General features: G+C 59.0%; 5 protein-coding genes and 3 long non-coding RNA genes across 12 annotated transcripts in view; 5 read left to right on the top strand and 3 right to left on the bottom strand.

The window, feature by feature from the left end:
* The first annotated feature begins 4,060 nt into the window (after window positions 1-4,060).
* Window positions 4,061-67,296, top strand: ADAMTS10 (ADAM metallopeptidase with thrombospondin type 1 motif 10). The gene is given in 29 exon segments (XM_048287841.1): window positions 4,061-4,099; window positions 16,450-16,761; window positions 22,514-22,869; window positions 27,596-27,755; window positions 30,618-30,835; window positions 32,215-32,298; window positions 32,658-32,803; window positions 36,742-36,785; window positions 37,928-38,033; window positions 39,707-39,853; window positions 41,910-42,051; window positions 46,094-46,201; window positions 50,051-50,065; window positions 50,067-50,102; window positions 50,104-50,115; window positions 50,117-50,158; window positions 50,160-50,200; window positions 50,974-51,037; window positions 52,572-52,674; window positions 57,306-57,439; window positions 58,554-58,677; window positions 59,136-59,216; window positions 60,503-60,666; window positions 61,246-61,372; window positions 62,686-62,815; window positions 63,164-63,368; window positions 63,992-64,168; window positions 64,830-64,986; window positions 65,627-67,296. Coding segments are annotated over 28 exon segments (3,321 nt in total). The 5' UTR covers window positions 4,061-4,099; window positions 16,450-16,673; the 3' UTR covers window positions 65,737-67,296.
* A 1,186-nt stretch (window positions 67,297-68,482) lies between these two features.
* MYO1F (myosin IF) lies at window positions 68,483-83,719 on the top strand. 2 transcript variants are annotated; one of them, XM_048287963.1, is made up of 28 exons: window positions 68,483-68,589; window positions 71,971-72,108; window positions 73,861-73,950; window positions 74,427-74,521; window positions 75,052-75,139; window positions 75,332-75,421; window positions 75,934-76,065; window positions 76,145-76,279; window positions 76,357-76,489; window positions 77,013-77,209; window positions 77,303-77,383; window positions 77,579-77,665; window positions 77,825-77,911; window positions 78,252-78,419; window positions 78,501-78,586; window positions 78,941-79,022; window positions 79,125-79,231; window positions 79,451-79,549; window positions 80,080-80,224; window positions 80,322-80,436; window positions 81,017-81,186; window positions 81,320-81,465; window positions 81,750-81,896; window positions 81,976-82,124; window positions 82,355-82,438; window positions 82,527-82,728; window positions 83,118-83,284; window positions 83,361-83,719. In XM_048287963.1, the coding sequence occupies exons 1-28, from the start codon at window positions 68,587-68,589 to the stop codon at window positions 83,435-83,437; spliced, it is 3,300 nt and encodes a 1,099-aa protein (XP_048143920.1). In that variant the 5' UTR covers window positions 68,483-68,586; the 3' UTR covers window positions 83,438-83,719. The 2 variants fall into 2 exon arrangements, with proteins under 2 accessions (XP_048143920.1, XP_048143922.1); XM_048287965.1 differs by lacking the exon at window positions 83,361-83,719 and having other exon boundaries at window positions 81,976-82,090; window positions 83,118-83,209.
* A 15-nt stretch (window positions 83,720-83,734) lies between these two features.
* LOC125317843 lies at window positions 83,735-86,059 on the bottom strand. The gene is made up of 2 exons (XR_007200197.1): window positions 84,888-86,059; window positions 83,735-84,358 (listed from the first exon to the last, which is right to left on the bottom strand). It is a non-coding gene; the product is annotated as an uncharacterized LOC125317843 (long non-coding RNA).
* Window positions 86,060-86,169: 110 nt separating this feature from the next.
* ZNF414 (zinc finger protein 414) lies at window positions 86,170-94,407 on the top strand. 2 transcript variants are annotated; one of them, XM_048288050.1, is made up of 9 exons: window positions 86,170-86,291; window positions 90,699-90,823; window positions 91,177-91,272; window positions 91,351-91,458; window positions 91,652-91,757; window positions 91,904-92,436; window positions 92,792-92,842; window positions 93,348-93,503; window positions 93,982-94,407. In XM_048288050.1, the coding sequence occupies exons 2-9, from the start codon at window positions 90,754-90,756 to the stop codon at window positions 94,056-94,058; spliced, it is 1,197 nt and encodes a 398-aa protein (XP_048144007.1). In that variant the 5' UTR covers window positions 86,170-86,291; window positions 90,699-90,753; the 3' UTR covers window positions 94,059-94,407. The 2 variants fall into 2 exon arrangements, with proteins under 2 accessions (XP_048144007.1, XP_048144008.1); XM_048288051.1 differs by lacking the exon at window positions 92,792-92,842.
* Window positions 94,408-95,726: 1,319 nt separating this feature from the next.
* On the bottom strand, window positions 95,727-104,019 carry LOC125317818 (acidic leucine-rich nuclear phosphoprotein 32 family member B). 2 transcript variants are annotated; one of them, XM_048287923.1, is made up of 7 exons: window positions 103,891-104,019; window positions 101,237-101,386; window positions 100,664-100,786; window positions 99,507-99,705; window positions 99,098-99,216; window positions 98,795-98,849; window positions 95,727-97,580 (listed from the first exon to the last, which is right to left on the bottom strand). In XM_048287923.1, the coding sequence occupies exons 1-7, from the start codon at window positions 103,942-103,944 to the stop codon at window positions 97,492-97,494; spliced, it is 789 nt and encodes a 262-aa protein (XP_048143880.1). In that variant the 5' UTR covers window positions 103,945-104,019; the 3' UTR covers window positions 95,727-97,491. The 2 variants fall into 2 exon arrangements, with proteins under 2 accessions (XP_048143880.1, XP_048143879.1); XM_048287922.1 differs by having other exon boundaries at window positions 99,098-99,219.
* A 2,869-nt stretch (window positions 104,020-106,888) lies between these two features.
* On the top strand, window positions 106,889-111,408 carry LOC125317845. Its single transcript, XR_007200198.1, has 3 exons — window positions 106,889-107,045; window positions 110,840-111,059; window positions 111,167-111,408. It is a non-coding gene; the product is annotated as an uncharacterized LOC125317845 (long non-coding RNA).
* Window positions 111,409-118,299: 6,891 nt separating this feature from the next.
* ACER1 (alkaline ceramidase 1) lies at window positions 118,300-130,291 on the top strand. 2 transcript variants are annotated; one of them, XM_048287992.1, is made up of 7 exons: window positions 118,300-118,380; window positions 120,221-120,323; window positions 126,424-126,538; window positions 126,915-127,053; window positions 128,064-128,201; window positions 128,878-129,015; window positions 129,678-130,291. In XM_048287992.1, exons 2-7 carry the CDS (start codon window positions 120,231-120,233, stop codon window positions 129,844-129,846), a joined length of 792 nt encoding a protein of 263 aa, XP_048143949.1. In that variant the 5' UTR covers window positions 118,300-118,380; window positions 120,221-120,230; the 3' UTR covers window positions 129,847-130,291. The 2 variants fall into 2 exon arrangements, with proteins under 2 accessions (XP_048143949.1, XP_048143950.1); XM_048287993.1 differs by lacking the exon at window positions 118,300-118,380 and adding an exon at window positions 119,315-120,100.
* The window catches only part of LOC125317861, a 17,664-nt gene continuing 5,779 nt past the window's right edge, over window positions 123,482-135,366 (bottom strand). Inside the window, exons 3-6 of the long non-coding RNA XR_007200207.1 lie at window positions 133,340-133,428; window positions 125,176-125,249; window positions 123,906-124,022; window positions 123,482-123,642 (exon numbers count right to left, since the gene is read on the bottom strand). This is a non-coding gene — a long non-coding RNA (uncharacterized LOC125317861). The remainder of the gene's footprint in view (window positions 123,643-123,905; window positions 124,023-125,175; window positions 125,250-133,339; window positions 133,429-135,366) is intronic.

A 135,366-nucleotide genomic window follows, 5' to 3' on the forward strand; every position in this document is an offset into this window, starting at 1 on the left:
CTGGCCTCGGTGCCGTGCGGGGTGGATGCGCTGGGCGTCATCCAGCACCACCGGGAAGCGCCAAATCAGCCTGGAAGTGTCGGTCTTTGTGCTTCCCTGGGGTTCAGGCCATCATCCCAGGGGATTTCCATCATCCCAGGGTGTTTCCATCATCTCAGCAGGGTTTCCATCATCCTGGTGAGGTTTCCATCATCCCCCCGGGGTTTCCAGCATCCCAGTGGGGTTTCCATCATCCCGGAAGGTTCCCATCATCCTGGCAGGGTTTCCATCATCCCCCTGAGGCTTCCATCATCCCAGTGGGGTTTCCATCATCCCAGTGGGGTTTCCATCATCCTGGCAGGGTTTTGATCATCCCAGTGGGGTTTCCATCATCCCAGTGGGGTTTCCATCATCCTGGCAGGGTTTTGATCATCCCAGTGGGGTTTCCATCATCCCCCCGGTGTTTCCATCATCCTGGCAGGGTTCCCATCATCCCAGCAGGGATTCCATCATCCCAGTGAGGTTTCTGTCATCCCAGTGGGGTTTCCATCATCCCAGGGTGTTTCCATCATCCCCCTGGGGTTTCCAGCATCTCAGTGGGGTTTCCATCATCCCGGAAGGTTCCCATCATCCTGGCAGGGTTTCCATCATCCCCCTGAGGTTTCCATCATCCCAATGGGGTTTCCATCATCCTGGCAGGGTTCCCAGCATCCCAGCAGGGTTTCCATCATCTCAGCGGGGTCTCCATCATCTCAGCAGGGTTTCCATCATCCCAGTGGGGGTTCCATCATCCCAATGGGGTTTCCATCATCCTGGCAGGGTTTTGATCATCCCAGTGGGGTTTCCATCATCCCCCCGGCATTTCCGTCATCCTGGCAGAGTTTCCATCATCCTAGCAGGGATTCCAGCATCCCGGAGGGTTTCCATCATCCCAGTGGGGTTTCCATCACCCCAGGGCGTTTCCAGCATCCCGGAGGGATCCCAGCATCCCGGCCGGACCCGGCACGCTCCGTGCAGCCACAGGAGGGTGCAGTGTCCCCGGGCTGCTCCCGGAGCCAGGCACTCTCCTCTCCATCCCCCCGCCCCAGACAGCGAGGATTTCAAATATCTGCTGGAAATTCAGCCTTGTCTCCTCATCCTAGGGGGAGGAAGGAGCTGGGTGATTTTGGAGATGAAATTTGGGGGTTGTTTCTTGCCTGCAAAACCATTTTTTCAGGCAGATTTTCAGGCGGTTTCTAATACCAAACTCATCTGGAAAATAAACTTTCTAGCGACCTTAGGGACTGAAAATTCCTATTCTTTATGCTATTTATCACCTCCTCCTCTTTGCTGTGAGCCTCTGGTCTTTTTACCATTCCCTGTTTTCCAGGATTTGTGCAGGTGATGGAGGTCTTGGCTTGTGAGGGTTGTGCAGCTCCATCCCCTCCTCAGAGACAGGTCAAGACTGGAGTAAAGCCCGGTTTTGGAGCTGGTCTGGTGCAAATCTGAGGGTTCTCGGAGCAGTGCTGGGTTGGGGGAATTTGCCTTTTAAGTCAGGAGTCTCTAACTCTGTATTTACCACCCAGGAGGGACTGGAAATTCTGCAAATCAACGGAAAAGAAGTTTTCCAAAGGGTCTGGCAGAACAGAGCCACTCTCCGGGGAAGGAAAACTGGGAATCTGCCCCTCAGTCCCTGTTCATTCCACGCTGAGTGTGTTTGAGACCAGCTCCAGCAGACAGAACACCCCTGGAATGGCACCGGGCCACGCTCGCAGCAATTAGTTTTCCCTTGGCCAGCAGCAGCACCATTCAATTAAACCCCAAATATTTTGTTCAGTTGCTCTTTTCTGGGTGTGCTCTGGGGGCTCAGACAATGGCCAGCGTGGCCTGGGGAGGAAGGAAACCACTCTGTCCACCCAGCCAGGGAACTGGCCCAAAATCCAGCCCAGCAATCAATCCCAGTCCCTTTGAACTCAGTTTTCCAGTGCAGAGCCAGCCCTTTCCAGTCTGGACAGAGAGAGTGGCTGGAGTGGAGCTGGGGGCTGTGATCTCCCACCCTCAGCCAGCTCCTCCTGGGAGCAAAGGATGTTTTCCTTGTTTTTTCAGGGCTATTCGGATCAGCAAACCTTCCAGGCAGCACAAAATGCTGGGGGACTCAGGAGGTCCCTCCTGGGCACCTCCTGCTGCTGCTCCATCCCAGGAGGGGCATTCAGAGGGCTCCAGAAAAGGCTTTAAACAAACTCATGTCAGAACATGAATTACGGCTGGCACAACTCCTGCTCAGGTTCATCCTGCTTTGCTGACAGCAGAGGATCCAGGAGGATCCGCCACAAAAATACCACAGCTTCTTGCTTTTTCCTTCATCCCTTTGGTTTGTTTTTTTCAGGCCAGCATCCCATCAGGACATGGAGCTGGCCAGGCCTTTGAGGCTTTTTTCTTTCTCCATCCCCATCTCACGGTCTGGTGGCTGCAGGCTGGTGCAGGGGCAGCCTGGGTGGCACCAGGGACCGTGGCCAGGAGCTCCCGTGGCTTTGGCGCTGGCTGTGCCTGGAAGGGTCACGGCAGGACACGAGGCTGCAGGGGCTGTCCTGGCATCCACGCCAAGTGCCCAGGGCTGCAAATCCCCTCTCACTGCCCCGGAGCCCCCCCTGCAATCCCCTGCTGGGGTCTCAGGTTCAGGGAGTTTGCTTTAATACATATATATAATATATTTATATATGTTACATCTCCCCCTGGCAACTTCGCACCCCTTAACTCTTCATTCAAATCCTCCTGGAAGAAAAGGCACCTCCGGGGTGGTTTTGGGGTTGCTCTGTCCCCAGAGAGGGCTCAGGCTGGAGGTCCATCCACACCCTGGCGCTTCCATCCTTTCCCCAGGGCCCCTCTCTCTTCCCAGGGAAAAGCAGGGCAGCTCGGAAAGGCTCCTTTTTCCAACATTTGCGGCACTGCCAGGTAATTCTCTCTCCACCGAGGCTCCCAAACTCAGCTTTGGAATCCCAGAGCCGCCTTCAGAAGGGAGGAGGAAATGAGCTCCTGCCTTTCATTGTTGCTGATCTCTGAGGTGTCCTGCGCGGGGGTTGTTTGGAAAGAAGCAGCATTTGGTTACTTCCAGTGCTTATTCTCCACTTTGGAGGTGGGTTGTCCTCGGTGGGACACTCCACGGTGGCAGCAGGACAGGAGAATGCCGGGATCAGCGGAGCCAGCGGGGCCCGAATGATGTAACTGCAGAGGGAAGGGACTTCTGAAAACATCGGCGAGTTCTTGAGGGCTTTTTTTCGATTCAAAGCCAATCCCTGCCATTGCTGTGAGCACGGCTGCCTTTCAGGCCATTTCCTCACACACTCCCTGGGTTTTTAAAAGCGTTTGGAAAGCTCCGGTTAAAATGAAGGATGGGGGTGCTGTTTGTTGTTGGGGGGGTGGGGGGGGAACCAAACCAAAACCAATCCTGGCTTGCTTTATCTGCTTTGTCCGCACTATCAGCACGGGCTCTCTGCTTTATGGCTTTTCCTGGGATGTTTTATCCACCGGGGAGCCGCCGGCATCGCCTCCAGGGCTGCCCCGAGCTCCCTCCCTGCTCCTCCACAGAAAGGCTGATTAGTTTTATACTCTTTCAGCCAAGACCTGCCTTCTGCACTGATGTCAGCAGTCAGGGCGGGACTTTTCCAGCCTTGTGGGTTTGGGGATTTTTTTTTCTTTTTTCCTTTTTTTTTTTCTCTTTTGGATAATCCTGGCAAAATTCCTGAGCAAAGTTGTTGGTTTGTTGTTTTTTTTTTTTTCTCCCTCTTTCTTTCTTTTTTTTTGGTTTTTTTTTTTTTTTTTTCTCGAGCAGCCCCTATCCATGTGCTGCCTCCGAGCCGCTCTCTTATTACTGCTCACTTCCTGAAAGGAGACTTTTTAGCAAAGGCTCCAGCTCCAGCTCTGCCTGGGTCTGACAGAAGAAGGTTCTTGAGGAAGGCGACACAAACCCTCCTCAGCCTGGAAACTTTCTGACACGCGCAGGGCTGAGGGGGAGAGAGGAGCTTTTGGCTGCTGCTGGGAAAAAGAAGAGAAAAAAAAAAAGAGAGAGAGAGAGAGAAGCTGAAGGAATTAAAAGGGGAAAAAAAAAAAAAAAAAGAAGAAAGAAGGGAAAGCACTCGAAAAGGTAAAACGCTCTTTAAAATAATTTTTCCAGAGGAGACTCTTTGAGGTTGGAGTGGGGTGGTCTGGGGTGGAGGGAACGCGAATGTTCTTTGAAATCAGAACCGTCTCCCTGGAGAAAGAATGAGCCCGGAGAGCCTTGCACGCTGGAAAAACATTTATGAGAATGAAAACCATGTTCACCCTTCCCCAACATTCAGAGTTTCCATAAAAACGCAGGCTTGTGTTTCAAAGTGGCTGCAGGCAGCAGGAGCCGGGATCTCGTGCGCTGCTCCCCCGCCTCCCCCAGCCCCTCTCGGCTGCACTTTTTAAATTGCATTAACCCAGGGATCGAATGTTTGCTGCTCTAAACCCCAAATCTCCTCTGCTGGGCTGCCCGGGGCGAAGCTCTCAGTTACAGAGAGCAGCAGCTCCGAGCCCCGCTGCAGAATGAAGCGTTCCTCGCTGCCTTCATTCCTGAGAATAAACACAGCCCGCGCTCTCTCTCCCTCTTTCCCTGTCTCTCTCTCCATCTTCAGGAGCTGCCAATGCCTCTCTCCCTCCTGATGTGCTCAGAGGATTTATAAAGAGTCTGCCCTGAAAAAGTTGCAGTGTCACCGACTCCTTGTGCATCCCCAGGCGCTCGGCCCCACTGCTCCGCTCATTTCTTTCTTTGCTTTGATTATGTTTTAAAGGTGTTTTTTTAATTATTTTTTTATAAAAAGATAAATCAATCCCTCAGAAGATGTTATTTTAAACATCAAAGTAAATATTAGTGATGGTGAGATGCCAGAAGATTATCTCATTAGAGCTGAAGGAGCTGGGCTATAAATAGAGAGGAGTTTATAAAATAACCTTGGCAAATATCTGCCAGAGGGGAAGAATCAACCAAGAGGGAAGTGCGGAGCTGCGCCGGGGGCAGGTACCCTCTGCAGCAAAATGTAACACTGCACACCGAGGCCCATTTTTGGGGACTTTGTTTTGTGGTCAAGATGCAAACCTCAGGGGGCGTTTGTGTTCCTGCCCCAGTCCCTGCCGATATCTCCGGTGCTGGACACGGCTCGGCCCCACCAGAGCTCTGGTTCTGGTCGTGCTCGGTCTTACTCTCCTTAGCAGCGCCCAGCGGTGCCAGGGTGGGATGCAGGGCACGGCTGGGCATGGCAGGAGGGGGTTGGGAAGTCTTTGTTCCCCTCCGGTCTCCCAAAATGCTCTGTGGGACGCCCAGGTGATTCCCAGCGCCGGGATGTTCCCTGTGTTGGGAACAGCCTTGCCTGGACTGTTCCGAGATGCCTCCATCGGTGAGGCTTCCTCCAGTTCTTGGGAGGTTGTTCCCAAAGTTTCTCCATATATGGAACGTGCTGAGTGCTCCAGTTGCTCCATCCTCAGCCTCCCGCTGTTCCTGCTTCGCCCCAGGGCAGCACCCTCTGCTCCCCTCCTCCTCCTGCCATCCCAAAAACCTCCCGGCGCCTCTTGGGGCGGCTCCAGCTGCATTCCCCAAGCGGCTGCTCCTGGGGTGGAATGGGAAAGGTGCTGTCATCTCCTGCAAATCAGCTCTGCCCGGATAAGGCTGGGGGGGCCGAGCTGTTTCCTTTGGCACAGGGAGGCCCCGATAAGCCGGGCCTGAGCAGCCGCGGAGGGGATGAAGAGGAGCCCCGAGGGGAGGAAGGTGCTGCTGCTCAACATAAACAGTGTCTGCTCCTCAAACCTGAAACATGAGAGGCTCTCTTATCACCCATGGCTTCAGGCCACCCAGGGACTGCTGGGGAGGAGCTGCTGTTCTCACCATTCCATGAAATCCTGGTCCAGGGACAGCCTGGGCTCCGCTTCCCAAAGGAGCAGCTGCATGAAAGGCCCTCAGCGCAGGATGCACCCAGGGATGATCCCATGCAAACCCTTATCTCCAGCTTATCTGAAACCCCCAGCTCCAAACCCCACTTTTCTGGCCAAGTTTCCAGCAATTAATTCCTTCTGAGCCAGGAGCACCGCAGGATGTGTTTGTCACGTCCTGTCCTGCCTCGGTCTTGAGTTAACACAAAATGAGCTTGAAACAAACAGAATTGGGACCAAACTCGTCACGTTTTCAGAAACAATCGCTGGGTGATGGCAGCTCAGATGTGCTGAAGACACACAAGGCACAGAGGTCTTCGCTTGACCCCACCACTGCAGGAAATGTTTGCAGGGCGAGGAGTTACAAACATTTCCCGGGAATCTGTGAGCAGGTCGGCTCTCATGCGGCGACTGGGGAGTGAGACACGTGGACAAGCACCAGCCTGGATACAGCCTTGTTTTCCAGCACTGAGGGAGGTTTAAAGGGACACCATCCAAGCCAGTTTTCCCACCTTGGTTGCTGTGAGGGCCTTCAGTGAAGTCTGCAGCTGACTGAAGGATTGGGGGAGTCTCCACTGGGAAACTGCCGGAATATTTTAGTTCCGTCCGACTTCAGCGGAGCAACATCAGCGCACGTGTGAAGTGCAGGGTCTCCATCCAGCAGCACCATTGCTGCTCCTCTCTCACCTTCTGCATCCTCCCAGGCTGGGAAATGCTTGGGATATTCCATGTCTGACTGCTCAGTGTCTCTCATGGAATCATGGAATGGTTTGGGTTGGAAGGGACCTTACAGCTCATCCAGTTTCCCCCTCTCCCATGGGCAGGGACACCTTCCACTATCCCAGATTGCTCCAAGCCCTGTCCAGCTGGGCCTTGGACACTTCCAAGGGTGGGATATGCACAGCTTTACACTTCTGTTTATCACCCATTACCAATATTGGGTTTCCTACTCTTCCATGGTAGCTTAATTTAAAAGGAAAAATGAGTTAAAATGAATCTATTCCTGTGCAGTCCTGCAAATCTTCTTGAACTCAATCACTCCTAAATGTTGGTCCCAACTGAGCTAAACTGGCAGGTGAACTCTTCGCCTCCTCCTGTGGGATTTGTGACCTCGGTGGGAAGTGGTTTTTGACCAAAATGAAAGTGCAAAGGATGAGTTCAGTCCTGTCAGGGTTAGGGACTCTTCATTCCCTGGCCATAGAGGAAGGAGCTGCATCTGGGCCACACCATCTGTGTTTCCCTGAGTAAAGAACCTACAGGGAGGGGAAAAGGGCCCAAAAACTCTGCCCAGCAGAGTCCCAGAGCTCCCAAGGAGCCAGAGCCTGGACATGATCTGCAGGTCTGTCAGGGCTGGAGGGATTCCACAGCCGAAGCGTTCTGCAAGGCTTCATCCCACAGGAGGCATCCCTGTCCCTGCAGGGCTCCCCTGGCTTGGGGTGACCTGTCCTGGGGCTGTGGGTGCCTCTGTCAGAGTCACTGCCCTGCACCAAGGGGACCCCCGGGGTCACTGCCTGGGGGTGACCCCATGGTCCTGCACCGGTTGTTCCTTTGGCTGTCACCAAATCACTCTTGGTTTGTCCTGCTGTGGAAGGAACATTCTCTGCGTCACCACGATGTCACTTCTCTGACTGGTTCTGGTTTCCTGGAGGACAGGGAGGTCCAAATTTGCTTTGCTGCTTTAGGGTCCCTCTCCACAGCTCCCTGCATTTCCTCCAAGCCATGCCTGTGACCCCGTGGCACAGCCTGGGCTGGGTGGTCCTGATCCAGCATCAAAGGTAACCCAGTTCTGAGAGTGGGATGGGACCAGAGACCCCCTCATGTCCCTTCCAACCTCACTTATTCCTTGATTCAGCCTGGCAGGACCAGCTCAGCCCAAGGAGCTGGAGCTGGGCCATGCTGTGGATCCGTCCCCCTGGCCAGGACTGGGCCACTGCTGGATGAGTCTGTGCTGGGACAGTGACAGAAGGAGCTGCTGAGCCCTGGGCTCACTGCAGATCCAGCAGTGCTTCTCACAGCTCTGCTGGAGTCACCTCAGAGGCTTTTCTGGGGAAATTCAATGGAGTTCTCCAACTCCAGCCTGAGACTGTGGGGGCACAAGGTGCGGCACCTGGTGACAGCGGCTGTGGGGGACTTTACCCTCCAGCCTGATAACCAGACACATCTTTGTCGACTGTGAGGGTGGGCAGGCCCTGGCACAGGGTGCCCAGAGCAGCTGGGGCTGCCCCTGGATCCCTGGCAGTGCCCAAGGCCAGGCTGGATGGGGCTGGGAGCACTCTGGGACAGTGGGAGGTGTCCCTGCCATGGCAGGGGGTGGCACTGGATGAGCTTTAAGATCCCTTCTCACCCAAACCATTCTGTGATTGGGGTATGGCCCTGTCCTACAGCCTGGCTGACGAAGAGCCAAACTGCAGGTGCGATGCTTGGCGTGGGAGAGCTGTGACAGCTGCACAAACCACATAAACCACGCTCCTGCCTCAGCTGGGACTCCCAGCACGGAGCAGCTCCCGCCTGGAGAGGGCCGGGGGGGTTCTGCAGGTGAGCAGAGCTCGGTGTTGGCACACGAGGGTGTTTGTGCAATCCCGGGGCTCGGCGCCGGGCGGGGGTGGGTTGTGTAAGCACCGGGACTGCTGGAGGGCAGCTGCGGGAGCCAGCGCTGCCGGGATGGAGAGGAGAGCCAGCCGTGCCGGGATGGAGAGGAGAGCCAGCCGTGCCGGGATGGAGAGGAGAGCCAGCCGTGCCAGGGTGCAGGTGGCTGGGTCAGTGTCTGCTTCCCTGCCCGCTCCGAGGTGTGAGCGCTCCCGGCCTTTCCCAGAGCCTGGGGCGCTTTCCTGGCAGAGCCCTGGTGCCGCTCCGTGCGGGGAGGAGCAGCAGGTGCACAGGGAGAGCTGCCCATGCACAGGCCCGGGAGCTCTGGACGGAGCTCTGGATGGAGTTCTGGACAGAGCTCCAGACTGAGTTCCGGACTGAGTTCCGGTCTGAGTTCTGGATTGAGTTCTGGATTGAGCTCTGGATGGAGCTCTGGACTGAGCTCTGGATTCTCTTCTGGCTGTGCTGAACCCCACAGAGAGGGAGCATTTCATGGAGGCAGAGGTGGCCATGGAGATGCCGCGTACAAAAATGGCATTTGGGCATGGAATATCCGCAGGAACGGGATGGCAGCACAAGGCAGGTGTGGGCATCAGACCTGTCTGCAGGTGGGGTGTGTGTGTCCACATGCAGATAACATGTTATCAACGTGCAGGTAACGTTATCCATGTGCAGATAACGTCTATCCACATGCAGATAACATGTATCCCCATGCTGATAAGGTGTTATCACACGCAGATAACGTGTATCCATTTTTAATCCACATACAAACCCCACATATCCCTATCCCCACGCAGACAGGCAGCTGCAGCAGTGCCCTGGCTGCATGTGGGTGACACGTGTGTCCCTACACTCCTGGGACATGTGTGTGTCACTGGCAGGGCCCTATGTGACGGGGCGATGCACTCGGTTAATGGCTGGCACTCCGTTAATGACTTGCACCCTCAGTTAATGACTGGCACTCCCTGGTGTAAGTTAATGACTTGCACCCTCAGTTAATGGCTGGCACTCCGTTAATGACTGGCACCCAGTTAATGACTGCCCGGGCTCTTTCTAATCCCGCCGCTCTGTGCCTGGCTGGAGCCAGCGAGGAGAGCGGTGGCAGAGCGCCAGCAAGTCTGGGTCACATGGAGCGGCTCCAAACTCTTGCATAAGTCCCGTCTGAGAGTGGACCTGCTTGGTGGAGTCCTCTCCCTAGAGCAGAGGGAGTCCCAGGATGGGAGCACTGGGAATCTCAGTGCCCACCTTCCACCCGGCTGGAATTTGGCAGCTCCAGCAGGGCTGAGCCCTGCCCCGGGCCCAGCTCCCCATCCCGAGGAGGATCGGAGCTGGCATTTCCCTGCTGCTTTCCTGCTGAGGACCTCCGAGCATTTTACCACACTTGGAGAATTGCAATGACCCCGGCGTTCAGATAGGGCCAGATCCTTATGTAACACAGGGATAGGATTTCCAGAAAGCCAAGCAGGCGGTGTCAGAGCAAGGTCGCTGCTCCCAGCTCTCCTCTCACTGCCCTGCCTCTGGCATGGGCTTCTTTTGCCCCTTTGCTGGCAAAATTAAAGATTTTGGAGAGAAGCGAGGGGGAATTCAGCCCTTTCCTCACCACGATTGCACTGCATAGATTTGACTGTGAAACAATTCTCGTGTTTTTGAAAGAAACCCTCCTCCCACACAGTGCTGGAGCGAACCCAAAGCCCCGTGAAGTCGCTGTACAAAGGGATGCAGGGTGTGCCCGGCCAGAGCACAGCAGGGCCGGGTGTGGAGCACCACGGAGAGCCTGCAAGAGGGAGCTGGTGGTTCAAAGGCAGGGAGGGAATGCCCCTGGCACCCAGGCTGGCACCGGGGTGCTGGCAGGGGGACAGAGACCCCGGGTCAGACCCCTCAGCTTGCAGGGTCACACTGGCAGTGTCAGTCTGGATTTCCCGCGTTGCTGGGGAGCGCCTTTGGATGGGGTCGGATGTGATTTGAACGGTGTGAGAATGGCATCTCCCCTCCTGGGGAGCTGAAATCGGACCCGCAGTCACTGGGGAGTGCAAAGAACGGCTCTTGGGGCGAGGTGAATCAACCCGAGCGAGCCAAGGGGGCTGCACTGAGCGCCCTGGGCCCCCTCCCAGCCCCGAGGGTGCCGGCAGGGAATGGACAGGCGGAGCCCTTGGCACTGCACAGGGGGGGATTGGTGTCAGGGGCGAGCAGAGGGGTGGCAGGGCAGCCAGAGGGTGGCTGGGCAGGCAGGAACCATCCCAGGGCTGGAGGCTGCAGCGTTCTGGGAACAGGGATAACTCCGCGTTTCTAATTCTTCACTCGCCGTGGCCCCAGAGAGGCCACGCTTGGAGCAGCAAAGCAGATTATGGCTCAAGTTCTTGTTTTGTGTTCTGCAGACCTGTGACTTTAACCCCTTGCTCGCAGCTTGCAGATGCTCCTGGCAGCAAAAATGCTGATTTCTGTGGGTTTAACCCCTACAGCTGAGAAATGACTTCCCAGTGGAAGTCCTGTCGTGCTGGCAAGATGACTGCGGGAAGACTTCTGCCATCTGCAGCTCAGCATGTTTTCCACTTGGCAGCCCAGCCAAATGTTTTGTCGGGAATATCAGGACGTTCTCCTCCTGCTGGAAGCCGGGGAGGTCTCTCGGACAGCTTTGCATCCCCCACGTGCTCACCCCGTGCCGCGGGAGGAGCAGCCTGGTGGGGGGAGCGGGGCTGTTTATTCCGTCCTCAGGAGCGTGCAGGAACCTGCCAGGAGCCGGGAGCAGGGAGCTGGGAGGTGGCTGAGCACGCACGGAACACCCACAGCCCCGGGGAGTGCAGCGGGCGAGACCCCCCCAGCCAGCAGCAAACACAGAAATGCATCACAAACTCTGAGGGACCTGCCCCTGCCGGGCCCTGGGGTGTGCAGAGAGGGGGGAGGACGAGCAGAGATGCGGAGAGAATGAGAAGGGTTCAAACATGGCCCGGGCCAGGGAGGGATTGTCCCGCTCTGCTCTGCACTGGGGCAGCCTCACCTCCAGTGCTGGGGGCACTCTGGGCACCACAAGATCAGAAGGGTCCAAAGCTGTTGGAGAGTGTCCAAAGGAGGGACACGGAGCTGGGGAAGGGTCTGAGGAGCGGCTGAGGGCACTTGGCTCGTTCAGCTGCAGCAGAGGAGACTGAGGGGAGGCTCCTGGGGGCTGCAGCTCCTCCCGAGGGGAGGCGGAGGGGCAGGGGCTGAGCTCTGCTCTGGGACAGGGACAGGAGCCCAGGGAACGGCTGGAGCTGGGTCAGGGCTGGGCATGGAGCTCAGGGAAAGGTTCTTCCCCCCGAGGCTGCTGGGCACTGCCCAGGCTCCCCAGGGAATGGGCCCGGCCCCGAGGCTGCCAGAGCTGCAGGAGTGTTTGGACAGCGCTCTCAGGGATGCCCAGGCTGGGGTTGTTGGGGTGTCCGGGCAGGGCCAGGGGCTGGACCGGATGATCCCTGAGGGTCCCTTCCAGCTCAGGATATTCCATGGTTCTATGCACAAATCTTTGATTCTGTGATTCTGGAGCCCCAGGAGCGGCTGAGGGAGCTGGGAAAGGGGCTCAGCCTGGAGCAAAGGAGGCTCAGGGGGGACCTTGTGGCTCTGCACAACTCCCTGACAGGAGGGGGCAGCGGGGGGGGGGGGGGGGGGGGTCGGGCTCTGCTCCCAGGGAACAGGGACAGGAGGAGAGGACACAGCTTCAAGTTGCCCCAGGAGATGTTCAGCTTGGATATGAGGAAAAATTCCTTCACTGGAAGGATGAAGGTCGATTCCAGCTGAGCGTTTACAGCCAAAACCTGAGGCCCTCCATGAAACAGTGACCGCAGGTGACAAGGGGGCTGTTGTGTCAGGTGACTTTGGGATCAGCATCCAGGAGCTACCTGCACTAAGGGGCTGTTCTGTGCCCTGGGGGGCAGCTGGGACCCCAGCAGCAGGAAAGAGCCCCCTGTGTGTGGCAGGGGACCTGTGTGGGTGGTAGGAAAGCCTGAAAACCCTGGTGCTGCTGCTGCCAAGTGCCCTCGCTGCACTGGCACAGCCCCTGGGCCACAGATCCCTGCAGTCCCTGCTGTGTTTAACTTGGATTCCATAGAAAATGAGGCCTGTGGAGCCAGCCCGGTGCTCACAGCTCTTCCCCCCAGAGATAAACTCTGACCTGGTGGAACAACTCCCAGCCTGGAGTGGCCGGAGGAGCAGAAATCCCTGTGGTGCTGTTTGTAGGGGCTGCCAGGGCTGCTGTGGGGCTGAGGTGCTGCTCAGCCCCTTGGGAGGCTCAGGGGGCACCCAGGGCCGAAAAGGGAGCAATCTGTGGGATGTGGCACCACGATAAGCCCGATAGCCCCAGTGTGGTTATGGGGTGGTGACAATTCCCTGTTTTACAGAAGGATAAAATAACCTCGAGGCTTTCATTCCTTAAAATAACACAGCCCAGAAATGCCTTTGAGCTGGTGCAGCTGTGGGGTCCTGCTCCCACTGCTTTCCCACTGTTCCCAGCGCTCCCACTGGGGTGCTGCTCTCACTTCTCCACTGCTCCCAGTTCTCCCAGTGCTCCCATGCCTGGAAGCTGTCAGTGGAAGGCCTGGCAGGGGGTGCACTGCAAGTATTCCCTCCCCCCCGCGCAAGCTGGAAGCAGAAATCTGTGTTTGTATTTATTTCTCCCTCAAAAAAAAAAAAAAAAATTTAAAAAAGGGAAAAGGACACCTGAGCTCATAATTTGCAAAAGTTGGATGAGAAACCTGGAAGCCGCCGGGCCCTGCATCTTTAAAAGCAGTTAAATTCCTCTTCTCTGCACTAGGAGGCACCTTGAACCTTCCTCTTGGCCCCGAGCAGCGCCCATCTGCTTCCTATTACCTTCCCCTGGCGCTGCCTCTGGAGCCGGCCAGGCAGCCGAGCTTCCAGGGAATTCTGTCTGCAGCGCCGCGGCTGAAATGAGGAACAGTTGCCATCCGCCTCGCTCTTTCTTCTCTTCTCTTTGCGCTTCATTCCAGCTGGGATTTTACAGCCCCCCTCCTTCCCCAGCCCCTTCCCTCCCGCGGGCTTTTGGGGTGGCCGAGGTGACCCGGCCGCTGCGGTGGCACCGTCGCCTGCGTCCCTCGGGTTCACGCGGCCAAAGCCACCTTGGCACCGGGAGCCGGCAGCGTCAGCCCGAGCCGAGCCTGCCAAGGACAACGAATTCCTTGGGAAGGAGCAAATCGGAAGCGGCCCAAGCGAGGGAGGCACGAGACCGGAGAGGTCACCCCGTGTCCCCGAGCTGTCCCCGAGCTGTCCCCGAGCTCGCCCAGCCCGGCCCGTGGGACCCCCCTCCCGTGTCCCGCCGGGGCTCCGCGATCCTCGGGGTTGTCCGGCCGCGGAGCGAAGCTGCGGAGTGAGGTTATGGAAAAGTTGATAGGGATGGAAGCACCAGCGCTCCTCCGGCTCTCTGCTCCTTCCTCCGGCTGCTTCTCCTGCTGCTCGGGGTTTGGGAATGAAGCACCGCCGGGAAGGGGCCGTGTTTTCCCCGCTGCCTGCAGGGAGGGATCGCGGCCGGGCCCTTCCCCCGGCCCGGCCCGCAGGAATTTTGCAGCTGTAATTCCCGACTTGTGCTGCTCCGAACGCGCCTCCTTCCCCCAAGGTCAAGGCTGCGGGCTCCTGGCGCCGGCGGCTCCCGCTGTTCCGGGGGATGCTGAGCAGCCGGGAAGGGCACAGGGGCCACGGGGGCACCGCCGAGGGTCATGGAGAGGCGGGGGGAGCACGGGAAGCAACGAGAGCCTGGAGGGAAAGGGTTCGACAGCTGGAAAACAAGGGAAATCAGCGCTGTGAAGCCCAGGAGAAAATACACTTGAACTGAGCTCCGTGGGCTTTGGAGCCGTGACAGGATTTAAGAGCTGGAATCTCGAGCTTTAGGGAGATGCCGAAAAATGCTGACCTAGGAGAGGGCTTTGCTTTCAACTTCTGCCTTTTCCAGCCCAATTCCTGCAGCTGGGAGCGGGCACAGAGCAGCCCCCACCTACCACGACCCAGGGGTGGCACCACAGGTGGCACCACAGGTGACGCTGTCACCAGATCTCGGCATCCTCGTGTGGGGGTGCAACGGGGCAGAATTCCTGCCCCAAGCCTCTTCCCCCCACTCCCTGCTTCCCGTTACCTGTCCCAGGGAAAAGGAGCAGCTCAAGGTGGGAGTTTTCCCCCCCTCGGGCAGTTTATTCTCAGGGCCACTCGCAGGATGCACAGTTTTGGAGGCCACCGTCATGCTGTGTCCGGGCTTTGCAGAGGAAAACCTGGCAAGTGGCCCCAGATGGGACCGGGGAGTCCAGGCTGAGGCCTCACCGAGGATCTTTGGCCATTATTAACTGTAAATGAGCAGTGAAAAATCCTAATCTTTAAGTTATGCAACTCCAAGTTGTGTTTAAAGCTGCATGTTTCGTCTGCCACCATTTCTGCCTAGTAGGGAAAAAAATCATTGATTTAGGTTAATGGCTTTAAACTGAAGGAGGGGAGATTTAGATGAGATTTTAAGAAGAAATCCTTCCCTGTGAGGTTGCCCAGAGCAGCTGTGGCTGCCCCTGGATCCCTGGAAGTGTCCGAGGCCCGGCTGGACAGGGCTTGGAGCAGCCTGGGATGGTGGAAGGTGTCCCTGCCCTTGTGGAATGAGATGAGCTTTAAGGTCCCTCCCAACCCAACCCATTCTGTGATTTCCATGATAAATTTGGGGCAGGAATGATCTCCTGGATTTGTCCCTCCCCTGTGCCACCTCTGGCCTGTGCTGGGTGTCACTCCGAGCCCCTGCAGCACAAATGGCACAGAAACGATGGGAAAACAGGAGCAGGAATTCACTTTCAGGGATTCAGATTCCCATAAGGACACGAAGGGGAGCACAGCAGATCCCAGGAGGACCCGGATCCTCTGCCCTGAGCTCTGCCCAGCCCAGCCTTGGCTGTTTAAACCACCCCAGAGCAGAGCAAGGCAGGGGTTAAGGATGTTATTCCAAGCGTTTCTTTACTGGGATGAGGACCACACACAGGCCCTGGCTGTTGACACCTTTGCAAAGAGCACCCTCCTCCCATCCCCAGCCTCTTCCCAGGCTTGGGAGCTCATCCTGCTTTTCTCAGGGAGCTCATCCTGCCTTTCTCAGGGAGCTCATCCTGCCTTTCTCAGGGAGCTCATCCTGCCTTTCCCAGCCCTGTTCCAGCACCACTGCTGCAGATCTTTATCTGTCCCCTCTGCGGGGAGGTTTGTGTTTGGCTGCAGGGCTGCACCACTGCTGGGATATTTGGGATTCTCTGGGAGGTGAGGGATGTGCTGCACTCGTCCCATACTCACGGAATGGCTGGACAGGAACAAAACCCCACAGGTTTTGTGCAAGCCCCCAGCACGATGCGAGTTTGGTGTAATGGCCTCAGACTGAGTGGGAATTCTCTGCCAGCCAGGAATCTTTCACCGGAGCAATCAGCAAAGCGTTTTAAAGAACAAATGCCATTGGAATCTTGGGATCCATTTGTGGATGGGGTTGAGAGTGAGTTCCCTGAATGGGTCCTCTGTTTTCCATCACTTTTTTAGGCTCAGCCAGTACACTCAGAGCTCTCCCCTCAGTGCAGTGACAGTCCTTGAAGTGTGTTTGAAATCCAGGGAAACCGCAGAGGGGATTTCTGGGTTGCTGCTCACCACCCCCCTGCCAAGGCTGTTATTTCCTGCTCTCTTTAAGGGATCGAGTAACCCAAGGCACTCTCGGGGCTGCGCTTCCTCGAGGATTCCCACTGATCCCGAGCTCCATTCCACAGGTACCTGATAGATCCCAGCTGGGAGAACCCCTGGGAGTGCAGTGTCTGCAGAGCAGGAGCCGATGGGGTTAATTCATGCTCAAATGTCTCCCATCCTTTCCTTCTCTTCTCCTTTCCTTCCATCCCACTCCTGCCTCCTCCAGGATCCAGCTTTCCTCATTCCCCTGCCCGCCTCGTGTCCTTCTCCTCCATCCCTTCACTCATCCCCACCTTTCACCCGCAGGGGCAATGCCAGTGCCAGGGATGAGCCCGTGCTGACCACTCAGTGCTGGCCTGGCACTGCCCACACCCCGCTAGCCTCGGGAGAGCACGGAGCGGCCGAGGATGCCTGCGGAGGGACCCGGGACTCCTCTCTGGACATAAGGGGTGGCCGAGGGAGAGACATGTGGGGACAGCGCCCTCCCAGCCGGCACAGATCTCCCTGCTCCGACACGAGCGGCGCTGACCATGGCCACAGCTTGGAGGCTCCTCACCTGGACGGTCACCCTCGGCCTGGCTGTGGGCACCTTCCCTGGCTACTCCTTCCAGTCACAAGGTATGGGTGGGATGGGATGGGGTGGGGTGGGGTGGGGTGGGGTGGGGTGGGATGGGATGGGATGGGGAGCTGGATCCATCCATGGACAGGGGAGTTGGATTCACTTCTGGGGAGGGGAGCTGGATCCACTTGTGGGGAGAAGAGCTTGATCCAGCCATGGGGAAAAGGAGCTGGATCCACACATGGGGAGGAGAACTGGATTCCCCTGTGGGGAGAGGAACTGGATCCACCCTTGCTGGATCCACCCATGGGAAAGGGAGCTGGATCCACTGCATCGCTGCTGGCAGAACCCTAATGCTGGCCTGGGAGGGACTTTGGGAGCAGTGGAGACACCTCCAGCGCTAATCCTGCCCAGCTCCTCCCGCCCCCCTGGCCGGGGTTCTCTGCCAGCCCCCAAGGAATGGAGGTGTTTTGCTCTCAGGTGTTGCACTCGGTGGCTTTTGGAGGAATTCAGAGCGGCAGGGTCAGTGCAAGGCCGGAGCTGTGTCGGGCTTGGGAAGGAAGGAGCTGTGGTGGCAGCAGGGGATGGGTCCGTTCTGGGGAGCAGCACATCCCCGGGAGAGCAGAGGCTGTGCTGGGAGGAGCACAGTGTGTGCCTGGTCCTGGGCACGTCCAGGGCTGGAGGACGGTGCTGGAGCACCCAAATCCTCTGCCCAGCTGAGCCCGGACAGGAACGTGCTGCGGGAGGAGCAGGGTTGGTTTGTTGGTTTGTACACGCGTTTTTTCAGTGTGTCTGTGCCCGTCTCGTGTGTCTGTGTCTGAAGGACTCGAGTTTACACAGAGTCGCACTCAGGACTGCGAGGACAGGGGAATGTGGGTCTCTTGTCCAGAGCTTTGTGCTTTTGCACCTGATTTTATTCCAGGTTAGGAGGGAAGGGGCCGCAAAATGGGGGGGAGGGGGGAGCCTTGAGCCCAACCTGGAGTACAAACCACCCTCACAGACAACAAAGGGGAGTTAAACTGATCAATGGCAATATTTGTAGGATTATTCCTTAAGAAGCAGCGTGAACTCTGCCACCAGGCACCAGAGAGAGGTGCGAGGAGCAAGCCCTGGAGCAGGGGATTTATCCATGCAAGCTGTTCAAACCTTGGCAGTGTCACACAGCCATAACCCTGCACCCCTCGCGTGCCCAGATCAGCCCTGGCAGAGCCACAGCCAGTGGCATTCCTGGGCTGGTGAGCGGCCGTGGTGCCCAGGGCCATGAGCTGGCTGCAGAAGCAGAGCTGGGAACAGGGACAAACGCAGCCAGAGCCCCTCAGCATCCCGGGCAGGCAGCACCAGGAGAGCAGCCAGCCCCAGCTGGGAGCTGGGAACGTTCTCCAGGCAGGTCGGGATCTGAAGGACTCCCAGTTCCTGCTGCTGCTCTCCACAGGCTCTGGCAGTGCCTGCAGGGCTGCTCTGGGCCTCCCGTGCCCATCAGTTCATGCTCTGCTCCATGTGCAGCCCCACCGGGACGCGCTGTGAGATCGGCCCCATCCCAGCTCCCAGCACCGGGACCCCCCTCTCCATGGGGTGACACAGCTCCATTAAACCCGGGATTAACAGGGATTAACCTGTGCTCCCCTAGAGCAGGCCCTGAGCAGCTCTGGGGATGGGGCCCAGCCCGTGGAGTTCTTGGGATGTGGTGCCATGGGGTGGATGTGGTGTGCTGGGAGCACCCATCCCATGCCAGGGCTGCAGCCTGTCCCTGCCCAGTGCCTGTCCCTGCCCAATCCCTGTCCCTGCCCAGTCCCTGTCCCCCACCCTGTCCCTGCCCAGTCCCTGTCCCCCCACTCGGTCCCTGTCCCTCCCCAGTCCCTGTCCCTGTCCCTCCCCAGTCCCTGTCCCCCACCCGGTCCCTGTCCCTGTCCCAGTCCCTGCCCAGTCCCTGTCCCCTGCCCAGTCCCTTTTCCCTCCCCAGTCCCTGTCCCCCACCCGGTCCCTGTCCCAGTCCCTGCCCAGTCCCTGTCCCCTGCCCAGTCCCTTTTCCCTCCCCAGTCCCTGTCCCCCACCCGGTCCCTGTCCCTGCCCAGTCCCTGCTGCCCCAGGGGCCCCTCTTGCTGGCAGAGCGCTGGTTTTGGCCTCAGGCTGTTGATGTCACCCAACGCCTCTCCCGGCTGCTGGGACAGTTCCTAATCCCCGCAACGCCCTCTGGAGAGGGTGAGGCGCTGTTATCTCCTGGGAGCAGCTGGAGAGCGAAGGGCAATGTTATCCCCGACTCCAGGGACTGGCCGCAGGCCGCTCTGGAGCAGGATTCCCGTGCCCCACGTGCACCACTCCACATCAGCGTGTTTGGTTTGTGCAGGAGGGAGATTAAGGTGTCAGCCCTGAGCTCTAATTTATCTTCGTGGGGAGCAGCAGCCTGGTGCTGAAGGGCTGTCCAAGGCAGCAGAGAGGTTCAGAGGTAGCCTGGACACTCAGGGTGCAGCTCGTAACAGCTCAGGGAGCAGCTGGAATCGTTGGAACAACTTTCCCAGAGGAGCTGTGGCTGCTCCATCCGTGGCAGTGCCCAAGGCCAGGCTGGACATTGGGGCTTGGAGCAGCCTGGGACAGTGGAAGGTGTCCCTGCCATGGCAGGGGTGGGACTTGATGAGCTTTAAGGTCCCGTCCAACCCAAACCATTGCAGGATTCTGGGAGCTGACCGAGGATTCAGCTCATGCTCACAGTGCTGGGTGGGTTTTAATCCAAAGGGAATTCCTGCAGGACCTTGGTGTAACTGTGGGGACGGATCAGACATTCCCATTTCACAGAGCATCGGGTGGGGCTCATCCCGCTGTTCCCAGCTCACAGGTGAACAAAGGGCCCCTGGAGGATGCAGTGAGGCTGCCACGGTGCCAGGGCAGCCTGGACCAGGGGATCCCAGAGCATCTCCACAGCCATCCCTCGGGAATCCTGTCTGGGCTGCAGCTCGGGCTCTGCCAGCCCCTCACTCCCTTTGGTGCCAGCACCACAGCCTGCTTCTGCTTCCTTCCCATGCTCCAAGCAGCTCATGAGAGAGGAACAAACCCTCCCTCCTCCATTTCCCCTTCTCTCTCCCCTTTTTGCTCAGCTCCCCCTCTGCTCCTTTCCCTCCCTGTGCCATCCCTGCTCCATTGCCACCGGCAGTGGGACCCTGGGGTGCCGCTCTCCCCAGACCACCCCTCCTCCTTCCCAGCTTTCCCCCCTGCTCTCTCCCTGTACTCCCCCGGGGGTACCCAGTGTCCTGCCCAGCCACGAGCGGGCTTCTCTGGAGAAAGGCTTTTTATGGCCTCCCTTCCCAGTGGTCTGACAGGGCTCTGGCAACGCCAGGGCTTATCTGCAGCGCAGACCCTGCTGGGCAGAGCCCGGGCCAGGAGCTGCTCATGGAGTGGGAAGTGCCTGAGGGGCAGAGGGCACAGGAGGGAAGGGCTGGAATAGGGGGAGCATGAGCAAGGCAGGGGTGAGGAAATGTGGGGATTGGGAATATGTGGGATGTTGGGAGGATCATGCGGGGTTAGGGAGGGAGAGATCCAAATCTCTTGGAGCCTGGACTGATCTTTTAGGGCAGAGGAAGGAGGCACCTGTGGCACTGGACAGTCTCCCTTTGTTGTCCACATGACACGAGGCTGTCAGCAGAGCTGTCACACGTGTGACGCTGGATATTGGGAATGTCACATTGAGGTGGGATATTGGGAAAGAATATCCCACCTGGGAGGCTGAGGAGGGGCTGGGATGGAATTCCCAGAGCAGCTGGGGCTGCCCCTGGATCCCTGGCAGTGTCCAAGACTAGGCTGGATGGGGCTTGGAGCAGCCTGGGACAGTGGAAGGTGTCCCTGCCCACAGCTGAGGTGGAATTGGATGAACTCTAAAAGTCCCTTCCCACCCAAACCATTCCATGATTCTATTCCATGATTATTTTTTCCATGTGTGGCATTCCCACTCCACAGCACCACTTCCCAAACCATTTTGGTGATGCAGGGCACTGCTCTTGGGCTCTTCCCGTGCCTCAGTGTCCAGAGGGACATCCCTGAGGAGATGCAGTGCCCACCCTACACCAGCACCAGGTTCTCACACACCACCTCACCCTCAGGCTCTGGACACGTTTTTCCTTCTGGAAGCGCTGTTCAGGTCAGGATAGAGCCTCCAGCCCAGAGTCCCAGGCCCTTTGTAGCCACAGCAAGCACAAACCACCCTCTGATTCACTCTTTTCCAAGCCCACATGGACTGCAGAGAGGCAAAAAGGAAAACAAAACACTTCCGACAGCAAATTTTTCCAAGCCTGAAGTCATTTCTAAGTGCAAAAAGTCGCCCTTGTTTGCCCGGCCCCATCACAGGGAGGTGCTGGGATGCAGGGAAAGCTGGAAGTTAAAAACCTAATCATTAATTCTGGCAAGGCAGAGGAGCCAGGAGTGTTTATGGTCAGCAAAGATGGGAGCTCACCCCTAACCCCAGAGGGTGGAAGGGCTGCCCCGTTCCTGGTGGCCGAGGAAAGCACTCTGTCAGGCTCCCCCACTGGAAAACAGAGGGAAAGGAAACTCGGCAGTGCTGCCCTGTGGTGAGGGTGCAGTTTGGAGCTGGCCGAGTTTCTGATGGCCGGGAAGGCTTTGCAGGTGGGGGCTGTGGAGCCAGGCAAAGTTCCCCGGAACAGCCCAGCCCCTCCTGTTTTCTCGGGAAACAACAGCAAATGGGATGCAAAAAGCACAGGAAGACTTTTCCAGAGGGAACAGAGGGAAAATCCCCTCCCATGAGGGCTCAGGAGGCTCAAACCCTCCAGGCACGAGGGGTTCAGGAGGAGCTCCAGCAGACAGATATTTCCCATCTTCAGCCCCAGCCTCGGGGCTGAGGGCTGTCAGACACAGCCAGAGCTCTGCTCAGATCCAATCTGGCAGCCCCTGGGACATTTTCCTTTGAAAAGGAGGAGTTTTTGCCAAAAGGAGGGTGCCAGTTTGTTGGACAGCCGGTGGAGGGGCTGGGGACAGTGCCCTCGTCACAGCCTGGGTGGCACCGCACACGCTCAGAGCTCAAGGGAGCTCCCCAGAGGAGCTGCTGAGCCAGGCTGAGCTGATAAAAACCCATCCAGGGAGCTGGGAGGGCAGGATGGGGTCACAGACATCTGTGACTGGGGATTTGGGGTGTCTGACTTCCACTCCTGCTCATTTTCAGCACGGCTTGGGGAATTCTGGTTGCCCTCTCTCCTAATTTGGTTGGCATTTCAGTGACTTTGTGCCTCTGTGGCCCCTGCAGCTCTGATGGGGGGGTTGGGGTGGTGCTGGTTTTGTGTTCTCAGAGTCAGCAGCTGCAGATGTCCCAAGGAACCCACAGGAGACTTTTCTCCTGAGCCACTGTCACCCCAAGGCTCCTTCTGCCTCCTGTTGAAGAGCCCTCATTGCTGGGTCTGTTCCTGGAAGGATCCAGGTCCAGATAACCCCCCAAAGCTCAGAGCTGGACTCTGCACAACCTGGATTCCCTCTGCCCAGTGGAGATGGAAGGATTTGGGATAGTCCAGGTCCAGAGCCACAGTCGGGGTGTCCTGAAAGGCCCTTTGGGCCAGGCTGTTCCTCTCCATCACCTGCAGAGGAAAAAGTTGCATTCCAAAAACTGCTATCCCAAGGCTCTGTAGGCTGCAGGGTTGGGGAATATCCCAAGGATCCTTCAGGCTGGGCAGAGCCTTGAGATGCCAATTTTTGGAATGCTGTGGCAGGACCCTGCGCTGGCTGTGGCCGTGCTCAGGCTGGCATTGCTGGGTGTCCAACTCCCTCAGCGGGCTGCCATCCCCACGTGCATCATTCCCATGCATGTCCTTCCCTCCCCAGAGGAATTCCTCTCCAGCCTGGATCACTATGAGATCGCCTTCCCCATCCAAGTGGACCAGAACGGGGACTTCCTCACCTTCGACATGCGCCGGCAGCTGAAGCCGCGGCCCCGGCGCTCCCTGCCCTACGAGCCCTCGGAGCAGCAGGTCTTCTACAAAGTCTCTGCCCACCACACCCAGTTCCTGCTCAACCTGACCCTGCACTCCAACCTGCTGGCCGAGCACTTCACTGTGGAGTACTGGAAGCGGGATGGCATGGACTGGCAGCACGACTTCCACGAGGACTGCCACTACGCTGGCCACCTGCAGGACCAGTACCTCAGCTCCAAGGTGGCCATCAGCAACTGCAACGGGCTGGTGAGTCCGGCTTTGGCCAGCCAGGGGTGATGCCAACAGCTTTGGTCCTCCAGCAGGTGGATCTGTGAGGTGGGAAAAGCTTGGGATTGGTGGCAAGCGGGAATATCCCACACTGGCATCACAATCGGCGGAGGGTGCGGACATCCCCCGTCACATCCATGGGGCTTCCTGATCCCTGGGTCGCTGCTGGTCCAGTTTCTGGGCCTTTTCCCATTGGTTTTGATTGGAATGGGATAATCCTGGCTCTCTGGGGTTACCCAGACCTGGCTCTCACCAAGTTCTTCCAACAGTAACGGCAAAAATTGTTTTGTGTGTGCTGCTGCGGGCGGGGAGGGATTTCCCAGCGCTGCTGGAATGTCAGGAGTGCATCCAGATCCCTCCAACTGCAGATGCATTCCTGGGGTTCCCAGTCGCTTCTGCCCATGTTTTAGGAGCTAAAAAATTGTCGCTTCTGAGGGGAAAAAACTGAAATAATCAGTTTTTCCATATGAAAAAGGGAACGTCAAGACAGGGCAAGGTGGCATTTCCTCAAAACCAGCAAGGCTGTGGGAAGGAGGGTGGGAATGGTTGATTTTCCAAGTCCTGACAGCTCAGACTGAACGTCCTGGTCCTAAATATCAGCAGGGAATCTTAGTGGTGGACATGAGTGTAAGAACAGCTGAGCTCTGGGCCAGGTTGCTTGGAGAGAGTGAGGTCTTGGGAGATCTTTAGGAACAGGCCAGACAAAAGGCTCTCAAAACCCCTCCAGGTATGATTCATTAGCTCTCCCAGCCCTGGGAATAGACTGAGGACTTCCATCCCTATTTTTCTGTGATTTTCTGATATTTCTGGCTCACACAGCACATTTCCTGAGCTGCCAGATGGAGAGATGGAGCAAACAAACCCCGTGAGTGAATCCCAAGGCTCATGGCTCCCTTGGAGGGGTAGAAAAAGTCTCTCTAGGCCAGGTTCACATTTCTGCTGCAGCCCCACCTCCTTGCAGCATTCTGGCAGTGAGGAAGAGCTTCCAAACGGGAATGAATTCCCATTTGATTTATTACTGGGTGACCCTGCCAGAACAGTGCTGTGGGTTATTAACAGAAATGAGAATCTGACTCATTATATCGCAGAGTCTAAAGTTTCCAGCTCACAGCCAACACTCCGAGCCGCACCAACTCCCGCTTCCCGAGCCCTTTGTTTGGACGTGGGAACTCTGCTCCAGTCCCAGGGAATTTCGTGGTGCTCCCAGAGGGTGAGCTGGGTGCTGCTGGCAGTGAGAGGGATCTGGCATCGCCCACCCCACAGGGCAGAAAGGCCGGGGCAAGCACTTGGAACTGGGAGAATTCGGTCCCCAGGCTGTGCTTAGCTCTGGAGAGGCACCAAGAGCTGTCTGGAGGAAAATGCAGCCAGGCACAGAGAGGGACAGGGGGTCATCCAACAACCTCTCCTCTGCCTGAACTCTGTCCTTCTGCCCTCCGGAGTTACGGACACGGCGAGGATGGGGGAGGAGAACTTTGGGCTCAGTCAGGACGAGTGGGGTCAGGAATTTGGGCAAGAGGAGTCTGGAATGTTTTTAGCTGGTAGAGAGAGGGCTGGACTTGCCGTGGGAGATGTTGTGCAGCTCTCTGGGTGACCAGTAACCCTGATCCGCTCGTGCCCACCCTCATCCCCAGCAGGCTCCGCTCCAGGAGGGCAGCACCCACTTTGCAGGGGACAGAAGGGGGTCCCCAGGTGCTGGGTCCTGCTGAGGGGGCACCGCACTGACCCGGCTTTGCACGGGTGATGCTGCCCGGGCACTCGGGCACTGTGGTGGTGACCGGGCACAAACTGGGACCCGGTGCTGGGTACGGGGTGAGCTGAGCACGAGGAGGAGGGAGAGGGGTTGTGTCCAACAGCAGTAGCAGTTCCAGGCCATCCTCCTGTCCTCCAGCTCCCACATCCCTTAGGAATTCCTGTGCCTGCAAGCACAGAATTTGGGTTTGAACCACTTTGGTTTTGAACACTCCCAACACAACCCTCACAGTGCATCAGCTTTGGATACCAATACCTGGACACGCCCCCAGTGACTCCTCTTCCCAATTTCTGGACACTCAACCATTGACTCATCTTCCCAATACCTGGACACTCTCCCAGGGACTCCTCTTCCCAATTTCTTGACACTCAACCATTGACTCATCTTCCCAATACCTGGACACTCTCCCATGGACTCCTCTCCCCAGCCACAGGCACTGTCACCCTGGCCCGAGGGCAGGCAGGGAGCAGGGCTCACCCCACACATCTCCCACACCCTGCTGAGCTTCAGGCTCAGCCAGGAGAAAGTCACCCAGTTCCCAGAGCCACAGAACCACAGAATATCCTGAGCTGGAAAGGACCCATGAGGAAATCAAAGTCCCTCCTGGTCCTGCACGGGACAGCCCCGACCCCACCATGTGGCCTCTGTTGGAAGCAAAGGGTGCCATGGTCCGTTCTCAAAAATATTCCGTGTTTTGAGCTGCCAGAAAGGCCAAGCAGCTAGGAGCCTCCAGGGAGCAGCTTTACCTCAGCTGGAATCCCTGTGTTTCATCCCAAGAGATCCCAAGGATCCAATCACAGCCAGGAGAAAACACTAAGCAGAGAAGGGATGTTCTTTCCCCTTTTGTGGCAGAGGAACAGCTGAAAGGCCAGGTCCTCATCAGAGCATCCCAGAATGGTTTGGGATGGAAGGGACCTTAAATTCCATCTCATTCCACCCCCTGCCATGGGCAGGGACACCTTCCACTGTCCCAGGCTGCTCCAAGTCCCAATGTCCAGCCTGGCCTTGGACACTGCCAGGGATCCAGGGGCAGCTTTCCTGGTTAGTCCCCTGAGCCCAGCATGGACAGGAGTGCCCAGAGGGACCCAGATGAGGAGGAATGGACCCAGGTGGCCCCGCTGCCACACGGCTCTTCCAGGAGCTGGGAGAGCTGGCCCAGGCCGGGCTGTGGTGTGAGCTGACAGTGCAAACCCTCCCCGCTCTGCAGCTGACCTGCGTGAATCACACACAGGACATCCAGCCCAGCTCCCCCACAAACCACAGGGCTCTCTCAGGACCTCTCCCCACCCCCTTCACCAGCCCTGTGTCACATCCAGCGCCCGGCCCTCAGAGCTCAGCCCTTGGGGTCAGCGATGGGACAATGTTCAGGCTCCTGTGACATCCCAGCCTCGCTGCTGGAAGGTGCCAGGCAGGCGTGGAGCCTCTGCAGAGGCTGGGGTGAGCACATCCCTTTTCCAGCGGGATGGGTTTGGGGCAGGACGTGCTCTCCCCTCCGGTGCTCTCCCCCCATCCTTCTCACCTCCTTCCCCCCATCCCACAAAGCCTTTCCAGCTGGCTCTGCCGGCACTCGGCTCCCGCCGGAGCCCGGCCAGGGTAACCTCACAGTACCTCGCTTGTGTTGGAAAAGGTGGAGCCGAGCCAAGAGCAGCAGAGCCCGGGCAGGAGGAAATCCCCCCGGCACTGGGGGCCGGGATTCGCCGCTCACACACTGCCCCGATTGAGCTCCGGCCGGGGAGGGGACGGCGACAGCCCCGGCAGGGAGGGACTGAGCCCCCCGAGAGGCTCCCCCACCCACAGCCGGCGGTGAGGCTGCTCCAGGTGGTGCTTCCATGGAAGGGATTGAATTCCCTACTCCCCATCCTGGCAGAGCAGGGCTCCCATCCGTCGGGCACAGCGGGAGCTGGAAAAGCGCTGTCCCTTCCAAAGGACACCCCTGGAGGCAGGGCAGGGGTGTCTCTGCACCCAGAGCTGCGTTTGCACCCAGGGAGGGGGGTGACAGCCGGGACTTTTGTCTCTTGGACTTTTGGGATCGTGTTTGAGCCATGCCGGGCACATTCCTGTGCCTTGTCACTTGCTGGTGAAGTTCAGCTGAAGGGACACCGCATTCCTTGGAGAATTCAATTCCTCAGTGCCAGGAATTGGGATTGTCTTGGGCTACCAGAAGCTTTTTGGGTTGCTCAGACCTTTCAGGCAGAGGGAATGTTGCTGTGAGGGTGGAGAGGAGGGACCTTGCAAGTCCCTGGTGGGTTTGGTGATCATCTCACCAGGATCTGCTGCTCCTGGCTGTCACTGCCTCGTGTGGGTCCACTCTGAGAGCAAAGCCTGGGCTCGCAGAGATTGAGTCAAAGAATCAAAAACTAAAATAAGGCAGCAAACCCCAGCTCATCTCACTGACGTGGCCAATCCGAGGTGTACGAGGGGCTGGGATGCCCCATCCAGGCTCCAGAGAAGGCGTTTGGCTCTGCTGGTGGCCTCTGCTTAATCAGCCTTCAGATTTTGAACATTTGGGGTGTTTCCCAAAGCCTCTGGGTATCCACCCCTCTCTGCAGCTCCGAGTTCCCAGCTGGTGACGATGGTGCTGAGCTGCTTGGGAGGGTTTTTTGGGGAGGCCGAGCTCAGAGCTGCAGTGTTTGAGCGGGCGGTGTTTGGGATCCCACAGGGATCCCGCTGAGACCAAGTGGGTGGAATAGGAAACAACTCATTCATAACTCAGACTGTGATTTCCAGAGGACTTCAGTGAGCACAGATGTCCCAAGGCATCCACCACCATCTGGCTGGGCTTCCTCTGCTCTGTGGGTTCCTGCAGCTCAGTGTTTGTGCAGGATTCCTCCACAACTTTTGTCAGTCCCCAGAAAGTCGGGGCCAATCAGCAAAAACCTCACTGCGAGCAGCCACCTTTGTCCCACAACTCTCTCCTCACCTCGGTTATTGCCTCCCCTCTGTTCCCTCCTGCAGCACGGGGTGATCGTGGCGGACGAGGAGGAATATTTCATCGAGCCCCTGAGCCCTGGAGCCAACGTCAGCACGGGGGGAGAGGGCAAGGGCAGCCCCCACGTCGTGTACAAGCGCTCGTCCCTGCAGTACCCGCACATGGACGCAGCCTGCGGAGTGCTGGGTAGGTGCTCTGTCGTGATCCGCTCGTTAAAGTCCTGAGAAACGCCTCTGCCCGAATTAAGGTGCAGACGAGACCATCTGCCAGTGGCAGCAGCGTGGGTTTTATTTGATAGTAAATATGAGAGAGAGAGAGAGGAAGAAAGAAATAGAAAATAGACGTGTGGGACAGAAAGAGAGTGACAGGGACAGGATAAGGTAAATATCACCATTCCGTGGATCCCAAGGGTGTTTTGTTGATCCTCTCCAGCTAGTCTTGGTGGTGAAGGTCCCCCCAAAAAGCACAGAATCCCGTGGGTTCATAGAGCTGAGGCCGGGTAGGAAAACCCAGGCACCTCCCTGGGGGGAGTTTGGCATTTTCTCTTACAACAGAGCCCGGGTTTGTTGCATCACGTGCAGCCCTGCGCTGCAAGGCCTCAGGAATGACTCGGGGGGGGAACTTGGGGGGGTCTTTGATGGATTCTGACACCCCCTCAGCTGCCTCTCCCCTGAATGTCCCGTGGGTGTGGTGTGTGGGGTTGGGGGCTCCGCAGCTGGGCCGGTTTGTGTAAGGGAGGACGGGTGCTCAGTGCCTCTGAGCAGAGGTTACACCCCAAACCTCCTCCCCACCCTCATTTCGGGGGTAGGGGGGAGTAAACCTGGCTTCTGCACCCCAAACCCAGCCAGGGAGGATTCTCTGCTGCCTTTGGCTTTCTTGTGGATGCATTCCTCTCCCTCAGCCTCGTTTGTTTTTCCCTAGGCCAGGATGATTGAACAATAGCGTTATCTAGGTGGTTTAACTTACAGTCCAAAGTCCCAGTCAGGCACCTTCAGGGAGGCTTCTTTGGTTGTAGCCTCTTTATATTTTGTGACAATGGCAAAACTCTTTCATATCAATGTTTGAGGCGTGAACTGTTTCAGTCTCTGACACGCTCCCACCACCTCCTCCTCCTCAATCCAGCCCGAAACAGGCTGGGAAAATCCTGCCAGAACAGGTCCACCCTGCTCCACGTGGCACAGAACCAAATTTATCTCCCAAATTCCAGATTTTTCTGTGTTACTTTTACCCATTTCTGGTGGCCTGGGCTCTGGGAAGCTCCCATCCTCTCCTCCCCACAGCAGGGCTTTAAAATTTGTAAATAGAGCATGGAACAGAAGAGGAAAAAAACACCTCTTGTTTTTCTTCAGAAGAATCCTCCCGGATTTGGCCAATTTGCAGAGCGTTGGGAAATCGCAGCTCACGTGTGCTCAGCACAGCCTCGGCTTTGGGGTTTGGTCACTGCAGGTCGTGTCCATGTTGGGGTAACTCTGCTGCTGATGGGGACCAGCTGGAAAAGGGCCTTGGAGGGTGGGATGTGGAGCCTGGTCCGTCACAGGGGGCTCTGGGGGATGTTTAGTGAGGATGGTGACCGCACATCGACCCCATTTCTGCACCTCCAGGGCTTTGACCTCCAAAAGACCCACAAAGGCCTGCCCTGGCCTCTCCCCGTGTGCCCTTCTGGTCCTTGCCTGTCCCACCAGTCTGTCCCAGAGCCTGACTGGAATCCCTGGCCCTTGTGAACAAGCAAAGTTTCGCCATCTGCCCAGAAGGCTGTGGGCCCAGAGGATGCCACTCCCTCGGCCCAGAGAGGCTCCCTGAGGCTGAGGGCAAATGCCAGCCCTGCAGCAGGGCCCAGGGGCTTTTCGTGGGTCAGTTTGTGGGGACAGAGCAGAGCTGGCCCTGCTGCTCCTGCTTGGGTGTCCCTGCAGGATGTCCATCACTGCCCCAGCGGTGACACTTGAGCAGATGAGGTGTCACTGCTGGAAGGGATGGAGCCTCTGGGGACACCAGGGCACTGTCACCTTCTCTGAGTGTCCCCAGACTCACCAGCACCTCTGGAGCCGCCCCATGCTTCCCTGGCCTGCTGCCTGTCCCAGCTCCCAAAGCCATGCTGCATGAAGCTCCAGCAGACTCCCCTCCTGCTGACTCTCTGCCACATTCCCCAGCTTCCAGAAATAATTTAGCCCGCTCCTGATTGCTTCTTGGAAAGCAGAGATGAGCAGTGGGAGCCACGGGCCAAAGGGAGTTTAGAGCAACCACAGTGCAACGGCCCCAGCAAGGCCACCCCATCCCCTTGTCCTGCAGGCTGGACCTGTCCTGTCCTGTCCTGTCCTGCCCAGCACTCCTGGTCCCTGAACACCCCCAGGAGCTCCCCTGGATCAGCTGGAGGAGCTGGAGCTGGGAGGTTGTGGGGCTGCCTGGGGTGTGCCCGTGTTCCCAGCCTCGCTGGGTGTTTGATGATCCAGCCTCAGAGCAGGGGAAAGGATCCAGCTGGATCTGCAGGCAGGGCAGGAGCGGGGCTGGGGCCTCCCAGGCACCTCCCCTACCCTGTGGTGGTCTCCAGGAGGAGAATTTGGAGCCGATGGCCCTGCTGGGGACATCCCCAGGCTCAGGTCAGCGGCGCTGGACGCAAAGTCCTACAGAGCTGCTGCTGCTGCTGTGGAGGCTGCAGCCCTTTCTGTGGTGGAAAGGTCAGGTCCTAAATCCAGGTCCTGGCAGGAAAAGGGAAGAGGAGAGGGTCTGCAAGGGCTTCATTTTCAGGTTATGGCTGTGCAGTCTCTAAACGCAGCCTGGGGCAGAGGTGAGGGCAGGGCTGTGCAGCCCGGAGGGGTTTGGGGCTGTGGTGGGATGGGCACAGAGCTGTTTGGCAGGAGGGGACAGGAGGGCAGGTGAGATACCAGCAGGAGCCTGGGGACAGCCCTGGACTGCCTTTGGGACATTTTCTGTGTCCACACGTGGTGCACAAAGAGCCCTCCGTGGCCTTTCCTCCCCTCGAACCCACCCCTCACCCCTGTGGGCTGGCAGCTCCTGCCCGAGGGCACCAGAACCGTCCCGTTCCCTCCGCAGATGAGAAGCCCTGGAAGGGGAGGCACTGGTGGCTGAGGACGCTGAAACCCTCCCCTCTGAAGCCATCGGGCAACCACAGCCAGCGGGGGCAGCTGCCCCTGAAGAGGTCGGTGAGCACTGAGCGCTACGTGGAGACCCTGGTGGTGGCCGACAAGATGATGGTGGGGTACCACGGCCGCAGGGACATCGAGCAGTACATCCTGGCCATCATGAATATTGTAAGTGTTATACCCACACCAGGAACCTGGCGGGCTGGGCGGGAACTCCTCTTCATCACCCCAAATGTCCCGGCTGGGAAAACTTTTCCTGCGAGGAGTGGGATGGGGACGCAGTGGGGGAATCGGATCTGTTGCAGGCTGGCAGTGGCTTCTCCCCAGGCTCAGAGCAAGGCTTTGGGGTCAAAAATCCTGCCAGGCTGCTGCTGCTGCTGAGCAGTGGGACCCCGGAGGCCGGAGAGGTCAATCTGGCCTGTCTGACCGCGCTACGGCGGATCCGGGCTGCGAGAACAAAAGCCTTTCTTTGAACAGCATCTCCCAGCTCAAATTAGCATTGCAAATGCGGCCAGGCGAGCTGAGAAACACATGGGAAAGCGTAAGGACAGGGAGCTCTCACGCTTGGGGGCTGAGCAGCGAGCGGGGCCGGCAGAAATCCCCCCCCGAGCTGTGGCTCTGCTTTGGGGCACTGCTGGCGGCAGGGTACCAGGCTGGATGCATGAGCAGCCTGAATCGGCCGTGCTGGATCCTCCTGCGAGGTGAGACGGGCTGGGAAGTTATCCATCAATCCCCTGAAAGCCCCTCTGGGAGGGCTCTTTGTCCCGGCCTCCGCGGGATCGCTTTTCACGGTTTGCATTTCTAAAGCCGACGCCAGATTTTCGAACAATCCGGGTTCGAAGCGTTTCATCTGCTCTGCGACACCCCCAGACGGCACATTCCCGGGGGATCTGTGCCCTCCCTCATTCCCGGAGGATCTGTGCCCTCCCTCATTCCCGAGGAATCTGTGCCCTCCCCGATTCCTGAGGGATCTGTGCCCTCCCTCATTCCCGGAGGATCTGTGCCCTCCCTCATTCCCGAGGAATCTGTGCCCTCCCCTATTCCCGGGGGATCTGTGGCCTCCTCCATTATTCCCGAGGGATCTGTGCCCTCCCTCATTCCCGAAGGATCTGTGCCCTCCCCGATTCCCCAGGGATGCTGTGCCCTCCCCGATTATTCCCGAGGGATCTGTGCCCTCCCCTATTCCCGGGGGATCTGTGGCCTCCTCCATTATTCCCGAGGGATCTGTGCCCTCCCCTCGGCAAAGCTCCATCCCCGGGGCTGCACAAAATGCCAGGAGCAGGGGCTTCCCCCAGCTGGGCTCCTGGCAAGGAGCAGCTGCTGCGGGATTTTGGCTTCACTGCTCCGAGACAGCGAGCTCTGAACGTGGTTTAGGGAATTCTGCGATCCAGGTGATGGTGTGGAGTCCCATTCCCACCCCTGCTTCCCAAAAAAAATGTTGTGTTCAGACCCCAGCCCCGACTCCCTGCAGTGCCCAGCCCTCCCCAGCTCATCCGGCCACAGAGCTCATTTTTAAGACTCCTCTTTTCTTGTTTCTTGGAGGTCAGGTTGCCAAACTTTTCCAGGACTCGAGTCTGGGCAATATTGTCAATATCCTGGTGACCCGGCTGATCCTGCTCACCGAGGATCAGGTAAGCTGGGCTTTGCTGAGCCTCTCCTGTCCTGTGTCTGCACTGTGTGTCCCCTCTGGATGCCACTCCCAGGAATTCCCCCCACCGCCCCCCTCGGTGCAGTCTGGCTGCTCCACATCCTCCCAACGTCATCGGGGGACTGGGCTGAAGAGACCTCTGGGAATCTGATTCTTTCCACGATAAGGTGACTTTAGGGAGGTTTAAGCAGCTTTAGTTCTCCTAAAGCCCCACTTTTCTTGCTTTCCCATGAGAAACTGGGGGTGTCTGGAGTGGTGTCAGCGCTCTGCCGGCACGGAATGGGCAGTGCCTTCTCACCAGAGCTTTCCTGGGCTCACACTCTCCCACTGCTTCCGTTCCAGCCCACACTGGAGATCAACCACCACGCCGGGAAATCCCTGGACAGCTTCTGCAAGTGGCAGAAATCCATCGTCAACAGGAACGGCAACGGGAACGCCATCCCCGAGAACGGCATAGCCAACCACGACACCGCCGTGCTGATCACCAGGTGAGCGCTGTCCCCTCGCGGTAGGGTGGCAGCTGTCTCCAGCCTCTGTCCAAGGGGCTCATCCAAGGCTCCCTGGCCCTCAGTTGGATGCAGATTATTGCAGTTCAGATGGTTATCACCTTCCACTCCAGTTCGTTATCGCCCTCCACTCCAGTTCATTATCACCCTCCACTCCAGATGGTTGTCACCCCCCAGTCTTCCCTCAGTCTTTGCTGGGCTCTCAAGGAGCTCAGTGTGCAGCCACGGGGCATTTCTGCCCCAAAAGGCAGCAGGAGCCCAGCCTGGAATCCTGGAGCTTCCTGCTGGGATGGAGACCCCTGTCAGCCCCTGCTCTGAAAGGGGAAGAGGATTCCAGCAGGATCCTGTGACTGGGACCAGCACCAGCAGCCCAGGATGTGGCTCAGCTCATTTTAGATGCCTCTGTGTCAGGATGAGCTCTCTCCTTGGAACAGCCCTGCCCTGCCGGTGTCCCTGTGCTCCTGTCACAGCAGGGGAGGTCAGCTCAGGGACCTGGGTGCTGGGTCAGGCCCTGAGGGCTTCGTGAAGGGCTCTGAGCTGCCACACCCAGGACAAAACACCCATCAGAAATGGTGAGTGCTCGAGCCTGGGGCGGCAGAGGTGTGGGAGGGATGGATGGATGGATGGATGGATGGATGGATGGATGGATGGATGGATGGAGGGACGGATGGATGGAGGGACGGATGGATGGAGGGACGGATGGATGGAGGGATGGAGGGATGGATGGATGGATGGATGGATGGAGGGATGGATGGAGGGACGGATGGATGGAGGGATGGATGGATGGATGGATGGATGGATGGATGGATGGATGGAGGGACGGATGGATGGAGGGATGGATGGATGGATGGATGGATGGATGGATGGATGGAGGGATGGATGGATGGAGGGATGGATGGATGGAGGGATGGATGGAGGGATGGATGGAGGGATGGATGGATGGAGGGACGGATGGATGGAGGGACGGATGGATGGAGGGACGGATGGATGGAGGGACGGATGGATGGATGGATGGATGGATGGATGGATGGATGGATGGATGGATGGAGGACACAGAGAGGATGACAGGCACAGTGGAAGGAATGGCAGGGAGGAAGGGAGGGAGGGGAGAAGAAAAGGAGGGAGGGAGGGAGACACAGAGAGGATGACAGGGACAGTGGAAGGAATGGCAGAGTGTCTGGAAGGCCACAGGACAGTGGAGGGGATGGGGAGTGCTGAGCTCTCCAAGTGCTGCCGGCTGCGTCCACGATTGTCCCTCCAGCGCCCACAAATCCCTGCTTGGACAGAGGCGAAACATCCCGGGAGAGGCCCGAGGCAAACCCAACATTTGTGCCTTTCCCCCCTCTCTTGCGGAGCGGGAGAAAGCCAGGAAAGGAAAGTTCTGGAGAGGGGAGTCTCCAAGTGGGAGCCGCTTCCTTTATCCCTGCGCTGCTCTCCTGCTCCAGTTCCAGTGCGAGCCTGGAACATCCCATGGACAAGACCCCACAGAGGAGCGACAAAAGGGCCCCTCCGACCCAAATTCTCCCCCTCCCGAGGGGACCGCGGCTTTTTCCTGCCCTCCCTCCACACGCGTGGGATGCAAACGCCGGCTCCGAGCTCTCCGTCCTCCCTCCAGATGTCGGAGCCAGCCCGGAGCCGCTCGTTGGGCTCGGACAGCGCCCGGCGCATCCGCCCCAGCCCCAATAAATTCCCGGTGTCCCGATAAGATCTTGCTGAGCTCGGGGCTTTTTTCTCCTGCGGGGACGTGTCCAAGCGGAGCCTCGGAAGGCTTTAAAGGCTCAAAACAAAGCCGCGAATGTTCTGAGCTTGCTCGGTTTCCTGCTGAGAGCAGCGGAGAGGTTTGGGCACTTCCAGGGAGTGCCAGGGGCCGAAGGGACAGGAGCCATCCCGGGGAATGTGTCGCACTTAACCCCTCGTGTGCTGGCACTTCTCACCCAGCACCCTCATCCCCGTGGGGTCACCGGGGTGAGCGATCCTGCCCGGTGTCCCCAGACCCACACTGGGGTCACAATCCCCTGTCCTGCTCACCCCATGGGTGTCCCCAAACCTGCACTGGGGTCACAATCCTCTATCCTCACCCCATGAGTGTCCCCAGACCCACACTGGAGTCACAATCCTCTATCCTCACCCCATGAGTGTCCCCAAACCCACACTGGGGTCACAATCCTCCATCCTCACCCCATGAGTGTCCCCAGACCTGCACTGGGGTCACAATCCTCCATCCTCACCCCATGGGTGTCCCCAAACCCGCACTGGGGTCACAATCCTCCATCCTCACCCCATGGGTGTCCCCAAACCCGCACTGGGGTCACAATCCTCAGTGCAACCCCAACCCGGCTCTGGGGTGGCCCAGCCCAGCTGCCACTGGTCCCCCCACTGGTCCCCCCCACTGGTCCCACCCTACCCAGCTCTCAGCCCGGCCCCTTTCAGCCCAGATTTGCAAACCCCAAATGTTTATCTCTGCAAGGACATGAGAATGTTCCCTCTCTAACCCAAACTCTTTCGGAGCTGCCGGCTCTTCCCATTTTGAGGGTGCTGCGTTTCCATTTGGAGGAGGTTTTTGCTCTCCTTGTTTTGCCTTTCCTTGTTCCCTAATGAAGTGAAAACAGCGGATTCCTGGATGCAAAGGCTGGAAATCGAGGCCAGGAACAGAGGGAAGAGTCACCTCGAATCAACCCAGATTGGATTTGTTTGGGAAATTCTCAGTACAGCACTGAACTGAAAGAAGAAAAAATATAAAAAATCACTTGAGTGTTTTCATGAAACCACAGTGGGGTTAGAAATGGAACGTGTTTTCAAACTGAAATGTTTTCCTTTTTTTTTAAATTTTATTTTATTTTATTTTTAATCAGAATTACCGATTTTTTAATCAGAAGTGCTGATATGCCCCATCCCCGGCAGTGCCCAAGGCCAGGCTGGACAGGGCTTGGCGCACCCTGGGACAGTGGAAGGTGTCCCTGCCATGGCAGGGGGTGGAACTGAATGATTTTTAAAGTCCTTTCCCACCTGAACCATGCTGGGATTCTGGGTTTCTCTATTTGATTGATGCCATTTCCTGCAAGAGACCTGAGCTTACAGAGCAGAGGTCGGCCCTGTCCTCTCCCCCCTGTGCCCGAGGCCTCCCGGGAGTGCTGGGGAGCAGAGCTGGGCCCACCCAAACCCAAAGAGCTCCAGGTCTGGAACAGCCTTGTCCCTGTTGATTTATGGAATCATTGAGGTTGGAAAAGGCCTCCAAGATCATCGAGCCCAGCCTTCGACCGACTCCCCATTGCCACCAAACCACATCCTGAAGTGCCACATCTGCTCATGTTTTTAACACCTCCAGGAGCGGCCACTCCACCACCACTGCCCAGGGCAGTTCCGGTGCCTGATAATCCTTTCCATGAAGAAATTTTCCCCAATATCCAACCTGAGCCTCCCCTGGCCCAGCCTGAGGCCGTTCCCTCTCCTCCTGTCCCCGTTCCCTGCGAGCAGAGCCCGACCCCCCGGCTGCCCCCTCCTGTCAGGGACTTGTGCAGAGCCACAAGGTCCCCCCTGAGCCTCCTTTGCTCCAGGCTGAGCCCCTTTCCCAGCTCCCTCAGCCACTCCTGGGGCTCCAGCCCCTTCCCCAGCTCCGTTCCCTTCCCTGCTCATGCTCTACCACCACATTTCATCAAAACCAAACCTCTGGCCTGGCTCAGCTCTGCCCCAGAGTTGAAGGACAGGAAATGCCATTATTAAAAACCCTCAGTGAATCCCAGTCTGGGCAAAGTGAGCGTTGTGTAACCTGGACCAGGGATGTCCTGTCTGTCACCATTGGTGCTTCCCGTCCCAGGAACGTCCCACAGGCTGGTTTGGAGTGGTTTGGATGTGAACACATCGGCAAAATGACAGCCCCCAAAATCAGACATGTCCTTAACGCTGCCTTCTCTCCTCCGCAGGTACGACATTTGCATCTACAAGAACAAGCCCTGTGGCACCCTGGGTGAGTGGGATCCTGACACCCCCTCAGCAGCTCCCCGCAGCACGCAGAACCTCGGGAATGTGGCGAGGGTGGGCTGTGCCATTCCCTTTCCAGCTGTGCCATCCCCTTTCCCACCTGTCCCATTCCCCTTTCCCAGCTGTTCCATCCCTTCCCAGTGAAGGTGAAGCTTTGCCCCAGCACCAGCAGCAGAGCCAGGACCAGAGCAGTGCTTTCCAGCCTCTCCTTCCTTCTGTAAACACCAAACCAGCAGCCCTGAGGACGGATGGGCTCTGGAACTCTCCTCTGCTCCATCCCTGGCTTGAGCCCAGCCTGATGATTAAGAACCACTCGCATTTAGGGTTTGTCCATGGCCTGGTGGAGCATTCCTGGCTGGGCAGGGAGAAATCCGGCGGTTTTGTGATGCCTGTAAAGGGAGTTCTTTATTGACACAGACAGACCCTGCAGCTCTCCCTGGCTGCAGCTCCTCATTTGTCTTGCCCTGGTCTAGACGGAGCAGGCAGGGAGGGATTTCTGCCCTGGATCGCTGCAAAGGGGAGAGCTGCTGGATCTCTGAGCTGATGCGGCTGCAGAGGAGGAGCCTGGGAGGGAGGCTGAGGCTGGAGGTGCTAGGCTGGCTCAAATCCTTCCCTGGCCTGGGGCAGAGGCACAGTTGGTGCTGCTGGGGTGGGCAGAGGGAATTTGCTGTCAGAGTTCAGGGGGAATTTCAGCATCATCCAGTCCTCCAAACGGAGCCAGGCTGGATTCCTGCTGGGTGCCAGGCAGAACCAAGGTTGGATCCTGGCTTGCTCAGCTCTCCCCGGCCAGGTTTGGGTGCCCCAGAGCTGGTGCAGCCCATCTGAGATTCCCCCACTGGGGTTATGCCAAGGGCTTCTCCCCTCTGCACCATTTGGATATGAAATTCAGAGGATTTTGACCCTTTCTTAGCATTTCTGAGCCTGTCACTGTTAATTGATCATCAGTGCTGAGTGACCACGTCCCGTAATAGCCATGAGTCCATCCCACAGCCCAGTGCGCCGGTGAGAAGGAGCTGGCTGTGCCCAGTGTTACAGAGTGTGAAGCGCATCGGGCAGTCCCCACACCCCTCCATGTGCCCTCAGACGCCCTGTGGTGGCCCTGTGTGACAGCCCTGTCCCCCTCCCCAGGCCTGGCCCCCGTGGGCGGGATGTGTGAGCGGGAGCGGAGCTGCAGCATCAACGAGGACATCGGCCTGGCCACCGCCTTCACCATCGCCCACGAGATCGGCCACACGTGAGTGCGGCACCACGGGCGCCCGGGCAGCTCCTGCTGGTTTGTTCCTGCCAACAGGGGCTGGAAACCCTTCTGTGGATGATCCAGATGTGCTGATGCCTTGTGGGACTGCCTGAAAACAGAGGCTGGACCAAACCAAGAGAATAAAAAGCAATTATATGAATTGAAGGGCCTTTAAGTAGTTTTAGGGCAGACGAAGCCCACCCAGTGGCTACACCCAAAAAATGGACAATGGGTCATGGGTTTTCATGCTTTAATTGATGCCTTGGGGCTTAGCTTTTTTATTTTTGGACCCTGTACTGCTTTAGTGTGTAACTCTAAAACTCCACACAGCCTGTTAGCTACTGTTAGACATAACAAACCCTCTCCAGGCCTGGACTCAAGGACACCTTGCTATCCCAGGCCCCAGAATATGTAAACTGAGCCTCTGGGAAGGGGGAGCAAACTTGGGGTAATGACATCATTCCCTGAAATTGTAATTGGAGAACTAACCTTGATATGCAAATGGACCAAACTTATAAAAGTGTGAAAAACCTGTGACCTGGGGTCCATCTTGGGTGTAGCCCCTCGGGAGCTTTTTGGCTGCCCAAGGTGTTCCTATTGAAAGCCCTCTATAAATACCCACTTGTATTCCCTTCATCTTGTCTAGCCTCTGTTTTCAGGAAGCCACTCCAAGGCATCGTTATAAGTTTGGTCCATTTGCATATTGGGGGTTAATCCTCCAATTACAGCTTCAGGTAATGAAGTCCTTTACTCCAGGTTTGCTCCCCACCAGCTCACTGTTGTTTACATTTCTTGAGGCCTGAGGCAGTCAGGTGTCCTTGATTTTCAGGCCTGGAGAGGAATTGTTTTGTCTGACCCAGATGGGAGAGCAGCAGCTAACAGGCTGTGTGGAGTCTTGACACGTTTTTGTGCCATAAATTGAGTCTCTCCTGATGGGAGAGAATTTGCTGAAAGTCCTTGCAAGGCGTTTAGAAGATAAAGCGAGAAGTCTTCTGTAGTTTCAATGCTTCCAGATAGTTGTTTGTTAAGTCTTATCAGAGGAACTGAGCCACTAGCGTGACCCAGGTACAGCATGGAAGGAGGAAAAATAGGAGTGAGAGCGAGAAAGACTAATTATCAAGATTTACACAGCCTTTTAAAGATATTTTAACCAACAGTTACTAAAAACGTACATTATTTTCACTTTCTTACCAATTATTCAGTAACACGACTAGGAACTGCGGAATTTTCTATCCAATCAATCCAAACTACTTTTACTGCAAAATACGGAGTGGTAGAAGAAGGAGAAGAAGGTTTAGAGAACAACAACAATCCTCCATTTTGATATTTTTTACTCTTATCGATTTACTATAAAGAGAAGCCTAAAACCTCTAAATCTTTCACCATATGACAATCTTACATCGTAGTCTATCACCTAATTCCCACCACTGTATTTTCTAGTTGTTGTCTGACTGTTGGTAATTTTTTCCAAGGTTTAAAGCTATACCAGTGTTGTCCAGGGGGGTAAAAACCCTTAAAAACAGGCAGAGAAACATTCTCGGCACTCTGGGTTCCTACAGAGTCTGGAGTTGCAGAATTACAAATGTGTGAGCAGCACAAGAGCTGAAATCCTGAGGCATCGGTGTCAAACCCGGCTGACCTCCTCCTCTCTGTGCCGCGGCCGTTTCCAGGTTTGGCATGAACCACGACGGCGTCGGCAACAGCTGCGGCTCGCGGGGGCAGGAGACGGCCAAGCTGATGGCTGCTCACATCACCATGAAGACCAACCCGTTCGTGTGGTCCACGTGCAGCAGGGATTACATCACCAGCTTCCTAGAGTAAGGAATCCACCTCTCCCTGCCCTTCCTCCAGCCTCCCCCAGTCTCTTCTGAGAGTGGGGAAAGCCAAACAAAGCCCCCAAATCCCCCAGCGCTTTCTCTCTTGTCTCCCAGAGCCACGTTCTTGCCTTCTTTTAGGCTTTCCTGTGTTTTTCCTGCCTGTTGAACATCTAAACCCATTTGTGTTGCAGCTGGGAGAGCTTTATTTGGGTTCCCCACATCCAGGAACTTCCCAAACAGATCAGTCCCTCCTGGAGGCATTTGGGTGGTTCTGAAGTGAAGGAATTGCAGGGAAGGGTTGGTGTGATGGGGAAGGAGGGTCTGGGGACAGGATTGGGTCTGCGTGGTGCAGGCGCTTTCTCCAGGCAGTGAGGAGGAGTTTTCAGTGTGAACAAGCAAAGCAGGGCAAAGATTTTGGTTTTCTTTTTTTCCAAAGCACCTTTAGGATTCAGGAGAGGGACAGGACAAGGGGGGATGGATTCAAACTGGAAGAGAGCAGTTTAGATTGGGTATTAGGAGGAATTTCTTTGTTGTGAGGGTGGGCAGGCCCTGGCACAGGGTGCCCAGAGCAGCTGGGGCTGCCCCTGGATCCCTGGCAGTGCCCAAGGCCAGGCTGGATGGGGACTGGAGCAGCCTGGGACAGTGGGAGGTGTCCCTGCCCATGGCAGGGGGTGGACTGAGATGAGCTTTAAGGTCCCTCCCAACCCAAAGCATTCCATGATTCCATGATTTAGGCTCCTAAATCCCAGAGTTTCAAGGCTGTCATCACGCCTGAGCCAAACCCTTGTGCAGGGTTCAGGCAGCCCCTGGGTTTCTATCCCAAAACAATCAGTGGGGATCCATTTCAGTGAGGTTCTTTGTAGGACAATGGCACTTCCTGAAGGAAGGACTGGCAGGGCTTGAGGGACGACGGGAAGCAGCACAAGTGTGGGGTCAGTGTGGAGGGAAGCCCCCAGGGAGTCTGAGCAGCAGAGCTCAGCTCCTGGAACGCAGAAAGAGGAGCAGCCACGGCTCCTCCCCGAGGGGCTCCCTCTGTCCTGCAGGGCTCGGCCAAACCTCGTGGCTCAGCAGCAAATCCCACATCTGTCCTGCAGCTCGGCCATGGCCACGCCTGTCCCCCACGCTGGTGACCGAGGCACGTGGCACGGCCAGGCTGCCTCGTCCTCCGCTGACCCCGAGCTCCTGGCAGGGCTGCAGGAGGATGGAGAGTTCATTCCCGCTCCTCATGCTCCGTGCTGGCCACCCCGGGCTCCAGGAGCCTCCACTGGCACATGGGGTGTGCAGGATTTGGGGCTGGGGGTGATGACAGCAGCCTTGATTTAGGGGGAGCTCAGAGAGCAGCGGGGAAAGGGGAGGGAGAGGCGTTTCTGGCCGAGTTTGGATGCTCCTACAGAGCTCTGGCGAGCAGGAGGTCGGGCCTGGAGCTGGGGGCTCCGGTTGCTCACAGCTGGGGCTTCACAGCTGGGTGGGGGAGCAGCCGCTCTACCCACCCGCTGCCCACTGAGGGTGCTGGGCACACCGGCCTGGGCACACCGGCCTGGGCTCTGCCACGGGGACAGCCAGGGGCTGGCAACAGCCAGCGGAACAGCTGGAGCTGGGTCAGGGCTGGGCATGGAGCTCAGGGAAAGGTTCTTCCCCCCGAGGCTGCTGGGCACTGCCCAGGCTCCCCAGGGAATGGGCCCGGCCCCGAGGCTGCCAGAGCTGCAGGAGCGTTTGGACAGCGCTCTCAGGGATGCCCAGGCTGGGGTTGTTGGGGTGTCTGGGCAGGGCCAGGGGCTGCACTGATGATCCCTGAGGGTCCCTTCCAGCTCAGGATATTCCTGGGATTCTATGAACCCTCAGATCAACACCTCCAGAGTTACCTTGGAACCAGGATGTGCTTCCCAGCCTGGGGTGCACAGCTGGAGGGATTTCAGAGCTGCTTCTCTTGCCCAGAGTAGACCCAGATTTGTCCTCTCAGCCCCAGCAGAGCTGGGAGTGGCGGCTGCCGATCCCATCCCGGTGCTCTCTCTCCCCTTGGCCTTCCTGAGCTCTGATTCTCCCTCTCTGGTTGCAGCTCCGGGATGGGATTGTGCCTGAACAATGCTCCTCCCAAGCAGGATTTCATCTACCCCACGGTGGCTCCGGGCCAGGCCTACGATGCCGACGAGCAGTGCCGCTTCCAGTACGGAGTCAAATCCCGCCAGTGTAAATACGGGGTAGAGAGCCTTCCTGCTTTACTATCGGTTCCCAGGGCCGGAGGAGGGGGGACGGGGGGAAGGAAAGGTCCATGAGGCTGTCCCTGCTGCCCACATCCCTGTCCTGCCCCAAACCAGGGGCACTGTGGAGTTCCCAGTGAGCTCCGTGCCGTGCTTCCCTGGGAGAGCACGCAGCAGGGGGTGTCCCATCCGTAAATGTTGGTCCCAGCCCAGTTTGGATCAGGTTAATCCCACGGGAAGGGATTTCTTGCCTCTTCCTTGGCTGCTGGTGGTCCCTAAGGCCCCACCCATGCAGCCTCCCCTCTCTTTGCATGAGGACATATTTTCCATAATCCTCACCAGAAGTCATTGTGCTGCTTACTCAAACCCAGGGCAGTGGTGGAGTCCCCATCCCTGGAAGTGTCCAAAAACGTGTGGCTGTGGCACTTGGGGACATGGTTTAGTGGTGGGCCTGGCAGTACTGGGTTGCTGGTTGGACTTGCTGATCTTAGAGGGCTTTTCCAAGCTGATTGCCATGATTCCATGACAGGAGGAGAAAAGTCTTTGTCCCAGGTGAGGTGAGGGATGTGCTGGAGGTTGCTGCCCACGTGAGCCCCATCCCCACCACCTCACTGCCATCCCCTGGTCTCTGAACGCAGAGAACCACTGAAAGGAAAGGCTGCTCCAGGAGAAAAGAGGGTCTGAGCTGGGCACTTTGCTGTTCTTCATGTCCTGAACGTTGCCAAGGGCCTGAGCAGAGCCCCTCTGCATGGAAGGGCTGCCTGAGCTCCTCAAAGCACCCACGTTCCTTTAGGGAAAACAGAGGAGCCAGCAGTGGGATGCACAGGCAGCAGGGGCACATTTCCTCATGGGAAAGGTGGCCAGGGGTTGGAAGGGGCTGCCCAGGGAGGTTTGGAGTGCCCATCCCTGGGGGTGTCCAAGGAACGCCTGGACGTGGCTCTTAGTGCTCTGGGCTGGCTGAAAATCTGGGGGTCAGTCAAAGGTGGCACTTGATGATCTCAGAGATCTTTTCCAGCCCCAGTCCATGCCCTGGAAAGCTGTGAAGGAGCAAACACAGCAGCTCAGGGTTTAATTTCTCTGTCACTGTGCAAAGCCCAGCCCAGCTCTGCTGAGTGCCCCGGGATGAGCCAGGCTGTCACTGAGGGATGGTCCCACACTGCCCCACCTCCTGGAGGTGTCCCCCGCTCATCCTGGTGAGAAAAGGGCAAAGCTGATGCCTTGAACAGGGCCCAGGGGCCTGGAGCCTGCTGGACATGGGGCAGATGCAGCAGGAGCAGTCTGACCCCAAAGAATGGTGTCCCATGGTCGTGGTGTCCCATGTCAGGTGCCATCCACCAGGGTCTGTGCCCCTGCTCAGCTGAGCCACAGGCAGGAATGGGAACTTCCCCCTGGCTCCCAGTTAATTTTTAGCCCAGGCAGATGCTTCCTGTGTATATCCAAGGATCACAAAAGATTCCCGGGGTGACCCCTCCAGCCCTGTGGTGGTTTGGGATAAACCCAAAGGGCACCAGGGCTCGATTGTGTGCGGGTAAATCCGGGCCAGTGTGTGAGCCCACCCTGTTCCCCTGGACACAAACCCCAGAGGGATGGAGCCAGCAGGGCAGCACCCCTTCCTGCAGGCCAGGAGAGGGGGTGATGGATGGGTGTCACGAGCATGGAGAGGATTCCAGGGCAGGCTGGATGAGGCTTGGAGCAACCTCATCTAGTGCAGGTGTCCGGGGCTGGAACAAGGTGATCTTTAAGGTCACTTCCAACCCGAACCAATCCGAGAGTCGATGGTTGGAGCTGGGAGGTCACCAGGAAGCCCTTGGTGACAGGAAAAGGGGCTCCTGCTTCCCAGTGGTCACTCTGGCTCTGCCAGAGCCTGAAGATGGGAAAGACTCTCTCCTTCCCCTGCTTAAAGCCATCTCCAGCTGGACTTGGGCGAGGGAGGTGGGAGCCAAATTCCCTTTGCAGCTCTGACCCGCAGCCCTGGCACGGACCCCGCCCGGGTTTCCCTCTGCCAGCTCTCCCTGGGGCACTCTGGGGGCTGGAGGGGAGCAGAGCAATCCCAGCTCATCCTTCACAGAGGATTCCCAGTCTCTGACTCAGCCTCTCCTGGGGGAATCGGTGCTGGCTGGCTCACCCGTGGCCAGGGGCAGGAATGCGGGGCTGGAGAGCTGGATCGGCCCCGGGGTGAGGAACGGGCTGTCACCTCCCTGGGACAGGCGGCCAGAGCTGCCTGCTGGGGCACTCCTGCCCCGGGCTGATGGTCACTGTGCCAGGCAGGAGCACGAGCCAGAGTGTGCCCAGCTGGCTGAGAATGCCCTGGGCATCCTGGCTCGTGTCCAAAGTGGTGTGACCAGCAGGACCAGCAGGGCAGGGACTGTCCCCTGTGCTGAGGCATCACAAACCCTGGGGTCAGTTTTGGGCCCCTCACGACAAGAAGGACACTGAGGGGCTGGAGCGTGTCCAGAGAAGGGAACAGAGCTGGGAAGGGGCTGGAGCACCAGGAGCAGCTGAGGGAGCTGGGAAAGGGGCTCAGCCTGGAGCAAAGGAGGCTCAGGGGGGACCTTGTGGCTCTGCACAAGTCCCTGGCAGGAGGGGGCAGCCGGGGGGGCTCAGTGTTGTCCCGGGTGACGAGCGACAGGACAAGAGGAAACGGCCTCACGTTGCTCCAGGGTGGGTTTAGGTTGGATATTGGGAAAATTTTTTTCACTGAAAGGGCGTTCAGGCATCGACTGCCCAGGGCAGTGGTGGAGACCCCATCTCTGGAAGTGTTCAAAAACGTGTGGCTGTGGCACCTGGGGACAGGGCTTAGTGGTGGGCCTGGCAGTGCTGGGTTGATGGTTGGACTTGCTGATCTTAGAGGGCTTTCCCAAGCTGAATTCCATGATTCCGTGACACTGGCAGTGGCAGCAGCCGTGGCAGCTCAGGCTCTGCTCTCCCACCTCAGGACAGTTTCTGTCACTGACACTGAACCTGTTCGACATTTCCTGGATAAGCTCAGTCACCCCAAGCTGCTCCTGAAAAGCAGCAAGTTTTCCATAGGTTGTTTCCGTAGGAATAGGAGCAGGATGGGGACCAGGCAGGAAACGCAGGAAATGAGACTTTAGGGGCTGCTTTGCAGTTTGCAGGCGCTGAAGTCCAGCCTGGGGGGATTGAATGACACATGAGCTGGAAAGGGCCTGAATTTCCTGATTTCACTTTTGGGTGGGTCCTGCGGCAGCCAAGGGAAGATTTTTTTTTTTTGCTGGAGCTCTGAGAGGTCAGGATGGGCTGAAGCTCGGGATCTGTGGCTCAGGAAGCCTCCTGGAAAGAGGTCTGGAGTCCTCAGTGTCACCCTGGGGACACAACTGCACCGAGCAGACCCCGAGAGCAGAGGTGCCCGATTCCGAAGGGCTGGCTCAGGATCTGGCATTATTTTGATTATTCCAAAACCAGCTCTAAAACTTCCAGAGGAACCTTCCCTTCAGGATTCTTGGGCTGGCTGGAGGTGGCCAGCAGCCAGGTGGTCACACTGTGAGCAGGGGCACCTCCAGCTGTGCTGTCGGTGCTCCCAGGGAGCCCCAGATTCCCACAGAGGCAGCTCCGGGATGCTCACGGCAGGAGCCAGGAATGGGCTCAACCTCCACCGCACAGATGCACAACTGGGAACATCCCTCAGCCCTGGGAAGAGGGGTGAGGACAAGGACAGTGAGATCAGCTCCGGTGCCACCGAGGTGCCCAAGGAGAGGTGGCCTCTGTGGCATGGGCTGGCTGTGAGTCGGCTCTCGGAGCTCCCTCCACATCCAGGGAATCCCAGAAGGGCTTAGGCTGGGCCCAGAGAAGGGGGACAGCTGTCGGTGAGCTCGGGGTGACCGTGGCCAGCAGCACCTGGCAGGGTTTGGCCTCGTGTTGCCCCCACCATGCTGAAGACACTCAGTGTCCCCATGTCCCACCCAGCTGGTGCCTCCCGGGCGTGACGCTGCCCCTGGCGCCAGCAAATCCTAATCTGGGTTTTGTTCCTTTGTCTCTGCCCCCCTCCCCGGCCCTGTCTCTCCCCACATCTCCCTCTTTCCAGGAGGTCTGCAGCGAGCTGTGGTGTCTGAGCAAAAGCAACCGCTGCATCACCAACAGCATCCCCGCGGCCGAGGGCACCATCTGCCAAACTAACACCATCGACAAGGGGGTAAGGCAGCCCTGGGCACCGGGAAGAGTTGGCACGGAGGGGTTGGATCCCTTTTCCAGCAAAAACCAGGATTACTGTTCACACTGGGGGCGTGGAGTTGATTTAGGAGCACCCAGCAGCCGGTCCAGCCCTGACTTCCAGAGCCCAGAGCTGCCCGGGATGGGGGCCGGGATGTGCCAAGGAGCCCAGAAATCACCCCAAAGCCCAGCTCAGAGCTCAGCTCAGGCAGTGCTGGGATATGGAATGTGGAATGTGGGATATGGGACACAGAATGTGGGATATGGGATATGGAATGTGGAATGTGGGATATGGGATATGGAATGTGGAATGTGGGATACAGGATATGGGATATGGGATATGGGATATGGAATATGGAATGGGGAATGTGGGATATGGGATATGGGATACGGAATGTGGGATATGGGATGTGGGACATGGGATGTGGAATGTGGGATATGGGATGTGGGATATGGGATATGGGATATGGAATGGGGAATGGGAAATCCCCGCTCCAGTGAGATTCTTGGTGTCACCCCTGAGGCACAGCAAGGTCACCTCAAGCAATGCCATGTCCTTAAATGAACACCGTGTCCCCAAGTCTGCTGGGATCCCCTGGGATCCCCTGGGATCTCCTGACTGGCCTGAGAAAAGGGATTTTTTCCCCTGGTTTTCCCAGATTTCTGCTTTCAGAGGAACTTGGGAAAAACTGGTTATGATGAAACCTTGGGGTTTCACCCTCGGCAGGGAGGGGAGGGCAGGATTTTTCCCGACCATGAATTTTGCCTGGATTGCTTCATTCCCTGCTCCTCCCACACCCGTTTTTCCCAGCATTTGAGTGAATGCACCGCTCGAACAAAGAGCCTCTGCACACTGGGGCAAGGGCGAATCAGGGCTGGGACATTCCCCCTTCCACTCGAAGAAAAGTAATTCCCAAGAAACGTTTCAGATCCTTAGGAAGCGGGAGGAGCTGGGGTGCAGGGGAGACTCTGCCAAATGCAGGATTCTCTGCAAGCACTGCTCTTAGTGCTGCTGGGAACTGGGGCAGAGAGGAGCAGGGGCTGCACATCCCTCCTGCTGCACATCACAGGGACTACAGCATTTTTCACCTCCTAGTCATGGCTTTTTCCCAAGTTTTCCCACTTTTAAATATCCCTTTCCCCCCCATTTTGTGACCGCTTTTTAACCAGGGTTCTTCAAAAGCCTTGAGGGAAGGGAAGCGAAGCAGCCACAGCCCCCCCGGATTTCTGGGAGCTGCTCCCTCTGGGGATTCTGGCTTGCTCTGAACCCCCAGTTACCTTCCTGTGCTTATCCTTTTGGATCCATTTGTTCTTTGGGAGGGATTTGATGGCCTCGGCTGGAAGGAGATGCACTTTTATGCTGAGTGTCTGCATTGTCCCCAGCTGGAGCTGCTGGGGTGAGCCCCCGACCTTGGCTGGAGCAGCTCTCCAAGGTCTTCACTGGCTTCTCCCTCTCCCCTGGGGAGAGCAGAGGGAAGGATCAGGGGATTTGAAGTATGAACTATTAAAGGAGATGGAAAATTCCTGTGCTCTGCCCCCCAGTGTGGGGGAAGGCTGAGCCAAGCTCTGCTGTGCCCACATCCCAAACCTCTGGGTATTTCCTCCTCCCAGATCCTCCTTTTTTCAATTAATTGATCTCCTGTGATTGTTATGGCTTCGCCTGTCTTACCCCAAGAACCCACAGTGGCATTTTTCCCTCCTATCCGTGTCTTTTTCCCAGCTTTTCCCACTTTTAAACATCCCTTTTCCCCCACTTTGTAAGCACTTTTTAACCAGGGGGGGACGGGACGGGACGGGACGGGACGGGACGGGAAGGGAAGGGACGGGGAAGGGAAGGGAAGGGAAGGGAAGGGAAGGGAAGGGAAGGGAAGGGGGAAGGGAAGGGAAGGGGGAAGGGGGAAGGGGGAAGGGGGAAGGGGGAAGGGGGAAGGGGGAAGGGGGAAGGGGGGAAGGGAAGGGAAGGGAAGGGAAGGGAAGGGAAGGGAAGGGAAGGGAAGGGAAGGGAAGGGAAGGGAAGGGAAGGGAAGGGAAGGGAAGGGAAGGGAAGGGAAGGGAAGGGAAGGGAAGGGAAGGGAAGGGAGAAGGGAAGGGAAGGGAAGGGAAGGGAAGGGAAGGGAAGGGAAGGGAAGGGAAGGGAAGGGAAGGGGGAAGGGAAGGGAAGGGGGAAGGGGGAAGGGGGAAGGGGGAAGGGGGAAGGGGGAAGGGGGAAGGGGGAAGGGGGAAGGGGGAAGGGGGAAGGGGGAAGGGGGAAGGGGGAAGGGGGAAGGGGGAAGGGGGAAGGGAAGGGAAGGGAAGGGAAGGGAAGGGAAGGGAAGGGAAGGGAAGGGAAGGGAAGGGAAGGGAAGGGAAGGGAAGGGAAGGGAAGGGAAGGGAAGGGAAGGGAAGGGAAGGGAAGGGAAGGGAAGGGAAGGGAAGGGAAGGGAAGGGAAGGGAAGGGAAGGGAAGGGAAGGGAAGGGAAGGGAAGGAAGGGAAGGAAGGGAAGGGAAGGGAAGGGAAGGGGAAGGGAAGGGAAGGGAAGGAAGGGAAGGGAGGGAAGGGAAGGGAAGGGAAGGGAAGGGAAGGGAAGGGAAGGGAAGGGAAGGGAAGGGAAGGGAAGGAAGGGAAGGGAAGGGAAGGGAAGGGAAGGGAAGGGAAGGGGCCACAGCCCCTAGGAGCTATTCCCAAGGTGTTGGGAATATTGTGGAATATCCAGGCTGTGCCTGCAGAGCATCTCCTCCACCTTTGGAGAGGTGCTGGTGCTCCCCAGGGATCATGAGCTGGGATTCCTGGGAAGCCACCGTGCGTTTTTTCCCCAGCTGCCCATGGAGAGCTGGCTCGGGAGGAGCCAGGAGAGGCCGTGCCAGCGGCTCCAGGGTGGGTTCCTGGCCCCTGGAAGGAGCACATGGTGCTTTCTTCCTTCCTGGGATTATCCCAGCCCCCAGGGCTCCGTGTCCGGCACCGTGCCTGGACAGCGGCGGCGGCTCTGGCACCGTCCCTCGCATGGCTGGGGACTCCAGGGGGTGTGGGACGTGTGCCAGGGCTGAGGGAAATATTTCATAGGCAGATTTCCATGAGCATCTGTCTGCCAGTAGGACGGGGACAGGCGGATTCTTTAGGGATCCTCACAGAACGATGACACAATGCTGATGTTACGATTTAAGCTTGATTTTAACCCGGGCCCTTTGCTGATCAGGACATTTGGGACAGGCCAACCCCAACCTGAGCTCCCAGTACACCCAAAACTCACTCTGTGCTGGGAGGGAGCAGCTGGCTGTGGGTGTGTCCGTGTCCCCTGGGATCCTGGCCCTGCCCAGCAGCAGCAACTCTGATCCAAGACCACCTGGAAGTGTGCCAAGGGCTTTTACCAGATGTGAGCTGTGGGACCCAGGACCTCTCTAGAGGAGAATTGCAGACTGGTTTGGGGTGGAAGGACCTTAAATCTCATCCAGTGCCACCCCTGCCATGGGCAGAGAGACACCTTCCATAGCCCAGGGTGCTCCAAGCCCCATCCAGCCTGGCCTTGGACACTGCCAGGGATCAGGGGCAGCCACAGCTGCTCTGGGCACCCTGTGGGATGGGACCTCTTGCCCATGGCTGCCTGTCCCCCCAGGACTGGGGTGGGAACTGGGGACACTGGTCCCACTGTGTGTGCACAACCACTGCCAGCATGACCTGAAGGAGAGGCGAGCGCTCTTTGCCTCAGAGAATTTGGCTCCGAGGCCGCTGCGGCTCCGAGCTCAGATCCCTCAGGATCAAAGCCGATGCCAGCCCTGAGCTGGCTCCGTGCCCTGTGGAAGCTCTGGGAGAAGGAGCGCCCGTGCCTGGGGTGTTCAGAGCTCTGTGTCCCCGCAGTGGTGCTACAAGAGGGGAGTGTGTGCCCTTCGGGACGCGGCCGGAGGGCGTGGGACGGAGCCTGGGGGGTCGTGGTCATCGTGGGGGGAGTGCAGCCGGACGTGCGGCGGGCGGCGTGTCCTCGTCCGTGCGCCACTGCGACAGCCCCAGGTACGTGGGGGGGGTGGGTGGTGGCCCTGTCACCACAGCCCTGCAGTGTCCCCAACCCTTGGAAGGCACATCCAGGTGCCTGTGCAGCCCCACACCCAGCTCCTGGGGGGAAGGAGCTGTGCCGGCTGTGCCTTCCCTCCTCTGAGCCCTGGAAGTGCCTGAGGGTCTTGAGAAGTGAATGAAGCACTGCCCTGAGGAGACAGGAGATGTCCCAGCTGGAGAACTGGCTCATCCAACAGTTCCTGCCTCTTCCATCTCTGCTTTTTTGGGAGGGGGTGGGGGGAGGAAAGGCAGAGAGAGAAGGAAAAGCCCCCCTCAGGCCGTTCTCCGTGGAGCAGGTACATCATCCTGTTACGATTCTGATAATAATCCACTCCCCCCAGTGCCACACCAGCCCAGTGCCTGTCCTTTGATGTCACCTGAGCATCAGGGACAGCTGCACTGGGGTCCCTGCACACAAAGCCGGGCCTGCTTCCATTTCAGTGATGACTCCTGGAAGGTTTGGCAGGTTTTGAATGCCTTTGCCCAGCTCTGTGCCCTGTGTTGGTGTCGGAGCTGCAGCACACCCCAAACCCCGCTGTGCAAACCCTCTGTGCACTCAGGGAGATTTTAGGGGCTGCGCTCCAGCCGTGCCCAGCCAGGCAGGATCGGTCCTTGTGGCAGAGCAGGGTTGGGAAAAGCCAGCTGGGGCAGCCACCCCAAGCTCCTGGGGGCAAAACCCTGCCCCAAACACTGGCTGGAGCTGTTCCAGCATCTCCTCTCTGCTTTGGCAGGCCCACGATCGGAGGGAAGTACTGCCTGGGGGAGAGGAAACGCTACCGCTCCTGCAACACCGACGTGAGTGGTGCCGGGCCCGGCAGCGGGGCTGGGAGGGATGGGAGGGATAGAGAGGGGCGATCAGCCCTGTCCGGGTGGGATCAGCCCTGTCCGGGGGGGGGGATCAGCCCGGTCCAGATGGGATCAGCCCGGTCCGGATGGGATCAGCCCGGTCCGGGTGGGAACAGCCCGGTCCGGATGGGATCAGCCCGGTCCGGGTGGGAACAGCCCTGTCCGGGTGGGATCAGCCCTGTCCGGGTGGGATCAGCCCGGTCCGGATGGGATCAGCCCGGTCCGGGTGGGAACAGCCCGGTCCGGATGGGAACAGCCCGGTCCGGGTGGGAACAGCCCTGTCCGGGTGGGATCAGCCCGGTCCGGGTGGGATCAGCCCGGTCCGGATGGGATCAGCCCGGTCCGGATGGGATCAGCCCTGTCCGGGTGGGATCAGCCCTGTCCGGGTGGGATCAGCCCGGTCCGGGTGGGATCAGCCCGGTCCGGATGGGATCAGCCCGGTCCGGATGGGATCAGCCCGGTCCGGGTGGGAACAGCCCTGTCCGGGTGGGATCAGCCCGGTCCGGATGGGATCAGCCCGGTCCGGGTGGGATCAGCCCTGTCCGGGTGGGATCAGCCCTGTCCGGGGGGATCAGCCCGGTCTGGGGGGGATCAGCCCGGTCCGGATGGGATCAGCCCTGTCCGGGTGGCATCAGCCCCTTCCAAGTGGGATTAGCCCTGTCCGGATGGGATCAGCCCTCTCCCAGTGGGATGAGCCCTGTCCAAGTGGGATCAGCCCTGTCCAAGTGGGATCAGCCCTGTCCGGGTGGGATCAGCCCTGTCCGGGGGGATCAGCCCTGTCCGGGGGGATCAGCCCTCTCCACACACAGGTGCAGGGTGCTCTGTGCACCGTGGGATCCCCGGGAGGAGGAGGAGGAGGCGGCGGGGGGGGGGGGGGGTGGCAGGGCGGGGTGTGCCCGCAGCAATCCCACAATGGGAATTCCGGGCAGGACCAGGCAGGTGTGGGAGATGACTCCGGGGGCCGAGAGGGCTGCACGGACCTGCGGGATCCAGAGGGGCCCGGAGATAAGGGGGGGAGTTCAGAGGATTCCAGCTCTGCCGGGACAGCGCTGCCTCTCGGGGCTGCTCAGGAGAGCCTGGGTCAGACTCTGCTTCCCCGAGCTGAGGGTTAAACCCCAGAGATTTACACCAAAAACTGTGGGGAAAGGATGCTCGGTGAAGCTTTGGGGCTGGGGAATTGTAGCTGTAACACCCCCAGGCTGCTGGTGAGGACAACAGAGGGGTCCTGGTGCTTCCCTGCGCTTTGCACTTGGGTTTGAGGGATTGTTCCCGAGGGTCACACCTCAGCCACAGCTCCTGCGGCCCCTCCTTGTGCTCTTGGTCTTCAAATCGTGTCCAGCTTTGCAGGAGAGACACTCAGGGCGCCCTGTAGCAGTGTCAGGGCTGCTGTCCCTGTCCTCAGGGGCTGGTGGCAATGCCTGGAGCAGCCCCTGCCCTTCTGGCCACCCCAGCCCCGCACTGACCGCTGGCTGTGTGACCACAGGACTGCCCGCCGGGCTCGCAGGACTTCCGAGAGCTGCAGTGCGCCGAGTTTGACAACGTGCCCTTCCGTGGGAAGTACTACAGCTGGAAAACCTACCGGGGAGGTGAGTCTGGGGCAGGGGCTGCTCACATCTGCTCCCCTCACGCTCCGCAGGGATGGGTCTCGTGGTCCAAGGGGTGTGGGGACAGGTGGTGAGGATTTCCGCAGCTCTGGTTTCCCTCTCTGTGCTCCTGGGATGTGCTGCCATCCCGCCAGGAGTCGCCTGTCCCCCCGTCCCGGGTCATCCCCCCTTTCACTGCTCTGCCAGAAGCAATCCCAGCAGCTCTGGAGCTGTTCCAGCTTCTTTCCTCCAGGCTGGTTCCTCAGCTGAGGGAGCAGAGGACGATGGAGAAGAGCAGGGAATGTCTGGTGCCTGATGGGGAGGAGACAGAGCAGGCAGGGAAAACTTCCTGAGCAGGAGAAGGGATGGGATGCCATGGATCCTCCAAGGAGCAGCACTTCCCTCTTCCTGAGGTCAGCCCTGGGTCTTGCAGAAGGGTCTGGCGAGGAGAGGGGGCAGGAGGAGGCTCCGTGGCAGAAATCTCTCAATAATGAGGGGGAACAGCTCATCTCCTCCGTGGAGTTAATGAAGTGGCCTGGGGAAATCCTTCCCAGCTGTGCAAACAAGCCCAGCCCCCAGCGGGGCTCCCGCAGCTGGAGCAGCTGTGCCGAGGCTGCAGGGGATGGATCGATAAAAATGTAATGAAATTGTGAGGCTGCAAAGTCCCCCAAAGAGCCCGATGGATGCTGAGGTGGAAGGGAACCCTGCAGGCTGGGGCTGCCCTTGCTCAGACCTCTCTCCTCTCCAGGCATGGCCCGGGGCTGGGTTGGCCAGCTGAGCAGCGCCCTCGAGGTGATGCTGATATGGATTTTTGACTGATATCTGATCCTGATACGGACTTTTTGCTTTCATGAAGAGCCCCTTCCTCTCTCTCTGCTTCAGCTTCATAAAATGAGTGGTGGAACCTCTCCTGGAAGGCTGAGGGTGCTGACAGTGCCAGGTTTTGAAGGGATTCAGAGTTTCATCTCCTCTTCCTGCGTTGGCTGTGGGGAATGGTCATGAGGAGCACTTTTATTTGATTTATTCAGTGTCAAAGGGTGTCACCATTGTCCCCTGGGGTGGCCCAGGGAGGAACCACGGAGTGGGGAAGGTCAAGGAACTTCTTTGCACAAGTTTGGGCTCTCTCTCAGGATTGGGGAGACCTGGTTTGTGTTCAGCACCTAAAGGGGGCTGGAAAGAACGACAGAGAATTTTAGCAAGGCCTGGAGTGCCAGAACAAGGGGGAATGGCTTCCCAGTGCCAGAGGGCAGGGCTGGATGGGATCTTGGGAAAGAATTGTTCCCTGGGAGGGTGGGCAGGCCCTGGCCCAGGGTGCCCAGAGCAGCTGGGGCTGCCCCTGGATCCCTGGCAGTGCCCAAGGCCAGGCTGGACATTGGGGCTTGGAGCAGCCTGGGACAGTGGGAGGTGTCCCTGCCCATGGCAGGGGTGGCACCGGGTGATCTTTGAGGTCCCTTCCATCCCAACCCCCTCTGTGACTCCGCGACTTCAGCAGCACGAGGACCTTCATCCTTGTGCCTGTGGGGTTTTGTGACCCTTGGTGGCTTTTGGGTGTCAGAGGCACATCTTGGGGGAGTTGAGGACGTCCCTTGCACCTCCCCCTTCTTCACGTCACAGACCTGACCCTGGGGAATAGCCTCCTCCTGTCCTGCCCTGGCCGCTGCCGGCCTGCCGTCAGTCCCTGTGCTCCCCCATGCCACCAGACCCTGGGATGGCACTGAGGGCTGTTCCTCGTCTCCTGGGCTCTTCCAGCAGTGCCCAGAGCGCTCGGGTGTGAGGGTGTCAGTCCCTCCCTCCCTGCAGGCACCAGCAGCTCCCCAGGAGCCCTCTTTGCTGGCAGCCTCATCCCTGGGCATTCCTCCCTCCAGCTGGCAGGAATCTGCTCCTCAGCTTGGTTTTAGGAGCTGATCCCCACCCTGGGTCTCTGCTGAGCCCCTTCCCCTGCTCAGCTCAGCCGCTCAGGCTTCCCAAAAGGGTGGGTGGATGAGTTCAGGGGTGCCTTGTGTCCCTCAGACGCTTCACCCCACGTTTCTTCGGGAAATATCCTGGGCACGGAGGACCCCCACCCTGCAGACAAGGAGTGCCCCACACGCCTGGAGGAGGGGGCCGCCAGTCCTGCGGAGATTTGGGAAGGGAAGAAGCCTGACCTGTGGTCGGGCTGTGTTTGGGGCTGTTTGGTTCCCAGCGATCCCGGAGCCCAGAGCGCGGGGTCGGGACGCAGAGCCCCGGAGAGGAGCGCTGAGCTCAGCAGTCCGCAGATACCGCGTGGAATGCGGCTTTAATTGTTTGTTTTCTTTGCTCTGCTCGCTCCGTTCTTCGTTTTTGCTCTTGGCCGATGCGGGAGTTTGGGGTGGGAGAGGGATGGGAGGAGCAGGAGCTTTCGGAAAACAGGAGAGTGCTCGTCAGAAATGGTAATAAGGTTTAATTCCTCCATGGGAGAGGGCAGGCAGGAGGAACAAAACATCCTCGGAGGCAGCAGCCGAAGGAAAATACTCGATTTGAATAACTCCGTTAAACACGCAAAGGAGGAACCACGGCAGGCCCCGAGTGAAGGGAGGGGGTCAAAATCTGCGGGCTGATGCCTGGCTGGGGCTTTCACCTCTCTGGGAAAGGAGCCCAGGGAACGGCTGGAGCTGGGTCAGGGCTGGGCATGGAGCTCAGGGAAAGGTTCTTCCCCCCGAGGCTGCTGGGCACTGCCCAGGCTCCCCAGGGAATGGGCCCGGCCCCGAGGCTGCCAGAGCTGCAGGAGCGTTTGGACAGCGCTCTCAGGGATGCCCAGGCTGGGGTTGTTGGGGTGTCTGTGCAGGGCCAGGGGCTGCACTGATGATCCCTGAGGGTCCCTTCCAGCTCAGGATACTCCAGGATTCCATAATTGTATTTAGCAACATTCCCTGGGCAGGCTCAGAGGTCTCACTCGTTCTGTGGCAGCCGCTCTTCTCCCATCTCCCGGAGTTCCAAGGCACGCTGTGCTGTGTCAGAGGACCTTTCTGGGGTCCAGACTTGCCCTCACTGTGCTCAGTGCTGCTGTCATGGGGACACAGTTGTCCCTGGAGCCACCTGCACAAGGACAAGGGGATGCCCAGAGCACCTCTCGGTGCCAAGGACACTCCCAGATGCTGGGCAGTGATTCCAGTCTCCTTTCCTCTGGTGGCTGGGATGGTGACCTGGCTTCCAAGGGCAAATCCTGCCTGGGAATTGTCCCCAGGGAGAGTGAGGGGACTGTCCCAGAGCTCAGGTGGCCCAGGCAGCTCGCTGGAGCAGTGGCAGTCAGTACCAATGCAGGGTCACCCCTCCCTCCTTCCTCCTTCGCTCTCCCTCTCCCTGTTCCTCTTCCATGGGACTTTGAAGGGCAGGAATTCCCCACGGAAAGGCCTTTCCCAAGTGACCGGTGAGGAGAGCCAGCAGGATTCCTCCCACACAGAGCAGTGTGACCACGGGAGCCGAGTCCCAGCTCCCTGCCCGACCCCCGGCGGCCATCCCCTGCTCTCGGGGGCTGCTGAGCTCCCCCTGCTCAGCAGCTGCTTCCAGAGCTTCTCCAGGGGCTTGCCCAGGCATCCTGTTCCCGAAAATGCCTCCAAGCTGCTGAATTCCCCTCTCTGTCTCCTCCTGCTCCTCCCTCTCCCAGCTTTGCTCTCTCTTCTGCCCAGCTGCTCTCGGGTGCTCCCAGGCACAGCTGGGCCCCCTCCCTCTGCCCCTTTGATGTGCTGGGTGGAGTTTCCAGTTCTGCACGTTCCCATTCCTCCCATCCAAGGTGCTTCCCAGCCCTGGCACAGGGAGCAGGACCGTGGGTGGTGCCCCCGGGAGGGAACTGCCTCTGCCAGGTCCGTGCTGGGATCCTGGGATGCTCAGGAAAGGCAGTGAATGCCACAAGCCATGCCAGGATTTGATAAAATCCAGCAGCAGAAGCCAGGGAATGCTCTGCTGGACCCACATCCTGCTCCAGGCACTGTATCCAGATATCCAGGGTGTTCCCGGGGTGTTGCCCTGGCAAAGGTTGTTGGGGAACAGGAATTCCAGCTGTAACCTGAAGGTCCTTCCCCTTCATCCTCGCGGTGCTGTAGTCACCTTTGCTGGGAAGGATTTGGGATCCACCAGCCTCAGACAGACAGGGATGGTTTCTCTGGCCCAGCAATTTGGTTGTTCTGCTCCGGCAGCTGGAAAAACCTTGGAAAAGTAACTCGGGAGCTGCTGCCTCAGTTTCCCTGTTGGTAAAGTGGGCAGAGGGGTGTTGGCAACTTGCAAAGAGGCAGGAGTGACCCAGATAAGGACAAATCACTTTGTGTCCTTCCCCATCACATCCAGCCCCTGCTCCCAGGCTGCAGAGGGACTGGGGACAAGGGCTGGAGGGACAGGACCCAGGGAATGGCTTCCCAGTGCCAGAGGGCAGGGCTGGATGGGATCTTGGGAAGGAATTGTTCCCTGGGAGGGTGGGCAGGCCCTGGCACAGGGTGCCCAGAGCAGCTGGGGCTGCCCCTGGATCCCTGGCAGTGTTGGGGCTTGGAGCAGAAGGGACAGTGTCCCCCCAGGGGTCAGCGTCCAGCTCAAGGGCCTGCATCCCTCCTCCAGGGGGATCCTCCTGGTTTTCCACATCTTTTCTCTCCTCGGTGGCCCCATTTGAAGCTGTGCTCCTCTCCCAGGGGGTGTCAAGGCCTGTTCCCTCAACTGCCTGGCCGAGGGCTTCAACTTCTACACGGAGCGGGCAGCAGCCGTGGTGGACGGGACCCCGTGCCGGCCGGACTCCAATGACATCTGCGTCAACGGCGAGTGCAAGGTGCTCCGGGGCTGGGACAGCCTGGGATGGGACAGGGACAGACCCCTGGGATGGGGGGACAAGGACAGACCCCCAGGCAGGGGAGTGCTGCCCTCAACCTGCTCCCACAGACATGGGATGGGTGGAGGGTTAAGAGAGCTGGGGGTGCTCACCTGGAGAGGAGAAGGCTCCAGGGAGAGCTCAGAGCCCCCTCCAGGGCCTAAAGGGGCTCCAGGAGAGCTGCAGAGGGACTGGGGACAAGGCATGGAGGGACAGGACCCAGGGAATGGCTTCCCAGTGCCAGAGGGCAGGGCTGGATGGGATCTTGGGCAGGAATTGTTCCCTGGGAGGGTGGGCAGGCCCTGGCACAGGGTGCCCAGAGCAGCTGGGGCTGCCCCTGGATCCCTGGCAGTGGCCAAGGCCAGGCTGGACATTGGGGCTTGGAGCAGCCTGGGACAGTGGGAGGTGTCCCTGCCATGGCAGGGGTGGGATGGGATTTAAGGTCCCTTCCCACCCAAACCATTCTGTAATTCCAGGATTTCTCTGCCTGGACACCCAGTGGGAGCGGGAACATTCCCACCCTGGCCTTGTGCCCATCCCCTCTCCAGGCATTCCCTGCCTCAGGGACAGGTCTCTGCACCCCCAGGCACTTTGATATTTCCCTTGCAATGGGATCCGGAGGGAGCCGTAGAAGTTTAATTACAGGAAAGCGCGGTGGGAGCGGCCAACACCCCCCAACAGGCAGACAGACAGACAGACAGACCGACAGGCTCCCTGTGGGTCGGTCTGTCTCCCTTCCGGTATCTCTGGGATCTTTTTGTCTCCATGGGGCTGTGGAACAAAGGGGGGTTGCACCAGAGGGAGCTGCAGCCCTGCTGGTGACCCGAGTGCCACCCCACGGGCCACAAGGACGCGTGGGCAGGGACAGGGCATCCCTTGGGTGCTGCAGCTCCACACGGGCATCCCAAGCTCTGCTAGATCCCAGGATTCCTGCCTGCACCCTCCCAGCCTCAGAGAGGGGTGGCAGAGGTGACGCTGCTGAGGTGTCCGGGGCACTGAGGGGACCAGGGCAGGTGAGGGGAGGGAAGGGAAGGGCCCCCCCAGGATGGCTCATTCCTGCTGCTCCCTCCCGCAGCACGTGGGCTGTGACCGAGTGCTGGGCTCCGACTCCAAGGAGGACAAGTGCCGGGTGTGCGGGGGGGACGGCAGCTCCTGCGAGACCATCGAGGGCGTCTTCAACCAGTCCTTGCCCGAGGGAGGTAGGGAACAAACGGCCTGGTCATCCTCAAATCCCTCCTCCACCTCGTCTGCCCCTGGGGACGGGCAGGGACACATCCCGGAGAACCATCCCAAGGGGTAGGGCCAGGCTGGGAGCGAACAAACCCCTGCTGCCCACCGGCCAAGCTGTGCCCCAGCCCCCACTGGCACCCGAATCTCGGGCACAGAGCTCCAGGCTCCTTCCCTGCTCCCCAGCTCGTGCTGGGAACCAGGGCTGGGAGATGCCCATGGAAATCCCAGCTCCACAGCACATTCCCAGTACAGCAGTCCCACCACAAGGGCCCATGCTGCAGACCCACAACGTTTTGGTGCCCCAAATGCTTTTCCCATCCTTTCCCCATGGGTAGGGGGTTGGCTCGTGCTCCCCTCCAGCAGCCCAGGGCAGCTCTGGGATTGGAGGCTGAACATTCCTGCTCAGCAGCCCCTGGTTGTCCCACAGGTTACGAGGAGGTGATCCAGATCCCCAAGGGCTCCGTCCACATCGACATCCGGGAGCTGAACCTGTCCATCAACTACCTGGGTGAGAGGCACCTGGGGAGGCTGAAATCCCAGCCGGGCCCTGCCGTTTCCGTGGGGTTAACAGGCCCTGGGAAAGGCCCGGCAAGGAGAACTTCCCACCCAGGCTGGGGTTTGGGATCAGGGGAAGGCAGCAGGGCAGGGTGTTCCCAGGCCAGCGTGGGCTGCATGTCCCCCACTGTCCCTGCCTGTGCCTCTGCCCTGTGTTAGCATCACAACCCCAAGCAAACCCCGCAGCTCCTGGCACTGCCTGTGGCTCCCTGGCATCGCCCCTCTGCCAGCCTGGCGATTAAAAACGCTCACATTTTCCTCGGGCTTGGTTTTCCAGCCTCGCTCAGTCCCGCTTTCACAACGAGGATTTTTCTTTCCCCTTTTTTCCTCCCTGTCCCCCGAGCGATGCCAGGCCGGGCAGGGTGCCCACCCTGGCTCCCTGCCGGCTGCCTGCAGGATTCTCCTGGCCGCATCCCTCCCGCCCAGCTCCCTTTGCTGGGATCGGAGGTGCCGCCATCCCTCCCTGCCCAGTGTGTGGGGACTCCTCGTGTCCACCCACACCGGATTTCTGCTCTCTGAGGCCACTGCCACCGAGCTCTGCCACTCCGGGATCTCTCCTGGCCTCCCAGATGGAGGGAGGGAGCATCCTCTACCCTCAGCAGCGCCAAGGATCTTCCCTGCCCCGAGCGAGACGGGGTCGGCGAGGGCGGCAGTGCCCGGAGCCACTCCCGGAGTGTCGGGGAGCGAAGGGACAGAGTGGGAATGGGAATGGGAATGGGAATGGGAATGGGAATGGGAATGGGAATGGGATGGAGCGAGCGGTCCGATCCCCCTCTAGCGACTCTCCCGGGCAACCACAGCCCGGCTCCAGGCCCCAGCAGCTCCAGCAGCCCCGACCCAGTTAGCACAGCTGGGTTTGAGCCCGGCTTCGTGGCCACAGCTTGTCCCCCAGCCCAGCCCAGCCCGGGGGTGTCCCATCCATAAATGTTGGTCCCAGCTCAGGTTGGGTCAGATCAATCCCATGGGAAGAGATTCCTTGCCTTTTCCTTGGCTGCTGGTGGTCCCCACAGCACGGTGCTGGCCAGGCTGAGAGCACACCGTGGCTACCTTGGTCCCACCCTGCTGGTTGCTCTGTGCGACCCTGAGCCAGCCCCCAGCTGTCCCCTCCCTTTGGCCAAGGCTGGGGCCATTTACCCTCTGTCCCAGCCCCGCTCTGAGCCCAGCAGGCGAGCAGCACCTGGCTGAAGTTGGCCCAGGTGCTTCCAGCCTTTGTGTGACCTCCCTCCCCTGTCCCAGCAGCGCTGCGAGGGGACAGTGGTGAATATTTCATCAACGGGAAGCTCTCCATCGATCCCCCCCGGCGCTTCGACGTCGCCGGCACCACCTTCCACTACAGGAGGTCCCCCGAAGAGCCCGAGTCACTGGAGGCTTTGGGACCCACCAACATCACTCTCTTTGTCATGGTTGGTAACTTCATACCCCCCCGGTGTGCTCCTGGCTGGGCTAACAGGCCCTTGCCGTGGCTACGTGGGGATTGGGGCTGCTCAGCCCCTGGGGTGGCTGTGGGGAATGAAGGGACACAGAGACCAGAGGTAAATTGGGCTCAATTCACACAATCAATCACAGAATTCATTAGGTTGGAAAAGCCCTTTGAGACCATCGAGTCCAACCTATGACCCGACACCACCTCGTCAGCCGGGCCATGGCACCGAGTGCCACGTCCAGTCTTTGAAAGGGCCACCCCAGGTGGGACAGGAGCCACAATCCCTGCCTTAGGGGGCCAGTGCTTTATCCACTGGGCACTCTCAGCTCTCCCTCCCTAATCCATCAGGTTTTGGGATGATTCCACCCTTAAGTGCCTGGGAGCTCATTCTCTGATCGAGCACCACTGTCACCACTGGTGGCTGCCCTGCCAGTTCTGGGAGGGGCTGGAAAGGGGACAGGGGAAGATTCCAGCTGCCCTGGATGTTAGCGAGGCTGTGGGATGCCACCTGGGTGGTCACCACAGTGGCACTGATGTCCCGGGGGTGCCTTTCCCGCAGGTGCTGGTGCGGACAGAGCTGCAGGGGATCCGCTACAAGTTCAACGCTCCGGTGGGCAGGGATGGCTCCAGCCACTACTCCTGGCACTACACCCCATGGACCAAGTGCTCTGTGCTGTGTGCAGGGGGTGAGCTCTGATGCTGGGCTGGTTTGGGGGGACAGGTGGGACCCCCCTGCAGCTGTGTCTGGGCCTGTGGTTGGCTCTGAGGAGCTCGGGGGTCTCTGCACGGCCCCACCCCGCTCTCAGCCATGTGGGAGTTGTGGCAGGGCAAAGAACCTGAGTGCTGTCTTCAGCTGGGCCACAGGTTTGGGTGGAAGGACCTTAAAGATCAAAATTGGACCCCTTCCACTGTCCCAGGATACTCCAAGCCCCATCCAGCCTGGTCTTGGACACTGCCAGGGATCCAGGGGCAGCCCCAGCTGCTCTGGGCACCCTGTGCCAGGGCCTGCCCACCCTCCCAGGGAACAATTCCTTCCCAAGATCCCATCCAGCCCTGCCCTCTGGCACTGGGAAGCCATTCCCTGGGTCCTGTCCCTCTCCAGGCCCTTTTAAACCCAGTTACCTGTGCAATGCATGGAATCATAGAATGGCTTTAGGTTAGGAGGGACCTCAAAGCCCATCCAGTTCCACCCCCTGCCATGGGCAGGGACACTTCCGCTATCCCAGGATGCTCCCAGCCCCATCCAGCCTGGCCTTGGACACTGCCAGGGATGGAGTAAGGACAGGTTGGCTGATCACAACAGATCTGGCCCCACATCAATGGTCTGGGAACTGAAACACCCCTGGTGCTTCCCTGAACCCTTGGCCTGGTTCCCATGGGGATTGACACGGAGGTTTGGGCCGTGTCTCAGGACTTTGGTGAGCCTGGCTGGGAGGGGCTGAGCTGGTGTTCAGCCAGAGAAGAGAGTGGCTCAAAAATGTTCCCTGTTTAAAGCTCAGGGCTGGTCTCACATGCTAGGCATCGATCAAGTGTTGTCCCTCCTTGTTCCTGTTACTCCCCAAGTGCTGCCCAGGAAATTTCACAAGGCCAAGGTTAGAACAGGTTCGTTGGAGCATGAGATCCTTGGAATGCTGTGATCCTCCATCCTCTGGTGTGTCCTGCCCTGGCTGGTGAGCTTTAGCATCCCGGGATCATCGAGGTTGGAAAAGCCCTGCAGGGCCATCGAGTGCAACCTGTGCCCGATGCCCACCTTGTCACCCAGAGTGCCACATCCACACACTGACCCCATCATTCCACACTACCCATTTTTCCTGGAGATGCCAGAGGAGCCCTTGGTTATGAAAGGAGGAATAAGTCCAGGCTCGATGTGCAGGGACAAGTGGCCGCTGTGTCACGTCACCCCACGGGAGCAGAGCTGTGGGGCCAGCACCCGCAGCCTGGCCCTGCTCCAGCCTCAGCCTCCTCCTCCCTTTCCCCCTTCCCTCTTCTCCCTGGGCAGGCAGCCAGATCCAGTCTGTGGTGTGCAGGAAACTCTCCGATGGCTCCACCGTCCCCAACCATTTCTGCAGCACTGACACCAAAGTGCCCGAGCGGCAGAGGCCCTGCAACACCGAGCCCTGTCCCCCAGCGTGAGTACCTGGGGCACGTGCAGGGGGGAAAGCCAGGGTGGAAGAGGGTGAAATTCCTTGGGAATGGCAGCCAGGGGTGGCACTGCCTGGCTGGAGCAGCTCTGCTGGGGAATGGGGTTGGGGTTTCTCCTCTTATTCTGTCCCTTATTCAGTGAGTCCCTCAGGAATTGTCCCAGCCCTTCCCTGGCTCCTCTCCTGGAGGGGAAGGGCAGCTGTGGAGGAACTCTGTGGTTCAGCCAGAGCTGCCCAGGAGGCTGTGGCTGAGTAGGAGCAGGGCTGTGTGCAGGAGTGTGGGGACAAGCCCAGCCCAGCGTGCCCCTCCAAGCTCTGCTGTTGGCCCATCTCCAGCTGGACCATTGGGAACTGGTCCGAGTGTAGCCGGAGCTGCAACGAGGGCGTCCGGACCCGCAGCGTCTTCTGCAAGAGGAAGATCTCTGCCAGTGAGGAGAAAACCCTGGATGATGCCTCCTGCACCCAGCCACGGCCAAAGATGCTGGAGCCCTGCAACAACCAAACGTGTCCTCCTGAGTGGGTGGCCCTGGACTGGTCGGAGGCGAGTGCCAAAGGAGGGACACGGAGCTGGGGAAGGGTCTGAGGAGCGGCTGAGGGCACTTGGCTCGTTCAGCTGCAGCAGAGGAGACTGAGGGGAGGCTCCTGGGGGCTGCAGCTCCTCCCGAGGGGAGGCGGAGGGGCAGGGGCTGAGCTCTGCTCTGGGACAGGGACAGGAGCCCAGGGAACGGCTGGAGCTGGGTCAGGGCTGGGCATGGAGCTCAGGGAAAGGTTCTTCCCCCCGAGGCTGCTGGGCACTGCCCAGGCTCCCCAGGGAATGGGCCCGGCCCCGAGGCTGCCAGAGCTGCAGGAGCGTTTGGACAGCGCTCTCAGGGATGCCCAGGCTGGGGTTGTTGGGGTGTCTGGGCAGGGCCAGGGGCTGCACTGATGATCCCTGTGGGATCCAGCTCAGGATATTCTGATTCTGTGATTGACATCGTCCTCACCTCTCTGAGGGCGCTGCTCCGTGGGAGGGCAGTGCCGGTCACCAGTGATGGCCACAGAGAGTGCAGAGTGGGGGATGTTGTAGCTCAGGAGCCAGGAGAGGTGGGAGCAGCGTGGAGGGAGCCAGAGCTGCCTCTGTCCCCTCCTTTCCGGCTGTCCTGACCGTGTCTCCTGTCCCTGCAGTGCACCCCGAGCTGCGGGCCCGGCTTCCGCCACCGCATCGTCCTGTGCAAGAGCGGCGACCACAGCGTGACCCTGCCCACCTCCCAGTGCCACGAGGCTGCCAAGCCCCCCACCAGCATGAGGTGCAACCTGCGGCGCTGCCCCCCGCCCCGCTGGGTCACCGGCGAGTGGGGAGAGGTAGGGACAGCCCTCCCCACGGGGGCATTGCAGGAGAAGCCTCCCAGCCCTTCAAGTCCTGTGGTGCTGAAGGCTTTTACCGGCCACCAGAACCCTGTGTGGCCACCACTACTGTCCAGGGGACAGCAGGACCCCATGGCAATGTTCTTTGCCCCCTTTTTGCCTCATTTATGATGGTGGCCCAAGGGCAGAGCTGACCCTGGGGGTGTCCCGGGCCTGGCAGGACCCCACAGAAGTCATTGAGGGGTCCCCTTGGGTATCTGGGGGTCAGCAGGGCAGTGGCTGCAGAGCTGGGCTGGCCCTACTGACAAGCAAGGCCACTGCTGGTCCCCCTCAGAGCCCAGAGGGGTGACCCTGACAGTCCTTCCTGCCCTCCAACACCCATCGAGCCACAGAGTGAGATCGGGGTGCGGGAGGCCTGGGAAAGGCCAGGGATTTAGGGTTGGATGGAGGGATCCTCCCCGGGCCCTGGAGAATCAAACCAAGCTTTGTTGGGATGCAGGGCCACAGCACTCGCTCGTGCCAGGGAGTCCCCGCTGGGCAGGGAAGGAACCACCACCTCCAGCACCCTTTGCACCCCCTAACGCCCATCTGTGCCCACTCCTGTCACATTCCTAAAGCCATGGTGGCCACGGCAGCTCCCTCTGTGCTGTCCCCACAGTGCTCAGCCCAGTGTGGCCTTGGCCAGCAGAGAAGATCCGTCCAGTGCCTGGCTCACACCGGGCAGCCGTCCATGGACTGCGTGGAGGCCCTGCAGCCCCCTGGGATGCAGCAGTGCGAGACCAAGTGCGAGTCAGGGCCTACAGACAACCCTGAAGGTGAGGGGTCTCTGGGGAGGGGACACAGGGGCACTGCCAGCTCTGGGGACAGGGACAGCAGAGCCAGCACAACACGGGTTGGGCTCTAGGGTGGGGAGAACCCATGCCTGGAAGTGTCCAAGGCCAGGTTGGACAGGGCTTGGAGCAACCTGGGATGGTGGGAGGTATCCCTGCTCATGGCAGGGGGTGGGATGAGATGTTCTTTAAGGTCCCTTCCCACCCAAAGTATTCTGTAATTCCGGGATTTCTCTGCCTGGACACCCAGTGGGAGTGGGAACATTCCCACCCTGGCCTTGTGCCCATCCCCTCTCCAGGCATTCCCTGCCTCAGGGATGGATCTCTGCACTCCCAGCCTGTGCAGAGGGTGGAAATGGATGAGATTTAAGGCCCCTTCCAACCCAAATCACTCTGTTGAAAATGTGGCCACCCCGTGGCCCTGGTCCCCTCTGGTCCCAGGCCAGCCTGGTGTGCCACGACCCCGAGAAACACAGGAACTGCACCTTGGCACAGAGAGGTTTTCATTAGTGAGGTCCTCAGCAGCATCTTCATCACGGCTGCATCTTTCAGCTTCCTGGCAAAACCCCCCCAGGATGCCCTCAGCCCGGCTGTGACCCTGCTCCTCCTCTCTGTGTCCCCTCAGAGTGCAAGGATGTGAACAAGGTGGCCTACTGCCCGCTCGTCCTCAAGTTCAAGTTCTGCAGCCGGACCTACTTCCGACAGATGTGCTGTAAAACCTGCCAGGGGCACTAGGACACGGCGGGACACAGTGGGACCCTCGTGGCAAAACTGGAAGGCCAAAGCTCTGCCAGAGGGCCGCCGAGCCGTGCCCTCCCTCTCCGCCCTGGGAATCTCCCCTGGCTCCGTTCGCGCTTCCAGCAGGAGCCGGCGTCCCCCAAACCCGTCCCCCACAGACCCCCGTGGCCCCCGAGCTTCACCATGGCAGGTTCCCAGTTAAACCACTGCAGCCCCAGCTGGATGAGTGCTGGGAGAGGGGGGAGCTGGGCAGAGCAGGGACTTTACTTGAAATTCTGACGTTGTTATTTATTAGTAGCGGCCGAGAGCCACCGAGGGAAGCGGCACCGCTCGCCCCGCTCCTGCCTCATCCCGCTCCGTGTCCTCTGGGCACCACCACGGGGCTCGAGCACCCCCGGGGCTGCTGCCCTTCCCTCGGGATCCCAGGGGAGACAGGGAGGAGGGCTCAGGTGCCTCGTGGCGTGGCGCTGGGTGAAGAGGAGCCGCTGTGGGGAGTGGGGTTGGAGCAGGGGTTTTGTCCCCTTGGTTTGTGCCCTGTCTCCTCGGGACTGGCAGCAGGGGACAGGGAGCAGGTCACCCCGTGAGCAGAGCGGTGACACCAGTTTCACTGGGAGAGGGGGTTCTCCAAACTCTCGTGGCGACCGACTTGGATTGGGGTGTTGCCCTGTTTGTCCTTAACGTCTTTGTCACTTTTAGGACCAGTTTGTATCCCTCGAAGCACGAGCTGAGCTGGGGGCAGAGGCGTGCTCGGGGCCGCGGGGCTGCGCCAGGCTCAGGGAGCAGAGCGAGGAGGATGCAGGACAGGATCGCTCCTGCCACGGTGTCCCCAGGGCCTGGCACGGCAGGGCCCTGCCCAGACATCGCCTCAGCCTCTGCTGCGGCCTCACTTCCAAAGGTGCTTGACTTCCAAAGGTGCTTTGCCTCCAAAAGGTGCTTTGCCTGCGAAGGCAGCCTGGCCATGTGTGGCTGTAGCCTTGAGGTGCCAGTCCCAGTGCCACCCACTCCTCTGCCCGCAAGAGGCCTCCAGTGATGGGAAAAAGAGCAGGCTTGAAATTCCTCCAGGTCACCTCATGGCCAAACCCAGGCCAGTCTCTCCACGGGCCGCCCATGGAGGAGATCTGACTTCAACTCTCCAAAGCATGTGCTTTTTGTTAGCGTTATAATTGTTATTAACTACGATTATTTTCAGGCCTTTCCACATCACAGCGATGGGAAACCTTTGTCCAAAGCCATGTTTCGTTCCCTTGGGGCCATCCCTACGGTGCAGGGAGGGGACAGCCCCCTTCCCCCAGAGCAGAGCCCCCGTGTGTTCCCTCCCAGCTGTATTTTTGTGTCCACCTGCTCCTCCAGCCGATCGCAGCTTCTCTGGTGCTCAGCAAACCTCGTTTCTCTTCCTTCCTGGTGCCACGCTCCGTTCTGACGTTTCTGGGTGAGGGGAGGGGGTGTTTTCATCGTTTTTGTATCGATATATATCTACTGGCCAATGTTTAACATACTAACTCTGAGGAGGAGCGACGTAAGGCATGAATTATAATAAAGGAGTAGCTACGATCCCGGGCACAGCTTCTGCTCCCAGTCGTGTTCCTCGAGCCCGGGGTTTGGCCGGGGCACTCACAGCACCACAATTCACACCAAAGGAGGGGTTTGGAAGCAGGGGAGGGTTCTCCCTGGGGGCCGGAGCAGGTTGGAAAGGTGGGGATGCAGCCAGAGCTGCTCCAGGATATGTGGGAACACTTTCCCCCTTGGCACCCCATGGCACAGAGAGCCTGTGTTGGTAATGCTGGGCCAGCAGGGGAGGGGGGATTCTGCCCCTCTGCCCCGCTCAGCTGAGACCCCACCTGCAGAGCTGCCCCAGCCCTGGGGAACAACATCAGGAGCACGGGGAGCTGCTGGAGCCACTCCAGAGGAGGCCACGGAGCTGCTGCAGGGCTGGAGCCCCTCTGCTCTGGAGCCAGGCTGGGAGAGCTGCGGGTGCTCACCTGGAGAGGAGAAGGCTCCAGGGAGAGCTCCGAGCCCCTTGCAGGGCCTAAAGGGGCTCCAGGAGAGCTGCAGAGGGACTGGGGACAGAGAATGGAGGGACAGGACCCAGGGAATGGCTTCCCAGTGCCAGAGGGCAGGGCTGGATGGGAGATTGGGAAGGAATTGTTCCCTGGGAGGGTGGGCAGGCCCTGGCACAGGGTGCCCAGAGCAGCTGGGGCTGCCCCTGGATCCCTGGCAGTGCCCAAGGCCAGGCTGGACATTGGGGCTTGGAGCAGCCTGGGACAGTGGGAGGTGTCCCTGCCCATGGCAGGGGGTGGCACTGGATGGGCTTTAAGGTCCCTTCCCACCCAAACCCTTCTGTGACTCTGCAGGGGGCAGTGGGGACATGGTGGCCCAGAATTCTGCTTTTCTCTGCACCTCAAGAGGGGCCTCTTTTATTAAAAACAAACAAACAAAAAAAAGCAGCAACCAAAAGCATCCTGCTCCTAAAGCCACCCCCCAGCACTGACTGACCACCCCTGGACAGGTGACATCCAGCTGTCACCGCAGGGTGAGGGGAAAGGTCTCACCGAAGCTCTGAGCATCCCTGCCGGGCTCTGTCCAGCAGCCGCTCCCTCCCCAGCTCGGTGACACCGAGCAGCAGCAGAGGTGGTGACACCCAGGGCAGGGCCACCCCGAAGTCCCCTGGTAGCAAAGGCACCGTTGTCCTCGCCACCCCCACAAACGTGCAGAATGAGGAAGTGAGGGGAGGGAAAGTAATTCGTCACAATCAGCAGAAAGGCAAAAAAGAATCGCTCTGGGATGGCCCCGGGCCGGCGGTGACAGCAGCCCCGAGCGCCCCGGGCCGGGGAGGGACACGGGGACATCATGGTGAGTGCGAGCGGGGCCCTCCTGGGGACCCCACCCTGCTCCCCTCGGGCAGCCCGGGGTGTCACCTCCTGCTCTGCCACCTCAGGGCTGCCCCTGCCCTGCCCTGCCCTGCTCCCAGCGCGGTCCCTCGCTGCTTTGGGAGGTGCCAGGGGCCTGCCCCATGTCCCTGCTGGAGAGGGGACGGTGCGGCCCAGCTTGGGGACGGGGGCTGAGGAGGCACCGGGGTGAGGAGCAGCCGGGGGTGGGTGTGGGGGGCTGGGGGCTGCTGTCCCCCAGGACAGGATGGGGACCGCCTGTCTGGCACAGGTTTGGATTTTGCCGTCACTGCTGTGGCACCCCCGGGACAGCTTTGTGTCCTCACTGGTGCTTCTGGTCTCAGCACTGGTGGTGCTGGTGGGGCAGAGTGTGGGGTGGGGGTGGCAGCCCCAGGCCAGGAGGGACCCCCTGGGTGCTGGTCCCCATGGTCAGACCTTGCAGGCCCAGGGGCCAGGGGCTGCAGGGAGGATGTGGGGCTGCTGGGAGGGCAGCAGCCACTTCTGGAAGCTGATCTGGAGGCAGAAGAGGAAGATGAAAGCTCTCAGAATTAGGAAGATGCTCAGACTTGGGGTAAGGGGCTGCCACAGCTGTGTCCTTGCAGCTCACAGCTCTGCTCCCCCCGTGCCTGGGGGTGATGCTGTCCCCAGCTATTTGCACCCAGACAGGAAGGGGACAGGGGACAGTGGCCAGGCTGAAACCTTCTGCCGCCCACGCTTGTGGCTGTCACCTCCGAGAGGCTGCTCAGATGCTGTCACCGAAGATGCTTCCACTGTCCCCTCCTCGCCACCTGCAGTTATTCTGTGGCTTCCTGAAGGACCAAGGGACTCTGCAGCCACGACCCGGACCCCTGCCAGGGCCCAGCCCCAGGGCCAGCCCCCATCCCCAACCCCTGCCTGCACCTGGCTGTGACACTGATGTGACAAACTTGCTGCTGCTCCTCCTCTCAAGGCTTTCTGGTGGTTTTAAGGTGTTGCTGCTTCTGGGCTCAGCCTATCTCGACTCAAAAGGTGCCACCTTGGGCTGCATCCGCTCCTTGCTCGAGGCTTGCAGGGTTCCTTTGTGGTTTGACCTCAGCTTTGAAGAAAAACACGATGTTTTGCAAGTGCTGCCGCAGGGCTGCTCCCCTCCCTGCCCAGGAGCATCCTGGCCCTGGGCACAGGGGTGGTGACAGTGCCCATCCCGCAGCTGGGGGTGCTGAGGGGCTCCTCATGTGTCACCTGTCACCTCTGGAGCAAAGTCCCTCATGCACAGGGGCTGCAAAGGGCACCTGGAAGGTGAAGGGGGGACAAAAGTTTCTCCCTGCTTGGCATGAGGGTGGAATGGCTTGGTCCAGGCCCCCTTCCCTGGGCAGCTTTGGCCTGGGGCTGGACAGAGGAGGGGACTGAGAAACTGCTGCCCCAAACCTCTGGAATATTAATCTGTGCCCCCACTCCCCGCTGGGGTGTCACCTGCAGCCCCATCCCATGGGGGCTCACTGGGCACCGAGCTCAGGCAGTACCAGGATTTAAGGGATTCTAATTCCTCTGCATCCTGATTTTACCCAGTTCAGTGAACCCTGGCCCTGCAAACTGCCCGTGGCACGCTCAGGGAGGCCAGGCACGCTCAGTGCTCCCAGAAACAGGGCAGGAACACCCAGAGCTCTGCAGACAGCCAGGACAAACCCTTCATGTACCGTGAGGCGGTGTTTTCCTCGCAGCTGGGCTGCACCAGGTGCCCCAGCAGGGCCAGGAAAGCCCCTGAGCTGGGCCAGAGGAAGAGGAGGTGAAAACAGCACTGACAGCTCTGAGCAGTCGTGGGGCTGAAGGACAATCTCTGGGTGTCAGCTCGAAACCTTTGAGCTCTCAGTGCAGGAAATCCTATCTGCCTTAACGTGGCCTCGATCAGCAGCCCAGAGTTTGGGGCGATGGGGACAGGGCACAGAGGTGTTTGTCTGCCCATGGGCTCTCTCTCCCGAAGCCCAGGGTTTGGACCAGGCTGAGGTGAAGCTGGGAAGCTCCTGGGGTCTCTGGCAGCTCCCTGGGTGACACCACGGTGACCTGGAGAGGATGGCTGAGCCTGCCGGTGTTTTTCCAGATGGGTTTTCTGGGGGATATTAGGATGAAGGCAAGAAAAAGGCCCATAAACAACAACCAGGAGGAAGAGGAGAAGCTCCCTGAGTGGTGTCAGGCTGTGTGAGCAGCCCTGGACCCCCTGAGCCCCCTGAGCTGACCCAACTCTGTGCACCCCAAGAGGAGGTGGTGGGACAACACAGCCAGAAGCCCCTTCAGCAGCTGTGGGGGCTTGACTTGCATTTGGGGTTTGGAGAGGGGGCACAGGGGGTGTTTGGGGTTGCAGAGCCCAGGGAGGAGGGAGATGGACAGGGGAGCAGCACGTGATGGAGCTGGCTTGTGACAAACACCCCAGGGTGGTGGTGGGGGGCTGGGGGCACCCAGCAAAAATCAGGGGCTGCCAGGAGCCTCCAAAGGTGTCAGGATCCAGAATCCTGAAATCTTGAGAGCCTGCAGGAAATTCAAGCAAAAGGGGAAGAGAAGAAGAAAAGGGAACTGGAAAGAGTAAGAGGCCAGAGCTGACGGGGGAGAAGTGAAATCGGTGACAGGAGCAAGGGGGATGAAAGAGGAACCGCGGGGATGGGGACAGAGGGGCCACAGACCAGTCTAGATGGGGCATCCCCTCCTGGGCACCGTGCCGGGGGCCACATGGGCACCACAGCTGTGCCCCGCTTGTTTCTGGAGACATCGAGGGTGAGGGGAGGCCTTTGGGTGGCTTTTGCATGATGAAATCCCTCCCTCCCAGCCCAGGGCTGTGTTTACCCCACAAGGGCTGAAATCCCAGCCCAGTTCTGCTGCTGCCCCACAGCCCCCAGGGGACAGAGCTGGGCGAGTTGGGGATAGTTGGGCAGAGGGTGCTGGCATCTTCCTGGGCAGAGCGAAGGGGGACAGGGGCACAGTGGTGCAAGGAGGATGTGGGGGTGCAGAAGATGCCACCACCACCCTTGCGTTGTTCTGGCTCACAATCTCTGCATCAACTGCTTCTTTATCCTTCATTAACCCGGGTGAGGGGGGCTGGGGCAGCTCCTGTTTGCTCCTCTCCGGCTGCCCGGAGGTGAGGAGCGATCTAGAGGGTTGGGACAAGCCCCAGAGCACTGAATTTCCAGCTTTGAGAGTTCCCAGGGTGGTCAAACCCCTCCGTTTGCACCGCGAGGTGCCTGGTTTGGAGTGACAGCTGAGCCGGGGACCGGTCCCAGCTGCCGGCAGCTCCGGGGGTCAGAGCCAGCCCTGGTGGCAGGAGGTGGCCCTGGTGGCAGGAGGCGGCCCCGGCACAGTCGCTGTGTCCCTGTGCCCCCAGGGCAGCAAGGAGCGCTTCCACTGGCAGAGCCACAATGTCAAGCAGAGCGGCGTGGACGACATGGTGCTGCTGTCCAAGATCTCCGAGGAGGCCATCGTGGAGAACCTCAAGAAGCGTTTCATGGACGATTTCATCTTTGTATCCTTGCCCAGGCAGTGGGGACAGGCACAGGGAGCAGCAGGGATGGGCTCCTAGGCTTTGTCGGGGCGCGGCAAACTGGAGCTGCCCCAGCGCTTGCTGTGTCCTGTGTCCTGCTGGGACGGGATTGGGATGGGCTGGGGGAACGTCGCCATTCCCGAGCTGAGCTGCACTTGGCAGAGACACAGCACCCAAACCCCCTGTCCTGCCATGCCCCAGGACCCACTTTGGTCCTTCCTTTGCAGCCACAGAGCCCCGAGCAAAGCCCCTCACCCGCAGTGTCCCTCTGTCCCTGCACACCGGGAACCCCTTGCCTGTGACGGGGGTGGCAGCAGTCTCCCCGGTGGCAGCAGTGACCATCGTCCCCTGTTGGTGTCACCCACCCCCAGCGATGCCCACAGCATGTCCTGGCTGCTCTGCACTCCCCACAAATCCAGGCAAGCCCCGGGTGGAGCGGGAGCATCCCCGCAGGCACGAGGCGGAGGTGCCACCCCTCGTCCCCAGCGGTGCCAGGACACGGGGGACACCGTCACCCAGCGCAGGGGACACGGAGCGGCTCCAGCTCCCTGCTGCCATCCCTGAGCTGGCACTGCCGGGTGCCACAGCTCTGGAGGAGGACGGGGACGTGTCCCCAAGCCTTGCTCACCCCACACCCGCCTGGGGACGTGGCCCCGGTACCATCCCAGCTCGCTGCTCCCCAGTGCGGGGGTGGCTGTCCCTGCTGGGGACAAGGAGCAGAGCCCCGAGGGGCACAGCAGGGCACGGGGAGGGCTCAGCCCGGGCTGAGGCTCCTGCCCACGCCGCTGCATTTCCCCTGAAGATGTGACTCTGTCCTTACAAGGCGATGCTGTGACTCAGCCACCTCCCGCCACAGCCCTGGGGCTTTACACGCGTTTGGGGCTTAGTTTGGAGTTGGCTTTTTTGGGTTTTTTTTTTGTTTTGGTTGTTGTTGTTGTTGTTTTTTGAGGGGAAAAATACCCCACGCAGCCTCTCTCTTCCTTTTTTTTTCTGTGCTGCTGCACGCAGAGCTCTGTCCAACCATGACTCAACATCCCAAGCTTCTGCATTTCGCAGAAAAGCTCCCTCTTCCTGCCCTCCGGCTGCTCGCCCCCTGCCCCACTGTCCCACTGCCAGCTGGGACACAAATAGGGTATCAAAGGCTTGGGATGACCCCACCTGCTCCATCCCCAACCTCCATCTCCTCGCCGTGCTGCGGGCTCATCCCCACCCCGCTGCCGCACCAATTCCAGGTGCAATTCCCTGCTTTTCCGTGCTCTGCCCGCACTGAGTGACTCGGGGATGCTGCCGGGAAGGCAGCAGAGTGGCTGCTGGGCAGGGAAAGGCAGGAGCTGCAGTTCTTCTCCTCTTCGTGCCTCAGTTTCCCTGGATGTAATACCAGGATGGGCTCCTGCTGCAAAAGGAGCGTGAGCAGAGGGTGAATTCCAGGAGGCTTCGGGATGCTGGAGAAGCTTTTGGAGCCAATCCTCAGCCAGGCCAGGGAGTTGAGGGGATGCTCCTGCAGCCATCACACCCCAGGGGACACTCCGGGGCCGAGGACGCGCTGGGAGTGCCCCAAGCCACGGCAGCAGAGCAGCTCTGCCTGTGCCGAGCTGGAATCCCTCGTGGCATTCCTGGTGCAGCTGCCAGGACGTGGCAGGGACCCCATACCCACCTTCCTGCCTGCGGGGTGGGATTGGGCAGTGGGAAGGGGGGACATGGGACGGGACACACGGCCCTTGACCTGCTGCCCAGACCTACATCGGGCCCGTGCTGATCTCCGTGAACCCGTTCAAGCAGATGCCGTATTTCACCGACCGGGAGATCGAGCTGTACCAGGGCGCGGTGAGGCTGCCGGGGGCAATTCGGGGTTAATTCCGTGCAAAACCCCCAGGAGCGTCCCCTGAGGGTCCCCATCCTCCACAGCCCCGTGGCTGCTGCAGGGGTCAGTCTCCTAACGAGAGACCTAGCAGCAAATTCACATTCCTGGGAAATTCAGCTCAGAAATGCACACTAAAGCAACCCAAACATGGTAAAACACAGCTCAGCCCCAGCGAGCTTCCCAGGGAGGAGGGGAGGTTAGGAAACCCCAGACACGCTGCTGATGAGCCGATGTTTGTGGGAAGAGGCTGACTGTCACATGGGCACAGTGAGGGAGATTTGGGGAGCTGGGGGCTGCTCTGTGCTCAGCCCCGCTGTCCCTGTGCCTTGTTTAGGGTCAGTATGAGAAGATTGATTCCCCTGTGGGCAGTTAAGGGGTTTGGGGAGGGGAGCTGGGGGCTGCTCTGTGCTCAGCCCCATTGTCCCTGTCCCCCGGTTAGGCCCAGTATGAAAATCCCCCCCACATCTACGCCCTGACTGACAACATGTACCGGAACATGCTGATCGACGGGGAGAACCAGTGTGTCATCATCAGGTACTGGGGGACACTGGGGCACAGCTGGGGTGTCACTGCCCCTGGGGACATCTGTCCCCACCACCCCTTCTCTCCAGTCCAGGGGTTTCCCAGCTAAGATGTAGCTGAAGAGTGGTGGCTCCTGGGCTCTGGGGTGTCTGGAGGAACCCCCTGGGCCACCAGGCAAGGCTGTGACCAGGGGGGTCCCAGGCAGGGCCGGAGCCTTGTGCAATGCAGCTCTCTGGGGCAGTGTTGCAAGGGGGATGGTCAGGATGTGGGGCAAGGCCGGACACTTCCCTCTGCGGCTCCCAAGTCTCCCTCCTCCCCTTCTAAATCCGGTGACAAGAAATTCAATGTCGCCTGGAGCAGCTCAGCGAGCCACGCTTTGCTCACAGCGATACCCCTGGGCAGCCCCATCCAAGGGGGGTGGCCACAGTCCCCAAAACTCGCTGTCACCCTCTGGTCCTGCTCCAGGACCCACCCCAAAACCCTCAGGACGGGTGGCTCTAGTGGGGGCATTTCACATCTCCTCTGCTTTGGCGTTTGCACAGTGGAGAAAGCGGAGCCGGGAAAACGGTGGCAGCAAAATACATCATGGGCTACATCTCCAAAGTGTCTGGGGGTGGGGAGAAGGTCCAGGTAGGTCTGTTGTCCCCCCTGCCACCTATCATGTCACCTCCCAACTGATCCCCACCACGCCGGCCCATAATCCCCAGAGCTGATGGTGGCACTGTGGCCACTCCAGACCTGGGGACACGCAAAGCCCCAGATCTGTCCCCAGGCCTGGAGGGGGACCCAGCTGTGCTCAGCCCTCCCCTGCTCTGTCCCCAGCACGTGAAGGACATCATCCTGCAGTCTAACCCGCTGCTGGAGGCCTTTGGAAACGCCAAAACTGTCCGGAACAACAACTCCAGCCGCTTTGTAAGTGCCAGGGCAGTCGCAGGCGGGTGCAGGGGGTCAGCGCTGCAGCACAGTCACTGACCCAGCTGGGTTGGAAAGTTGACCTTTGAGATCGAGTCCAACACTGCCAAGGACACCACTGGGCCATGTCCCCAAGTGCCACATCCACACGGCTTTTAAATCCCTGCAGGGATGGTGACTCCACCACAATCTGTTCCAGTGCCTGACCATGCTTTCAGTGAAGGATTTTTTCCTCATATCCAATCTAAATCTCCCCTGGGGCAACGTGAGGCTGTTTCCTCTTGTCCTGTCGCCTATCACCTGGGAGAAGAGACTGACCCCACCTGGCTCCAACCTCCTTTGGGGCAGTTGAGAGAGCGATGAGGTCTCCACATGAACCATAAAGTCTTCAGCCAGGGATTGCAAATCCCAGCATCCCAAAAAATGCGGTGGGGAAGGGGTTGAGGAGAATGAGGAATGAGGAATCCCCCCAGCCAGGGCCACAGCTCTGAGCAGGATCTGTGCCGGAGCAGGGAAAATACTTCGAGATCCAGTTCAGCCGGGGCGGAGAACCCGACGGGGGCAAGATCTCCAACTTCCTGCTGGAGAAGTCGCGCGTGGTGAGCCAGAACGAGTGTGAGAGGAATTTCCACATCTACTATCAGGTATGGGGGTGGCCTGAAGCCACCGGGCTGCAGAGGGAGGCCAGGAGCTGGGTGACCACAGCCCCGTGTCCCCTCCCAGCTCATCCAAGGGGCATCCCAAGAGCAGCGGCAGAATTTGGGCATCATGAGCCCGGATTATTACTTCTACCTGAACCAGACAGACACCTACCAGGTGGAGGGCACAGATGACCGCAGCGACTTCCATGAGACCGTGGTGAGTGCCCGGGAGGGAGGGGAGTCCCCAAAGGCTCTGGGGCCGGGCAGGGGCTCACGGGGTCCCTGCACCCCCAGAACGCCATGCAGGTCATCGGCATCCGCGGCGAGGACCAGCAGCTGGTGCTGCAGATCGTGGCAGGGATCCTGCACCTGGGCAACATCAGCTTCCGCGAGGAGGGCAACTACGCCCGGGTGGAGAACGCTGACTGTGAGTAGCCAAACGGCTCCAGGGGACAGCTGGGGACGGTCACAGGGACCCTCAGGAATGAGTGGCAAACTGGCAATGGAATCGTCTGCCCGGGGAGGTGGTGGAGTCACCGTCCCTGGATGTGTTTAAAAAAGGACTGGGCGTGGCACTCAGTGCCGTGGTTTAGTTGATGAGGAGGTGTTAAGGTCGTAGGCTGGACTTGATGATCTCAAAGGTCTTTTCCAACCTAGTTCATCCTTTGATTCTGTGGCTGTGTCACAAATCCCCTGGTGGAGGAGGGAGGCAGCAGCAGCACCTTCCCCACGTTAGACATGGGGAAACTGAGGCAGCGAGCAACTGGCTCAGCCAGAACTTAATTAGCCAGGGGTGATGGCAGGTGTCACTTTGGGAGAGGAAGGACGCATCCCATGTCCCCAGTCATTGTGCCACTGCTGTCCTTCGCATTTGGATGGGGCTGAGGGCTTCAACCGTGGCTGGAGCCGGGTGGGGAGGACACAGCCCTGACCACCCCCGCTCTGCCCAGCCCTGGCCTTCCCTGCCTACCTGCTGGGGGTCGACCAGGAGCGCCTCAACGAGAAGGTCACCAGCAGGAAAATGGACAGCAAGTGGGGCGGCCGCTCCGAGTCCATCACCGTCACCCTCAACGTGGAGCAGGCGGCCTACACCCGCGACGCGCTGGCCAAGGGGCTCTACGCCCGCGTCTTCGACTTTCTCGTGGAGGTGCGTGGGCCTGAGAGGGGATGGTCACCCTCTGCTCCAGGATCCAGCCAATCCCACCACCCTGCACCCACACTGTCCCCTCTGTCCCCGCAGTCCATCAACCGGGCGATGCAGAAGCCATACGAGGAGTACAGCATCGGGGTGCTGGACATCTATGGCTTCGAGATATTCCAGGTGTGTGTGGCTGTGCTGTAGGAGCCCAGCTGGGAATGTCCTGCCCTGCTCCCACAGCAAGGACAGCACCTGGATCAGGTGGCCTCGAGAAGGGTTCCTGGAGTAGCACCCAAGCACTGCTGGTTGGGGTCCCCCCAATGAGCCAGAGGAGCAGAAGACAACTCAGCACCATTTTCTCTTCCATCTCCCATGCAGAAAAACGGCTTTGAGCAATTCTGCATTAACTTTGTGAACGAGAAGCTGCAGCAGATCTTCATCGAGCTCACCCTGAAGGCAGAGCAGGTACAGGGGGCTGGGCTGGGGACTGTGGGGCTGTGCCAGCACCCCAATTCCTGCAGCCCAATTCCTGCAGCCCCCTCCTCCCCGGCACCACTGGAGCAGGGGGTCTGCAGCACATCCCAGGGGCTCGGGGCGCACCCAGCTGTCCCTGTGCTTCCCCAGGAGGAGTATGTGCAGGAGGGGATCAAGTGGACGCAGATCCAGTACTTCAACAACAAGGTGGTGTGTGACCTGATAGAGAACAAGCTGGTGAGTGGGGTCCCCTCTGCCGGGGAGGCTTTTTGGGGAGCAGAGGCACCCAGAGACAGGGGGCTGGGTGGGTGCTGAAACCAGTCCTGCCAGGGAGCAGAGAATCCCAGACTGGTTTGGGTTAGCAGGAACCTTAAAGCCCACCCAGTGCCACCCCTGCCATGGGCAGGGACACCTTCCACTATCCCAGGGTGCTCCAAGCGCCATCCAGCCCGGCCTTGGACACTTCCAGCATCTGTGAGAGAGCACCAGCTCTAAGCTGTGGCTCAGCAGGGAGCAGCAGTGCCCAGGTGCAGGATTGGGCCCTGCCACACCCATGGCTTCCCTGTCCCTGTCCCAGAACCCTCCCGGGATCATGAGCGTCCTGGATGACGTGTGTGCCACCATGCACGCCACGGGCGAGGGCGCCGACCAGACCCTGCTGCAGAAGCTGCAGGCGGCTGTGGGCACCCACGAGCACTTCAACAGCTGGAACTCAGGCTTTGTCATCCACCACTACGCTGGCAAGGTAGGCAGGGCACCCCAAACCCCACACCCTGTGCCCCACAGCCCCACCCACCGCAGCTGAGGTCCCCTCCTGTCCCATCAGGTGTCCTACGATGTGAACGGCTTCTGCGAGCGCAACCGGGACGTGCTGTTCACCGACCTGATCGAGCTCATGCAGAGCAGTGAATAGTGAGTCTGGCAGTGCTGGGGTCCTGCGGCACCCCAAAAGGGCTGGGGCACAGGGCAGAATCCTCAACATCCAGACCTTAAAGGCTGGTCCTGCCTTTGTGGGCATCACAGCTTCGCATCGCATCCTGCATCGCTCCATGGGCACTGGGGGTATCCCAGGGCTGGGCATAGTGGGATCATCCACCACTGGGATCATCCACCAGCTCTGGTGGGTGATCAGGGAGGAGGGACTCAGCCCCACAGTCCAGGATTTCCCAGCAGCAGAAGGCAGAGCTGGAGCTGGCCTCAGCTCAGGCCGTGCTGAGCCTGGGGACCCTGGCAGCTCTCACCTGGGGACTGTCACCTCCCTTCCAGCGGTTTCATCCGGATGCTTTTCCCAGAAAAACTTGATTCTGACAAAAAGGGAAGACCGACCACCGCAGGCTCCAAAATCAAGGTGTGTCCCATGGGCTGCAGAGCAGCAGCTCCTCTGAGGCGGTGGCAGGGACTGTGCTCCCACCGCCCCCTTTGATGCTATAGAGCTCGATATTTGCACCAGAAACAGGCCAACGACCTGGTGAACACACTCATGAAGTGCACCCCACACTACATCCGCTGCATCAAACCCAACGAGACCAAGAAACCGCGGGACTGGGAGGAGAGCAGGTAACCAGGAGCCCACAGAGCCCAGGGAACGCGACCCTGGGCATGGAGATGTGGCCAGGACCAGCTTTCCTCCAAAAACTGCAGTCCTGGGCTGGTCCCTCCGAGCTGTTCAGACCCAGCGGAGCACACGGAGCGTGTGGGGACACATTGCCCTCTTTAGGTGCATCTTTAGGTCCCCTCATGCCCTGTTGTCCCACATTGTCCCTCCCTGCTCCACAGGGTGAAGCACCAGGTCGAGTACTTGGGGTTGAAGGAGAACATCCGGGTGCGCCGGGCAGGGTTCGCCTACCGCCGCCTCTTCCACAAGTTCCTGCAACGGTGAGCAGCTGCTGGCGTGGGGCTGGCAGATCCCACAGCCCAGCCATGACCCACAGCACCTCATTAGAGGGAAATTCTTCCCTGTGAGGGTGGGGAGGCCCTGGCACAGCTTCACAGATTAAGAGAGTTGGGGGCATTCAACCCGGAGAGGAAAAGGCTCCAGGGAGACCTCAGAGCCCTTTCCAGACCCTAAAGGGGCTCCAGGAGAGCTGGAGAGGGACTGGGGACAGGGGATGGAGGGACAGGACACAGGGAATGGCTTCCCAGTGCCAGAGGGCAGGGCTGGATGGGATCTTGGGAAGGAATTGTTCCCTGGGAGGGTGAGGAAGCCCTGGAATGGAATTCCCAGAGCAGCTGTGGCTGCCCCTGGATCCCTGGCAGTGTCCCAGGCCAGGCTGGCTGGGGCTTGGAGCAGAAGGGACAGTGGAAGGTGTCCCTGCCCACGGCAGGGGATTGGAACAAGATGGGCTTTAAGATCCCTCCCAACCCAAACTATTGTGGGATTCTGTGACCCTGGTTTCTCTCCACAGCTATGCCATCCTCACCCCCGAGACGTGGCCGTCGTGGCGCGGGGACGAGCGCCAAGGGGTGCAGCACCTTCTGCGCTCGGTCAACATGGACCCAGACCAGTACCAGATGGGCCGGAGCAAGGTGTTCGTCAAGAACCCCGAGTCGGTGGGTGGCCCTGACCCCTCTGGGGACACTGCCCGTGGCTGGGCATCACTGGGGAGGGTTTGGGGTGTCCTGGCTCAGCACTGCCTGTCCCTGCCAGCTCTTCCTCCTCGAGGAGATGAGAGAGAGGAAATTCGACGGCTTCGCCCGGGTGATCCAGAAGGCCTGGCGCCGGCACATCGCCATCCGCAAATACGAGCAGATGAGAGAGGAGGGTAAGGCTGGGCAAAGACAGGGACACCCCAGAGCCCTTCTAGGGTGCCTTTCAGTGGGACAGCCCAGCTGTCAGAGCAGCAGCCTGGCTCCTGATCATGGCACTAATGGTGATTGGGTGATGGAGGAGCCGGCCCATGAGATGTTAGGACTCTTTTCCCACTCTGAAAGGAGAGCACAGATTTCCTGCTCCTAGTTCCCGCCGTAGGACAGAACCAGATCCTTGTGCTGTCTCACTCGGCATTTCATGGCCTGCACAAGGATGTGTATCTGAGTCAGTGTTGGCAGAAGGATGGGACAAGCCACTGGTCCCTGCCTGACCCCATCATGGGTTTTCCCAAGCGAGCAGCAAAAAATCAAGGAGGAAAAACCCAGAAAGGTCCATCCCTCCTTCCCACAGCAGGAGGTTTTCTGAAGGCAGTTAATGGGTTTCAAAGCCAGCCAAGCTCAAGCAGCTGGGATTCCTCCCATGGCATAAAACAAGCCCCACTCCTTGCTGCCATGAACTATGGCTGGTTTGGGGGCCTCTGAGCCACCTGCACAGACCCCTGTCCGACCTGCCCCTCTTCGGGGTCTCTCCAGCTGCCAGCATCCTCTACAACTTCAAAGAGCGGCGCAGGAACAGCATCAACAGGAATTTCGTGGGTGATTACCTGGGCATGGAGGAGCGGCCGGAGCTGCGCCAGTTCCTGGCCAAGCGGGAGCGCATCGACTTCGCCGACTCCATCACCAAATACGACCGGAGGTTCAAGGTACACGGACACCCCTGGGGCTGGGGACCGGCCAAGCTGCAGCTCCTGCTGGCTTCCCTTGGGTGGGATGTGTGTGTGGGGCTTGTGCCCCCCAGAAAACCCCTCCTCACCCCCTTCTCCTGCCCTTTCCCAGCCCATCAAGCGGGATTTCATCCTCACCCCCAAGTACTTCTACCTGATCGGGCGGGAGAAGGTGAAGAAGGGGCCTGAGAAGGGGCAGATCAAGGAGGTGCTCAAGAAGAAGGTGGAGCTGCAGGCGGTGAGCGGCGTCTCGCTGAGGTGTGTCCCTCCCCATGGGCTCTGCACGGCTGGGCGTCCCCTCTCACCTCCAGCAGCCTCTCCACGGCCTGGTGCTCCCCAGTCCCTCATCCACAGGGGCATCCAGCCCTGAGGACGAGGCTCCCCATGGGGTGCTTTGCAGATGGGGCTTTGGATGTCAGGCAGTTTTCCAGCTAAATCGTCTCCAAATTTCGTGGTGGACCCAAGCCCAGTGGGGTCCCCAACTCTCCCCCAGCCCAGCTGGCACCAGCCCTGCCCCCCACTGACACTCCCATGTCCCCCAGCACCAGGCAGGATGACTTCTTCATCCTCCACGAGAACGGTGCCGACAATTTCTTGGAGTCCATCTTCAAGACGGAGCTGATCAGCCTCCTGTGCAAGCGCTTCGAGGAGCTCACCCACTCCAAGTTGCCCCTCTCCTTCAAGGACACGTAAGGATGGGGGCCAGGAGAGGGGACAAAGCAGGACAGGGTCCTGTTACCGCAGCCTCACGGCTTCTGTCACCCCCAGACTACAGTTTCGGGTGAAGAAGGAGGGCTGGGGCGGCGGTGGCACCCGCAACGTCACCTTCGTCAGAGGACAGGGCGACGTGGCCGCCCTCAAAGCTGGAGGCAAAACCCTTACGGTCAGCATCGGGGATGGGCTCCCCAGGAATGCCAGTGAGTGCCAGGGCACTGGGGGGTGGCAGAAGGGGGACGCAGGAACGCTGGGAGCATCAGGGAGGGCTGGGTGTACCCTGTGGGGTTTGTGTCTCACCCAGGAAGGAGCCATTTCTGCTCCGGGGATGGGGCAGCACGGGGAGCTTTGGGGAACAGGGTACAAATGGGGGGACAGCCCCTACAGCTGGCTCTGAGGACTGTCACCTAACGGGGGGCTCGTGTCCCCCCAGAGCCCACAAGGAAGGGGGCAGCGCAGGGCAGAGGTGGCAGCAGGTGTCCAGCGCCCTCCCGAAGTGCCCCACCGGCACCCAGAGGTGAGGAGGGGGTACCAGGGCGGGGGATTCCTGGGGTGCAGGCCGTGCATGGCCCCCCTCTAATGCCCCCCGGGACGGGGTGTTCCAGGAGCCTGCAGGAACGGGGGTCCCCAGTTCCCCCACAGCGATGGCCGGGCCCAGAGGGACACCTACAAGATGCCCCAGAAGCAGACGCGGGGTCCCCCGGCCGCAGCTCTTCCCGCCCGCAGCGCCGGCCACCAGCCCAGGGCACGGCCCCCATCCGAGCACAACATGGACTTCCTGAACGTGCCTGACCAGGGGGTGGCCGGGTAGGTCCTGTCCCACGTCCCTCTCTCCCTGCCCCATCCTCCTCTTCCACTGCCACCAGCACCGGGAGATGCTTTCCCCTCTGAGGAGGGAACCAGAGTGGGGCAGTCTGGCTTTGCTGCAGGACACATCTCCCAGGCTCTTGTGCATCCCAGTTCTCCCAGTCCCTGCACTGGGAGCACCCACCTGCAGGCACAGAGCATCCTATGGGTGTTGGGCAGCGGGATGGGCAGCTCATCCTGCCCCAGTAGTCCCAGTCCTTGAACTGGGAGCACCCACCTGCAGGCACAGAGCACCCCATGGGTGTGGGGCAGCAGGGTGGGCAGGATGAGCAGCACATCCCCTGCCCTCCTGCCCTCCCGGTGAGGACTCCATCCCTCCCACCCCTCAGGATGCAGCGCCGGCGCAGCGTGAGCCAGCGGCCGCCCCCTGCCCGGCGCCCCAAGCCCCAGCCCAAGGCGGAGAGGCCGCGGTGCCAGGCGCTCTACCAGTACATCGGGCAGGACGTGGATGAGCTCAGCTTCAACGTTGGGGACGTCATTGACATCCTGATGGAAGGTACCAGGCTCCTGCCCTGCCCAGCTCCTCTCCCCGCTGTGCTGGCACCACACCTGACTTTTTATTCCCTTCCCAGATGCCTCCGGCTGGTGGAAAGGCCGGCTGCACGGCAAGGAAGGGCTTTTCCCTGGGAATTACGTGCAGAAGATCTGAGATGGAGGACAGGAAAGGATCACCATCTTCCCACCCCACCTCCAGACGCTGTGCCCAAGGTGCCAGTGGTGGCCCTGTGAAGTTTTTCCAGCAACGCTGGCGTGGAGCGAGCGCTTCCTCAGGAGCCCCCCGGACTGTGCCGGTGCCAAGCGCTGGATCCCCTTTAGCTGGGGGTACCCCTGCAGCAAGGACGGGCTCTTTGCTGCTTGTTCGTACCCTGGGACTGAAACTGCCCCGTGGTATGAACAGATTCGTTGTTAATAATTATGGGAAATAACCAGACTCAGCGATTTTGACTCAAATATTGAATTTGGGGGTTGTATTTCACCCTGGTGCCAGCTCCCACTGTCGCTGTGTGACAAGAGCTGTGACAGGGCAGACACAGAGCAGAGGCAGCCCCGTTCCCCCCACAATGAACCCTCCAGAAAACGCTGAATACACAAACCAGCTGTCCCAGGGATCCGGCTCAGGCATCTCCACATCCCGCTGCGGCTCTGGATGGCTCAGCACAGCCGGGGCAGCGGCGAGGCAGAACAGGAGCAGGGTGCTGTCACCACTCCCTGATTTCTCCCAAGAAAACTCCAAGGATCTCTCAGACAAAGCCCACGGAGCTGTCACAGCTTTTCCTGGCGGTGTCAGAGGGGTGCTGGGCCCCGCAGCTGGCGGGGGCCGGGGGTCTCATCCATGAGGGGCCAGGATCGATGCGTGGGGTGGCACCCGCGATGCTCGGCTGGCCCGGCTCCAGGGACATCCCAAAGCCCCGGGGCAGCGGGACAGCTGGGGCTGGGGGTGCTGCGTGGGGGCTGAGGCCCACCCGGGGCTGCTCCAGGAGGTTTTCAGCAGGGAGAGGGAAGAACAGGGCCGGAATGTCCGGCTCATGTCCGGCTCATGTCCGGCTTCCCCCGCTCCCCCCGCCAGGCCCTGCGCCGGAGGAAGTGACGACAGCCTGATCCCACAGAGCCCGGCCTGATCCCACAGCCAGCCCTCCTCTTCCTCCCTGATCCCACAGAGCCCGGCCTGATCCCACAGCCAGCCCTCCTCTTCCTCCCTGATCCCACAGAGCCCGGCCTGATCCCACAGCCAGCCCTCCTCTTCCTCCCTGATCCCACAGAGCCCGGCCTGATCCCACACCCCAGCCCTCCTCTTCCTCCCTGATCCCACAGAGCCCGGCCTGATCCCACACCCCAGCCCTCCTCTTCCTCTCTGATCCAACACCCAGCCCTCCTCTTCCTCTCTGATCCCACAGAGCCTGGCCTGATCCCACACCCAGCCCTCCTCTTCCTCCCTGATCCCACACCCCAGCCCTCCTCTTCCTCTCTGATCCCACACCCAGCCCTCCTCTCCCTCCCTGATCCCACAGAGCCCAGCTTCACCCTCACACCCCAGCCCTCCTCTTCCTCCCTCCCAAGCTCCCACTGGAGCTGCCGCTGTGTCATACAGACCTCCCCACCTTAGATTTGGGGTCCAGCGGCATTCAGGGGACCCTGTGTCCTCCAGGGTGGGGTTAACAGAGGGCAGGACCCCACTGGGATGGGAAGTTCCCCATGGAATTGCAAGTTCCTCACAGCCCCATGCTGGAAATTGTGGTTGCACTCCCCACCATGATGGGCTTTTCCAGCCCCTGCAGTCCTTGGGGTGATTCTTCCTGTAAATCACAGGTTTTTAGGAGTCCTTGCACTGCAGAGTGCAAGGGGGAGGTGTCTGGTTTTATTGTAATGAAAAACAGAGGCTTTGGAAGCTCTGGGGGTTTAGGAAACTCCTTCCTGCACCTTCCAGTCCTTCCTGGGGGCTGGGGGAGCAGGAATGGGGGGCACCACCCCGGCAGTGGGTGCTGTCAGTGGGAGCTGGGAGCTGGGCCAGCTCAGGCACTCCCTGGAGTGCTCCAGAGAGCTCCAGATGCTCCAAAGGGCTCCAGGGGCTCCCAGGAGTTTGGGGGTCTCTCAGGATCTTGGAGGGTCCAAGGAGCTTGGGCTGCTCCTCAGGGCCACACATGAGCTGGAGGGGTGTTCCCCGGAGTTTGGGGTGTTCCCAGGAGTCCAGGGTGTTCCCGGGAGTCCGGGGTGTTCCCGGGAGTCCGGGGTGTTCCCAGGAGTCCGGGGTGCTCCCAGGAGCTTGGGGTGCTCAGAGGGCCCTGGGATGCTCTGAGGGTCTCCCACAGGGCTCAGGGTCTGAGCACCCCAGGATGCTCTGATTCCCCCAGGATACTGCAAAGCCCCGGGATGCTCTGAGGATCCCAAGATGCTCCAAAGCCCCCCAAAGCCTCAGGATGCTCCATGACCCCTGTCCCTGGAATGTTCCAAAGCCCCTGGGGTACTCTGAAGTCTCCCTGGATGCTCCAGAGCCCCAGGATGCTCAAAAAGCCCTGGGATGCTCCAAGGCCTTCAGGATGCCCAAGCCCCCGGGATATTCTGAGCCCCTGACATGATCCAAGACCCCAGGATGCTCCAGGGTCCTGGGATGCTCCAAAAGCTTCAGGATGCTCGGATATCTTTCCCTCTCCGGGATGTTCCAAAGCCCCCGGGATGCTCCAAATCCTCCGGGGTGCTTCGACACTCCCGGGATGCTCCAACACCCCCGGGATGCTCCCAAACCTCGGGATCCTCGAGCTGTCCGCAGCCGCTGGGATGCGGGGTGGGGAGAATCCCCCGGGAAAAGCAGCCGGGGCGGGGCCGCTCCCCTCCCGAGGCCCCCGCCCGCCCTTCCGCACGTTCCTTCCTCCCCCCCCGTCATCCTCCTCCTCCTCCTCCTCTTCCTCCTCCCCCCGCTCTCGCGACAGCTCCGCACAGAAAATGGCCCCGCGGCCGCCCCGCCGCTGATGCGCGACCCGGGAGGCGCCGGCCCCGCCGCTGCCCCGGTACGGCCCGGAGGGACCGGGAGGGACCGGGAGGGTCCGGCGGGCACCGGGGGAGCCGAGGGGGGAGCGGCACCGGGGGGAGCACCGGGATCGGGGAATGGACCGGCACCGGGGGCTTTACCGGCACCGGGGATGCACCGGCACCGGGACTGTATCGGCACCGGGGTTGTACCGGTAGCGGGGATACCCCGGCACCGGGCTGTGCTGGCACCGGGGTGTGCTGGCACCAGGAAGGGGGCACTGGCACCGGGGGATGTACCGGGCCAGGGGTGGACTGGCACCGGAGCTGGATCGGTACCAGGGATAAAGCAGCACGGGGGGATGTGCTGGCACCGGGGGTGCACCGGTGTCGGGGGCTGGACTGGGACTGAGAGCTGTCCTGGCACCTGGGGCTGGAGCAGCACCGGGGCTGACCAGCACCGGGGACAACAGCGGTACCGGAGCGGGGCCCGCGGTACCGGGGCTTTGCAGGGAGCCAGGACTTGCACCAGCCCCGGGGCTGCTGCCCACAGGGGCTTCGGGGCACGGGGCCACTGCCCATGGCGGGGGTGGCCGTGGGGGTGCTCCCGGGGCTGTCACTACCCTCAGGACTTGTAGCCATGGGTGTACGGCCCATGGGGGGGCTACCAGCCCCAGAAACCGGTAGCCATGGGGGCTTCCCGTGGGGTTACCCCCTGTGGGGCTGACAGGGACAGGGAGCCCCGGGAGCCACTCGCCCTGGGTCCTGACAGGTGTGTGGCCTGTGGGAGCACCAGGACCCCCCTCACATCCCGGGATGCACCTGCCAGGATCTCCCTGTGGTTCCTCCATCCTCCCACACCTGTGGGAGCCGCTTTGTTGCTGCCAGAGCCGGGGGCTCCTGGCCTTGGCTGCGGTGTGAACTAGCCTGGTGCTGCTGCTCGGGGTCAGCTTTGCCCAGCCTCAGGGAGGAAGCCCCACCGTCCCCAGGTGGGTCCTGAAGGAAAGGAGGGTTTTTTTTCCAGCTGCAGAGCTGATGCATCTGGGTGGATTGGCCATCCACAGGCAGGCAAGTAAAGGGGGGCACCAGGATGGTGTGGGCATGTGGGGAAATGGCAGCAGGGGATACTGGGGACCCCCAGGCTTCCCCCCTGAGAGGGAAGAGGGGCCTGAGCTGAGCTGTCCCCGTGGCCACCATGGGGATGTGACAGTGAGGCTGTGCATGGGGCTCGTGTCCCCCCTTTGGATGCTCACCCTGTCACTGGGTTCGGGGGGGCTCCTCGGGCTCTCCATGTGGGTTCTGAGTTGGAAGGCAGGGAACCCACGCAGGGAGGGGCAGAGGCAGCGGCTTTACTCCAGCCCATGCTGGGGTTGGGGCACCCACCTTGCCTGGAGCATCCTCCCCCCAGCACCCCCAGCTCTCTGAGGGCTCCCTGCCATATCTGGAGGCATCAGGAGAATCCACAGGGTGTGTTTCAGTTGGGGCTGTGGATCTGAACCCTGTGGCACTGGAGGAGTTGTGCTGGTGGCACCACCGGCGCGTCCTCCCCCGGCTGCAATCACATGAGCCCCTTGTTCAGAGCCTTTGTCTCATCTCCTGCGCCGAGAAGCCGCGTCTGGGGGGAGCCTCCTCATCCTCGGGCCTCAGAGCATGCACTGAGATGCTCAAATCGGATTATTTGTCCCATTTATCCTCCTGGGGTGGGTTGAGAAAAGTCTCGGGCTATGGATAAAGCCCCCGGATGGTTTGAGGGGGATGAGCTGTGTTAATTATTCACTGAATCAGCAGCAGAGCCTGCGCGGGGTGACCGGCAGCTGCAAACGTCCTGCCCACCCTCATGGCTGGCAGCCCTGGAAGGGTTTTTCAGGTCCCTGTTCACCCCACGGGGGTTGGGATGAGGGAGTTTGGTGTCAGCAGCTTTTTGGGGAGGCTGAACCTGTGGCAGGAAAACCCTGGGGATAATGACAGCGACAGCAGCGGCTCCGGGATTGGGGGGTCCAGGGCAGGTTTGCACTGGTGGTCACATCTCAGGGGCAGTCGTGTCTCTGGGGGGTCACATCTCCAGGAGGGTCACATCTCGGGGGGTGTCATATTTCTAGGGGGATGTCCTGCCTCTGGAGAAATCATGTCACCAGGGGGTCACATTTCTGGGGCAGTCACATTTCTGGGGCAATCACATCTCTGGTGACCACAGGAGGTTACTGGGGATGGGGACAGTGGCAGGTCAGCAGCACCTGGGTCAGGGTGTCACGCTCAGGGCTGCAGAACAGACAGTCCTGCAGGAGGAGAAGTGTTGGCCAGCGTCCCATGGGAGGTGACAAATGACAGCAAGATGATCCAGGTGCCACCTGCTCTCCAAGACCCAGTCCCTGGGCTGGGCACAGGGTGATGCCATGGTGCTGCCACCGTGTCCTCTGCCATGTCACCCCTGTGGAACATCGGGGCCACAAGCCCAGCGTCCATCCCACCTGCCCTCACAGGATCTGCTCAAGAGGCATTTTCCCAGCTTTTCCAAGGAAAAAACCAGCTTACAGGGCATCACTGGGATGCTGCAATGGGGAAATGGAGAGCGGCTTCTGTGATCCCAGAGGGACAGGACGGAGGTTCCAACATGCAAAGGCACTGCTGGGTTTGACCCTGGAGCACCAGGAGCTCCCTGTCCCCTGCTGCGCTGCTGCTGAGGAAGAATTTCCTGATCTCTTGGAAAAACTTCCCTGTGCTGCAGCTGAGCCCCCAGTGCTGTGGCTCTGCTTGGGCTCATCTGGAGGCCATCGGTGCCAAGGGTCTGCCAAGGGTCCTGAGCACAGTCTGTGCCACCCAGCTTTGGTCCAGAGTGGCATTTCCAGCAGGGAAGCAGGAATTTTTGTTCACTGCAGTCTCTGGCAGCTCCGAAAGCTCTGACGGCTTCAGGGTCGGGCACCAAAACGTGGCGGTGCCACAGGGACACTGCCCGGGGCTGGGCAGACAGACACAGCCCTGCCTCGAGCTTTTCAGCATTGTCTCCCCAAAAAGAAGATTCCCAAGACCTTTTTTCCCACCAAAACCCTCATTTCTACCTGATAAACAAAGCTCCATTAAACTTTCTCTGTTTACCCCATGTCCTGCAGGGAAGAAGGGTGGAGATGGAGCATCCCCTCCATGCAGGGCTGAATTTCCCCCCCTGGGCCATGACCAGCCCCAGCCCTCCCCCAAATTCCCTGTTCCATGGCCAGTCCCCCTCCATGGTTGGCTGATTCCATCCCGAGGCCGCTGAACTGAGAAAACAACAAAAAAAAGCCCCACAACCCACAGACAAAGCCGGGAGCAGCCACAGCAATAATCCCACATGGATCTTTCCCCCACTCCCTGATTTATTTCCCACTGGGCTGTGATCCCAGCGTGCTGGGTATTGCAGGAACAGCTGCTGGGTCCGGCTTGGCCAGGCTGAGCCCCGCAGGGCCAGACCCCCCAGAGCTAAAAGCTGGGAAAATGCCTCTGGAGCAGATGTTAATGGGAAGGATGGGGTGCCCCAGCCAGCAGAGCTGATCCCCAGGGAGATTTCCCAAGGAATTATTGAGCTCTTGGGGAAACATTGGCCAGTGCCCACTTCACAGCCCCAGCACTGATATTTATTATTGTTGCTATTATTATAATTTTTATCATTATTATAATTATTACAATTATGATCAATTTCATCATTATCATTATCAGCATTATTATAAATATTTTTAGCCTCTCATCCTTTTTATTTTATCCTTTTGTCCTTGTTTTCATCACTGCTTATGATTTATTAGCATTATTATCGCCATTATGATCATCATTTTCTCTCTCACTCCAACATTAAGACACTACAGAGAAGTCTCCCAAACCGAGGGGGTATTCCAGATGGTTTTCACTGGGAATTAGAGTTTGGCTTATTCATGTAGGAGCCTCGTGCCAAGGCATGGTGAGGCCAAGCCGATGTCATTTTGGGCAGGAGCTGTCCCCACGTGCCCATCACCAACTCCCAGTCACTCAGTGGGACCTGCTGCTCCTCCTGACTGGAAAACCCTCTGGAATTTGGAGGGGAGCCCCCCCAGCCTTGGGAGCAGGAGGCTGGAACAGCTCTGGCAGTCCCTGGTTTGGCTGTGCCTTGGAGGGGATCCTGCACTTCGGGCAATTTTTGGCTACAGATGCTGTGAGCTGGACACGAGCAGGATCCTGGTGACACCTGTGGGGGCATTTGGGGGCTTTGGGGACACCCCGGGGGCGGATAGGCAGGAAGGGACAGTGCCAGCTCTGGGTTCAAAGCCCCTGTGAAGCCAGGATCTCCTGTGGGCTCGGCCCCGGGTGGGAGGGTCGGTCCCACGGCCACGGGGCACCGAGGAGGAGGAAAAAGAGGAAGAGGAGGAGGAGGAGAAGGAGCAGGAGGAGGGAGTCACCATGGTCCCGGGCTGGGATCTGACCTCCCTCCCCTGCTCCCGGTGCAGCATCGCCGGGAGGAGCCGCCGTGTCCCTGTGCCCGTGCCCAGCTCCAGCCAAGCCATGAAGACGGAGAAAGACGAGGCTGTGGCCACCTTCTCCCTGCGGGGGAAATTTGGCACAGAGGGGGCAGGTGAGTGCCCTCAGGGGTGGTGAGAGGAGTCGGGGAGGAGCAGGGGGGACGCCTTTGTCCTAGGAGGTCCCTTTGGCCGAATCCCACCCCATGGGGATGTGCTCAGCTGTGCCAGGATGTGCCTGGGTGTGCCTGGGTGTGCAGGTGGCATCACTCAGCGTGTTCCAGGCACCATCAGGCTTCACCCTCCCACCTCAGCTTTTCCTAGAGCAAAGCCCCTCCCAGCTCTCACACCCTGGAGGGCTCCAGCCCTCTCCAGCCAGACCCCCCGGGCCCCGTTCCTCTGTTTTTAAGGGATGGGGAGGGCAGAGGGGTGGTTTGGCAGGGCTGAGCCTCACACCCTCTCCCCGCAGGCTGCAGTGACCCAGGCCTGCCCAGTGCCCCGATGCCGGGGAGCGCAGGGACCCCGGCCCCGGAGCTGCGGCCGCTGAAGCGCAGACCTGTCCCAGGTGAGCCCAGCCCCGCCCCGGGGAGGGGACAGCGACAGCCGGGGCACGGACGAGCCCGACGGATCTGTGTCCTTGCAGGGAAACACTACCAGTGCTCGAGCTACGGCTGCAAACTGGCCTTCCCCAGCATGCAGGAGCTGATGGACCACCTGAAGGTCCACTACAGACCCACACAGTCCCTGGAGGGTAAGGCCAGGACACGCCACGTGCCCTTTTTTTGAGTGGGAGGGAGCAGAGCAGGGCTCAGAGCTGAGGCAGGGCCCGTGGTGGTGTTCCAGGAGATGGGAGTGGGGGGAGCGTGGGAGGTGCTGGGGACCCAGCAGTGGGGCTGTCCCAAGCCGGGCTGGTGCTGAATCTCTTTCTGAATTTCTCTGCTCAGGCAAAACCTTCCACTGCCCCACCCTGGGCTGCACCGAGACCTTCCCCAGCATGCAGGACCTAATGGCCCACATGAAGGTGCACTACAAGCCAAACCGCTACTTCAAGTGAGTCCCGCTGCTCCCTGTCCCCATCCCGTCCCCTCTGGGGACACCTGGCAGCTCCCGGGCGTCCCCGAGCCCCCCTTTCAGCGGGCTGGGCTGGGGGCGATGCCGAGGGGAGCGTCACTGACGGTGCTTTCCCGACCGCCCAGGTGTGAGAACTGCCTGCTGCGCTTCCGGACACACCGCTCGCTCTTCAAGCACCTGCACGTCTGCTCCGACAGCGCCAGCGGCCCCGCGCCGCCCCCCAGGGCCGACAGGCCCGTCCTGCCCCCCGCTACCTCTGCCCCGGAGAAGGAGCCCCCGGCCAAGCCAGCCGAGGGGCTGCCCAAGCTCCCGAGCGCTCTCCGGCCCCTGGAGAAAGAAGCCATCGTGGCGGGCGCGGACACTGCCCCGGCGGCGCTGCCCACGGGGCTGCCCGAGCTGCCCGGCTCGCTGGAGCCGCTGCCGCTGGTGTCACCGGCCCCCCACCCCTTCCCGCTGCTGGAGCCCGGCCTGTTCGGGCCGTCGTCCTTGACTCGGTTCTCGGGGCCACCCCCGTCCTCGGTGCCGGGGCCGTTCCTGTCCTACGTGCCCCCCTCGCCCTACGGCCTGGCGCAGCCCCCGGCTCAGCACCGCCTGCGGCCCTTCCTGCCGGGCCACGGCCCCCCCAGCGTCTCCAACGCCGTCTGGAAGAAAAGCCAAGGTGAGCGCACAGAGCCGTGCGGGACAAACCTTCTTCTGCTCCCGCCTTGACCAGCAGCAGCTCCCGAGAAGGACCCGCCGCCGCCCAGCCGAGGATCCGGCCCCCTCCTCCCCCTCCATCCCAAAAGCCCCCCCCACAAAGCCCCGTGCCACCTGTGCCAGCCCCTCTGTGATGTTCGATTGGGCAAAGCACCGGCGACCGCCAAAAAAAACGCCTCCAAATTCTCCCGGCCCTGCTGCTCCCCGGCGTGCTGGGGGTGCGAGGCGGGGGGGCCGGGCCAGGCCTGCCTTCCCACGTGTCCCCCCCAGGGAGGGGAAGACCTAATGCTTGTCTTGCCCCTCGATTCCCTCCGCAGGTGTGAGTGTCAGCCCACTCCTCCCATGCTTTGGCTCAGGAGTGACTCCAGGTTAGTTTGGCACCTACTGGGTGGGGGCTGCTTTCTGTCACGGGGGGGTTTGGGGGGCGGCGGGGGGGGCCACAGGGGACGGGAGAGGCCCCAGGGGCACTGTGGTGCTCCCCGGGGAGCAGAGGGGGAGGGAGGGCTCCCTCCTTTTCGGGAGCCCCGCGGAGAGGGGATGCGGCCCAGGTGGGCTCGGAGGCAGGGGGGTTCCGGCTGCACCCCCCCCAAACCCCCCAGGCTGGCCCCGAGGGCAGAAGCAGCAGGAGGAGGAGCAGCAGCAGCAGCAGCAGCTGCCCGGGCTCCAGTGCCCCCAGTATGAGCCCAGGCTGGACCCCTGGCTCCCTGCTCCCAGAGTCGGGGTCCTTCCCTTGGGAAGGGAACCCCTGAGCGTGTGGGGCTCGGAGCGGGGGGGCTCCAGCCCCCGTAGCCCCGCGGCACCAGCCGGCTCCGGGCGATCCCGGCGGTGATCCCGGGGCGATCCCTGTGCTTCCCTGCCCGCCCGTCCTTGCAGGGCACTCCTCCAACAGCCGCATCGTGTGGGAGCACACGCGGGGCCGCTACAGCTGCACGCAGTGCCCCTTCTCCACCGCCTCCCGCGACGAGATGACCCTGCACACCGAGGACCACCGCAAGAACCCCCCGCCCGGGCGCCTGGAGGCCGAGATGGGTACGGGAGGGACCCGTGGGGACCGCCCCGGCTGCTGGGATGTCACGGGGATGGGCTCCCTGCCCCGCTGGGATAAGGCACATCCCGCTCGCTCTGGCCTGGCAGGGGCTGGCCAGGCTCCAGTCCGTGGTTCCCCAGCCTGCAGCAGTGCCCTGGAAGGGTTTGTGTGCCCTCCCTGTGCCCCTAGTCCCTGCAATGTCCTGGGCGGTGTCTGTGTGCCCTCCCTGTGCCCCCCAGCCTGTGCAGGACCCTGGGGGTCTGTGTGCCCCTCAGTGCCCTCTCCGTGTCCCCCGGCCCCTGCTGTACCCTGGAGGGGTCCATGTGCCTGCCCTCCCTGTGTCCCCAGCCCCTGCTGTGCCCTGGGGGTGTCTGTGTCCCCTCCCAGTGCCCTCCATGTGCCCCCCAGGCCCTGTGATGCCCCCGGGGGTCCATGTGCCCCTCCCCGACGTGCTGACAGTTCTCTCCCCTCTCCCTGCAGATTTCGGGGTGGGCCTCGCCCCGTTCCACGCCAAGCTGCCGCCGGAGATGGAGAACTCCCTGTACTCCCAGCTTTGATGCCCTCGGCTCTCACGGGACTCTCCTGCGCCTCCCCATCCCTCCCCTGAGCCGGGCAGGGGGCACAGCACAGCCCCTGCCACCGTGCTGGGACAGGGACCCCTCCCTGGGGACAGGAGCACCCCCAGCCCAGCCCGCGGTGCCACAGGGGCGGATGTTTGCCCCGGAGTTTCTCCCCTTCTTTTTTATTTTCGGAAACTCTCCAGCACCCGGAACCCCTGCATCTCCCTCCCCTAAAGGTTCTGTTGCTTCAGCCCCAGGGGCTCTGGGGGGAGCCCGGTAGGTTCTCAGGGGTTAGTGGACTTCTCTGGAATGAGATCTCGGAATAATAAATGGGAATTGTACAGGAGTGGCGGCCGGGAGAGGCTCTGTCAGTCCCGTGGGGGCTGGGGGTGATGGGGGAGCGGGGCTGGCACTACGGAGCCCCCCCAAAACCAAAGGAGGGGGGACATGGTGAGTGCAGGGGGGTGTGACCCTCTGCTCCCGGGCTGGCCCTGCCAGGGGCTGCTTTGGGGAAGGAGAAGGGGAAGTGTTTGGGGGAGGGGAAGGTCTGAGGAAGGGGAAGGGACGCTCCCTCCTCCCTCTGCCAGCACATCCCAGAGCATGCAGGGCTCCTGAGCAGCAGGGCTGGAGCCTCTGCCAGCTGCAGCCCAGCACCCAAAGCAGGGTGGGACCCCAACCCGCAGTGCCTGTCCCAGCCCTGCCGCAGGCAGAGGTGCCCGAAGAGGGCATGGAATGGCACGGGAGAGCCGTTGGGAGGGGCAGGGCCCCTGGTGCCCAGCCCGGGGGGGCTGCACCCCCTGCACCCCCCGTGGGAGCACCCTGGGGCTGCCCCAGTCCCGCTCTGCCGGTCCCAGCCCAGCGGGGTGAAAAGTTTGCTGCAAACTGGTTTGAGGGGAAGCGTGCTGGGACCTGCTGGTGCCTACGCCAGCGCTGGCTGGGAGCGAGGGATGGGAGCGAGGGATGGGAGCGATGGGAGCACCGGCACCCCCTGCCCTGCTGCTGCCAGCCCCGGGCGGGGACACAAACACCGGCATGGGGCTCAGAAAGGCCCAGTGGCCACCTAGGCGGGGTGGGCACCCCTCCCTCCCGCTGCCATCCCTGCCCAGGGCGAGCAGCACCCCGGGCTGCCCCGGCTCGCTCCTGCGGCCCCCCTGAGCTGGGACCGTGCCCTCCCCAGTCCAGCCCGGTCCCCTCGGGCCCTGAGCAGGGGGATGGACACCCTGAAGTGTCCCTGAGCTGCTGAGACCAGACAGAGTGCCAGCTCATCACAGAGCCAGCACGGGGTCACAGAACCCCCCAAGGGGGGCAGGGGGCCCAGCTCAGCCCCCATCCCCAGCTGGCACAGCCCTGGCCCCCAGCCCACCGAACACTCACCTGGTGAGTGCCCACCCCGAAAGGCAGGAGGGAGACCCTTCCCAAGCTGTGCCTGACCCTGGAACCGGCTCCAGCCACCTCCAAGGGCAGCACTGGCCCCTGGGGGCCCTGCAGACCCCACCGCACAGCAGAGCCCCCACTCCGTCCCCCCCAGCCCAGGCTGAGCCGAACCCAGCCCTCCCGGGGACAGCCCCTGCTCCCAGGAGAGACCCGAACCTGCCCCAAGGCTCCCACTCAGAGCATTCCTGGCTGTTCCCGAGGCAGAGGCAGCCAAGCTAAGCTCCATTGCAATGCATTTTTAAAAACTGAAGTCTTTATTAAAATTTTATCCAAATTTTGTAACAAAAGATACAAAAGGGCTGGAGATCCTTATTTCTGGGACTAGTCTGACCAATCAAAACCTGACAGTTACTAGGCTAATATAAAATCCATACAATCTGCTAAAAATGCAGGGAAAAAAAATTAGAAGTAACTGCTGCTCTGACATTTTTTTTTTTTTTTAAATTCCTTAAACATTTATAAGTTACTCAGTTTTGCATTTTACAGGATTAGTTCTTCTCCGAATGGTCACAGCGACTGTACAATGCGAGAGACACCAGCGAGAACGAAGCGACGGGAACGGGGCTGTGCTGCAAAACACACCCCACAAACCCAGGGAACTGGGCTGTGCTGCAAAACACACCCCACAAACCCCGGGAACGGGGCTGTGCTGCAAACACACCCCAAACCCCCCTCGGAGAGCAGGGCTGGAGCCTCGGGGGCCCGCAGAGTGCCCGGAGCACCCAGCGGGAATGCCACAAAGTGCCAGTGCTTGTCTGCACCCCTGGGGTGTCCCCATCCCCCCCGCCCCAGGGTCATTCTCCCGAGGGATGTGCTGGCCGGACACCTCTGGGGTGAGGGAAGGTGGGAATGGGGTTGGGAATGCTGCACCTGGCTGGATTCCCCAAATCCTCCCTGCAGCCACCTCGGGGTGGCATCAGCAGAACCCCCACAGCAGGGACACGAGGGGGGAGCTGGATTTCTGCTCCGTGCTGGGAAAGGAGGAGGAGGAGGATGCCCAGGCCAGGCTGGCACCGAGGGCCTGTGCAGAGCTGGCACTGGCTGGCAGAAGGACCCTGAGAATTTACAGGCTAACACGGTCTGCAGGAGCATCACAGTGATCGTGGCTGAGCGGGGCTGTGCAGTGTGACACGGATGGAGGAGCAGTATCCCCATACCTGCGTTCCCTATCCCTTCCCAAAGGTGCTGCAGGGGCACCGGGAGCCTCCCCGCAGCACAGACACGGCCACGAAATCCCCACTTGCTTGGGACGTCCCAAGGGATGGGTTTCGGGCGGCCACTGGGAAAAATGTTCCAGTTTATAACAAAAATAGGAAAGCAAGTGCAGGGCTACTGCAAGGTGCATCGCAGAGGGACCAGGTCATGCAAGCAGCCCCCTCCCTCCCTTCCTCCCCCCAAAACCCCAGGCACCCCCCATCCCCAGCACTAAAAGCATCTTCAAGCATGTCCAGAGATCACATCACCATGATTTCAGAGCTGAGACACCCTCAGGGATCGTTCCGAGTCCACGCAGATGAACCAGATTTTGCACCCGAGATGGCTCAAAAAGCGTCTTCAGAGCCCTGGGCTGAGGGCACGAGGGTGGCAAAGGCCTTCTGTGCTGGCAAGGTGCGAGCTGGAGCTCTGGGTCCAGTGTGGTACAGCTGATTTCGGACACAAAGATACCCTAAGGAGGAGATTTTTTTTTTTTTTTTTTTTTTTTTTCTCTTTTTTGTGATTTTTTTTTTTTTTTTTGCAAGCTGCTGCACAAACCACCGAACGGAGAAGCCTTTGGTCATGAGATACTTGTGAGAAAGAAGTGAGCCTTGTATGGAAGATTCCCCTGAATGCCTACAGTATTCTAAATCTTAAAAAAATATATTGTGGACGCTGCAGCCATACAAAGGGGGAGGAGCAGGAGGAGTGGGAGACAGGGATTTACAGTCTCACACAGACACAACGGGGAGGTTTAAGACAAGCACAGTCAGAGTCTGTAAAACTGATTGGCTCGCTGGGATCAGTCATCCTCATCGTCCTCTTCATCCTCTGCATCTTCCTCTCCTTCATCCTCTAGACTTCGTTTTCTCTTCTCCCCACATGGATGGTCTGCAAAGAGAGGGGAGGATTCACCCTTCAGCCCAGCCCGGGGAGCAGCAGCTGAGCTGTGGAGCTGGGAGCAAGCGTGGGGCAGACTGGCACCATCTGGGAGCAGATCCGCCCTGCCCTGCTCCTCGTGGAAAAGCCTGGGCTGGCAGGAGACACCAAAACCTTCCATGCCCTACAAGCATCCTGCATTTCAACAGCTGAAAAGGGGAGGTATTTGTTGAGCACCCTCAAAAACGCAGCATCTGCAGAATTCAGGCACTCCTGACCAAGCTCATGGCCCCTCTGCTGACACTGCTGAGGCGTCAAACCCTGGGGACAGTTTTGGGCCCCTCACAAAAAGGACATGGAGGGGCTGGAGCATGTCCAGAGATGGGAATGAAGCTGGGGAAGGGGCTGAAACACCAGGAGAGGCTGAGGGAGCTGGGAAAGGGGCTGAGCCTGGAGCAAAGGAGGCTCAGGGGGGACCTTGTGGCTCTGCACAAGTCCCTGACAGGAGGGGGCAGCCGGGGGGGCTCAGTGTTGTCCCGGGTGACGAGTGACAGGACAAGAGGAAATGGCCTCAAGTTGCACCAGGTGAGGTTTAGATTGGATATTGGGAAAAATCCCTTCAAGGACAAGGTGGTCAGGCACTGGCACAGGCTGCCCAGGGCAGTGCTGGAGTCACCATCCCTGGAAGCGTTCAAAAACGTGTGGCTGTGGCACTTGGGGACAGGGCTTAGTGGTGAACGTGGTGGTGTTGGACTCAGAGGGATTTCCCAACCTTAAATCTTCATCCAAGATTGTTTGAATTCACTCCAGCCACAAGACTCTGTTAACACTCATCTGGGTGTTCGTGTCTGTCACAACCAGAGGAGTCTGGCCCCAAGCTCAGGTCTAAGCTGGGGAGAGGAGAACGTGTCCCCAGGAGATTCCCTCACTCACTCCTGAGACAGAACCCTGCTCCTGCACGGCCCATCAGTTCCCAGAGCTGCTTTTCTAAGCCACTGACCTCTCACATGTCCCAGAATTATCCAGCATGGCTGGAATTTGGAGGTCCTGAAGCCCCTCTCCCCTCCCTGTGTGACCCCTGATGGTGACACTGCTCGGTCCCAGCTTGGGCAGAAAAGCTGCAGCAACACCAGCCCTACGCTGAGGCTGGGGAAGCTCCATAAACATCAAATATTTGACTGTTGAGGCAGCTCTGCAAGAAATTGGTTTGTTAGGACTCAACTCACCCTCATCAGCTTCATCTTCTTCATCCTCCTCACCATCTTCCTCCTCATCTTCCTCCTGGAGTTCAAACAAGAGGCTTTGTTGCAAGAACCACAATTCCCTGAGCAGTAATCCCAGTTTTCCTTCCCTTCTCCCACCCCGCTGAAGCCTCAGGGTGGCAGGAGAAGCTGTTGGTTCTCCAAGAGCTCCTCACATCCCCACGGACAGGGCTGCAAACTCCTCAGATCTGCCCCCAGAGAGGCTCCTGTGGGTCACCAGAAAAGGGACAAACACATGACCTGGTGCTGAACCAGTGACAGCCTCACCTCATCATCCACTCCATCCTCCTCCTCTTCACCTTCCAGATCATCGTCTTCATCTTCCTCGTCATCAATGACTTCTTCATCCAAATCGTCTTCCTCCTCATCATCCTCCTCCTCCTCACCTTCTACCAAAAGGGGAAGGGAGGGAAGTGCCCCAGTTCCCAAATCCAGACACCCCTCACCCCTCGGTGCGGTGTGAGCAGCAGGCAGGGCTCACAGAGGATGAGGAGGGACAGCACCAAGCCCTGTCACCTCCCAGGCAAGTGCCATCCCTCCCCAGCCCTATGGAGAAGGGGGTGGGGGCACCCACACAGCCCCTATTCCAGTGCCAATGCCCATTTACGGAGCCCACCCAGAAGTGGAAAAGGGGTGGTTCCCCAGCAGGAAAACCAGGAGGAGAGAAAATCCTCACCTTCCCCGTTCTCATAGTCATCTTCCAGTGCATCCCCATCTGCTTCGGGGTCTGAGTCAGGGGCTTCCTGCTCGTCAGCATCGAAGCCATCCAGGTAGGTGAGCTGGGGCAGGAGGGCGAACACGCTCTCCCGGTAGTTGATGAGCATCGTCACCTCGCAGTTGAATAGATCCAGGCTGTGGAGGTTTGGCAACTTTTTCTGCAAAAATCAGTTTGTTAGGGTTATTTGCAGCACTGTCTGAAGATCAGGCAGCCAAGGCTGGGTGGCTGGGGCACTGCCCAGGGCCAGCACTGAAGTGGCTCTGCCCCATGTGCGCCTTGGATGGAGAGGAGTCACTGCCCCCGCTCACTGCGAGCACTGGAAATTTCTGTGCAGCTCCTCTGTCCTGGCTTCCCCTTCTGGAACAAACTCTCTGTGTATTTGCAAATCTTTCTCTTTCTTCTGAACAGGCCCGGAAAGCTCAGGAATCACTGAGCTGGGCTTATCCTGCCCAAAATATCAGGCAGAACACCAAGGCAGAGCTCAGGGAGAGCTGCAGCCCGGGTGCCCTTGGCACAGCCCATCACACCGGGCACCACGCCAAGGAAAGGAGGAGCAAAACAATCCCAAATTCCTTCTGGAGAGAATGGATGGACGAAACAGCCAACGAGACAAATGCCCTGCATCAGACCTTTCAGGTGTCCCTCACAGCAAGAGCCTTCCTGGGGCAGCTCAGACGGAGCCTCAGAGGCCTTTTCCAACCTCCCTGATCCTGTGGCTCTGGGAATGGGGCCCTGCAGTGCTGTGACAGCAGAATCTTTGGGCTGATGTGACCGATGCCCCCACTGGTGTCCAGTTACCTCATTCCATGACACCCCAGGTGCCACCTACCTCCAGCTGCCTCCGACCCTTTCCCGGTCCCTTCTCAGATGGGCACTGAGCATCCACAGTTTTACTCATCCAGCCCCATTTCACGCTTCTTTTAGCAATTGGCTGCTGCTTTTCCAGACTGAGGAGCCATTAACTACTGGCCAAGCCTCAAACTGGGATCAAATCTGTTCCCATCAGAACCACGAAGTGCTGTTGGAACAGTTACCAAGACATTGGACTCCTGCTGCACAGACCCATTCCCCAAAGGAAACGCCATCCCTGGGATTCCAGCACAGCCTCCACTCACCAAGGGTTCCAGGGTGTTGATGTCTTTGATCTTGTTGCCGCTTAGATTCAAGTGTGTCAGGTTGGGAGTTTTCTCTGCTAGAACTTCAAGGCCACCAGAAATCCTATTATCACTCAGCTCCAGCTGAAGGGAGGGAATATCACATGGTCACCAAGTGTTTCAGCTCGTGATGCAGGGAAGGAAATTACCTGGAGAACCGGGCTACAGTGGGCACCCAAATTCCAGGACACAGAACAACAGGTCAAGTTTTCCCTTCAAACCCCTTTCCCGCAGGGACACAGCCCTGCCAGCCACCCCCATGCTCGTCAGTGCTCCAAAATCCAAAATATTGGTGATGTCACGAAGCTTCTGCCAGCAGCACAAGAGCAAAAGCAGGAGAGGAAGGGCACTAAACACCTGAAGAGCTCAGAAGGGTTTGGTTGCACGCTAAAACCGACCCCTCTCACTTGCTCAGAGAGAGAGGAAAGAGCAAAATTCAACGGGCTTTTTCTGGCAAATACAGGAAAAGCAGCAGCCACCAGGGGCAGCACAAGGACCAGGGCTGCTGGGGATGGGACCAGAGCCCTGCCTCACCTTCCGGAGCTTGCTGAGCTTGGGGAGGTTGGACACGGACAGCAAGTTGATGTTGATCATGCTGAGGAACTCCAGGTTCTCGAAGTCTGAGGAGAGACCAACCACCTTGCCATCCTCTGAGCGGCAGTTGTCCAGCACCAGCTCCTTCACCTGCACGGAGACACCACAGCTGTCACCACGCCTGCCACACTGACACTCTCAAGGCGACATCGCCGACATATCCAGAGCGCGGCTGTGCCTCGAGTTCCTCCTCACTCAAATTTAAGACCTTAAAGCCAAATAACTTTTGGTGGCAGTCCCCCAGTGTGGTTGGGGTTTCACCCTTTAAGCACAAGCCACAAACACACTCCTGCTGTCCCCACCAAGGTCCCCATCCTGCAGGAAGCAGCACGCAGGGGTTTGGAACCACGAGGTCACATCCCCACGCTCCGCACACACAAGGCGTCAATAAAGCTTTCAGAGTCACGCTCCAGGCTCCAGGCTCCGCTAACGAGAGGCCAAACGAGGTCAGCTGGGTTTGTCCCCTTCCACTTTGTCCCCCACACCACTGGGGTGCCGGACAACCCATCCCCAGAAGATTGGCCTCCCTGTGACAGTGTCCAGTGAAGTGACACGGGGGCCTGGGCAGGGCTCAGCACACGAGTTCAGCCTCAGGCTGGTGACACAGGACCACTGATGCCATCAAACATCGTACCCAGCACGGATTCCACACACAGGAACCTTCACTAGCCAGGAATTCAGCACAGGAATCAGGACCACAAAGTACCAGCACAGAACTGCTCCCCCCAAACACCTGGAGGGAAACATCTCCGTCCCTCCCAGGCCCCCGACACAGCCCCAGCTCTCCCAAGCCATTTCCAAACCCTGCTTTCACCCCACACATTCTTGACAGCAAGATGCAAAAATGAGCCTTGGCCAGAAGGCTCGTGGCGCTCTCCAAATTCCTCCTTCGCAGCGCTCCCATTTTACCTCTCCTGCTCACATCAGCCAACTGTTAGGGAGTCATTTTAAAACCACCCTGCCTTCCCAGCGGGAGAGTCTGGGGGCTGCTGTGCCATCTTTGCCACCTTCACAGCACAAGCTCTGAATGAATTATCGCTTCAAACTCCTCCAGCGGCATTGCTGCTCGGGGCTCTGAGTCAAGGCTCTGCCAGAAGTTTTGGAGCTGAGTGTGTTTTGCTCCCAACACCTCAGAAAAGGCTCCAACCAAGCAGAGGCTGCCACCGTGGCGGATGTGAAGGTGGTAAAGGCCAGACCTGGGTGGCTGCTGCTGTGCTGTGTGGGCACAGAGGTGAGCCTGAACTCCACCAGGTTATCATGGAATCCTGGAAAAGTTTGGGGTGGAAGGAACCTTAAAGCCCTTCCAGTCCCACCCCTGCCATGGGCAGGGACACCTCCCACTGTCCCAGGCTGCTCCAAGCCCCAATGTCCAGCCTGGCCTTGGGCACTGCCAGGGATCCAGGGGCAGCCCCAGCTGCTCTGGGCACCCTGTGCCAGGGCCTCCCTGGAGCAATGAACTAACCCAGCCAAGCCCAGCTTTGCCCCAGACCGGGCCCTTTCTGATGGCTCAGGACGCGCTGCAGTCACACAGAGCAGGTCCCGGGACAGCCCAGGACACCCAGGCCTGACCCCGCTGGCTCTGCAATTCCTGGCGTCACTCCACGGGGACCAGGCGCTCGCAGCTCCTCCTGCCCAGCCGCTCTGGTCCTGCAAATCCCCTCGCCATGCACGAAGCCGCTTTAATCTCCACCCAAAGCCCCGCTCACCACTCGTTCCCACCGCGCTCGGGGGCCACGGCCCGCAGCTGCCACGACACCGAGTGTCCCCGGGGCCAGCGAGGGACCGGCCACGGCCCAGCGGGGCGGCCCGGGGATGGGGAGAGCCGGGGAAAGAGAGATCCAGGGAAAGGGAGCGGGGAGATCCAGGGAAAGGGAAGCGGGGAGATCCAGGGAAAAGCGAGCGGGGAGATCCAAGGAAGGGGAAAATCCAGGGAAGGGGCGGCCGGGGGAAGGGAAGATCTGGGATAAGGGAAGACGCGGGGAACGGGAGACCCGGGGATGAGGCAGCCCCGGAGTGAGCGCACAGCGCTGGGCCCGGCCCCGCGGCCGCCAGCAGAGGGGAACGGGCGGCCCCAGCGGCACCTCAAAGGTTCATCCCCGCAGCCCCTGACCCCTTCCCGGGGCGGGGGGACCCGCGGGAGCCGCTCCGGCCCGGCCGGGCCCCGCTAACATGGCCGAGCCGCCATGGCCGCGCGGGGCCGCCCCGGCCGGGCCCGCTGACTCCGGCGCGGCGGGGCCCGGCCCGGCCCGGCCCGTTCGCTCCCCGCTGCCCCCCGCGCCCCTCCGCGGGCCGGGCCGGGCCGGGCCGGGTCCCTTCACAGCCTCCAGCGCGGCCCCGGGGCGGGCGGGCCCCGCCGCGCACGTGCGCGCCGCCATGCCGGGGCTGCGGGCCGGGCGGGAGCGCTCCCGCCGCCGCCGCCGCCGCCGCCGCCGCCGCCGCCGCGCTCCGCGCCCGCCGCAACCTCCCCATCCCCGCGCCGCCAAACCCGCCCGGTCCCCGCCGTGCGGGACCCCCGCGGGCCGCTCTCCCACCCACAACCACCCCCTCCCCCCTCCCCGCAGCACGTGCCGCCCGCCCGCTCCCCGCCGCCGCACCTCGCTCGGCTTCTTGTTGCGCAGCTCCAGCGTCAAGCGCTTCTCCATCTCCATGCTCCCGCCGCTCCGCCGCCGCGCCGAGCCCGAGCCGCGCTGCGCTCCCGGTGCCGCTCCCGGTGCCGCCGCCGCTCCCGGCCCCGCCGCGCTCCCGCCCCCGCCCGCGCGCGCCGCCGCCGCCCGGGCAGGAAGAGGCGCCAACGGCAACAAAGGCGGCGCGCGGCAGCGCCCCCTGGCGGCACCGCCCCGCCCCGCCACGGCACCGCCCGCGGCCGCGGGTTCGAGTCCCGGCGCCGCCGCCCTCCCAGCGCGGGGCTCCCACCGGCGGCGCCGCGTTCCGCAGGCACGTTTCTGTCCCCAGGCACCGTGTTCCCATCTCCAGGCATTGTGTTCCAGTCCCCAGAGCCACATTCCCTTCCCCAGGCACCGTGTTCCAGTCTCCAGCACCATGTTCCCATCCGCAGGCACCACAATCCCTCCTCCAGCCCCACGCTCCCATCCCCAGGTGCTTCTGACAACTTCCTGACTCCTGACGGTGGAGCCAGCTGGGGATCAGGCTCTTCTCCCGAATCCAAGCACAGGACAAGAAGAAATGGCCTCAAGCTGCTCCAGGAGAGGTTTAGATTGGAGGTCAGGAGAAATTCCTGACTGGCGCAGGCACTGGCACAGCTGCCCAGGGCAGTGCTGGAGTCACCGCTCTGGGAGTGCTCAAACAACGTGTGCCTGTGGCACTTGGGGACAGGGCTTAGTGGTGACCTTGGCTGGGTTAATCGTTGGACTCAATGACCTCAGAGGGCTTTCCCAACCTCAACAATTCTCTGATTCCATGTTCCCATCCCCAGTGCCACATTGCCATCCCTAATGCCACACTCCTGCCCCCAGTGCCATGTTCTTGTCCCCAGTGCCACGTTCCCATCCCCAGTGCCACTTTTCTGTCCCCAGTGCCCTTTCTTGTCCCCAATGCCATGTTCCTGTCCCAAGCACCACATTCCTGTCCCCAGTGCTGCTTTCCTGTCCCCAGTGCCATGTTCCCGTCCCCAGTGCCACTTTCCCATCCCCAGTGCCACATTCCTGTCCCCAGTGCCACATTCCCATCCCCAGTGCCACTTTCCTGTCCCCAGTGCCATGTTCCTGTCCCCAGTGCCCTTTCTTGTCCCCAATGCCATGTTCCTGTCCCAAGCGCCACATTCCTGTCCCCAGTGCTGCTTTCCCATCCCCAGTGCCGCTTTCCCATCCCCAGTGCCATGTTCCCATCCCCAGTGCCACTTTTCTGTCCCCAGTGCCGTGTTCCTGTCCCCAGTGCCACTTTTCTGTCCCCAGTGCCATGTTCCCGTCCCTGGTGCCGCTTTCCTCTCCCCAGTGCCACTTTCCTGTCCCCGGTGCCACTTTCCTGTCCCCCTGCCAGGCCCCTGTCCCAGCCCATCCCAGGCCCTGCTGGCCCGCGGGCCAGGCTGATAAAGGCAGGGTGTTGGTCGGGCTCTGGGCTGAAGGAAGGACGAGATAACAGCAGGAACTCCCCGTCACTGCAGGGCTGGGGTGATGTTTGTCCCTCCTCTCATGTGACAGGAGCACACAGAGCCCTGGGCTCATCCTGGCCAGCCACGAGCTCCAGAGCCTGGAATGCTGCTGGCGTCACAGGGCCAGCGGGGCGGTCACTGGAGGTGACCCTGGGCACAGCTGCCCTTCCAGGGGGTGCCAGAGCTGCTGGGACTCCCCGCAGGGCTGGGCAAGGTCCCCATCACGACACGGGGCCACCAATGCCAGGGACCCCACACAGGAGGAAAATTCCTGCGGGATGTGAGCACTGCTGCTGCCCCTGCAGTCAAAACTGCTGAAAAAGGAGCCAGGGAAATCTCTCTGATCCACGACCAAGGCTCCAAGTAAACAGGAACATGAGGGCTCACAGGCCAGGCCCCACCATCCCTCATTGTCCCCTCTGGCAGAGGGCCACCAGCCTGCCTTGTATGGCAGGAAATGGCTTTGTGGGCCACTGGGGGTCATTTCTGCCACTCGGCTCCAACACCAGCCTGCTTTTACCGGGAGGAGCAGAATGAGAGGGGCTCCAGCTCCAAAGGGACCAAGCCCACTCTTTTTCAGAGCAGATAAGGGCTATCTCCATGTAGAAAAATTGGCTTTAATGCGTTTTTGGCACCTCTGTGACTTCTCTCGCCGAACATAGCTCGGTTTCTCCAGCCAGAGAGCTCCCAGCCAGTGGGGCACCACATCAGTTCCCCCTACTTGGGGTGGCCCTAAGGAGACACCCCAAAACACCCAGTTCTGGGGCTGTGTGGAGTCGGGCAGAGGCGATGGAGGATGAGTTTTGGGGGCACTGAAGGAGCGGGAGAGCAGCCCAGGGCTGGAGTAAGGACAAGCTCTGACTGCCCTGCCCGGCTCAGTCACATCCCCGTGGGTCATGCAGGGAAGGGGGTTTTGAATCACGGAATTTTTTAGGTTGGAAAAGATGTTTAAGATCATCCAGTCCAACCATAAGGTCCAAGGCCAGGCTGGGCGGGGTTTGGAGCAGCCTGGGACAGTGGAAGGTGTCCCTACCCGCGGCAGGGGGTGGATGGGATGAGCTTTAAGATCCCATCCAACCCAAACCATTCCTTGATTTGATGATCCTACAACCACCGAGCCCGGTCACAACCGGGTGGTTCGGGGTGATCCCAGGTTCCTCTGGCCCTTTTCGGCTCCGCCAAGCCCCGCTCTCGGGGGAAAAGGCAGATCCCGAGGGGTCCCCGGGTCCCCGCTCCGAGCCCCCCGCCCCCGGCAGCGCAGGCGGGAGATGCTCGGGGCGATCCCCGCTCGCTGATCTGCATTTGTTTCAAGGTTCTTTCACGTCCCCTTTGAGGCTCGTTTCCTGTCCTTTGTAGCGAACAATGGCCCGTCCCCCCCGCCCGGCCGGGGTGGCTTTGTGTCCCCTCCCCTGGGCCGCGCTCCCCCGGGGGCTGAGCTTTGTGTTTGCCTTCCAATAAAAGCCCCGCTCCGCTTCCCCCGGGCTGATTCCCGAGCTGCGCCTTGCAGCGGGTGTCTGTCTGGGAGATGCATTCGCAGGGATCTCGGTTCTCTGCAGACGAACGCGGAGCCGGTAATTCGCTGCTGTGCGGGTGACAGCGCCGGGAGCTGGACTGGAACTGCTGACAGGGGCTGAAATTCAGGTCTGCAGCTTTTCAGGCAAGCTGGAGCACGGATGCCGGGAAGAAAACCGCATTATCTGTGTATTATACAACACAACATCATCGGCCCGGGTTTTACAGCGCCTTAACTGCTTCGGTCCCGGCCCGGTGCCTCTCCAGAGTCACTGGGGAGCCCTGGCTGTGCCACAAGGAGCTGCTCACCGCGGCTGTCCCGTCCTCAAAACAGGCACAAGGATCCCCCAGATATCCTGGTGGATGTAGATCCTCAGCAGCCAGGAGAGCTGGGGGTGCTCACCTGGAGAAGGCTCCAGGGAGAGCTCCGAGCCCCTTGCAGGGCCTAAAGGGGCTCCAGGAGAGCTGCAGAGGGACTGGGGACAAGGCATGGAGGGACAGGACCCAGGGAATGGCTTCCCAGTGCCAGAAGGCAGAGTTAGATGGGATCTTGGGAAGGAATTGTTCCCTGGGAGGGTGGGCAGGCCCTGGCCCAGGGTGCCCAGAGCAGCTGGGGCTGCCCCTGGATCCCTGGCAGTGGCCAAGGCCAGGCTGGACATTGGGGCTTGGAGCAGCCTGGGACAGTGGGAGGTGTCCCTGCCATGGCAGGGGTGGCACTGGATGGGCTTTAAGGTCCCTTTCCAATCCAAACCATTCCGGGATTCTGTGATAAGACAACTCGCTCCAGAGACCCTCAGGGCACTTTGGGAGTGTGCAGTGGATGTGCAGAGCAGGAGGATGGCATCAACTTCCGTGAAGATTTACAAGCCAGTAGGGAATCTGCTTCTGTTATCTGGGATACCAAAAAAACCCGAAACAGTCCCCATGTGCACCCCAACCACCCCCAAGGAGGAGGCAAAAGAGGTTCATGCAGGCCCTGGTAGCCCTTAGAAGAAATTGGTAGAACTGTGGACCAGTTTGGGGTGGAAGAGACCTTAAAGATCATTTAGTCACAACCCCCGGGAGTTTTGTTTTGTTTGTTTCTCTGGTGGAAATCAGGGATCTAAAACTCTCAGGGTACCCTGGGCCCCTCATTCTCTCCTGTATCCCATTAATCCCCCTTTCCTCCATACCCCAATTATCCTTCTGCCCCTGGGTCCCAATCCGCCGCCTCCCCCTGCCCTGGGTGCTCCCTTCCCCCGTATCCCACCCCAGGTCCTCCATCTCCTGCTGTACCCTGATCTCCTCTCCTCTCCCTGAACCCTGGGTCCCCCCTCTCCCACATACCCCAATCCCTCTTCCCCCATATCCCAGACCCCCTCTCCCCCTGTACCCCCAATCCCCCTCTCCCCCTGTACTCCAATCCCCCCTTTCCCAGCACCCCAATCCCCCTCTCCCCCCATACCCCAATCCCCCCTTTCACCCCCACAGTCCAATCCCCCCTGTCCCCCGATCCCCCCTATTTCCATGTACCCCAGTCTCACCTCTGTCCCCAAACCACCATCCTCCCTCTCCCTCTGTACCCCAAACTCCCCTTTCCCCCTGCAACCAAATCCCCCCTTTCTCCCTGTACCCTGATCCCCCTCTCCCCATGCACCCCGGCCCCCACTCTCCCTCCGTACCCCAATCCCTCCTCTCTCCCTGTACCCCAAACCCTTCTCTCCTCCTTTACCCCAATCCCCCCTTTCCTCCCGTACTCCAATCCCCCCTTTCCCCCATATCCCGATCCCCCCTTTCCCCCCCTTTCCCTCATATCCCGATCCCCCCTTTCCCCCATATCCCGATCCCCTTTCCCCCGTACTCCGGTTCCCCTTTCCCGCTCTCCGGCTGCACCGCAGCCCCGTTACCCGCAGGGGGCAGCACCGGCACGGCCACGGGGGGGTCCGGGAGGTGGCGGGGCCCGGAGGGTCCGGGGGGACCCCGGGGATGGGGCGGGGGGAGCAGGGGAACAGGAGGGGGGTGAGCACGGCTGGGGCCCGAGGTGACCCCGGGCACGGTGTCCTGGTTTGGGATAACGCGGGTCTGGGATAACGCGGCTCTGGGATACCGCGGGTTTGGGATAACGCGGCTCTGGGACAGTCTGGGATAACGCGGCTCTGGGATAACGCGGGTTTGGGATAATGCGGGTTTGGGATAACGCGGGTCTGGGATAGTCTGGGATAACGCGGCTCTGGGATAACGAGGGTTTGGGATAACGTGGGTTTGGGATAGTCTGGGATAACGCGGCTCTGGGATAACGCGGCTCTGGGATAGTCTGAGATAACGCGAGTCTGGGATAACGCGGGTTTGGGATAACGTGGGTCTGGGATAGTCTGGGACAACGCGGCTCTGGGATAGTCTGGGATAACGCGGGTTTGGGATAACGCGGGTCTGGGATAACGCGGCTGCTCCCAACCCGGCGGGGGCTGCCGATGTGGGATGTGCGACCTCTAGGAGGCTTTTTGGGATTCGGGACGAGGCGGAGGCGCCCCGAGGGTTTGGGTGGCACCAGGGTCCCTCCGGGCACTCGGCAGAAGGGTCTGAAGCGGGAGCTGTTGAGTGCCACCATTAACCCAGCAACGCCACGGTCCCCAGGGGCCACATCCACGCTGCTCGTGAGCACCTCCGGGGATGGGGACTCCTGCCCTGGCAGCTGTGCCAGCGCCCGAACGCCCTTCCCGTGAAGGAATTTCTCCCGATTTCCCATCTAAACCTCCCCTGGCCCAGCCTGAGGCCGTTCCCTCTCCTCCTGTCCCTGTTCCCTGCGAGCAGAGCCCGACCCCCCCGGCTGCCCCCTCCTGTCAGGGACTTGTGCAGAGTCACAAGGTCCCCCCTGAGCCTCCTTTGCTCCAGGCTGAGCCCCTTTCCCAGCTCCCTCAGCCTCTCCTGGGGCTCCAGCCCCTTCCCAGCTCTGTTCCCTTCCCTGGACACGCTCCAGCCCCTCAATGTCCAAGCTGTCCCCAGGACCTGAGGAGCCTCAGCAGTGCCAGCACAGGGGACAGTCACTGCCCTGGGCCTGCTAGCCACACTCCTTCTGATCCAAGCCTGGTGCCAGTGGCCTTCCTGCTCCCCTGGGCACACGCCGGCTCCTGTTCAGCTGCTGCCTCTGTGCCCTGCAGTAATTAGCTCAGCTCTGCAGTAATTAGCGGTGGATTCTGGCATCCCTCCGCCGTGTAACCATGAAACAGCACCCGGCCCCTATCTCAGAGCGGATCTGGAGGCACCTGGCAGATCCCTGCCCGATCTCTCCGATAGGGAGGCTGAGCCATGCAGGGAAGGTGTTGATCCATCATCCCTGCACAGAGCCCGGGCCCAGCTGCTCCCAGGCAGTTCAGCATCACATCCATGGCCTTGGAAAGAGAGGGTGGGAACGGCTCTGGCTACAGCCCCAGGGAGACACAGCAGGGATGTGCCTGGGGAGCCAGGGCTGCCTTTGGGTGCTGTCCCCACCTCACCTGCACATGGAGTTGTCACCTCCAGCTGCCCCAGCACCTCCCAGGCTGTTTGCAAGACTTGGTAAAAATTAATTTCTGATTTCACCAGCCCTGCAATGACAGCTCAGCCAGACCAAGCAGGAACACCAGGAACAACCACGATGGCAATTCCTGCTTGGCCCTGCCGAGGGATTCAGAATCACCTGTACAGGAACCAACACCCAGAGAGGCTACAGAGAAACCCAGAGCTTACACAGGCACGGAGTCAGGTGAGAAATGGACTCCAGGTGCCTCAGGCCCAAAGGTGCACCCCTGGTTAGGGTTAAATAATGCTGCATCTGCTGGGATGGCGTTTCCAGGGACCCCAGGAGCACCAAAGGGCACTTCAGCCCAGGGTTACGACACATGCAAGCAAACAGGCAGGAGGTCTGTGTGTAGGATCCTCAAATGTCACCACTTTGGGGTTTACAGCTCACCAATGAGGGCTTGAAGCAGCACTCGCATCCTCCTTGGAATGTCACCGTGTCCTGTCCCTGCACCACTTTGCTGACACCTCAGTTGTGCTTCAAGTGCATCAGGTCTCAGCCAGCTCGTGACACTTCTGCTCAGCGTGGCCATGGACAGGTGAACCCTGAGGTCTTTCCCTTCCCTGGCCTGGGCTTACACTTGTCTGGAGAATTTCTGTGAACAGGTAGGAAAACCTCAGGATTTCTCTGTTTGCTCCCACAGCGCTGCTCAGTCAGAGCTGCTCCTGCCCCTAATTCACACGGTTTGTGCTAATATCCTGGGTTTTTGCAGGAGAAACACTGGAGTGAGAGCATCCCTGGACAAGCTGGAGCTGCTCCTCCTCACCTCCGTGGTCCCAGAGCACAAGGGGCCTCTGTGCTCTGCTCCCGCCCTGCAGGGAGATTTCAGGACGCAACAATAAGATTTGGGAACCATCCCTCTTTGGGCAAGAGTGCCACAGGGAGAGGCTCACTGTGGGTGGGATGGATCCCTCTCCCAGTTCCCATTCCAGTTTCCCAGTCTCAACAACAGGGGAGAGAGGCACGGGCTTAGCTTGGAGGCCAGAGCAGCCTCCTCCTCTGTCACCAGCCTTGTGCAAGCCTCTGGCCCTCTCTCCGAGGGTGTGGGAGAATCGCTGGCAGGCAGGAGCTGCTCGGGGTCCAGCCGGGCTTGGAAAACGGCTCCAGGAGCACGGGAGAGTCCCCAGGCTCCTCCTGCACCCCGTGCCGGTGTCACCCTCCCCAGCCTCCCCCATCCCAACCCCTCACACCCCTGTGTGCCTCCAGAGCTGGCATGGGGTGGCCAGATCCTCCTCAGGGCTGATTTGACAGCCCGGAGCTGTTTTGATGCCAAACTCCATCCTGATGCAAACAGGAAGTTGAAGCAGTTGCAGCAGCCAGGGGTTATTTTGGGCCCTTCAGCTTCACCTCGGAGTTGCCTGAAGACTCAGAGTCTTGGGATTAGTTGGTCTTATTAGTTGGAGATGGCTTTTAGTCCCTGCAGGGAGAGGCAGGAATTAAAAGAAACAACGCAGTGGAGAATCAGGAAGTTATTAAATGAAGAAAGGAAATGTCTCTGCAGGCGAGGGCTGACGAGGGCCAGGGTGGATGTTCAATAAAAGGAGTGTCCCCAAACATCTTCTCCACAGAATTTGGCCCATCAGACCCCTGGTTGCCCATCAAATTGTACCAGGGGAGGTTCACGTTGGCTATTAGGAAAAATTCCTTCGTGGAAAGGGAGTTCAGGCATTGGAACAGGTTGTCCTGGGAAGAGGTTGAGTCTCCGTGGCTGAAAGTGTTCAAAAACCCTGTGGATGTGGCACTTGGGGACAAGGTTTGATGGTGGCCGTGCCAGTGCTGGGGTGATGGTTGGACTTGATGGCCTCAGAGGGCTGTTCCAAGCCCAGGGATTCTGTGATTCCGTGTTTGGTGATTCCCAGTGTGCCTGGGGCAGCAGCCCTGGGAGATGGGGACAAGTTTGCCAATAGATCAGCGCTGGCACAGCCCTGGAGATGGCATCAGAATCTTCCCATGGCGTATGCACAGAGGGGGAATGTCCAGGGACACTCCTGCACCTCTGTGCCCTTCTCAGGCTTTGCCAGTTCAGGTGACAAACTCTCCCAAGAGGTTTTTCCAGTGGCTCTCCAAAGTGTCACCATGTCCCTGTCCCTGCAGTCCTTCTGTGCCCTCGGAGCACTCGCACCAAACTTCTGTTTTCAAAGGGGAGACTGTGCCAAACACCCATCTCCCTTCATTTTTGTAGGCAGAGCTTGAAAGCTGCTGGGATGGGATGTGCTTCTTTGAATAGAGATGGGAAAATCCCCAAGGCACAGGGATGAGCACTGGGAACTAGCAGGGTGGGATGGGGAGGCGGCAGGGGATGCATTGGAGGGGCCTGGAGGAGGGGAACAGGGAACAACTGCTTGGGATTTCCCATTGCAGAAGTGAAGGGCTCCCAGTGCAGCCATCAGGCAGCAGGAGGGCAAGGGGGCAGTGCCAGAGGGCAGGGCTGGATGGGAGATTGGGAAGGAATTGTTCCCTGGGAGAGTGGGCAGGCCCTGGCACAGGGTGCCCAGAGCAGCTGGGGCTGCCCCTGGATCCCTGGCAGTGCCCAAGGCCAGGCTGGACATTGGGGCTTGGAGCAGCCTGGGACAGTGGGAGGTGTCCCTGCCATGGCAGAGGTGGCACTGGATGCTTTTTAGGGTCCTTTCCAACCCAAACCTTTCTGGGATTCTAAGAGGAGGTGCTTTTCCAGCCAGCACTAACTAAACAGAACATTGTTGCTGTAGAATATGACCACAAAAATAACCTTCAAAAGGCTCAGATAAACATGGGCAGGACTGGCCTGTTGTGACTGGTTAAACAGGATGGCCCAGGACCTCCAGCTATGGAAGTATTAAATCACTGACCACCAGAAGATGGGGCAGGAGGCAAAGCTGTGCTCTGCCTTCTTAGGAACTTCCTAAGGCTCCAATTCCCCTTCCTGAAGCAGAGGCAGCAGCTCCTGCTCTCTGCCCAGTGGGGAGCAGGGAGCACAGAGAGGCCGGGGTTCTCCTCGTTGAGACCTCAGAGCCAGCCCTGCATGGAGAAGTCTCTGGTTCCCAGGGCTGGTTGCAGATTCTGCTATCAAATCTCTCCCAGGACTTGCACAAACCTCCGGGGTCTCCTGCCAAAGCTTTGCGCCACTCCGGGCAGGATTGCGGCGTGGGATAACACAGCTCCCTGGCTCTGAGCTGCTGCCAAGGCCCTGCCAGCGGGGATGGGGAGCTGCAGGCTCAGCCCCAGCAAAAAGGAACTTTCTCTTTGTCCCCTGCCATTTTCACATCTCTTCAGAGTCAACATTCAGGCAAATGTGCCATCCTGGAAGTGTTCAAGGCCAGGAGCAACCTGGTCTCATGGAAAGTGTCCCTGCCCATGGCAGGGGGTAGAATGAGATGGGCTTTAAGGTTCCTCCAACTCAAACCCTTCTAGGATTTTATGAAATAAAGGTGACAAGTTGCTGGGTGCAGGGGCTTGGTTTGGCGAGAGCCTCCTCCCTGCTCTGTGGCTGCTAAACCCAAAACCTCCCAGGACTCCAGGCAGCCCTGTGGCTGAGAAAGGCCTGGCTGTGCTGTGCACGGCTGAGAATGAGGTGATTCTTCTCCCTCCTGGTTTAGATGTTTTCGTCTACAAGAAGGGGAGAACGGGGCAAGTCCCTGCTCAGCCCCTGCAGCTGCAGCAGCTCCCTGGGAGTTACACAAGGCAGAGCCTCTCCGCACACATCGCTGTGTTGGAGGCACATGTGACAGATGACAGCGCTGGGAGAATGTCCTTTAATTACTCCTGTTCTCGCTGTCACCATCAGCAATTATGGCATTGGCTTTAAACCTGTCAGGATTTCAAAACAAGCCCGGGGTGATCAGATTGACAAAGCCTCCTGGGCTGCCCGGAATGGCATCCTGCCTGGAGCGGAGATCACGGGGTGCCTGGGAGATTGCTCAGTGCTGAGGGATTGGTGGGGAATCTCTCCTGGACCCCGAGACCAGCCCTGTGGGGCCTGACAAGGCTTGTGCCATGTGGAGGCTGACTTGCACAAGGTGTTGCACAGAGCAGGAGTTTCAGGCACTGGAGGCTCCAAAGCCACACCTCGTGTGGGGTGCTCCTGGCTTTGCTGCTGCTGCTGGTGCTGGTTTTTGATTGCCTGGAGCCCCTGCCCTGCCTGGTGAGGAAACACTGAGATATTTCCAGCTCTGCAGATGGGAACAGGAGTGGGGACATTGCTCCTGAGGGGCTCCGAGGCAGCGATGGAGGCAAATGCTGGGCAAGGCACATCCAGCGTTAGCACATCTCCTGCTGCTCTTGTTATTTCTTCCCCACCACAATTTGCGAAACAGCTTCCCAGCCAGGCAGAGGACAGATTCCTGCCCTGTGGAGCCAGGAGTTAGAGGGATTATCTGACTGTTCAGCATTAGCAAGGTTCCCAGGTCACTCGCCTGTGTTTTTATACCTGGAAGCAGGAAATTGCAGTCCTGGAGCTGAAGTACCAAAAGCTGAGGATGGCAGTGGGATGGAGCCTGTCCAGGCAGCTCCGGGGCCTTTCTGGGCATGGACAGAGTGATCAGCAGGGCAATAACGAGCCAAAATGCCTCCTTTGCCTTCCTGACTCGCCCTGTGCTCGATGTGAGAACGGAGCGAAGTCATTTGTCTCCATCCACGCCAGGGCTCTGACTCACCCGTGCTGAGCTAACAGCAGTGGGAATGTGGGATGCCAGCACTCCCATCTCATCCTCCCTGCCCTGCTGCTGCTGCCCCTCTGCCCACAGCAGCCAAAGCAGTAAATAAACACACGTGGCCCTGAACCGCAGCTGCTGCAATTGGTATCTCTTAAAAAAAAAATCCCTCACCAGCAGCAGTTCGGGTGGAAATCTCCATCCGAGGTGCCACAGGACAAAGGAGGTAGGACCAGCCTCGAGTGAAGCAACTGGATTCTCTCAGACTTGCCTGCCAGAGTCCCCTGTTCCCTGGTTTTGGTGGCACCGGCAGCAAAAGTGCCTGCCCAGCATGGCTCGTGGGCACACAGCAATGAAACCCTGGCAGCTGCGCCCTGAGGCTGCTGGTTCGGCTCCTGTGAAGCCCCTGCTCCGTCCCCCAGCTTGGAGGAGGCTTGGGACAACCTGGGACAGTGGAAGGTGTCTCTGCCCATGGCAGAGGGTGACACTGGATGGGTTTAAGGTCCCTCCCACCCCAAACCAACTGGGATTCTGTGATTGCACTGCCTGCTCTCAGCAGTCCCAGCGAGACCCTCGGTGCCCACTGCCTGCCCCAGGGGTGACAGAGCAGCACAGGAGCCGGGACGAGGCTTTCCAGGTTAAACCCGGTCCCGTGTCACAAAGCCTGGGACATTGCCTGGGATCTGGGGTCTTGCAAGAGGGCATCAGTCCCAGGGAGCAGGAAGGGACCAGCCAAGAGGACAGGACAGTCCCTGCCAAGGTGTCTGCTGTGAGGAGACAGGTGGAGAGGAGGCAGCAGGGCTCAGCAAGGAGGTGAGGACTGAGGGGGAAGCTTTGAGAGAAAGAAGTTTCAAATACAGGGAGGATTGGGATCACAGAGTCCTTAAGGCTGGAAGAGACCTTTAAGATCATCAAGTCTAAAAATCAACCAGCACTGCCACAGTGTTCATCACTGGCCCCTGTCCCCAAGTGCCACATCCACACTGTTTTTGAGCACCTCCGGGGTGGTGACTCCACCACTGCCCTGGGCAGTCCATTCCAATGCTTTACAACCATTTCTGTGGGAAAAAAGAAGTCTCTAATTTTTTAATCCAATCTAAACCTCCCCTGGAGCAACTTGAGGCTGTTTCCTTTTGTCCTGTCCCTGTTCCCTGCGAGCAGAGCCCGACCCCCCCGGCTGCCCCCTCCTGCCAGGGAGTTGTGCAGAGCCACAAGGTCCCCCCTGAGCTTCCTTTGCTCCAGGCTGAGCCCCTTTCCCAGCTCCCTCAGCCACTCCTGGGGCTCCAGCCCCTTCCCCAGCTCTGTTCCCATCCCTGGCTCTAGCCCTTCACTGTCCTTCTGGTCACGAGGAGCCCAAACCTGCCCCCAGAACTGGAGTTGGGGCCTCAGCAGTGCCCAGCACTGGGGGGTCTCTGTGTTATTCCCACATGAGGCCCAGAAGCTTCACCCTGTGCTCCCTGGGCACCCTCCTGTCCCCAGCCCAGCCCCATGTCAGCATCCCCAGCATGCCCAGCCTCCCAGGCCCTGCTGACCACAGGCAGGAGGATGTAAACACCAGCAGGAGCTGGGAAGGAGGACTCAGCAGGAAACCAAGCTCTCTTTATGACCTACTTATTGGTGAATCAGAGCAGATGCAGACCCGTGACACCCTCCCCAGTTATGTCCCCGCTGCGTGGCACAGGATGTATCTGGGATGCTTGGACACTTGGCTCACCCCAAGGATGCTGGAGGTTTTGGGGTGGGAAAACTCATTCTTTTTGAATGTTCACACAGACCAGGCATCACCTGTGTGGGTTCTTCTTCCCAAATCCATCTCTGCCACCTTCCCTGCCTCTCTTCCCGCCGGGATGGGCAAGTCACCGCTTGTTTCTCTGAGATTCCCTGTGGAACTGGGGAGCTCCTTCCAGCCTGGGAGCTCGGTGTCCTGCTTGCAGAGTACCCTGGACTCCCCAGGATGTACCTTTGAAGGCCCTTCAAATAACTACCTACCTTTATTCCCTTATTCTTGTCTAGTCTTTGTTTTTAGGTGGCCTCGCAAGACATCAAGAGTTCAAAGTGAATAAAAAGCAAATCCACCCTGGACTCCCTCACCATCCAGGGGTGGGAGCAGCTCTCTGGGATCCCCTCAGATCCTCTGCTCCAGGTCTGTCCTAGAAGGATCCCCAGCCTGGACTTAGCGCCACGTAACGGAGGCTCCACCATGGTGCAACATCAGCTTCAGTGGTTAATTACCCTCATTTCCAAATCCAGGTGGATTTGTGGGGCTTTTGTAAGCCCTGGCACAGCCCAGGTCTCCCAGGGATGTTCCTTTTCATAGGAGTAGCAAAATAAATGGCTAAGCTCCCCAAAGAACTTCTCCCCATGGCAAAGGCTGCTGCGTGATCCCTACTCCTCAGGAAGCGCAGGGACAGGGACACGGCCAGGGACACCTTGGAGCTTGGTCTCACCCTGCCCGTGGTGTCTCCCCTGCTCCACCAGGAAGCACTGGCCAAATAATAATTTTCATGTTTAAGAAAACAACATATTTCTCTGAACTCTACACGGAGGGAAAAAATGTTGTTTTGGGGGGAAAAGTTTAATTGCTGCCAAATTTCTTGAACGCCTGAATGAGGTCCAGGAGGAAAATATTTGCGAAGCAGTCACCCAAAGGTGTCCTGTTCAGAAAGTTCTTTAACTAAATACCAGAAAAAAGAAAGGCTAGAAGGAGTGAGATTTGATAACAACATTCTTTTTGACAACAAAACATTGGGAAAAAGTTGAGAAGTGGCTTGAATTTAAATCCTGAAAGAGGCAGCATCACCTTGCTCCGCACTTTTTGGTGAAAATCATCGTGTTGGGTGTTCTCCAAGTGCAAGGGAGTTTGTGTGGATGTTCCCTCCCCTGGGAGAAGCAGGGGCAGCACCAGGTGCGTGCGCCTGCGCCGAGAACCTGCCCGGGGGCACACCGATGATTTCAGGCTGCATTTCCACCCCGCTCTTCCAACCCTTCCAGCTCACACTTCCCTGCCCTGCCTCCTTGCCCCTGCCCATCCAGGGGCATGGATATAAACCCCTCCAGCCAATATGTTTCCTGTGGGGGCCCAGCTTTGCCTGGAGGGTGCACATGGCTCCTGTCCCATCCCAAAGCTTTCCCTAGGGACAGAGCGAGGGGATTTTCTGGCGGCTGCTGGCGGTGAGCTCACACTGTGGGCACTCCTTCGGAGCTAGAGCAGCAGGGCAGGTTGCTGCTCCAGCTTTGCTGGAAACCTTGGAGCTCCTGGAGCGTGTGGAAGCAGTGCTGGTCCATCCAGGGATCACAGGTAAGCCAGGCTGGGAGGAGACACGAGCAGCCAGTGCTGGGTGCTCCATCACTGCTTCCATTTCTCTGCTCCTTCTTCTGTCTCCCCATCCCTTCACCATCTCTCAACTGGCATCTCTTCAGCCATGAGGTGGGATTTGCCATCCTGGGTCCGATTCTTTTTTCACCTTGCCTCGCTGTAGAAGCGATGAGGGATGAGGAGAGTCCCTGTGGTGTGAAGGAGCACATGGAAACGCAGCACCAAGAGTCAGCCTTCAAATCCTTCTGCCTGCCGCCGATTTTATTTGCCTGCTGTAGCTGTGATCTCAGCTCCTCTGGGAAGCAGCCAGCTGGGATTAAGGAGATGCCATCATTAACTTGCAGTTCTAAAGGCACAGTGGAGGTTCACCCCCGAGTCGGTTTGTCTGGTCGGAGCAGGAGCTGCAGAAGAGCTCATTGGTGTCACCCTCCTGTGTTTTCTCCCTTTGAACTGCTCGGGAGTTCAGGGAGGCAGAGGAAGCTGTGGGAGCCTCACCCTGCTGCACACCCACGGGGACTGCTGGGCATGGTGCTGGCTCATCTCACCCCGCTGCAAACAGGGAGTTTCTCCTCAAGAACATCAGCTGATGAGTGGGTTTGGGATAAACCTCCCTTCCCTGCATTAGAGCTGAAAAGACTTTCAAAGAGAAGCAAAGAAAGCTGTTTGCCACCAGTGCCTCGGGAGCTCAGAGATGCCACTGAAGCGGTGTCACCTCAGCACCTGCCTGGTGTCACCCCAAACCTGCTCACTCTGCAGAGCTGGAGCAGCATGGATGGGTCCACATCCAGGGGCAGAACTGCTCAGCTCCAGGGAATTTCTGTCTCTGTTTTGTACCAAAAATCCAGCTACTGTGGGTTTGGTGGTGCTTCCAGATGCCTCTGAAGTTGGCGCCCATCTTCAAAAGCAGCTCTAAAGTCTCAAGGATCTGAAAAAAACCCCCACCAAATAGGAAACTTCTGATCAAAATAGGATCAGAACTTCTGATTTTTCAAATTAATGAAAGAGTGCTGAGAAGCAATGAGGACAGGAAAGTCTTTAACAGGGGGAAGAAAACCAGGCAGAAGGTTAGACTATCTTTATTTTTTGGAATTCCATTTGTAGCTGCAGCTTCTGCCACTACCAGAGGCCAGGTCTGGCAGAGGAGAACCCGCTGGAGGTGTCAAACTGCGATCCCTGTCACTGGGAAATCAGGATGGAGATTGCTGGGGAGTGCACTCCAAGTGAAATCCAGTTCAGAGTGAAGAGGCACCTCCCAGTGCTCCCAGTGCCCCAGGACTCCAGTAATGCCCAGGGTCTGTGCTGGTGCTCCTGGGCTGAGCTCCCATGAGCTGAGTTCCAGCCCTCGGGAAGATGCTGAGGAACGACTGCGGAGAACAGAGCCAATGAGCACCAACCTCTGTAGGGTTGTCCACTCCCCAGAGGTAACTCAGAGCACAGGGAAGTCCTCCTGGCAGGAAGGTCTGAGTCATAAAGAAAGTGAGGAGAAGGGAGAAGACGGGGTGACAAGGACTGGGCTGAAATGGGGAAGCGCCGTGTGGCAGCAACGGCACCTGACGAGAGGTGTTAATGCCATGGCTCAGTGACCACCCTCAGAGTCTGAGAGCATTTTCTGGGGCGATTTGCAACTCCTGCATCGAGGGGAGAGAAGAACTGTTCTGCAACAGGATGTGTGTTGGGAAGAGGATGAGTCCTTGGTAGCTGGGTAAGGCTGTGCTGGGTTGGCTGGCGCCACACGCGTGAGGAGCGGGGTCGCCTTTGGGTGTGCAGCCTTCCCTTCCCCTCCCCGTGCACACCACTGACCTGCTCCTCTCCTTTCCCCAAGGTGCCCGACGATGCCGAGCATATTTTCCTACCAGAGTGCTGAGGTGGATTGGTGTGAGAGCAACTTCGTGCGCTCGGCGGTGATTGCCGAGTACTACAACACCGTGAGTGGCTGAGGGAGGCTGGGGCCGGCTCCAAGCACCCAGGAGATGCTTTTGGGATCCACATAGGATGGGATATCCCTGTTTCCTTTCCTTCTCCTCACTCCTTTGAACTTCCTGGTGCTGGAGGGTGCTGATATGGGGAGCGTGTTCTGAGCTTCAGGTAAATCACGGGACTTACAACTGAAAACTTACAACTTACAACTGTCTCTCCCCAAAACGTGCTGTGCTTGTGGTGTGTCTGTGGGGTTGATTGCCAGTGAGAAAACTCTGGCAGAGCTCCTTCGCAGCCCAGATCTGTGAGATCCTGTTATACCAGTCCTGCAGCTCTGCTGCCAAGCGGGGTAAGTCCCACACAGGGCTCATATACTCGAGCTAAATGTACAGGAGTGGCAAAACGAGAGGCAGCACTTCCATGAACCGTGTCAGGCAGGCTGGGAATCCGGAACTCAGCGCAGAGGGAAGCTGGTGCATGAGCCAGTTTCACCTCCCGTGATCCTTTATCACCCAGGCTGCATCCAGTGCCAGTGCCATGGCTGGAGCATCCATATCTGCCTGCAGAGCACTGTGAGATAAGCGGCCTCTCGAAGCATGTCCTGCTCCCTCGGAGCAATTAAAGGCTCTCAGGGGTGTGAGGCATGTGGATTTACAGCCTTCCACAGGCCTTGTTTACAACTTTTGGCAATTACTGTCTAACACTAGAAGTTCTTGTTCTCATGGAAATGGCTCTTCCTCTTTTTTTAAAGCATTTCCTGCTTTTAATAAATTACCTCTAATAACGATAATTCCCCAGCCCAAGTCCTGCAGGCTCTAATTGCCCAGCCAGGGTGTCAGAGGAGGGGGCTGTGTGTAGTCACTGCTCTTTGAGGCACTCAACAAAGAAAGATCTGCCAGTCCAGCCCAAATCCTGCTTCCCTGTGGCATCCAGCTGTGTGTTTTGTGTTGTTTGCTGTTTACTGCTGCTGCTGCATGGGCTCAGAGGTGCAGAGCAGGGCATAATGAGCAAGGAGATACAGAAATCACTCAATGCTCACATCAGCATCTCAGACCTCAGGGCTTGGAGCAACCTGGTTGAGTGGAACATACCCCTGCACATGGCAAGGGGTGGAAGGAGATGATCTTTAAGGTCCCTTCCAACCCAAACCATTCTAAATGCAGCTGGAAGTGCCCAAAGCCTCTGTGCTAACACTGGAGAGGGGCTGAGTTCCACCAAGAGCACAAAGCCTGAAAGCGAAAGTTTTGGGTTTGGTCTGAATTCCTTCCAGGAGATAAATTTGCCTCATAAGTTTGGTACCTAAGGCAGCATTTTTTAAACGTCTTTGGAGCTGAGACACCGTTTACACCCAGACTGGCAAAGAGCTCGGAATCCTTATCACACCAACAGCTATCTCAGGAGCTTTCAAAAGCACTTCTGTGTCCAACTCCTCTGCTGGACACCCATTGGTGTGGCCAGGTGCAGGACTAACTCTTGTAGGCCCTCTTAATTCCCATAAAACATTAACTCTCAGCTGCCTGGGCCATTTTGTGGCACAGCTTTCTAAATTCTGTGGCTATTCCTGAAAATCTTACCCAGGTGCCCAGCCCTGGATGGAGGAGCCACAGCCACCTCCCAGGTTTCCATACCACACCACTGGGCTTGTTGGGATGAATTCTCACTGTGTGGGACTCAGGCACAGCTTTCCTCCAGGAGAGGAAAACCTCTCCAATGGATGATTCCATGCAGATAAAAATGAGTGCGACACAGAGGGACAGAGGGATGTGGACAAGCAAACCCTGCAGGATTTTTTTCCAGTGGTTGGACTTTCCCTTGTCTCCTCTATGTAACACTGGGAACCTCTTCCTCAGCAGAGAAAAAGCTTCTTATCATGTCCTTTTTGCCAGGCTCAGGAGATCAGCAGAGTGCCTGCGCAGGAAGGGAGGGAAACATTTCTGCAGCCTGTGTCTTAGGATGTGATTCCTGAGCAGCAGGAATCTAACCCTGCCATGCCAGCTGCCTGCCTTGGGCTGGCAGGTGACCTCCTGTCCAGACAAGGGGTGGCAGAGGAGCAAACCCTCCTAAAACCTGCCCTTATCTGAGCTTCTGACAACAGCCCCGAGACTGCAGTGTGCTCAGGGCCAGACCTTGCCACCAAAAGTGGGCAGGAGCCTCACTGACATGGGCATCACCCCTTCCTCAGCCTGCACAGCCTGGCTGGCACTGCCTGGGTCCCATCCTCGGCTGGCACTGCCTGGCTCTCACCCCCTGCAGCAGAGCAGGGACCCCCCCTTCCTGCTCTGGGATCTACCCCAGGATCAGGTTCTTTGTGATGTGCCCTAAAGGGGGGATTATAGAAATCTGACCAGGCTGAGATCTGTAGCTGTCCCTGCTGGCTGCATCCTGCAGATCCAGCTGGGGTTCAGGGCACTATCCCAGGTGTGAATTTAACAGCCTGCATCTTCTCCCCATTAATTTGTTCCCCATATTCAGATTGCTGCTTCTCTGCAGGAAGCTTTACGGGCCCGCCCTGAATTCATTATACCAATATTTACCTCAGTGTCAATTTTCCAGAGTTTTAGACTAGCTGGGAAGCCAGCCAGCTCCTTCCCAAGCCTCCTGGATCACTAAATCAGCAGGGTTTCCTCACAGAGCATCCTCCTCAATGTCTTCTCCCCAGCCCTGCCCAGAGCTGGAGCAGAGCAGCTGTGTGCCAGCAGAAGCAAATGTGCTGCTGGGGATTGCTCTGTGCCAGCCACACTCTCTCAGGCCTGCTTGGCTTGGATGCTTTTTATTAGAAATAAGCACCAGGGGTATGAGAAAAGAATGTAAACAGTACCTTTAAGTACCTAATAATACATGGTGGCTCATGGCTGGATGCAGTTCAGCAACAAAGCTCTATTTATAGTGACTCAGTGACCCAGAAATTTATTGTCTTCTGGCTGCTCGGGGGAGAGCAGAATTGTGCTCCAGGAGGGTCATCAGTCAGGGACTTGTCTTTCTACCCTCGTTTCTTTGCTGAAATGACTGATCCAGGGTGCTGGTAATGACACCCACACCTCAGCAGTGTCTCTGCAGCAGCTCTGACACTGCTGCACACCAGAGCTCCTGGATGCTTCAAGTGGTGAAACAAAGGGTGCAGATCCACCAGAGCAGGGCTCAGTGGCAGTGGCAGGGCTGTGTGGGGTGTCCTGGCCCTCTCACACTCTAACTAATCCCATGGCTCTCTTACCTGCCCAGAAGGCTGTGCTCAGGAGTCCAGCCCAGCACGCTGCAAACACTCCCCAGACTGCTGCTTCCTGCCCCAAAGCACTGGCACTGTGATGTCAGGACCTGCAGCCTTGTCCCCTGTAACACAGACCTGGCTTTAGGAACTTGCTGCACAGGTCTGGAGAGCCTCAGAGGTGTTCACTCTCCCTCTGGCCCTGTGGGCTCCTCTGTCAGCTAAAGCTCGTTCACTTTGAGTGAGAATGAACTCACTGCTGTGAGCCCTGCAGGAATCTCCTTCCACTGCAGAAAGTGCCTGGCTGGAGTGAGGAGCAGCCCAGGCCTCTGCTGCTGTGCTCAAAGCAGCATCTCCTGCCTCAATCCATATCAGAGGCTGGTCTCACCTGTCACAGGTGAAGGTTCTGTCCCTCCGCCCCGGGCTGGAGTTGCACAAGTTGGGCTCTTCTGGGTGATCCTATCAGGATTAGAGCCGTGTTGCTGATCCCAGTCTCACTTCTCTCCTGGTAAAAGCAAATAGTTGGGCTCAGCTGAGGCACCTGGAGCAATAACTCACACTTGCTGAGGAGTGGGACAGGCTGGGAGCTCAGGCAGGGGGGTTCTCACATGTCCTGTCACACCTTGGCTCCATCACCACTCCCTTATCTCCCCGCCACCCCGGGCAGAGGGAGCTGCTGCCTCCTGGCCAGCGTGACCAGGTGACCAGAGAGGTTTAAATAGAACCTCTGCTGGAGGGTCCCAGCCTGAGCAGAAACTCCAGAAAAACTGCTAATGGGTGTACTGGGAGCAAAACCCTCCTACCCACATCTGAGATGGAGCTTGCCACATCCTAGAAGGAAGACAGAAAGTCAGCGTTTACAAATCAGGGCTTGGAACCGACGAGTGATGAAAACCCCGTGTCCCCCACGGGGGTGGGAGCTGTCCCCTAAGCTCCCAGCTTGGCTGCTCTGCAAGGAATCCCTGTTATCTTCCTGACCCTGTTGGCACGGTTCCCCCGGCTATCCCTCCCCTCTGCTATCTGATCTTGCACATCTCGTCCTGAATTAATGAAGTGATAACGCAGCTATCATGTAATTAATGGCACTGTTGCAATGCCCGGTGCTCAGGGATCCGGAGCTCTCCCGCAGTTTCCTCACTGCCGTGCGTGCTGGCACTTGCACTCTCCTGCCTTTTCCCCAAGCGTTTTCCCTCTCCTTGCTATCCCTGCCTGCCTTCCAAAAGCCTCCTTAATCATTTCACGGGAAAAGAAATGTTTGAAGCGTAGTCGTCGCTTGAACACATGGTTTGATTTCTCGGTCGTTTCTGAACAATTTGACCTCGAGGGTGCAAGTGGGAGCAGCACTTCTCTTTCATGGCTGGAGTGGGAATAGGCCTGGATTTGGCTCTAAGCACCTATGGAAAACCGATCCATTCGGCCTGAGAACTGCTGCTAATGGGAGCATCAACTTGTCTCATGGAGGCCTTAGTGAAAATCAAGATGAATCTGCGGTGTTTAAGGGAATAGAGACCTCACATTAGGCGTGAATTGTGTTTCCCTCTGGAATACCAGAGGGTGTGTTCCAGAGAGATGACAACATCCCAGTGATTTGCAGCCCTGTTACCATAAACGGGGATCCCAGGGGACACCACAAGCCCAGCACTGATTTTGCCGTTTACCTGGTGCTGCTGAGGGGGGGAGGCTCCAGCTGTGGATGCCAAATTCCAGGCGTGGGGTCTGGGTCAGCATCGAGCTGGGAGATGAAAGGAAAAGGATTGTGAGGCTGAGATAAAAGTCACCCTGGTGGTTTGCCAAATGGCACTCAGCAGATGGCTCCAGAGCCCCAAAGAGCTGTCTGGCAGGTAAATGCAGCACCACAATCCCAACCTTTCATAAGCAAGAACGATTTTCCCTGGGGAGGCCGCGTTCCCCGGTGATATCCCTTCCCTGAGCTTGCAAAGTCAGGTGAAAAAGGGAGGGTAAGAAGCCACAGAGGGCAATTAAATTAGCTCAGGTTTCCCTCCCCTGTGCTGCAGGGGGGAGGGGGCCTGGCCCAGCAGACAGGTCCAGGTTAGGGCACTCGCTGGTCCTCTCCAGCTCCCACATTTGGCCCATCAGCATCTCCTCTCCCTGAAGCACTGGCACCTTCAGCCAGTCCAGCAAGAGGTTGAGCCCCAGAGCCATCCCCTCCACCCCAGACAAATCCAAGTCCATCAGAGAAGAAATTTTGCAGCGTTGGAAACCAGAGCAGAATAATTCCTCTGTGTTCATTTGCCAGGTGTGTTCAGAGGAGGTTTATGACCTCATGTAATTACCAGTGTCCAGAACACCTCCCTTCCCCAGGCCAGGTGGCTTCACACCTGACACCACAGGATGTCACCTCGCTCCTGCCTGTTCCCACCTCCTGATGTCCTGCTGCTCTCCACCACACCCATTTCCAGTTCAGGATGTTTTGCTGACCATGCCTTGCTGTGCTGGCCGAGCTCCTCACACCCTTCCAAGCCCTCTCAGGGGAATCACTGCTGGCTGGAAGGGTCAGGAGCCATCCCTGCAGCTCCTGGAGGGTCTGGGTTGACAGGAGAGGGAGATGGCTGCAAACAGAGGAGTTGTTGGAGGCACTGGGCAGCTGAAGATAAACCAGCATCACCCAAAAGGGACACAGCAGCTCAGCCTGGGCTTGCTGGCCCCAGAGCGAGAGCAGAGGTGTCTGCAGCCACTGCTGTCACAGCAAGAGCCTCCCTGCCAGCTCCAGCCTGGCTTCTGGAGAAACCCCTCTGCCCTCTCCCTGTGCCAGGAGCAACCCCTGCTTCCACACGAGGCTCTCCACTGGTGATCAGGATCCTCACACACCGAGACACTGAGGCACGAGGTGGGATGGGGCTTGCCCAGGACCGTGCAAGGAGCTGAGTGTGCCTCTTGTTTTCCAGATCAGCAATGTGAGCTTCTTCATCCTGTCTCCTGCGCTGCTGTACCTGAACCGGCAGTACTGCCAGAAGAGGGCCGTGCCCCTCTACTTCGTCTCGGGGCTGCTCCTCCTCGTAGGTGGGTGCCAGGGCTGTGGGAAGATCAGACAGGTTGCCAAAGTACCCAACATGAGACCTTTGGAGGGTCTCAGTGGCCAAAGCACAGGGAAAACCTGTGGGTGGGCAACCAAGCAGTCAGGTCTGTTTGAAGCCTGCAGCCCATGGTTCCTGCCAGCTGTGGATATGCAGCTTCCAGCCCCGTAAATCCCCACGGTGTGAGTGGACTGACTCAGTCTGGCCTCCTTGAACACCAAAATCCATGCCCTGCTCTTCAGGAATGGTGTATCTTCAGAAATGGCCCCCCAAGAACCTCCCAGGGCTTGTGGGAGGATGGAACTTTGCCATCTCAAGTTGGATGGAGCTTTGCCATCTCAAGGTGTCCTTGCTCCTTGCAGGTCTCTTCTCCATGTACTTCCACATGACCCTGAGCTACGTGGGACAGCTCTTGGATGAGCTCTCCATCCTCTGGACGCTGGCTGTGGCTTATTCCTTCTGGTACCCACAGTGTTACTTCCCCAAGTGCATCAAGACCAGGTATGAGCCAGAGGGACACAGTGCAGGCTCTGAGGGGAAGGATGGGTCACTGACACTGAGGTGTGTGACCCATAGATCCCCCGATTCCCCTGCAAGGAGTCAACTCTGAGGTCACTGAAGGGCTTTAGGACCAGGTCCTCCTTCTTTTGGTGCTGACAGAGGAAAAATCAAAACCCTCCTGTGCTGGGCTCCTCTCAGCTGGAGATGTTTGTGTTTGTGTCACTGCAGAGGAAGCTTTGCATGGAGAATTTCAAAATCAATTAGGAAATGAAATGTTCCTGAACATTACCATTCAATCACTCGTGCTGTCAATCTGTTCCAGCATCCTCTGCCATCTGCAGAGAGCTTTCCCTGAAGGCTGAGGGGGTTTCTCATAGGACAAGCTGGTTACACCCCTCATTTCAAGGAGGGCTGGCTGGGCTGGAGGAGCTCAGCAGAAAGGATGGGGACACTGGGAGAGTATGGACCAGCAGAAATGGGAACCCAGCAGGGCTTTACTCAGAGGATGTCCCCTCCTGGCTGGAGCCAGCCGGGTTAGAAGCCTTGCAAAGACCTGCTCCAAATCTGCTCTTCCCATGCCGAACAGGAGGTCACCAGGAGTTCACCGTGGAGACGTGGCAGGGGGAGAGAGAAGGGTCTTGAGAAGGGATTTGCATGTGAAAGGCCCCTCTGAGCCCTATTGTTGCTCAGCGAGCCCAAATCCGTGTGTTTGCACAGTCCTGCCTGGCAGCCCTTGCCTGTGTAGAGCCTTTGCCTCAGCCCTGGCATCACCATGGAAGTGCAGGAGCCGCCTTCTGGGCTGTGCTTCGGGTCTGTCATGGACCCACTGGGGGCTGCTGCCTCAGCCTTCCTGCCAGGACCCCATAGACACTGAGGTCAGCCTAGTGCAAACAGACAGGAGGTGCTGGAGAAGTTTTTCCCCTCTCAGGACAGGAGCAGGATCTTTCCCATCCTTACCCTCCCGTCCTGTGAGCCCTGGGGGCACTGACACTCACCCCAATTCCCCTCAGGAGGCATTTCTTCTGGCTGACTGGTACCACCACCGTGATCAGCACCTTGATGTCGTTCGTCAAGCCGACCCTCAATGCCTACGCGCTCAACTGCATCGCCTTCCACCTGCTCTACCTGACCTGGCGGGAGCTCAAGAAGTAAGGAGGGGGCTCAGGGGTTACCTGCAGGTCCAGCTGTGCTCCTGTTGGGCAGTGACTCTGTCCACAACAGTGAATTGAGCCTGAGTCTTCAGCAGCCACGTGTACTGGGGAGGGACCAGGCAGAGGCCCAGGCAGGACTGTGGGCAGTGGGGTACAAGAAGGGCACCTGGCCCAGGTGGCCGTGCAGAGTGGGGACAATCCATGGGACCACGGTGGAGGCATCATCCCTGGAAGTTTCCAAAAAGCCTATGGATGTGGCACTTGAGGACAGTGCTTAGTGCTGAACATGGTGGTGGTGCTGGGTTAACAGTTGGATGTGACGATCTTAAAGGTCACTTCCAACCTTTACAGTTCTACGATTCCATAATTCTCCCCCTCAGCTGCCATCTCTGCAGCTCCTTCCCCTTTGTGGGGCATTTGGGAACTAGTGTGGGGCTGGGAGAACCCACCAGGATCTGGAGACAAAGACAAGAGTGCCCTGGCATTTCCCAGCATCATCCTCACACCCAGAGCCGCACTTGCCCTGTTCCTGTGCAATTCTGAGGAATCCTCTCCCAAAGGAACTTGCTGGGGTTTGCGCTGCTGCATGTGCAGGCAGGAACCAGCCCTCTTTAAAACTCCCTTTCCTTCCAACACGATTACTCTGCTCCTTGTCCCTCGCTGTGTCTTCCAGGTGCAATGACAAGCGGGTTCACCGGATGGCCGCGGTCATGGTGATGTGGTGGGCACTGGCCATCACCAGCTGGATCAGTGACCGGTGGCTCTGCTGGCTCTGGCAGGCCATCAACTTCCCCTACTTCCACAGCTTCTGGTAAGGGCTCCAGGAACCCCAGCCCAAACATTTCCAGGGCTGAAATGTCCGGGGCAGAGGAACAGCAGCTGAGATGAGACACTCAGCTGCATTATTTCCCCACCCTCTGCCCCTTTCCTGTCACTATTGGTGCTGCTCCTCGCTCAGCCCAAGGATTCAGCCCTAACCACTGTTTCATGTCCCTCTCCTCCTCCACACCAGCCAAGCACTGTTTTGCAAGGGAAATTGTTCCAGGAGTCCCCCCAGGTGGGCAGCTGGGTCTCAAAGGGCCGTGGCTGCTCCCAGGGTGCTGTGTGAAGTGCAATGTCCTTGGGGATATTTTAACAGCCAAACTGAAAAGCAGGGCTTTGTTTGGGCCTGTCCAAGTGCTGCACACTCAGATCCATCCTCAAAAAGCACTGGGATGGCTGGGACAGACAACTCAGCCAGGAAACAGGGAATGGTTGGAGTGAGTCCCCTGTGTCACCTCAGCCCCTCTGCACCAGGAATTGTCCCCAGCCCAGCTCACGGAGCTCTGCCTGGATTTCCCTGTAGGCACAAACCCTGCAGGACCCATGCTCCCTGCAGCCCTCATGGGACCTTTGGAGGCTGCAGCCTCAGGGTGACCATGGCAGCAGGCAAAGCTCCCCCTGTCCAACACAGCTTTTTGGTTTCCTTGGCAGGCACGTGCTGATAGCCATGTCCCTGCTGTACTGCTGCCCACTGGTCATCTACTTCAACGTCAGCTACGAGATGCCCTCGTTCAAGCCGAAGCTGGAATACTGGCCCAGCGACTCGTGGCCTGTCGTGGTGCCCTACGTCACCCTGGAGGAGCCCCACAAGCAGTGCTAGAGCTGGGTGCCCTCAGGCCTCCCTGGGGCGCGGGGTGTGTGATGCTCACACAGGGAATATCTCGGCTGCGTTCCTGTTCCTCGGGCAGGGGCAGCATGGTAGCGGAGGGGGCAGGGAGCAGCTGAGGCCTCCTGATGCTGGGCATGAAGCAGAGTGAGAGCCCACAGGTGCCTTGGAAGGCTCTGCCCAGACTGGTGTTCAAGGAGCTGGAGATTTTCCTCCAGCAGATCCCCACGAGGAGGGGAGGGACACGGTGCTGCTTCTGTGTCCTCTGTGTTAGTCAAGCACCAGCACCCCTTGCTGACAAGGGCACAGAGGAGAACACTGAAGCCAAACTGGTGACAGCTGGGTTTGTTGGGGCTGCTCTAATTATTATTATTAACTCTATTTATTGATATATGTGGTCTTGCTCAGGAGAGCTGTGCATTAAAGCTGTGGACACTGACTTATACTGAAGCTTTTTTTTCCTCTGACTGCACCACATCCTCTTATCTGCTAGTCACTCCCACAGACAGGGCGGCCAAAGCTCTCTGACTTAGGGAGAGCTGTTTATAAAGAGAAATCCTGGGTGACAGCCCAAAAGAGGCTCTGCTAGCCCAGGGCCAGGGGTGCTCTGCCCCACGCTCTTCCCCCTCCTCAACCCCCAGTGACCCTTGTTCCTCCCCGGCTCTGACAGTCTCCAAAGGCCACAAAGGTAACTTGGAGACTCCTCTGCTTTCTGGAAGGGCTGTCTGGGGGCAAGATGAGGTAAGGAGCCAGGATGGTCAAAGCTGGCTGAAGGAGGGGATTGTCCCGCTCTGCTCTGCACTGGGGCAGCCTCACCTCCAGTGCTGGGAGCACTCTGGGCACCATAAGATCAGAAGGATCCAAAGCTGTTGGAGAGTGTCCAAAGGAGGGACACGGAGCTGGGGAAGGGTCTGAGGAGCGGCTGAGGGCACTTGGCTCGTTCAGCTGCAGCAGAGGAGACTGAGGGGAGGCTCCTGGGGGCTGCAGCTCCTCCCGAGGGGAGGCGGAGGGGCAGGGGCTGAGCTCTGCTCTGGGACAGGGACAGGAGCCCAGGGAACGGCTGGAGCTGGGTCAGGGCTGGGCATGGAGCTCAGGGAAAGGTTCTTCCCCCCGAGGCTGCTGGGCACTGCCCAGGCTCCCCAGGGAATGGGCCCGGCCCCGAGGCTGCCAGAGCTGCAGGAGCGTTTGGACAGCGCTCTCAGGGATGCCCAGGCTGGGGTTGTTGGGGTGTCTGTGCAGGGCCAGGGGCTGCACTGATGATCCCTGAGGGTCCCTTCCAGCTCAGGATATTCTGGGATTCTAGGATTCTGTGACATTAAATAGAAATGCTGTTACCTTTGCAGGAGCCTCAGAAAAAGACACTGCTGTGCTTTCCAGGCTGTCTCCACAATTGCTCTCACAGCTATGGGACACTCTCCTGTTCCCTAAACCTTGCTGCTCACTGTGACAAGATGAGCCTTTTGGTGGGTCTGAGTCCTGGCCCAGCCCGCAGGGACTGTCTGTGGGGAGCACCAAGTCTGGCAGGGTGGCTGAGGTTGGCTCCCTGCAACGCAGCCACACCAGAGTAATGTCACTCCAGGGACCACTTTTGGGCCCCTGCGAGCAAAGCAAAAGCAGGAGCACTCAGGGGTTTGTCTCTGAGGAGAAGGTGATGGGCAGTGCTTTCTCCCACGGCCGCGGCTGCCTCGTCGCTCCCTCTTGCAATGGTCCCCGGGGCCACTAGATGGCAAATTTGGCTCATGAACCCCGAGCAATATTTCATCCTGGGAGAGGGATGCCTTGCCAAGGACTGGACTCCCAGGCCTGGTCCCTCCGTCCTCTCCATCCCCCAGCACCGGGCTCAGACACCTCTCCTGCAGCACGGCCACCCATGAGACAGCTGCACAAGGTGCAGGGCGCTGGGAACTCGCATCTCCAGCCTGTGCATGCCCCTGTCTGCCCGTGCTGGTGCCCACCTCGTCTCTCCGCCTCTTTGTCTCCCCTTCGTGCCCCCACTCCCACCTCTCCCCTCATCACCCCGTCTCCCTTTCGCTGACCCTCCCTGTCGCTCTTCCCCCTCCTCACCCTTTCCCCGGCCCATCACATTCTTCCTCAGCCTATTAATAACTTCTGGGCAATTGCACCGGGTCCCCGCTGGGCCCGGCCCCGCCGCCGCCGCTGCCCCGCGCAGCCACTGAACGCGCCGGCAGCAAGTTCAAAAGTGCAGCGGGGCTTTCACAGCCCCGAGCCCCGTCAGGGGGTGGAGGAGGCCGCTTCCAAAGAAAAGGCGGCGTTGCCAGGGAGCCCCTGGCACAGGAAAAGGGGGTCACCTTCACCTCCGGCAGGACCCGCCGAGATGGACAGGCGCCAGCAGCCCCGCGGGCCGGAGATGCTGAGAGCGGCCGAGGGGATGAAGGGCCGGGCCGTGGGCGAGCGGGGCTAATTGGCCACCTCCGGCCACCGAGCCCCGGTGGGATGCTCGGCCCAGTGGCCAAATCCCCCCGTGCAGTATGGAAATAAGGGAGGTGTCCCCGGCGCTGCTGCCTGGAGAACAATGTTGCTGCAGTTGAGTGACTGTAACAGGCCCCGATGACAGCCGGGGCCGCGTTAAAAATGCCTATTCAAGCAGATCAAGACATTGAGAGGCCTCGTGGGGATCTGAAACCCTCGGGGATTTCTGGATGAGGCCAGAAGCTGAATCCCCAGCCCTGGGAACCTGGGGGAAAAAAAAAAAAAAAAAGAGAGAGAGAGAGAAGAAAAGAAACCCACAAAGCAGCTTTAAAAGGGCGGCAGCGCCCGAGGCAGGGCCTCCTGCTCCAAGCTGCAGCCTGAGAAAGCAAAGCAGCCCTGAAACCAGCGTGTGACGGTGGTCTGGAAATCCCCAGGGCTGCACAGGGTTATCTGAGGCTGGGTCTGCACCTCCAAAAGGTCCCCGAGCTGCTGGGGATGCTCTGTCCTTCCTGCCGGGGAGCCACGGCTGCAGCTTGTGGGGCAGAGCTGAGAAACACCACTAAAAACTGCCAGGGGTCCTGCAAGGATGGCCAGAACAGGGAATGGGGGAGTCCTCAGAGGGTGAGAGGCAGCAGTGGCCCCTTCTCGACACCCTGGGGAGTTGTGAGGGTTCCCTGTGCCCCGGGACCCGCGGCCGTGTGGGTGTGACGGGTGTGACACCAGCTCAGCACTGGAAAACAAGGCAGGGCAGGAGGGCCTGCAAACCCCGGTGCTCAGGGGGCTGGGCTGGACTGGCCAGAAAGAAACCTCTCCTTATTTTTGCCACATCGTTCCCCTGCTTTGGTTCTCCATGTGGCTGCATAAACCACAAAAAAGAGAAGCAAGAGGAGGAGAGGGAATGAGGAAGAGGATGAAGGCTGCTCCTGTCAGCTGATGCCAGATTAAAGAGGTTGGGAAACAACAGCATCAGTTGAGTCTATTTGGTGCAATTGCAACACAAATGAAAGAAAAACCTTGATAAGGCACCAGTCCTGCAGCATTGGGGATTAACATTTACCTGTTCTGCTGCACCAGTTGCCTCCCGCTGTTTCAGATTCCCAGGATTTGGCTCGCAGACTGGAAACTTTTCAAGGCAGAGTGATTTATCTGTAAAAGATATTGCACATTCATGGACCTGCATAAATAATGCAAAAGTAATTAATAATAACTCGGTCCCTGCTCTTAGCAATGCCAGGAAAAGAAATTGCTTCACCAGAGTGTCACTTATGCCTTTTGGAAAAGATCTTTATTTGTTAAGTGTCTCAGAGAGAAAGGACGGGGTAGTTTTGAAACAGGGAATGTTTCAAAGTCCTGGGATTTTGGTGACAGCCTGGCAATCTTCAGGACTGATTTAAGGAGCCTTCTGCTGGAGTCATGTGAAACCAACATTGATTCAGCTTTGATTTTATGTTTAGTTTTAATCTCCTGTGTCTGCAGTCAAAAGTTTGAAACCATGAACACAAAGGGCTGAGAAACCCAGGAAGGAAAGAGAGAAGCTCCAAGAATTATTCCTTTTAAAAGTCTTGTCCTTTCAACTCTGAGTGTAACTTTTGAGGTTTGACACAGGATTTCCAACTCTGAATCCAGCAATCCTGTCCCAGCCACTTCAGAACTGCTAGGAAAGATATTCCTTTATTTTCCTGCCCCCCAGTGTTTTCCCTACATCCTTGCTGGCCACTTTTCTTAGAAGACAAAATTAACCATAAATGCCAGGATTTCCCAGATATTGGTGGCTGTTCTGGAAAGGTGGAAGCTTCAGGTCCTGACTAGCTGACAGGGAATACTGTCACTATATTCCAAGGAATACTCTGTCACTGTTTTTGCAGGGTGTCGAGGTCCCTGCCTGTGTCCTTCTGTCTGAGCTGCACCCACAGCCAGGGCTGGGTTTGACCAGGGATCACGGAGATGTGGGGAAGGAAAAGCACAGCCATTACCTAGGCAAATAAACCAGTTGACCAAAAAATGAGGTTTTAATCAAAAGATCAAATAATCTCTTTGGCTGTTTCTATAAACCCCCATGGTTTGGTTCCACTTGGGAAGACATTCCCACTGCTGCTGGCAGAAGAAAAACAAGCAGCTCCCTTCTGTCTGGCAAAGTGGTTCGAATAACTTCAACTCTCTACTAATGGCTGCTATCAAAATACCTAAAATGGAAGGATTAATTTTTCTGTGCCTTCCCATTACAGCTCAAAACGTGGTTTCAATTAGGGTCAGTCTCCACTTTTTTTTTTTGCTCACTTTCTGCGAACACTCAGTCGCTCCTGTCCCTGTTCATGAGCTCAGTTCTGCAGTGGTTCTTCACAGATGTGTTCAAACGTAAAACTGGACTGTCCTGAAATGTCACACTTTGCTTCACTGGCACAAGTACTTAACAAATGACGAAGTTTTACCCGAAACGCTGAAATATTCAACATTAAGTTGTGCATGGGGTTATAAATTTCACCATCTGCAGTAGATGCTGCATTTATTTAGATAGGCCTTCAACAAGAGACCAGCTGTCTCAGCTCACTGAAATGTTTAAGCATATGTTTAATTTTAAGAATATGAATAATTCCATCGATATCAATGGCACTTACTTACACTTAAGAATATATTTTGCTGAGCTGGAGCCAGGAATAGTGCCATGTAATGCCAATAAAGTGCAAATTGCAATATCTCACTAAGTGCTTTCTGGGACCAATTTAAAAATTAATCAATGAAGATCTGTCGTGTGAAAATGCAAGAATTAATATATGTGAGATTTTGCTGTTTGCTATCCTAATATTGCCAAGTATTAACATCCACCAGAGCACTGACAAGTGAAATCAAACCCAAATCTGTGAAATAGAGCAAAAATGGCAACAAGTTGCATGTGTTGTTCATCATGAATCATCCTATCAGGCTTCACGATTTACCCATGTAACATTAAATAACATTTACCATCCTTACAGGCAGACAGAGATATAGATTAATTCTAATTAAGATTTGGAATCAGATGATCTTTAAGGTCCCTTCCAACTCAAACGCTCTCAGGGATGCGCAGGGTGGGATTGCTGGGGTGTCTGT

The sequence above is a fragment of the Corvus hawaiiensis genome, chromosome 28, assembly GCF_020740725.1.
Source record: "Corvus hawaiiensis isolate bCorHaw1 chromosome 28, bCorHaw1.pri.cur, whole genome shotgun sequence".
NCBI lineage: Eukaryota > Metazoa > Chordata > Aves > Passeriformes > Corvidae > Corvus > Corvus hawaiiensis.

What these genes read in the sequence shown, in the direction of transcription:
- LOC125317818 (XM_048287922.1), bottom strand. Translation starts at nt 103,944, where the DNA reads ATGGAGATGGAGAAGCGCTTGACGCTGGAGCTGCGCAACAAGAAGCCG. An exon ending in GCAACAAGAAGCCGAGCGAG is followed by an intron (nt 101,387 to 103,890) that starts GTGCGGCGGCGG and finishes GTCTCCGTGCAG; the next exon opens with GTGAAGGAGCTGGTGCTGGA. An exon ending in TGACTATGAGAACGGGGAAG is followed by an intron (nt 99,220 to 99,506) that starts GTGAGGATTTTC and finishes CCCTTTTGGTAG; the next exon opens with AAGGTGAGGAGGAGGAGGAT.
- ZNF414 (XM_048288050.1), top strand. Translation starts at nt 90,754, where the DNA reads ATGAAGACGGAGAAAGACGAGGCTGTGGCCACCTTCTCCCTGCGGGGG. An exon ending in ACCCACACAGTCCCTGGAGG is followed by an intron (nt 91,459 to 91,651) that starts GTAAGGCCAGGA and finishes TTCTCTGCTCAG; the next exon opens with GCAAAACCTTCCACTGCCCC. An exon ending in GCGCCTGGAGGCCGAGATGG is followed by an intron (nt 93,504 to 93,981) that starts GTACGGGAGGGA and finishes CTCTCCCTGCAG; the next exon opens with ATTTCGGGGTGGGCCTCGCC.
- MYO1F (XM_048287963.1), top strand. An exon ending in TCGAGCTGTACCAGGGCGCG is followed by an intron (nt 73,951 to 74,426) that starts GTGAGGCTGCCG and finishes TCCCCCGGTTAG; the next exon opens with GCCCAGTATGAAAATCCCCC. An exon ending in AACCAGTGTGTCATCATCAG is followed by an intron (nt 74,522 to 75,051) that starts GTACTGGGGGAC and finishes GCGTTTGCACAG; the next exon opens with TGGAGAAAGCGGAGCCGGGA.
- ACER1 (XM_048287992.1), top strand. Translation starts at nt 120,231, where the DNA reads ATGCCGAGCATATTTTCCTACCAGAGTGCTGAGGTGGATTGGTGTGAG. An exon ending in TTGCCGAGTACTACAACACC is followed by an intron (nt 120,324 to 126,423) that starts GTGAGTGGCTGA and finishes CTTGTTTTCCAG; the next exon opens with ATCAGCAATGTGAGCTTCTT. An exon ending in GGGGCTGCTCCTCCTCGTAG is followed by an intron (nt 126,539 to 126,914) that starts GTGGGTGCCAGG and finishes TGCTCCTTGCAG; the next exon opens with GTCTCTTCTCCATGTACTTC.